Source organism: Aulonocara stuartgranti (genome assembly GCF_965226115.1).
Source record: "Aulonocara stuartgranti genome assembly, chromosome: 14".
NCBI lineage: Eukaryota > Metazoa > Chordata > Actinopteri > Cichliformes > Cichlidae > Aulonocara > Aulonocara stuartgranti.
In genome coordinates, this window is record NC_138950.1 from 17,915,770 (window position 1) to 18,027,840 (window position 112,071).

Here is a 112,071-nt window from a genome sequence, read left to right on the forward strand (position 1 = left end):
CCCAGACAATGAGTGTGTCTCTTATTACATCTTTGTGCACACCTAGCCAATGATTGGAAGTCAGGATACTAACATTTCATGGATGTTTTAAGCCTTTATTTTCATCTGAAAGTTGCTTTCTGACTCAACACTGTATTACTCACTTTCATTCTTAACTGCTGTCAACACATTTCCAAGAAAAACACACGGCCCGTTGCTTCACAGTCATTCACTCATCACTACAACTGGGTGAGAAACAGTTAGCAAAGAACATACTGCTCCTCAGTGGCCATTCTTTGCCATCCAGACACGCCAGATGTCAGATTAATGTTATTACTGCACTTGTCGTTCCACGTGCGTTACCCTTTCATGATCTAAGAGGTTTCTTCTTCGTTGATTTGTGACTTGGGGAGAAAGCAAATAAACCCGCAGAGGAGGGAGGGCACATCAAAGCCCCAGTGGCTTCCTCCACAGTTGTAGAGACGAACCCTGGTGGCTTCCTCCACAGCTGTAGAGACGAACCCTGGTGGCTTCCTCCACAGCTGTAGAGATGAACCCTGTACCTCTCCTCCGCTAATGTGCCCTAGTTCAACTGCTGTTCTAATGAAAAGAGGTAATCTGGGAAGGGATTAAAGCTGACAGATATTCCAGTGGATCTGCATCATTTTTAAATGTGCCACACCCTTATTTAAGAGCCCCAATACAAAGTAAATGTAAATAGTTGTATTCACTGAAAGTTGGAGACTTAAAACTGTATCGTCACACGTGGTTGCCAATTTCAGCCCTCAATGGAAGTGTTGTGATGTCACTGCATGATGCAATATATGTTGCTTGTTTCAATCTAGTGAACACCACACATCATAAAAGCATCTCATTATATAATATGAAAGTGCTGTTAATATCTACAGACTTTCTCTGTGCTGTAACTGATGTTAAATTAACCAACTTTCCCTTTTTTAAAAGGTAAAAGGTCTAAAACGTCTCCTTACAGAAACACTTGTTTTTTTCCCAATCATCCAGCCAGAGGCTCATTCATGAGGCCCTTACCATATTCTTTCTTTCTTTTATTAATGTCATGGAACATGTCCCTGTTAAAACATGCCAAAATCTACGTCAATATAAAAAAGCAAGAACATTTTCTTTGTTGATGTGTGACTTGATGAATGCAGTAGCAGGCTCCACACCCTGTACCTCTCGTCAACTCATGTGATCTAGTTGTTTAACTGATGAAAGGTAGTAATCTAGGAAGAGATTAGAGCTGGCAAATATTCCTGTAGCACTGCATCATTTTGAGTGTACCACACCTTTAATTAAGAAACCCATTATAAAGTTAATTTCGACCTTTTTTTATTTATTTGATAAAAGTTGGACACTTTTCAAAGACTTTTCAACGTCTTTTGCACGCGGTTGTAACTTTCAGTTCAGGTGGTTAGGGGAAATTTTTATGCTGTCTTGCTTTTAACAATGCGTGACGCAACGATCGCCTCTTGTTTCAGGGTAGTGAAGACATCAAGCATAAAAGGCGTTGCTGTTACATCAGCGACATTTTTTTTAATACGTTTCCGTCCAAAAACGCTGTTTTTTTTATAATGAATGTTGCAGCCTTGGTTAGACACGCCCAGATTACTAAGAGGTGGGCGTGGAATGCTTCCCGGTAGATAAGAACCCACGCGGTCCTCAAGCGACATTCACTAATCGCAGGAGGAAATTTGTATGCAGTTGCCTTAATTTTAGAAAGGTCTCCTGCCACGTTGCTGCTAGTTTTCAGACACGTTTTCCTTCGTTAAGTTTTAGGGGAAGTTTAAACGCGCGTCATGGCCTCGACGGTAGACATGATAGAGAGCAGCAAGGAATCCAACGGTGAGGCTCACCTCGACGAGCCCATGCCCAACGGGCTGGACAGCCCCAAGAAGAGCACCCCGGAGACGTTGTCTCAGCGCGTGCTGAGGATCGTCAAGGCCAACCTGCTGGTGATTCTCACCGTGGCCGGGGTTATCGTTGGTGTTTTTATTGGACTTGGTGTGCGTAATGTAACACTAACGAGAACCCAGGTGATTTACATCGGCTTCCCAGGTGAGATTCTCATCCGGTTGCTGAAGATGATCATCATTCCTCTGGTGGTCTGCAGCCTGGTGTCCGGAGCGGCCAGCATCGACCCCAAAGCCCTGGGCAAACTCGGCGGCTTGGCTATGCTCTTTTTCCTGATCACCACCTTGATTGCGTCCTCGATTGGGGTCGTGATGGCTTTCATCATATCGCCGGGGTCTGTGTCCGTCAACAAGCCGGCCTACTTGGAAGAAGACGTGCCTGCGCATAAAGAAATTATAGACTCCTTCTTAGATTTGATAAGGTAAGCGAAACCTTAACTCTTGCTCACACACAGTCGGTCTACATACTCTCAAAAAAGTCGTTAAACCTTCACATGTAATTAGGCCTGTATGTAATGACGCGTGTAGGACGCTCCAAAGATCTAATAATAGTAGCCAAGTTACACAGAGTAACCTGTTGTACGTGTAGCAGTACTTGTAAGAACCAGATCGGGCACATGTGTTCTTAGTTGTCCACTACAGCCGGACAATGCAGTGCTGTAATGCCAACAAACGGTTGCATCAGCTGTGTCCTCGCTGAGGGTTAACTCCCCGGCACAGTCCTGTTGTCCCTTCTCGGGCGCTTTATAAAAAAATGAAAAGATTTTATTTTGTGTTAGTGTTTTGTTTTTTTCCAGGACCACTAAACCCATACACTGACTTATTTGGTAATATTCCACGTCTTGTCCAGTGTGACGTTTACACGTGGAATCAGAAGACGTGCGTGAAACTTGTCCCTAATCGCAACTGTGGTTCAGACACTTTTCTGTTCGCAACTTTTGTCAAAGTTTACTTTGAAACACATAACACGGAACATGGCGCAATGCCGTTTAAACTTGTTGAACTTGTTAAGTAAAAATGACTTCCGTCTGTAGGTGCCCATGCGCCCCCACCCGCCCGATATTTTTATTTTTTAAATCAATGCGTCATGTTCACAGGGCATTCATGAAGCATGTGTCACCTCTATGGTGTGGGAGAGGGGACACCCGGAAGCATCTATGACCATTGTACACAAACAACTGCGTCAGAAGGAAATGTTCCACGTCATCTAAATAACTATTACATGTTCCTATTGATGTTGGTCCACTGTGCACGCTTCCCCTGTACCTGCTGTGTTTTGGTCTAACACTAATTGGGGGGTGAGGGCTTTTCTTACATGTCAACAGCAATTCAGTGAAGCTTAGTTTTTCTATTTTTTGGAATGTTTTTTTTTTATTCTAAAGACATAACTACACAGCATGATGCAACAGCATAGTCTGAAATAAAGTACAGTGTCAGTGTTTCCCACCACAGAGGTTAAAAACATGTTTAGAGTGTAAACAAGAAGACTTTGGGTTTACTGTTTGGATCTGTAATCTGAACCACGAATCACGTTAAGCTTATTTGGTTTGCCTCAAGTAGACGAGATGGAACACAGACAGTCTTAAAACACCTGTAAGAGTCTGTTTACATCCAGTCTTAATAATGCTTGCAACTATTGCATCATTATTCCTGGTTAGTTTGACTGGTCTGTTCATGGTTTGCTCAGTCTGGCGCTCGGTGAATCACGGACTTGTGCGCTATGAAAACCAGAATATTCCACTCGCCACCCACCCCTTGCATCGTGACTTACCCTTGGCAACACATCCATAAAACAGTCCTTGTGCCCTGATGGAGATTAACATTTTTACCTGACGTTAATTGGCACGTTACATAACGTGGGGTGGGAGGCAAAGACAAGAGATGATAAATATGAAACAAGGGTAATGTTTGTCTTGTATTGGACACATGCCACCGTTCCACATGCACGCACATTATCCCAATAGAAGACTCGTGCCTCTCATTAGCGTGAGCCTGGTCAGCCGGTGTCCTGGTTACCTTTGACAACAAAGGCAGCGTGGAACTTACTGGGTGGAACTGACTGAAGAGCTGTTCATTAAAGTGCAATAATGGCCTGGTCATTGTTTGCAGACGCACACTCATACGAAACAGAGCAGGGGAAAAAAAGACAACACACCACCCACACACACCACTCCTACACATCCTTGTTGACATATCTTATCAGTTGCATTTTTTTTTTTTCCCCTTTTGACCTACAAAACCTGTGGGTGATTCCGCGAAGCTAGAACATGTTTTTGTTTTTTCTTAGTAAACTTAGTTATATGAAGATCTTCTATCTTTGTCATCCTGTCCTTAGCTGTCAGGAGCTCAACAGGCCTTTGAGATGCTGGGATTCATTCCCATTCTTTAGAACCATAATCTATTTTTCAGCTTAAGTGTTTCATCCGTTTGTCCACCTTATTAAGTGCCCGAAGTTTCTGTTGTTGGGTTTGATACTAAACGTGTACCATTTTCCCAAAGCAGCTGAGGGATGGTGTAACAGGATGGTGTCAAGACGTCAGAAGATCTGAGCACAAACAATTGTCCGTTTGACGTAGGAGACCCACCCGCCTAATAGGCATGTGATGGCCCATTGTTTTCATACCAACATTCCAGTTAAACAATAAAATCAAGTTTATTTACATTCAAGTCGCAAGTTCACCTCAGAGTGAACAGTTTCGAAGGAGCATGGCATCCACATGTAGACTTGAGTAGGATAAGGCGGAAAAAACGAAACATTGTGTTCTTTTTGTTTTAAATTTAATTAGCGCTGCGGTTTGTACCTGTGCCAAGAATAAGTAAACACAGCGGAGAACAAGGAAGTGGAAGTGTACGAGTGAGCCACGCTTGTACTCGGGATTGCCATCTCTGTGCAAATGTAGTGTACGTGTACCTATAGTCAGGAGTCCTGCCTCCCATTAATACTATACAAGGATGTGATGGCATGTGAATTCTAACAATGCTTGAAGTCTGGATTCTCTTTAGATTCTACACACAGATTATTATGCTGATCACTTTTGTGCTGATGAAACATTAAATACTTAAGCCTCTTTCCTCTCGTCATCTTACTACACTCAGACTATGCCAATCCATTTGAATATCCAAATGGTGTGAAAGCTTAGCAGTCGTTTAGTCCCCTTTCACGGCTGTTTGTGACGCAGCCGGTTTTCTAGTTCTGCCACGTCATGCAGTCACATGATCCTTAAGCTTGAAGCACTGCAGCGCCAATGGAAGGGACTGAATGACCGGAAAGCGGTTGAGGAGTTAATGCCTTATTACTCTAGATCTGTTGCAGACAGCTGAGCACAGGGGTAACGGGTGCACTTTGGGTTTTTCGTGTGTTCTTGGGAAATTTAATACACAGCTGTACCTACTCTGTGGAAGCCAGTGTGTATGCATGCACTCGTTAGCAGGTGATGGATAAGGTCACAGCAACACGGGGGGGAAAAAACCGAGATTAACAGTTAAATTCTCTGAGCTGTTTTTTTACATGGCGAGCCTTGGACTCCTCTCTGTTTGAGCTGTCACTGATCATTTGAAGAGATAGCATTTGTGCTTTCAATGTCACAGGATCAGTAGCAGTATTGCTCTATAGTTAGCTGAAACTCAGTAATGAGTCAAAGCAGGTCAGCCTGTAGTTTTTAAATTAAATTTCCAAGCAGCACATGTGACATTACTCAGTGTTACTATTCTGTGCTTTTTTTTAAAAAATAAGTAAAATGTATTTTGAGAACAAACCCAAACAACCAAACCTGTTTTCTGCACTTTAGTTCCCAAACCTGTCATTTCTCTGCTCTCTATCACAGCTAGTAATCCACTTCACACTGAGCACAAGGATTTGAATGTGTTGTATTTTTTTATCCACAGAAACATCTTTCCCTCCAACCTTGTGTCTGCTGCTTTTCAGTCTGTAAGTATTGGATTTGAATTTTTTGGGTTGTTGTGGGTTTTTCTTTTTAACATAGTCATTCCACTGAATTGTGTAACAGAGCTATGACGATAAGCTGATTATGTGCTAATTAGTCTACTAAACTAGCAATTTCTTGCCTCCTGTACAGTATACGACCTCCTATAAGCTGATGAAAAAGAATGGCACAAACGGAATCGCCAATATCACGGTGGAGAATGTGAGCAGAGTGACTGGCTGGAAAATGAACTATAAATACACTCAAACTCCCTGACTGTATTCTTAAACTGAGGGCTGAATAAATGTGTTTTCTTACTCAGTGTTTTGTTTTTAACATGTGTGCTTTTCAGGTGCCTTTTGGAACAGACCAGGATGGCATGAATATTCTTGGTCTCGTAGTGTTTGCCATCGTGTTTGGGGTGGCTTTGCGGAAGCTGGGAGAGGAAGGAGAGATCCTGATCAAGTTCTTTAACGCCTTCAACGAGGCCACCATGGTGCTGGTGTCCTGGATCATGTGGTAAGGACACCTGGATGCTTTTTGGGTTGGGGAAGGAATAAAAGAACAGAAAATGTTCACGTGTGAAGAGCAAAATATTCAATTACAGCAAAGTGTTTTTTAAAGAGGACCACGCTGCTGTTTTAAACCTGCTATTTGAATGAATAGAAGCGTCTGCATCCTGCAACTACTGTGCATGTGCAGTTGCATAACATTATGGCTTTATTAAAGGCTTGATTCGCAGTGTCGACAAGATCCCAGTCTCTCCTAACATTAGAGCACTCAACAATATCTTTGCTAGTTATTTTTATGGATGCAGTACACCAAGACAAACTATTTAAAAAGTTTTGCTACATTTCTGGCTGGAGTTGTGTATTTAATGGACAGATACGCGAGGAATATTGTTGTTGTTTTTTTATCTTTAAGTGTGCTCTGTATCAGAAACTTAAACTACATCACTGTCTTGTCTCTTCCCTTGCAGGTATGCCCCAATCGGTATCATGTTCCTTGTAGCTGGGAAGATTGTGGAAATGGAAGATGTTGCAAGCCTGTTTGCCAGTTTGGGAAAATATATAGCCTGCTGCCTCATTGGACATGCTATCCATGGAGCACTTGTGTTGCCAGGCATCTACTTCATCATTACAAGGAAGAACCCTTACACCTTCCTCTGGGGGATATTCACGGCTCTAGCCACAGCCTTTGGAACAAGCTCCAGGTAATAAACGTGACTCTCAGGTTGTTAAATACTGAATGACTTAGATTTCTGTCTTCTAAAGCAACAGTGTATCTCTACATCCTTTCTGCACGCTCACGGCCATCGTTTCTTGCTTCTTAGCTCTGCCACGCTACCTCTCATGATGAAGTGCGTGGAGGAAAAGAACGGCGTATCCAAGCACATCAGCCGCTTCATCCTGCCCATTGGAGCGACGGTCAACATGGACGGTGCGGCTCTCTTTCAGTGCGTGGCCGCAGTTTTCATTGCACAGCTGAACCACGTTTCCCTTAACTTCATCCAAGTCATTACCATCCTGTAAGTCCCCAAAGCCACCAAAACACACCTTTAGTTAGACAGTGACATGTAATACTAAATCAATTGTACCACTGGCTTACTTATCAAACAGTTGCCTAATAATAGAGGTGATTTCAGTGGCTTTTATAATCATGACAATAGATTTGTGTCTAACTGCTACTGTCCATGCTTTTTGTACTTTAGTGTTACAGCTACAGCATCCAGCGTTGGAGCAGCGGGAATTCCTGCAGGCGGTGTTCTGACTTTAGCTATTATCCTGGAGGCAATAGGACTCCCCACCAGCGACATCTCTCTTATCCTGGCTGTTGACTGGCTTGTGTGAGTATACAAACTTTGGACGATGTTGACCGTGATGCCCTAGATTTACAATAATGTAGGGCACACAGCTGGCTGTAAATACCCTGACATTAAAATGGCGTGCCATCTGTTTTGTCTTCCTTCAGCGATCGTACCTGCACGGTGCTCAATGTGGAGGGTGACGCTTTCGGCGCGGGGATCTTGCAGTTCTTTGTGGACAGAGATGCCAAACGAAACGGAGCAGAGCTGAGCGAGGTCCGGCTGGAGGCCGCCCCCGAGAGCTCGCCGCTCATTAGTAAACGAAGCGATGCTCAGAAATCAGGGTCTGGTGAAAAAGAGTCAAGTATGTAATGTGACTGATGACATTTTCAAGGACTCCTGGCTCAGTTCTGATACTTGTTTGATATTGTGGGGGGAGAAAAAGAAAACTGAGCATCAAGCCCCTCATTTCCGTTGTCTGCTCTGAAGAAAAGAGTATAGAGAAAGACTAGACAATGTCTCTGACTTCAACACTTTTCTGGAGGGGTAGCTGAAAACACACATGGGGCGCATTTAGCGACCTTTTCAAGATTTTTTTTTTTAAATTTTTCATTGTGGGTGAGATTGTATTGTACACTAGACTGGCTGCTTTAACTCCAGTCTGATGTTGCACTCGATTGGTCGTGTGTGTGTGTGTGTGTGTGTGTGTGTGTGTGTGTGTGTGTGTGTGTGTGTGTGTGTGTTACTAGAGAGTAAAAAATCTGATTGGTGAGTAAGTTTGTCATGTGACCAGTGCATCCACCCACAAAAGCTGGACCAATGAACTTCAACACGTAATAGGCGGAGCTTAAGTTACATGAATGCACTGGTCTGTCACTAACGTTTTGCCCCATTTCATTTGTATTATTGAACCTGCGTCTTAGTAAATTACCGGCAAACACTCCACGGGACAACGGAGAAAGCCTCTGACTTTATAAGTAGAGGACCTCCATACTGTTCACTGCACCCACTGTGTAATTATTGGAAGTTGTCAACTTTAAACATGTTTTGGCTACTTTCATGCAGAATTCATCCAGTGATGTTTTAAACTGCAAGTACTTCGTATTTGAGTTTAAGTGCATTCTTTATACTCTGCATGGAAGTAGCAGGGTTTTTTTTTTTTTTTTTTTTTTCGTGTGTTTATTTTGTGTTTTTTTTTTTTTTTTTTTTTTTTTTTTAAATTTGTTTTGGTGGAAGCATCTGTTAGTCTTTTAGTGTGTTTACGGTTATTATGTGAAATGACCTTCTCACAGTGAGGGGATGAAAAGGCAATAAATCTGTCCTAGAGCCTCAGTTCGTCTTCTGAAACACACCAAATGAAAACACGTCCTCAGTAATCACCCAAAGTTGAATGAAGGCCTCTTTGCTCATGGACCTGCAATATGTAATAAAATGGGCGCATGTGGAGAAAAATGCTGCGATCACCAACACATCCTCAGGTTTTGACTTTGGCTACAAGACTTTCCTCTGCGTGCGCCTTAAAATACTCCAGGACCAAAAGTTAAATAGACTCTGCAACAGAATTCTAGTCACACTCTTTGGTCCGCTTTGCTCTTGTGCAGGTACAAGTGGTTTAACACACACTATGCAACAGTGACTGTTTGATGTTATATGTCATATATGAGCAACTAACTTCCTTACACTACAAGGATGTCTCTATTTTATGAGAATGAGAGGTGTACACACCTAAATAACTTTGGTAAAGGGAGAATCTCATAATCTGTCTTGGCTATCATGGGTGTAAATGTGGAGTAATAGCCGGGTGGCCTCCACCCAACCAAGAATTTCTGGTAGGCATTTGTAAATTTATTTCTTTAAGCTCCAAAGACATTTGTAGTATTTAATTTTGTAAATGCTAGTAATTCCAAACTTTATTTTTCCAGATTCAACTTTTGGCAAGTTGTTGGATTTGGATATTTTTATTTATCAGTCTCTTCTATTTGGTGTGAGCTACAGTTTTAAATATATTTTATGAGATGCTTCTTTAAAAAAAAAGTTTATATCAGTGGGGTAGACTTTAAGGCTCTGGAGAGAAGTTGTTAGATCATCGATACTGTCTGGGGTTGGGGTATGGTGATGTATCCAAGAGAGCAATGCAAGTCCGGCTGGCCGGGAACTGAACCTCTTCCCTAATAAACGCTTGGCTATTGAAGTACCTAGACACTTTTTAAATGGATGAAAGTAATATAGCACAATAGTATATCTTTTGCATCCATATCAATTGTTAATTAACATCTTATATAGACATGAGTTGGGCAAATACTGTTAAATCCAAAACCAGATATTTTTTAAGCCTGCTTTCTTAGCCTTCTTATTACATTAGCTTTACAGAATTTCACATGACAATCATTTAACTGCAACCTTGAGGTCTTAGCATTTCTTATGTCATAAGAAAATTCTTTATTTTTTTTTTTCTGTTCCTTTTGTGGTGCAAGATTACTTCCTGAACTCTTCCATTATGTGGCTTGATCATGGTTTTGTTTGTTTAAAGTGGACTATGGTTGTAAAATAACTTATTGTCTGAATGTACTGTCAGCAACCTTTCAGCAATAAATGGTTTTTTTTATACATATAAATAAGAGGATGTGGCTTTTTGTGGACAAACCCTGTTTTTAACTCTTACTGCAGAGACTAATCAGAAGCACACAGTAATACAAATCAGAAAAGACACAAAATACTTTGTCTTTATGTTTAGAGACTGTAAAGCAATGCAGCCTCCCACTGATACATAAGCCTGGGCACATTAACCAGGCCATATATGAATACTAGAAGCAAAAAAACAATATAAACACACCTCTAGGGACACAATATGTAGAGCAACAACATGGGAGAGGCTTGATTGTAATGCTAGTTTGCATGACACGTTGGGTTTGTGATGAACACGTGAGCCGTGTTCCTGTAGAGTTGTATTCCTGCCTACACTCCACCCCTTTGGTTGTCACAACAACAGCACTTGGCGTTAATTAGTTGCGTTGCGCCATCTAGTGGTAACAGCTATTTACAAAATACATGAAACTTATTCTTTTATTGTAGAAGTACATGAAATCATTTGACACCCTAGTACATTAGATACAGGAAAAACTACAGGAATCATGTGGCAACCAGGGGAACTGAGTAGAATACTGAATTTCCTTTTCATAATATTTATAAATATGTAATTATTTACTTGAATTCTAAGGCATGGTAGAGCAATCGTCCATAACAGCATGAATAACACAGGTGTGCTTCTCATTTCATTAGATGGAAGTCTGCTCAGCTGCAGTTACCAGCTGGCTCTACCACAAACTAACATTCACTCATAAACTGAGACGTGCAAAACAAGGCAACAGAGTTCAAAAATCATAAAATACCTGTTAGGCTAAAGCCACTTATTTAACACACATACGTCTGTATAATACCTTAAATCCTGCTTAAGATAAAATACATTTTAGTTTTTAAAAAATCGTTTTTTTTTTCAATTATCTACCTTTTTTTTTTAATTTTTTTTTTATTACAGCAGTAGTAGTTCAATGTTTCTGTACAACACATACACACCACAGCCTTATGTCAGTACACTAGTGTATGGATTTAAACTTTTCAAGTGTGCCTTTCAAACAAAACGCTACCGCTCAGGCAAATAAATAACGTGTGTTCAACATTAGACTTTACATCCGAACCACAGGAAGAACAATCTAAGCATGCAATACACAGTCTTCTGATACACATGTGGTGAAGGTAACAGTAAATGCAGTCGTTTTGGCACCATATTAAATCTTTTTTTCACACATGACCTCCAGAAAATGTTGAGATGATTAGATGTGGATGTCACACAGACAAGAGGTACTCGACCATTTACGGTCAGATAAGAATGTCGGACATTTGTGCTCTCACGTGAATCTCAGTTTGGTAATGTCTCAAAGCATTCAGGGCTGCAGTGCACGTGTGTAAAAGGCTTTACTTTCCATTATCTTTCACAGACAATTATTTGAGGCAAGATTTTCTTTGTATGTATGTAAACCTAAATGGGTCTGTAGCCCTCCGGTATGACTCATAATTTGCTTCTGTCCAGTCTCTTTTTTGCAGGGTTGGGATACTGGGGGTTCTCAATCGCCCCCTCTCCAAATTTAAGTTCCAAAAAGGCTCTGTGGTTGTTAGGGCCATAGGCAGTGATGCCAGCAAAAGGCATGGGTACCAGTGGCTGCAGGAAGTGTTCTGGGAACTCGACATCTTGTTTATGTTCAGTCCACGTATCTTTGGTCATGACGCCATTACGTGGATAGAACGGCCACAGGTCAACGTGCAGGTGGTTAGCCTCACTGTACTGGACCCTGTAAAAGTCTCCTTCCACCGCACGCTCCCACACATAGCCATTAGCATCCACCAGAGAGCCCGAGTCCAGGTTCTTTAAATGATCGCAGTTGGGTACATCCTCCAGATAGATACCAAGGTCTACATCATAGTCCCATGGGATGATATCTTGATGGCGTACGGCGCCCAACAGAGTACCTCCCTCTAGCCAGTAGCGCACACCTGAGCGCTCCAAGATATTGACGACATACTTGGTGGTTTCCCTGAGTGCTCGCAGACAGCAGGGAGGTGTCCAGCGGTCCAGATAAAGATAGTCTGGAGTGTCATCCTGCACAGTGCCAAAGCAGCGTGGTGTCTCTTTGCTGCAGCCGTACCACTGTTCCCTCCCATCAGGCAGCAGAAGACGCTTCAGACCGAAGCTCCTCATTAGCTTCCCCGTGGCCTCCTTTAGTCGAGTGTCAGCCTTCCACTGGTTGTGAGCAGAGCTGAAGAGAGGCCGATGGTTTGCAGAGAAACAGGGGCCTTCCAGGAGTTTGACCTTCCAGCCTCTCAAAGAAGTCTGGATGAAGAGTGAAGAGAAGAGAGGCCTTCCAAGAGGGACAGAGAGGTTAAAAAGATCCTCAGTCCGAATGAGTACGACTGCATCTCCCTGTAAAGCTGTACATACACTCCCACTGCTCCCTGATGCAGCTGTTGAATAGATAGCTGTCCACTCTCTGAGGTTCACCCGCAAGTGGAGACACTGCACAGCAGATCGAGCCAATACGGGTGCAGCTACTAACCTCACAGGCCCTCCACCCTCTCCTTCCAACTCTCTAATTAACCTCTCAATAGCCCTTGGTTGCTCCAGCTCCACTCCATCAGGCACTAGCAGCACAAACTCTGTTTGCACATGAAACTCAGGCCTGTGAGCTTGTGGTGGTTGGTCTGGGCTGGGGGAGAGGATAAGAAGCCGAGCACCCTCCGGAAGCACCAGTGGAGGGTACGGTGATGTGTCAGCTACAGCCAGGAATGGAAGCTCTGGCCTCTGGTGAAGGAAGGAATTAGCCACATCCCCAACATAGTTTTCAAAATGTTCAAATTCCCGAAGTAGAACAGTTACACGTGGGCCTCGACTGTGTCCCTCCACTCCAACCACTCCAGGCTCACCTCCAGCTCCTGCAAGTAACCCTCCGAGACCAGAGGCTGGTAGGGCAGCCCTTCTTGTGCCCCTGCCAAGTTCTTTCCTCTTCTCCATCATTTGCTGCTGGGCTCGGGACACATAATAGAGAATGAGGAGGTTGAGGATGATGGCAATAGTTAACAAGCCCTGACAGAAACTGATCCGCATGGCAACTAATATTTCCTTTGCAGTTTATTTCAGGAGAATAACTTAAGTTTGAATCAAGAAATCCAGTGGCTGGTCTCGGACCCCCATCAGTGTAACAGAGAGTCGCATACAACCTGTAAATGACAGAAAAATGTTGTGCTTTGGTTCCAATACCACAGGCTTACGTATAAGTATAATGTATTGATCTGCATATGAACATCACAATTTGCACACAGGATATTTAATTTAAACAAAGTAGTCAGTGAATGACCCAAGCCATAATCACATTCTTGTGGAACTAGGACATGATTGTTCCATGACAGGTTCTAGTTGCATTAGAAATTAATGAAAATAGGATAGTAGCAACTCACCTTCATCTGAATGTATCGGTTTTATTTCATATAAGACAATCGTTTGTAGGGCCATAATATCATTCAGAAGTTAAAAGAGGCTTTACCAACGTTAAGCCAATTATGCCCGTTATGCTCGCTATATGTGGATTTCATGATGATCTTTTTGAGCTGGTAGCGTAGTAGCTACCGAGGTTGAATCGGCAGCAGCAAACACAGATATTAACTTGAGTTTAGCTCATATTTGTACGGCTGTGGAAGAAATAGTCTCCAATATTTTTTGGAAGAAACTCACACCTAATGATCAAAAGAATATATCAAAAGCGCAAGGCTTAACACAATCCCAAACAAGAAACCCAGCTGCACGACTTTAGCATTAAGCTATCACATTGTTGCCCGCAGCAACAGGACAACTTCCGGTTGAAATCCTTCAGAATAAAGCTATTGTAGGGGGTGTCCAAATCTGGACCAATCTATGAATCTATTTAATGAAAGGCACATATTTTACGCAATAACCGCTTCAGAGTTATCCCAGTTACCTGGCGTCTATACCTAATCTCTTACGTTTTAAAAGAATAGAAAAGCATATTGCTATAATATAAAATATGAGATATAACTGCAAATGTTATTGCAGAGGTTATAAGGATATAAGCAATACAAAAAAATATAAATATAAATATAAAGATGATATGGGGAAAAACTATAATTCACGTTAACATGTTATATATTACAAATGTGTCCCAAAGGCTTTTGTATTGCTGTTCTTGGCTATGGCTGTCTTCGTTTCACAATTTATTTTCCAAAAATCAAAAATCAAAATCAAAGATAAAATCTCGACCGGAAATAGCATTGTTGATCACTGCAGCTAACTTTTTCGTTCCCGAAACCATTCCTGCTCACAAAATGGCAGGAAATTCATTCCCCTAGCGACATGTTTATTGTCTATTATAGAAAACATGGCCCTTTATTTGTCACCCGCACTGGGCATTTCACGAGGAGGAAACTGATCTGGGATCCGGGATATACAAAATAAGAGCAGCAAAAAAAAAAAAAGGTTAACGTTTATTTTCAGGTGCATTACATTTAATAAACGCTGCCTGGTGTTACTTTATTTTGATGTTAGTTTTAAGACTGCACGTAAGCCGTTTTGTGAAAAGGGATTTGTTACGAAATCAATGGGGCCACGATGTTACACTGCGGTTAGATTGTGTTTTGCGCTGAAGGCTTGGAAGCGGAAGTGTATTATTTTACCAACAGAATAGTAATTTTTCTCTGTGCGTGTGAGAAAGGAAGAAAGGAGGGTAGCTTATAGTGAAGTGGAGCTGGGTTTGGAAAAGGGCACGGGGTACTTTTTTTATATTTATATTCGTCCATTCTGCCCGTTCCCATCTCATTATCCTGGCGAAAGGTTGAACAGTTAAAATGGAGGCGGACAGAACCGGCGGAGGATCTAACCCGAACTCCGGAGGCGGCGACGGCAGCAGTGGAACGGGGCGCAACCCAAACGGGCCTAAAGCAGGACCGGGCCAGGCGACATCAGCTGGTGGGACCGGGGCAATGGCAGCGGCCGCAGCAGCAGCCGCCGGGGCCGTCCCCGGACCGTTGCAGCAGTCACGGGAGCCGCAGGACGGGGAGTCGGGGATGACGCTTCCTGGGATCCTGCACTTCATCCAGTACGAGTGGGGACGCTTCCAGGCCGAGAAATACCGCTGGGAGGCTGAGAGAGACGAACTCAGGGTAAACGTATTCATCACTAACCCCGCGTTTGTGTAGCTGTAACGCCAAGGAAAGGCCTGGAAGGATGTCACCGGAGCTCCTCCGGTGTTGCTTCGCGGATGTACACATGCCCTGCTATCGGTCAGTTAGAGGATGACAAAATGCTAATAGGGCTAGCATTACAGTTGACCAGGATGCGTTATTACTATACAGTAGATGACAATGTGGGAGCTGTTTGACCTCCAGTTGGAAGAAGAAACAGCCACCAGCACTCTTTTAAACATAAAATATTTTTAGTGTCAATAATAATAATAATAATAACAATAAAAAAAAAAAAAAAAAAAAAAAATATATATATATATATATATATATATATATATATATATATATATATATATATGCCTTAGAAGCCTTCTGGGCTTCTAAGTCGATACAGTCAATACAGATACACACCACAAGATTAGATAATAGACTTTTATGTCTGCCCGGAATAGCAAGCAGGCTGTGGTGCAAATAAAGAGGTAGGCAAACAGTTTAGGTGTGGCTACCTTGTCTTTCCATATTATTTCGTGCAGGTACACATGGAACTCACGCTTGGGTCACACGTTATTTTAAGATTTCTGGCATTTTACTAGGATGTGCAAATACACGTTAGTTTGTAAGGAGACACTTATCTGATTCTTTTGTACCCCACACAGACAACTCAAGTGATCTGTGAGTCTGTTGTTGTGGTTAAAAAATGATAACAGTGTTAACCAGCTTTGATTTCCCTTAGCAGTTGCTGCATTCAAAATAATAAATGTGTAAGGATTCCTAAACTGCCCTTACTTAAGACAAGTCTCCCTAAAAACAGTAATTTGATGGCTGTGATATGTATTTATAAAATAATTTGCACAATTGATCAGTTTGACCTTTGAACTTAGGCGCACAACACAGAGATGAAGTTCATGAAGGGATAATGCTTTGTGATCTGTAGTACCAATGCCTCCATACCCATGGCACACACACAAATCAGCATTTTGAGCTAGGACCAGTTACACACACACACACACACACACACACACACACACACACACACACACACACACACACACACACACACACACACACACACAGTCAGTCAGTCAGTCAGTTGTGTGGTGTATCTGTGTCTATGTATGGACTAAAGTTGTATTTTCATTAGCAATGATTAATACATGAGTATTGATGAATAACAAGTGTTAGGATGAAAATTTGTAGTAGTCTATCTGCAGCCAAACTTGTGCTTGTACTTGTGTTTGTATATATTATCTTTACTATGAATAGTGTGTGATTAGTGTAGATTGACCTTAAAAACAATGCATCTGCCTATAGGCTAGAGAAGTTGACTTTCATTCTTAAAGGTAAATGGTTTAAAGCTGTAAAATACCCGCCCTCCAAGAAAACGAATGTGAGCTTGTGACTCGGTGCCATAGGAAACCCCATGAGCAATACCTGTCACAGTTATTCAGATGCCAACAGCAAAAGACAGACGTTGTACTATTCACCTCAGCTGTATGCATAAAATTAAAAGGCAGAGAGCATTACTGGACAGATTTTTCCAGGATTAAGAAAGGTTAGGAAAACATACAAACATATTTTACCTCTGCATTTGGACAGTTCATCTTTTGTGGTTATCCCTCAAGTAACTACAGTTCTTTTTTGTAATAAGAATGAACTCTGGAGTTCATGAGTTCGACAAAACCACAGAACCCCCCCCCCCCCCCCCCCCCAAAAAAAAAAAAACAAACATATCATTTCCCACTCCTCTGTCACTGTGCTTCTCACATTGCCCCTAACTCAAACATACATAGTTATAAATAGTGGCTTGATAAAATATGAATGAACAATAACAAATGGGCAGTGCTTGCTGCTTTTATAAAAACGAGGGAAGAGCAGGGAATAGAAAGCAGAAACAGCCAATTGCTGTGTCCGACATGCCATTAAGTGCTTGTTATGGAACTTTGTATGTGCACATTGGCTGCACATGGTCTGGCTTCACGGGTACAATTAGCACCACGCTTGTGCTGAGAGAAAGAGAAGATAACTGGAGTGCCACGCTGAAAAACTGACCTAGCTTACAGTTTAACACCCACGGGCCAAAGGCCTCTGGCTTTTGTTGCCAACATGCTCTCCTCTCACTGAGCCAGTTAGTGTGCCCCCTGGTCATAACCTGCACAGTTAACATGCTGTAAATGTTTCCATAGTGTAGTTTGCTCACATGTTGTCTGCACATGGTATTTTCCACACTTTAATTTCAAAGGCTTTACTGAGTCACATGCAAAATTAACTCACAATCATTTGAGATCTGTGTGACTTTGTGTGCAACAGAGGAGATCTCTTCATGTGTGTCTTAGCATGTCTCTGCAAGATCACGACACGTGCGCCGCTAATGTGTTGGTGTGTAAAGCCACCTGTGGCGCTGTGTCTTCACTGACAGGTGGCTGTGGCTTTTGCCTGTCTATAATTCAATTACTTAAGAATCTGCTCTGTGAAAACACACACAGTAGCAGTCTTGTTTCTAACTAGGCATTGTTTTTGCATGAGAAGAATCCTAATTAAATCTACAGGGTATTCCTCAGATAGTCATTTATTCTACAGAGAAAAGGGATGACCTCAACCTGTTCCTCTTTAAAGTGTTCTCATTTTCAGCCATTTCATTTTATTAAGGATGTTAGTAGACATGTAGAATAGATTACTGGTGACCCAAATTACATCACGTCCTGTTTGGTGTGAGTCTTGCAGTCCCTGGGTACGTATCTCTAATTAATAGCTCTGTGTACTCAGCCGTGACACACATATGATGTCCATGTGTATTGTGTTGTTTCACAGCACTGCTCTTGCATTTGCAGTCTTCAACATGCAGCGTTCATCCTTTATTTTCCTTATTTAAAAATTTCCATTCCCTTTCTCTTAAAAAAAAAAAATTATATACTGTTTGTCAGTCAAGCATGTTGTAACCTTAGTCATAAAATCCCACTAACTGGGATGTCATTATCTATCTATCTAGCTACCACTCTTGGACTGCACACACAGTGTCACTAGCACACTCCAAGCACACTGTCACAGAAAAGTTTTTTTGCCCTACTTGTTTGCTCATGGATTCTCTCACGGGGTGCGAAGGGATAAAAAGATGGAGAATAGCCAGTGGAGGAGGAAAGCTGCCCTTGACCCTATTCTGCAGCTAGTAGAGAAGGACTGACAGAATAGGCTAAATGTGGATGCGCTCCATGCAACAGCAAACTGTGGAAAGGTCAGCGGCAGCGGGCCTCATGAAGGAAAACCCACCCACAGGAAGGCTAGATCAGATGGCGCGACAGGTTTGCTTGCCCCGTAGGCCCTTTGTACTTTAGCCTTTGTTAGTTTACCAACATATTATGAAGAAAGTAACCACAGTGTCATTGTTAGCTGGGCTATGATAAATGACACCCTAGTGGTTTTATTACTCTTTGACCTGTTTATCAGATGGAAGCAGATAGTTCTTTTGCTTTTGATATTAAAAGCAGTGATAGGTTTCTATCTGCTGCTCCACATCTGTTGTGATTGTCTCAACAGCTTCTGTTCTGACGTTAAGTGACAGTCTTGCAATAAGAGCACCTTGACTAGTGGATGAATGGACGGCCTTGTCTTAAAGCTCCTGGCCTGGATCCCTCACATGAGTGAAAACAAGAATTTGAAGCAGGCAAAGGGCAGAATGACAGAGACAAATGAAAGTGAAAAACAGTGCGGTTATTACATCCCCTTGTGTAATTACACAGTCTGCTGTAGCAGTCCCATGGTACAGCTTTTTTTTTCTTGTTCGTGTAGAAATTTTTAGTTTTAGGACCCTATTTTACTCACAAAGTCAGACATAGAAAGCAGCATTTGTTCTATTTTTAAAGTGAAACCGTAGAAAGGAAGAGCTGTTGGTAAGTCCTGCATAAACACTTCCATATAACAATAAACCCTTTGAACCTGTGTTTTGGTTACCTTTATGTATCAGAGAAAGGTTGCTCTTGCATTGTACTTGGGGTGTGTGTGCACAAATGCAGCCTTGTCTCCAACTTCGCCAACAAGACAGTGTCAAGGCTTTGAGGCATGAACCTGTCCTTCTAGGAGCACAGGGCGAGACTGGTACACAGGGGTGTGATGGTTATCCGTGTCCAAAGGCAAGCTGTAGCTTGTCTGTGTGTGAGTAAGAGTAGAAACGTGTGTCTTTGCCCCACGAGGGTGAAGTAAACACATTGATTTAATGCCTTATTCTTTTACACAACTGATCAAATTTACGCCATTAAAAGAGTTAAGTCATTATTCAAGAAGAGATTTACTGTTACTGTGTCTGTCTACAGGAGGCTGCTGCTGATTTAAGCACTTTTGTTCACTGAAGTACAAGTCTGGCTTATAATTAAGTTCACAAAAAGCACCTTTCTGCATCTGGTGTTATCTACATAACTTTTAGTCACAGTCTTTTAGTAAGCTTTTAAGCAGGACTTGTGTCAAGGCTGTCAGTACACTAAAAAATCTGTCTGAACAACTTGTTTACATACACAAAACCTCCCTGAAAATTCCTCAAATACTGACCTCTACTTAAATCATAGTACACAGAACTGCTGATGTAAAACAATTATAGCATTTAGATTTGAAGTAGGTTTTTTTCCAAGCTCGGACTGCATTCCATCTGTGCTCAGCCATTTATAGTACACAGTATACAGTGTACATGCTGTGCCCACACCATGACATCGCCCAGCTTTGCCTATGTGGTAGTTTAGTAAGTTTATGCACATTCACATCTGATTATGTCGCTCTAAAACAAGTGTTTTTGCTTGCATGTAATGTGCAAAATACATCTTCTGCATCGTCTATTACAGAACCCAACTGCACAATTACTGCATGCATGTGTGGGAATGCAAGCCACAGAAATAGAGCAAATGAGTGAGACTGTGTCTTATGGATGGCTAAGCTAAACTGGTTTTCATTTCATCTCAGTTAATGGCTTAGATGTTATTTCAGTTAATTCATTAGTTATTCTACTTGTGAAAAGACTTTAGATAATGTACATGTACTGACCTGCTCCTCTTAGTTTAGGCCAAGAATAACCCCACAAAATCTCTGTTTTTCATGCCCCTATTAGCCCATGTCTACAGTGTTAATGTACTAGCTTTGAGAGTTCTCTCCAAAACTCTCAGATAAGCATATAAATTCACGTTGCATTAATCAGGATTACTCAGCAGCAGTAGCAGCAGTAGGAAGGTTTGCTTGGCAGATTATCCTGTGTTCCACTAGCCCTCCTAGCTGGTTACATGACTGTGTGTGTATGTGTGTCTGTGTGTGTGTGTGTGTCTGGGTATATATGTGCGCTTTTTCTCAGAGATTGACTACCCTTCCGAGCAGACCAAGTGTCTGCCCCGTGAGACGGCGTTTTTAGATTGTTCTAGTTTTATAGAATTGCGTATGTGTGTGGGAGCAGACTCGTGGACACAGACAGGGGCATGCAGAGGAGAAATGGGCTGTAAAACAAGCTGTATTAATGCTTCAGCACCACTTGGCACAGAGAGAGAAAATGCCTGTTGTGCTTGCAGTCACCATCCTGGGAGTAGAGACAGGGTTAGGGCTTTTTAACCTACTTCTGACAGGGATCACTGTTTAGTTAGTTAGTTTGTTAGTTGTTTGTTTGTATTGTTTCTCCTCACTTGGGCATTTTTTTTCTCCTTCTAAAAGCAGGCAGGATATTTGTTGCCTGATGTTAAATGGGTTTTGCACAAAAGTTGCATACTGTGAGCAGGCACAGCCGGGTTGAAACCTGCATTAGCAATCTTTGTCATTAAGTCTGGCAAATATTTCACATTTTTGTCAATTCTTGCATTATGATGGCTTACTCAAGGGAAACCCTGTCTCGGTGTAGTGCTTGGAAGCCGTGTCATCACTCTGTAGTCTCTTATTACCTTTCTATCTCTCAGAACTCACTGGGGAAAAGTCAGAACAGGCAGAACATTTCTTTCCTCAAGGTAAGAATTTTATCAGCAGTGAGGAAGGAAATGGACAGGAAATGAGAGAGGAAACACAGCAAAGGATGGGTCTTGAAAGAGGGTGTTTGAATTTGGCTGCTCCATGTCTTGTTTTTCCTCCTTTGCAGATGCGCAGTGAGGCCTCGGTTAGGAAAGTTAAAATAAGAGCCCTATTCCACAACCCTCTACTTATTGCTCTTGGCTTTCAGAAGTCTTTTTTTCTTTTCTTTTTTTTGCACAGCTAGTCACATCAAACCTTTTTGTTCAGTCTCTCATTGCGATGTTTTGTTGATGTTGAATGATTTACTTTTCACCCCAAACCGAGACGGTGCATGCATTTTGTAACTAATTCTTTTCCAGGTCCCAATTTATCTTACTTTTGTTTATGCTTATATGGACAGATGTGGTGTGCGCGTTCCTCACCATGCTGTGTATATGTGTGTTTCAGGCTCAGGTTGCGTTTCTTCAGGGTGAGAGGAAAGGGCAGGAGAATATGAAACAGGACCTGGTGAGGCGAATCAAAATGCTGGAGTACGCCCTCAAACAAGAGAGGTAAAACGAATGCCTGGAAAGCCCCCCCTTTCTGTCCTAGTCTCCTTATGTCTGTTACTCTTTCAGTCTGTCCTGGGAGTTTGCATGCTCCAGGCATAATGATTCTTCTAGTGAAAGATGTATTTGTGGAAGCTCAAAACGTTGCCCTCAAGTGTTCCTTTGTTGCATTACAGGGCTAAGCACCAAAAGCTGAAGACAGGAAATGACCAGAGTCCTGGGGACAAGAAACCAGAGACAGAGGCAGATCAACGTATGTTTGACCAAGTCCTTATGTGCTCTGTAACTTGGACCCATTATGTTGTCTGCTTCTGTTACATTTAGATTCCTGTTTAGCGTTGAGCGCAGTTCGAAGTTTCTGCTTCTCTCTTTTTCTTCTTTTCTTCTCATGCCCTGCTGTTGCATCACTATTGAACAATCTATTTTCTGTAGTTCCCAATGGGCCGGCTGAGTCAGATTCAGAGCCAGCCAATCAGATGTCCTGGAAGGAGGGACGTCAGCTACTACGCAAGTAAGGCTTCATCATCATCCGTTCCTTTTTATCTCAGTGCCATATTAATGTGTTCCATCACAACTTCATCGTAGACATTACAATTCTGATCTAGGCTTAAATGATTCATTTATATGACCATGTGTGTATGTGGATGTAGATATCTCGAGGAAGTGGGTTATTCAGACACCATTCTGGACATGCGTTCTAAGCGCGTGCGCTCCCTTCTTGGGCGGAGCAGCCCTGAAGCTAACGGGCCCCCACCCAGTGAAAGCTGTCCTGAGCCTGAGCCACGAGCAGGTGGAGAGTCCTTGTTGGTCAGACAAATAGAGGAACAGATAAAAAGGTGAGACAGTGGAAACACACGCCCCTCTTTGATCTTACACCACAGAAGAGCTCCAATGTGAACATTGATGACAGAGTAAACATTTGTTTTTTGCAGCACAAAAGCCTTTTTCTTTTCTTCTTCTTCTTCTTCTCCTTTTTTTAAATAGATGTACTTGATGTAAAGCTACTCCTTAAAAACTGAACTTTTCACTGCTGCTTGTGAAAGGCTGCAACTTGTAAAAATTTGTCTTTCACAGAAAGCATTTACTTGCAGTCTCGTGCCAAACTTTACAGACAAGTGCGATTTTTACATCACTTCATAATCAAACTAGTTCACTAACATGGCAGACTTGCATATGAAGCCATCCCTTAACCTTCCGACAAACACTTCTTACATTAAGTGTATCTGCATTTGACCTCATATATCAGGATTTGACCTGTCTGACTATTTTCCAGTATGGTAGTAGTTCATGGTATCCTTTTATAAACAGTGGACAATATCCAAATTATAAATCCATTTGTGTCTTAAAAATTAATTAAGCGATGGGTTGTTGTATGAGATAACTGTCACTGTATCATGAGACTGCTTAGTGAACAAGATTCGTGTGGAATCTTTCTGCACAAGCAGAAATGTGAAGACGGTGAAACAAAAGCACAGTTTAAACTCCGAAACTGGCAAAATAACACATGACAGAAGAGGTCTAAAAGTGAGGGGATTCCTCATCATGCAAGTCAGGATTTTTAATGAGCACTGGAGGTAAAATTAAGATAGATGTCACTGAAGTGTGCAGAGAGGCTCAGAAGTAAATTTTATAGCTAAATGTGGCATGTTTCATTTTTAATTCATGATAAATAGGGAGTTAAAAGGTCTGGGGTTGATTCTAAGTATTAAATTTGCATTTGATAGCTATTCATGGGACTCTCAACCTTCACTTTGAGTTAAGGAGGCCACCATTCAGCTGAAAATAAACCATACCAAATAGCAGAGATTTTAGCACTAACCAAATTAACAAACTGGTACATTCTTAAGAAAGAATGCAGCATAAAATAGCCCACTGAAAACAACTAAAGTGGGTGATTGCAGAAATATTTCCAGCCAAGTCTGTGGAGAAGGTAGTTTTCAAATCTAGAAACACCACAAAAGGGTTTACCACAAGATGCAAAGCAGTGGGAACACACAAGCACAAAAGAGCAGGCTTTGAACAGAGAAAACCAACAGAAGGAAACAACAGATCAAACGGTCTTCCGTTGAAATACTCTGATGGTGTTGTCCAGAGGCTACTGTGCTACCCATAATTCACAGGTAGCTCACAGCTGTTACAACTATGGGTTTTGAAATAATTTAAAAACAGTAAAACAATGTAAACAATAAATATATAAATAAGCAGTCCTTCTGTTGATCTTTGAGTGAAACATGCAGTCAAGATACTCAGCTGTGCATCTCTTTGTAGGAATGCGGGCAAAGAAAGCTCTAAGGAACGTGTGGGGGGTTCAGTGCTGGATAAGATCCCCTTCCTTCATGGCTGTGAGGACGATGACGAAGACGACAGTGACGAGGAAGATGAATTCCAAGGCATGGCCACCGATTGCATCGATGGCCCGCGCAAGAACAAAAAGTCTCGCGTGAAGGTACGGCAGGCTAAATAAAGAATGACCAAGAAATGTTTTCACAAAAAAATGAATAAATAAACAACAACCTTGCTTTCTGCTGTGTTCTCAGATGGGTTCGGAACCTATGACCACAGATATGGACCCTGAAGACGAAGAGGACGAGGATGACTCGGAAGACGCCCTCAATGAGTTTGACTTCCTGGGCTCAGGGGAGGATGGGGAGGGGGCGGGAGAGGCCCGGATCTCAGGGGATGGACGGGAGTTAGGTACGCTGTTGCCTTAGCAACATCATGAGCACAAGCACTGCCAGGATCACTGCCATAAATGTATCTGTCTTTATTGCCCCTATCCTTGCTCACCTTTTTTTTCCTTTACTTCTCATTGTGTCTTGACATCTCTTCTTGTCAATAAAACCAACCTCTTTTCCCAACCACCTGTCTCTCTGTCCTGTTTCACAAGCTGTCGGTCTGTGACTCCTCAGAGCTGTGTAGCTGTCATCTTTGTCTCTAGATGTACTTTCTGTGGTCCAGGGCCATTTCAGAGGTTACCACGCATGCTGCCTTTTTTTTTTATGTGTTCACATTTCATATTTAGAATCATATTTGCACTGTAGATGTGCTTTTGTAAATAAAATTGTACAAGTTTATGTTGTCATTACACGTAAAGAATGAAGTTTGCCTTTTAGCTTCTTTCTGCCTTTGTCTCTTATCTGTCCAACTGCTGACCTCCCCGGCCTTCCTCGACCTCTCCGCATGACGGTATTGTGTCTCTCTCCTCTTGCTGGGTTCAGAAAACCGCAGGAACAAGTTACAAGGAATGATGTCAGATTTCCCCCCTAAACCTACCCCGCCCCCTTCTGTATCCGGACAGGCTCGCTCCGGGGAAGGTAAGACTTCCCTACAAAATATGCCAATAAAAACATCAATTATTCTCTGCCGAGCATTGCGTTTTTAGTCTTCCCCCGTGCAGTTGTAGCTTAGTTGCTGAATCTCAAATTTAGATGTTTGCGTAGGGGTATGCTTGCAAGGTTTCTCCTGCAACTATAAATATTTCCTGTGGTACACAGTGTGGGAGTAGGGAAGTGGAATAAATGACACTGTTCTACAACTATCTAGGACTTATCACGATATTTCAAAGTGATCTCACCATCCTTTTCTAGATCCCTGACATTTGTCAAGATGAAATCATATCTCTTGTGCTTTTCCATTTACAACCTCCAGGTGGTGCCCTGGGTTTCTCCTCTGATGTCTTCATCATGGATGCTGTTGGCGGAGGTGACATGAACCTGGGAGAGCTGGCTGATCTCACTGTTGCCAATGACAATGATCTTTCCATGGATGTAATTGCATATTTTGTTCTGATCAATACAAACTATGCAATACAAGCTACATACGTACAATGAAAACATTTGAATGTTCCCTCTTTTCAAACATGTGTCCCGTCAGTTGCAGGATAACAGAGAAGAGTTTAAAAAGACATGGAACCCCCGATTCACACTACGCAGCCACTTTGACGCCATCCGCGCTTTGACCTTTCACCCGAGCCAAGCAGTGCTGCTCACAGCCTCTGAGGATGGCACACTAAAACTCTGGAACCTCAACAAGGCAATGCACTCTAAAAAGTAAGAACCCTACTGGTGACGATGTTTTTAAATGAAGACGTGTTATTCTCTGCCACACAAATATAAACTCCAGATCTCATTTTAACGGTGTCTCTCCACAGGAATGCGGCTTTGGACGTTGAACCCATCTATACATTTAGAGCACACAGGTGAGTTCAGCCTGAGAACAATAAAAATGCTGCAATTTTTTTTCTAAAAATGAATGATTAATGCAATCATTTTCAAATTAAATGCTGTGAATACAAAAAAAAAAAGGGATGAACACGAGGTTTTTGTTTTTTGTTTTCTTGGGGGGAAAGGGTGATGTCATTTATACCTGCTTCTCTTTTGGTCTTGCTCTAGTGGAGCTGTTCTTTCACTGACGATGGGTGAAGATGGAGAGTCCTGCTACAGTGGAGGTCTAGATGGATCCATCAGGTGTTGGAAGATGCCGGACCTGAATGTAGATCCCTATGATAACTATGGTGAGTCATTCTTAACTGCTAATTATATAGCAGAATCACAAAGTTTAGTTTTTCTTTTTTTTAAATTATGTGATTCTTTATCCAGATCCTGGTATTGAAAGCAGTGTACTAGCAGGCCACGAGGACAGCGTGTGGGGTCTGACTTACTCTGCAGTTCACCATCGTCTTGCCTCATGTTCAGCAGATGGCACCATTCGTATCTGGGATCCTCAGAACTCATCCCCCTGCATGTCTGTCTTCAATAAGGAGAGAGGTAGACATTTGTCTTGACTTTGTGGGTTTGCTTTGGCGCTTTTTCTATTCAGATCCCACATCCTCATCACGTTCCATTGTTTGTTTGGTTTTTTGTGTGTGTGTGTATTTCATTTATTTATTTATTTATTTTTCCTAGAGCACGGAACACCCACCTCAGTGGCGTTTGTAGCCACTGATCCCAACCAGGTGGTGGTGTCATTTGATGGCGGTGAGACCCTCCTGTATGACCTCAACACAGAGCAGAGTGTCACTATGCTAGATACACAGACCAAAGATGGTATGTTCTGGACACAGTCTCCAACATAATGTGCAACACTTTTTTTTTTTTTTTTGTTGCCACAAATAATAATTTGGTGAAAAATCATTAAATTCTTCTATTAGACTGAATGTGATGTCTTCCTTTGCAGGCAGGGAACTGATCAACCGTGTCGTCAGTCACCCTTCTGAGCCCATCTCCATCACTGCACACGAGAACCGCACCATCCGCTTCCTAGACAACAAGACAGGTATGTGCAGGAGGTGTACTGATGATTACTGAAATGTGTTTTCTCACATGCATCTGAATAAAAAATTTTTGTGCAGGTAAAGTTGTCCACTCGATGGTTGCGCACTTGGATGCGGTCACCTGTCTTACTACAGACCCTAAAGGCACTTACCTCATCTCTGGCAGTGAGTACTCGGCTTTACTGTGTGCTTACTTAGCTAAGTATCCTAGGCTTAATTTTTAAAATGCTCCTCTGTACACCGAGAAACATCTGTTTAATATCACCTGCAATCTGTATACAAGTAGCTTTTTAAATCACAAATTAATTGATAGTAATAGCAAATTTTAAACAGGGAAATTAAATGAGTTTTTTGTTTAGTTCTTTTGAAGAAATAGGAGATTATTTATGGCTTATGAGCAAAAAGTACCTTAAGAAGTCCTGTAAAATCTGTAGTAACCGCAAAATATAACATATCACACTGTAGAAGAGGCGTGTGTTAAATCTAGGTTGTAAAAGGATTCCTTTACATTGTTCTCCGCAGTCATCCCTGCCCCTCGTAACACTGCTGTCTTTGCTTCCTCCCACTCCTCACCTCTTACAGGCCACGACTGCTCGGTGCGCTTATGGATGCTGGACAACAGGACGTGCGTGCAGGAGATCACTGCCCACAGGAAGAAGCATGATGAGGCCATTCATGACGTGGCCTTCCACTCTTCCCAGCCCTTCATTGCCAGCGCCGGCGCAGATGCACTTGCCAAAATCTTTGTCTGACATCACTGTCGTCGTTCTGGTGAGATGGAGGGTGCCAGGAAAGAAGCAGTATGGGGCGAACAGGGAGCGGGTTTTTTAGGAGTTTTTTTGTGAGGAGCCATAAATAGTGAAAAACAGATGGCAATGTCCTCTTGTTATTTACTAACAAGAAAACATCCCTTTATATATTGTTGGATTTTTAAAATCCCTTTAAATACCAAATTGTGCTTCTGTTGTCCCCTTTTTTTATTGGTGTTTCGAGTAGTTCTGAAAAGCTGCTTTCTTTCCCTCCCTTTCTACTTTTAGAGTCCTACATCAATAACTGGGCCAAAAAAGACTGAAGACTACAGTGGATACATTTCACCTGCTCATACATACACACACACAATTAGTCCTGCACCCCACTGGCTGGGTCATCGCCACAGGACGTCAACCATCAACTTCCTCCCCCTCCGCTCCGAAAACTCCTCACAGTTCTCTAATGCCTCAGTGACTTCTTGTAATACTAATCACATCTTGTAATGCTTTTTTATAACTTTCAAACTCTGGCTGCTCTGTTTTCAAGTAATCATATTTGGAGTAACACTTTTCTACACTACAATATTCTGTTCTTTTTTTCCTTTCCTTTTCACAAAGTACTATGTGTGTACGCTTGTGCGCTTCAAGTGCTTGCACAATGCTTGCATTTCACTGAGAGCCGAGGGGGAAACACTTGATTTTAAATTGTTTATTTTTTTTTTTAACAGTTGAAACATTGCTTGTGGCTAACACACATACGTAGGCTTGACTTAAAGGAATAACAGTTCTCGGCATTGACGGAAAACACCTGACCTAACCTCTGCATTGGGAATCAATGTGTTGCATTCCAAAGACTCAGTGAGGAGGATGTGTGTGTGGTGTTGGAGGATGTTTGAGTTAGTCGTGTGTGCTGTGAGGAGGCACTAGAAAGCTGAATAGTGTTGATTGAACAACCTAGTTTCATTGTATGTCTGATTGCTATAGCGTCCCCATGATTCTGCCTCTACGTATGTGTGTGTGTGTGCGTGAGATTAGATGTCACTTAGATAACTCTCACAAACTTATTTCTACAGATGTACAGTGCGTATAGAGTCTCTCACACCGCATGAACCAGCTTAGGATGGATATGACTGAGCATAGTTAAAGTCTGTAGACTAGAGAGGTGCGAGGCTGGTCTGGTGCTTTTTACTGTACAGAGGAGTGTATGTGAGTGTGTGTGTATGTTTGTATATGCACTAGTTCAACCACGGTGCTATGAAAGACTTCATCAGTCTTGAGTCAGAATCAGGGACATGTTTTGTGAGTGTTTCTCTCTCACTGGTCCACACGTGTACGTTCAGTAAAATCATCATTCGTGTGACATTTCGCTGTTGGATCATTTCATTAATTGTGGTCAAATTTCAGAATTGACAGTCCATCCTAGTTATGTTTTTCATTAGAGGGATGTGCATATGGTCGGCTTTGAGTGTCTCCGGCTCGAGCAGTGCATCGAGCTGGTAATTATTTTACAGTGGAGGAGCTCGGATGAGAGATTGTCTCTTTGAAGTCGGTGCCAGTTTTTTTTTGCAGGCTGCTCGCGTCTCGTGATTGTTTTTATTTATTCGGGCTTTCACAAAAGGCTGACATCACCTTTACTCGAGTGATGGGGTGAGGATTTCTTCTTCTTGAATGATGAACACAGGGAGCACATTAGCCGCAGAACTAATCTAGTGAAGCGTGTGTCCTCTTCCTGAAGAGGGATGCTGGACGGGTTTAAAAAAATAAACAAATACTCCATTTTAAATTCAGCCATACAAAAAAAGTGTTGATTTAAGACGTCTGACTCAGTTTAGGAGGTAAACTGTCAACTTTTGGCTCAGCTGGAAGCATCATTATTTTGAGACCCATGTTTGTTGATGTCCTGCATTTGTGCTGTTGACTACAGGACAGTTTGTTTGCTTTAAGTTGCCTCTTCACAGCTGACCTCGTCCCAGATTATTTTTTCATTACCTTTAGAAAACCTCTAAAATCTGCACTCGCTTAGGCGTCAGCTCTTCAAGATTACACACTGTGTGTCACACTGGTGGTCAGATGACAGCTTAACTCTTTACCCCTTGAAAGCCTACTAGAGGTAACCCTTGAAGCGCTTTCCTGACTGAGCGGCCTGCTTATAGAACAAAATGACTGAGTTTGCATCAGAAGTTTATGAGGGTGGTCTCTGCCTATTCAGCTACCCTTGGAAAAACCCAGAACTATTCTAAAGGTCATCAAACCACACCTGCATCCATATGTACTGAGGCGGCAAAGCTTCTTATTAAGAATACAGGGGAGGTCATCAGATGTTGTCTTTATGGGGGAAAGAGTTAAAGTTGGCTGGAGCTAAACACTTTTAATCACTGGTGACACTAGCATTCATAGTTCATTTATATATATATGTAGTGAGAGATTTTTTTTTCTCTCCAAACAGAGTGGAAGACTGTTGTGTGAAATTAGACAAGATGTCACACTGCTGTTCCTTTGACACAAGTCTGTCAAAGACAACAACACGGGGCAACTACATTATTATACTGCTGCTGGGCATGACGTCCTATTATCACGTATTAACTATTTGACCCCTTGTTGCACTATATCTAAAAGTGAATGCTTTACATTACAAGAGGATAGACAGGGTGCAGAAACGATGTATTCGATCTGAAGCGAATACTACAAACGTGGAACTGTTGCCGTTCACGGTTATATGACAGCGGGCGTTACTGACACTTTCTTCTCGCTCTGAGCTACTATGTCCCTTGTCTGAGAATGACGACAAATCAGTGTGACTCATCAATAAGAGGAAAACAAGAGGAACTCGAAGCAGAGGTTGTAAATGATGGTTAGAGTTGCCATTATGTGCTGTAAATGTCCATCATTTCTTTGTTTTCTTTCATTTTTTTCTCTCTCCTTTGGTTATGAATATGATTATTAAGATGTAAGAATACTGTAGTATCATAAGTGAATCATTCTTCCTTGCTAGGCATAGAACTTGCTTGTGATTGATAATGGCAATGTAAAACTTGTAAAAAAGCAAAACGATTAAAAAACACGAAAAACAGACGAAAAGAAGATTAAAAAAAAAACAAAATCTGTTACCAGTCGGAGGCCAAGGTAAAGAACTCTCATTTCTTTGTGTTTTTTATTTTTTTATTAGCAATTTATCACTGTGTGATATTTTGTACATCATATTAAGCTGTATTCAAACAATTTCCTCCAACTACAAGGGATAAGAGACCTGCTTTTTATTAATTTTGTTTTATTATCTATTTTTGAACTGCATTTTAGCTTGTATCAAATGACTTTTCTCTTTTTGTTTACGGGTCCCCTGTTGTATGTCATTAAGGAAGAAAAGACAAAAAAATGAAAATTTTGTACAGTGAATTGAGAGTTGAGTTTTTTCTTGTCTGTCTGTCTTTCTTTCTACTAAAGGATGCCGTACTTGGAAATACATGAAGATACATGAAGGTGTGATCACTTACACTGTAATCCTTACTTATGATGATCCGGTATAGAAGTAGGGTGATGAATTACTAGGAATTTATTTTCCAGCTTTCACACAGTAAAGTTAAAGATTGGTCTGAAGATTTACATCAGAGACTTTCCTGACTTTCAGGCCTTATGTATACAAACTCCACATGTCCTATAACATGGCTTGATGTCGTCTGTCATGGACTCTCTGTGTCTGGTAAATTTCATGACAGTCTTTTGATGTCAAACTCTGCATACATTGTTCATACAGTGTAACCTCATAATGACTTAACTATTCTTGAAACTAGTGTATAAAAGAAGTTAGGTTTTAGTCGTCAAATCTTGCAGTTACAAATGCACTAATTTTCACTGAGTGAGTGTGTTCATTATTACATGTTCAACTGCATAGTAACACAAATAGCTAAGCAGCCAATCACGTGGCAGCAATTTACAGCATTTAGGTATACAAACATGGTGAAGATGGCCTCGTGTCAGCAGAAGGGGGGAATAAAAGGGCTTTAAGTGACTTTGAACATTAAGTATTTCACAGATCACTGATCTGCTGGGACTTTCCAACATAACCACACAACAGGATATACACACTCACCACTTCATTAGATGCACCTCGCTAGCGCTGGGTTGGACCCCAGAACGACCTTAATTCATCATGACACAGATTCAACAAGGTGCTGGAAGTATTCCTCAGATATTTTGGTTCATATTGACATGATAGCAAAACACAGTTGCTGCACATCCATGATGTGGCTAGCAACAATACTCAGCTAGACTGTGGTGTTTAAAAGAATAATCATTTGATACTAAGGGGCCCAAGGTGTGCCAAGAAAATGTCCTCCACACAAGGCAGGATGGACCCAAGCTTTCATATTGTTCTCACTAAATCCTGACCCTACTATTTGAATGTTCTTTTGTCCAGTTTTAGTGAACCCCTGCACGTTGTAGGCTCAGTTGTCAGCTGACAGCAGCGATACCCAGTGTGCTGCTCTGCTGCTGTAGCCCATCTTCTTCAAGTTATGATCGCGTTTAGCATTCAGAGATGCTCTTCTGGTTGTTACAAGTGATTATTTGTGTCACTGCCTTCCTATCAGCTTGAAGCAGCCTGGCCATTGTCCTTTGACCTCTGGCAAAAGCTTTTTAACATAGGGAACTGCCACTCTCTGGATATTTTCTCTTTTTCTCTTTGGACCATTATCTGTAAACCATAGAGATGGTTGTGTGGAAAAATCCCAGCAATGATGCCACTTCAAAGTCACTTAAATCGCTTTTCTTCCCCAATCCGATGCTTAGATTGAACTTGTCTTGATGTTAACCATAACCCTAAGTGTACTGAGTTGTTGTCTTGTGATTTTGCTGGTTATTTGCTTAAAAGTATTTGAGCAGGTGTGTATGTATGTAATGAAGTGGATGGTGTGTATAAAATAAATAGTAAGTCTTTATTGTTTGGCTAACATGCAAACATGCAAACATGCACATATGTATTTAACGCATACTCATTGTGGGCTATAGCATGTTCTGGTACATGGTGGTTTAGTTTCATGCCTTCATTCAGTGGTTCTAAAACTTCTTCTCGCAGTTCACACTTCCTGTCCCATATGTTTAAAATAATCCTTTTAGAAAGTGAAAAAAAAGAGGATTTAAACAACATCACAGTTCCCCCTCATCAGAGAGGAGGTGGCAATTCACTGGGGAGCAATTGCCTTTTAAGGAACATCCTTTAACATCATCAAACACCTGATTATCAATTTCCCCCCATGTCCCCATGTCATTTATAACCTAAGATGTAACCTGCAGCTTAACTAATGCTTGGGAATCAAACATTTTATATCCAAATCACACAGGGTCTGTAAGATCCGATTTTATCCAACACTGCCCCCTTGTGGTGGCAAATCGAATCAATTCAAGCGTTTTGTTTTCTGTCTTGTTTCATTCAAGTCTAACTCGCCTTATTTAATTTGTATGAAATGAACATCGGGAGATGCCTTCACAGATATAAGCGCGACAGTGGCACTGAGATAAACTGCACACACTGTTTTTTTTGCTTAACCAATCAGAGCGGTTTATTAGAACTTCAACTAGGAAACCACAAATTTCACAAGCATTCTTACTGTGTTAAATGATTAGATTACCAGTGAGGAGTCACAGTCACGCTGATGACTTCATTAACCAAACGTTTTTTTTCCTTTTAATCTGCTGCATACAGTGTCATTGTCCAAACCCACCCAAGTCACCACTCTCAGTCCATGAAACTTCTCAATTTTCATGAAACCTGGAGCATGGAAAGAACCTTCCATAGGTGCGGTCCTTTTTCTGCAGTTTATGAGAGGCGTGTCTCCCCCCCAAAAACAAAATACAGAGGAAAAATAAGGCAATTTTAGGAAAGACAGAAGGTGGCTTGTGAACTTAAAGGAAGGACGAGGAAGCGGTGGGAGGGGTTTTATGCGTGAAGCAGCGCCCTGGGCCATGTATCTATGCTGTCTCCGGCTACAGGAGGGACCAAACAAGACAAATGTCCCTAAACTAAGGAAGGGAGCCAGAAGAGGAAAGGGAGGAGGGGGAGGTTTGGGAGTCAGGACTTTCTGAATGCCTATTGGCTTCAAGATGTGTCCGTCATTTCACTTCCTCCTTGTTTAGCGTAAGATGCGAAGGCAGGAGGGAGGGTAGAGGGAGGTACCCTCAGACAGCGCTTTTCGCTCTCTTCTTTTTCACAAAAAAGACCGAACAGGGGTTGAAACTGAAACAGGGCAAGGTCTCGTAAAAAGGAGTGCGGTCTCTAGCTCCCCTTCATTCTCACTGTTTCCTGTTTAAAGGAAGCCATTTTGTAAGTGAGCCTGGAGAAGAGCACAACAAAGTTTGGGCATTGTTGTTGTTTTCTTTCTCTCTCTCTGCCCGCGGCGGAGAGTTTCACAACCAAGTTTGGACTTTCTCCTCTGCAGAGCAGCGCCTTTTGGATGCGAGAAGTGAAGGAGGGGTGGAGGAGAGAAGGCTGGAGGTGTCGTGTTCTCAGACTCTTTACTTTGTGAGTGTTTCTCTCTCTCACACACACACAGGCACACACCGCTCACGCCTGCCATGCCTGAACAATAAGCGAAGCCTGGAGAAAAGAAGTGCTCCTTCCTGGATAAAGATTTTCTTCCTTGAGCTGCTGGAAGGAAGCGGGTTTGACGCGGGACTCGGAGGAAAGCGGAGCCGTCCACTCAGCGTGCGTGCGTGTGCGTGTGTGTGTGTATCCATGTTTCAGCGTGTGTAGCCCTCCGCTTGAATGAGTGTTGCTTTTCCGAAAACTTCAGACTGCACCTGCGTGTTTGTGAGAGCCAGCGGACTCTGAATGGCTAATGCTAGCCCTTGTATGCCCTCGGGGGCGGCGATGGCTCAGGTCTTCTTCCCCCCAGGTGGCACCTTACCATCAAGCTCAGCTTTGATCCAGCAGGGGACCCCCATCGCCATACACTCTTTGCCCACACCGGGTGGCTTTCCTGTGATGGAGCTGACTCCAGGGCATGGTGGTGGTGCTGGGGCTGTGATGCCCGTGATCCCCGTAATGCCCACGATGCCCCAAACTCCAGCAGGGGTGTCCTTCATCATCCAGATTGGTCTGACCAGAGAATCTGTCCTCATGCCCCAGGCTGCTGACCTGGCCTATGTGAAACAAATGGCCTGCTCCATTGTTGACACCAAGGTAAGAAGCGGGTGGGTGTTTGTGTTTTCTCCAGATGGAAACCGTTTTAGGTGCAAGCCCTTCGTGGCATGTGTAGTTTTCATACCTGTCAGGTGAACAGTTTTTGTTACACCTTTCACTTTCAGCCTGTGTGTGTGCTGATCTTGCAACAAACTCTTTGCGCGCACTCCATTGTTATCAAATTGTAATGAAAGTGGCAGAAGTTTCTAGAATAAACAGGTCCGAGGACAGCGATTAGCATTTTTCCCTGTTTCCCTTTCCCTGTTTTCCCTGTTTAGTCTTCCCTTATTCAGCGTGTATGCGAATACAAAGAGGTTGATATTTGTCACTTTTATCAATTAGTTTCTTTCCCATTGCGTAAAAAGGCTGATTTAGTGCAGGTTAGTGGCATCTACATTTATACATATATAATTAGACGAGCTTCGCCCATTTACTGTGACCTAGGGTTGTAATGGTCAACGTTGCTTTCACTTCTCCATGGCGCAGCATCGGAAGTTTTGCATGTCATGGCATACGAACACATTTGGCCAATTTTAGTTCTGTGCCGTACGCTTCAGTGATCTTTTTTATCTTCTGCTGTCAGTGATCATCAACACTTGTTTTTGTCTTACTTTGCACGCACTGTTTTCACCTTAATGTGTGTTTTTTTTAAAGCACATCTTTTAAAGGACTTGTAGCCTTCTCAGGTTTTACATGTTCAGTAGGAAAATTGTAGATTTCTTGCACAAAACCCCCAAAACACCCTTTTAACTGAAAGAGAAAACCTCAAAAAACACACGTGCAGAGAAATGACTTTTTTTGGGGGGGAGGGCAGTGACATCCTCTTTATAACAGGAAGCAACAAGTGTTATGGGAGATATTACATCTTTTTTAAAAATTTGAGAACTGTGCTGAATTGTGCTGATTTATTCAACCGTATAGTGTAGTTCCAGAGAACGGTTTTCATTTTAGTGTGTATCCACACGCATACAGGAAATAACATTTATCCATTCACTTAAGGTGGCAATTTGAGCAGTTTATGTGTTTTTTATTTGCCAGCTAGGCTGTTGGGTGATTAGCAGATTTCCACAGCCTGCTCAGAGCCGTTCTGTAAAACTCTCCATTACTGAAAATGTTCCAGGAAGCAGTGGTAACTCTCTCCAGCCAGTTTACCCTCTTTGCTAATCTGTTCCTGTGCACAACAGTCTTTGTTCTCCTTGGTCATATGAGTGGCTCACCGCCATGCTCTTGGTATAATTCGGAGACACAGATAATTCAGCAGTGCATCTGCATCTGATGCTTTATTTGTATCAGACACAGTGTTAGTCCAACTAAAGAGCCATTTGATGGCAAAAGATGTGTTGAGTAATGTAAAGAGAGGCTGTTTCCTTTACTCTGCTATTTGCTGTTTTCACACTCAGTGTAGCCCTCAGGTATTTCTTCTTCTTTGTCCTGCTTTTTCCAATTTCCAAACTGTTTCCAGGTTCCGTAATTTTAAAAACCCCCTGCAGCTGTTTCACGGTACATCTTTCCTTGGAGTCATTAACAGTTTTCTGTTGTTAAAACTGTTTAGTTGCTCCTCTAGCTAATTAGTCAGTTGCACAGATTATCTTGGTGTAGGACAGTTAAAATGAGTTCAGAACAGAATGCCAGTAAAAGAACGTACTGCAAGCAAACGATTATTTTGATAGTCGACTAGTCACCGATTATTTTTGCGATTAGTCGACTAATCAGATCATCATCCATTGGACGTACAGCTTACAGCTTATTGCACCAGCAGCATCTGGTCTTATATAACTATCATTAGCTTACAGCTTGAAGTGTTTGTGCTAACTAAAAATAAAGACAAGATGGTAGTTTATTAATTTTTAATGAAATTTGCAGATTGTTTCGGTGAAGTTTAATAAACTCCTTGCTTTCTAAAATATAACAGGACACCGGAGTATATTCTCCAGCGTCTCACACTTCTGATAATCAGCTGTCTGCTTGACAGTTTTAGCTGTGCAAAAACTATAACTTTAATCTCAGCCAAACCGATTTACTCAGGAACAAATAAAATACTAAAGAAAGCCAAACAATAACATTTTTAAGTTATCTAAGTGACTTATATATATGTTTAACCTGACTAGCGAAAGACGGCGGTGGGTTTGAAAACGATTTGCCGGGAGTCCGGTGTTCTCACGGCTCTAGTTAGCCTTGCCCCCGCCTAGCTATCGAGCTAGTGGGTAACAGACGTCTCCGAAAACGTCGGCGCGCTTTTGAAAATATGTGGTGTCTTGATAAACTGAGCAGATATTTGAGGTTTACACAGCTACATTCTCGCCTGAAAATATGTTAAACGTTTATTTTGTGACCCAGAAAGAATAATAAGAGTAAAGTTAAAACTAACTAGCTGCCGCCATTGTTGACAGCTGCGCTATGAATTCTGGGACACAGCTTCTTCTTCTTCGGGGTTTAACGGCAGCTGGCATCCTTGTACATGCAGTGCTGCCATCTTCTGTTTCAGTCCGTTATTACACTCTTAAATCCTACTACTCATTCCTGCGTCCTTTGTGATCTTACAAAGCTTCAAACGATGCGTCGACTATTAAATTAGTCGTCGACGATTTTAATAGTCGACATAATCGTGACTAGTCGACTAATCGTGGCAGCCCTACTGCAAGCTGAGAGTTTGTCATTTCAAGCGTGCTTGTAGCAAGGCTGAAACATCATTTATTTTTCTGTGTGAACTAGGTGGCACCTGTGTCCATTTCTATGGGATTCTTCATGCGTGTTTCCCCTTGCATGTACTTTTTCTCTAACTCCACAATGACAAGCTGGGGAAGCAGCCAGATGTGAGACAGGAAGTAGTGAGGTGGGAGTCACGAGCATAATTTGCTTATATGGTATATTTGGTTGATTAAGTTAATTGCCCTTAACTGAGCCTGGTTCTGCTGGAGGTTTCTTCCTGTTAAAAGGGAGCTTTTTCCATCCCACTGTCACCCAGTCCTCGTTCCAAGGGGGTTTGATTGTTGGGCTTTTCTCCGTATTATTGTAGGGCCTTGACCTTACAATATAAAGCGCTTTGAGGTGACTGCTGTTGTGATTTGGTGCTACATAAATAAAATTGAATTACTGAAGAGGCTAGCAAGGCAGAGGAGCTGCAAATGAGGTGTTCTGCAGGGCCTGTGTGAAATAAATAAATTATGAAAATAATTTATCAGAGCTACATTTCCAGAGAGCTTTTCTAATATGGCGACTGGCAACAAGGAATCGTGTCTGCTTTTTCTGACAGAGAGAGGAATGTTGTTTCCACAGCAGAATGATAAATACACATTTTGGGTACCACTTTGTGGTTCTTGCGCCACAGCATAAACTTTAGAAAAAAAAAAAGAAACAGCTTGGCTTTATTTTTTGCTTTGCTTCAGTCTTGTTGTTTTCAACATCTTTGGTCAGGCTGTCTTGGCTGAAAGATGCCAAATGTTGGGAAGATGCATAAGCTTCCAAGCATCCTCCAAATGATTTGGTAAAAAGGTGCAGCCCTAGAAGGTGTTATACTTTAAATATTTTCCCTGCTGTAAATGGGACATATAATTCTTTCAGCAGGGCATTGGTTGATTTCGAGCTTATTACCCAAGCTTGATAAGCATGGTTTGCTTTATTTACATATGGTAGTGATGTGTCATGTCAATTGTAATATAACTGCACCTCTGCTTAGTTTGTCCTGCGTGGGGCTTTCCTGCGTTTCGGCTGGATTGTCCATTTCTTCCTCAGTTTACTCCTTAAAAGATAAAAGGTAATGCATGAGGATGTTCCCGCCTTTCTTTTTGACCAAGGCTCCAACCTCAGCAAGCTGCTCCTTTCTTGTAAAAGTTGTAAAGATGTAGTAGTCGTGAAAGAAACTCTGCTGTTCAAATGTCAGCGTAAGGGACAGCGTGTTGTACAGTAACTGCTGGTGTTTCAGCCTCAAGTTTATATGAAAATCAACACAAATCTCTGATCGAGGGGGATTAGATGGTGTGTGCATTGTAATGTGTTATTTCTCATCTGTGCGTGATGTTTACTGTTTATTTTTATATAAAAGAGAGGGAAAAATGTGCAAATGTAACCGAAACAAAAGGGTCATGTAGCCTTGTCAGACCTTATTAGTTGAGTCTTTCTCTCTCTTACATGCACACGCACACGCACGCGCATGCGCACACGATTAGAAATCCCTGAAATCCCCTAAGCAAAAAAATTCCTGTCCCGTTTGGAGCTGCAGCTTTAGGTGGGAAAGTTGGACAATGGGTGGTTTGTCTTGGCTTGGCCAACACCACCAGTGCAAGACATGAGGTGGACTGCATGAATGCCTACAGTGGTGTGATTTGGGAGGTAGTGAAGGTAGTTTGGTATCCACACCGCCACCCCCACCTACGGTCATCTCTCCCATCCCAGAAAGGGTGAGTCATAGACTCTGTTTATTCACAGGATCCCTCCTTGTGTTCCATTGACACATTTTTCCATTCACTTCTGACTGGAGAAGCACGCTGCGCTTCCAACACAACACCCCATCTTAATTACAATTCTGTTGCTTTTTCGAGTCTCCAGATCGGAGCATTAACCTCAGCCAGCAACACAATGCTGCCTTTAGTCACAAGCACTATGTTGTTTCTAAACTTTTCCAAACAGTGCTATGAATCTAAGATCCTATGTAGTGCAACCCCTCTACTCCTGATGGAGGACGACCTGATAATGTGGCCTGGAAATCAGAAGTCTGTCTTCATTCAGCCATATGCTGTGGCGGCACTCATGCATTTGGTCTTGTTGGACAGGCCTCAACCACTTTCCTTTCTGATCTTTCATGATTTACTTTCCCTTTTCCGTGCAGGTTTCTGCCATCTTTTTAAAATTATAGACAGAACTCCTTTCCTTTTGTAACAACAGCTGTTTCTGCTAACTGTCTTCAGGGTACCAACCTCCTGGACTTCTTCCCTCTTTGCCTTTTGATCTTGTATTTCCTCTCTTATCCACTCATCTTCACTCCCTGCCTTATCTTCAGCCTCCTCCTTCCCACTGCATCCCATCCACCATTCATTCACTGTAATCTCTTTGGTTCTACCTTCTGCCACTACCTCTACCTGCAGGCTGATCTTTGTATCAGCGTTTTTGTTTTGTCATGTTTTTTTGTTTTGTTTTTATTTGTTTTCTCTGTTGCAGAAGAAACATTCTGCTTTGTCTGCAATAAGAGAATAGTGGTTTGAACATTAATACTTTCTAGGAAATAAGTCAAATGTCCTTGTTACCCCCCCCCCCATGGCGGCCTCATTCAGCTAGTTTGACAAAAGGCGTGCCGCAGTAGTTAAACGTGTCTTTTCTTCCAACGAAGACAATCTGTTGAATTTCGTCATTAAGTAGATGCAGTACAATCTGGCTTGACGTCACTGGGTGTGTAACAGTGTGTGAGAGTCAGCATGCGAACACAAGCGAGAACCTGTCGAGCCCCGTCAGCGTCAACTGTGTCACATTACCGGATTGTTAAACACGTCTGTGATCTAATCCGCGGTGACACACTTAACACGCACTGAACAATGTGGGATCCAGCAGTGTTTGCAAGGAGTCGCGCTGCTGTGAAATCTTTTAGATTTGTTGGAATTACTGTTAAAGTGCTATATATAAAAGCAGTGCATGAATGTGTTTGAGATTGGTTGAACAAACCTTGTAGTAGAAATGGCTTTGAGTGCTTAAACTGAGTAGAAAACTGCCATTGAAGTACCAGTCCATTCCTTAAAAACAGAAGTATATGGAGCCACACACATGCACGCTTTGTGTGTCACACACAAAAAAATATACACGCATACAGCTGCGACTGAGAGCCCCAGCCCTGGCCATTGTTTCCATCTCCGTTTTGGAAGGGGCTGCTGCTTTATCTCCCTCCCTGGAGAAGAAGTTTGGCCCTGGGAATGGGATCGTACACACCACCTCCTGTTTACCTCACTTACTTATACAAGTATAACACACAGAGACGCACACACCAGTGTAAAGTAACTCAACAGCTGGCCCTGATTTTCCAGATAAAGGCCCAGTGTGACAAACAAGGCCATAATACTCATATGAAATGGCACAGTTCCTTGTTGAGCGTTGTTGAAGGTGAAAGCAGTGGCCACCCTACAGTTACACTTTCATTCACTGTAGTGATCTAATGTTGTGTGGGTTTTAGCTTGCTGCTTAGATTATTAAAAAGCCTCCCGTATGTGTCTGAGCTCCTGGGCAAATACACTCTGCTTATCAGAACAAACCTTTGTTGGTCTGTGAATAAATGCCTGTCAATTAGCAAGACACTGGCAGGTGGACGTGCAGGTGAAAGAACAAACCCTGCCTTACGACATTTAATGATTGAGTGAAAATAATGCAGCAGCTCACCAGTTTAAGCAGCCTTAGCCAAATGCTCTGATCTCACTGTGACCAACGTCAGCTAAACCTTTATTACTATAAAGGAGCTAGTGTTTTCAAAGGGGTTTACTTGCACATACACATGTGTATGTGTGTGTATATGTGTATGTATGTGTATATATATTCACCTTACCTAAACCCATCGCTCTCACCCCCCTTGATTTGCGTAATAGCGGAACAGCTTTGCATGACTGACTGTGCCTGGTGTCTCCTAGCTGTTGCTGGTGTAGGGGAAGCTTAGCCTGCACAGGAGCATTTGATTATTCAAAGCACACGCTTCTGCCTGCAGTGCAGTGAGGAGGATAGTTATCAGAGAGAGAAGATGAGAGGTGGGATGAAAGAAGGAGATTTTTTTTTTTTTCTTTCGTGTGTTTGAAACCTGATTTGCTGTTGAGATTGTTCACATGAAAGAATAGATAATGGCCAAATCAAATCCCTTGAATCTCTTGGACGGGGGGGAGGGGAAACTATTTCAGATGTGTTGGTGTGATTGTGAGTGCAAATGGTTTTCTGTCTCTCTGATGTTAGCCCTCGGTCAGATTAGGGACCTGTCCAGGGTGATGGACACCAGCACCCCTACAACCCTCTTAAGAATAAGGGAAACAATTTTCTGATTATTAGGAATATAGTTTCTTTTTGTTCTCAGTAATGAGCCCTGTCTCTAAAAGTAAATAAAATGCATTTGTATAAAAATCACAAAGTGCTTCACAATAAAACATAAGACGATATATAAAAGGTTAACATATCATGTCATTGTAAAGCAATAAAACACAACAAAGTTCTACTGCCAGTGCTGTTTCAAAAGAGAACTTCCTGTCTACTGGAACATGAATTTGTGAAGTTTCACAAACACATGTTCTTCCTTTTCTGTTGTAATTCAATTTCAGGTAATAAATCATATATTAAATGGCCTTCTGGTAACCCTGAAAATGAAAGAGAAGCCTTTAACATGGTTTACTTTATGGAAGAGTCTAATTTAACCCAACCATGATGTTTGGGTTAAGTCCTGCCTCAGTAGGTAAACACATGACATCAGTACTGACGGGAATTTGGGGTTAGTGTCAGTGTAAGAAGCACACAGCTCTCAACATGAGATATATAGAGAATATATACACCAAATGCTTTATCTGTGCCTTGTATAATGATCACACCTCAATCATTAAATGGATATTTTACCGATCGTAGCAAACATTAACGATCAGTTACAGGCCTTTGTCCTTTTCATGCACACACGAGTACTATAGTGGTATAAGAACTGTTTGAAATAATAATAATCAGGATAATCATAGATTTATGAATTTGTGTATCATAGATGTCATTGCAGTCGTGTAGGATGCAGAATAGCTCACTGACCCATTGCACGTGTCATGTGACAAGAGTGTGCATACAGGCATGTGGGCAGAGCAAATAAGGTTTACCGTAGTATGTTTAAGCGGATTCTTGATTTGTTTTATTCATTTTCTATGAAAAACAGGCTTTGTAAGAGCAGAAGCAACACCAACTCATTTCTATAAATGTGTGGCCACACTTTTATCATATGACTGGAGTTCAGTGTTTAGCCTCTGGCTTTTTCTTTCTTCTGCTCTTTCACTTCAGTGCTAAAGCCAGGCAACACATGGGGAGAGGAAAATGGGGAAAAGAAGAGAGGAGAGGGGACAGACAAAAAAAGAGGAGGGGGATGACTCAGAGCGCAGTAATGTGGCCCATTGTGGCCCTCAGCATGCAGCTTTGTGTATTTGTGTCCCCATGGCACTCTTGGCACATGGGGAATGTACAAACAGTCCTCACACGGGCCATTGCATGTGTGCTTTTTCTCTGGAGAACTTCTTATGGTGTATTCAGAGCAAGTTGAGTAATGATGATTAGGGAAACTGATTGTAAAGAGGAAAGAAAAGGAGAATAGAGAATCGCTGGTGTATCAAGGACAGGCACAAGGTGGTGTTCTGCATCAGTTCTGTGGGTCTCATTCCCGACATAGGGATGGTTGTAAAGGACCCCTAGCATATAGGGTTAGTGATGCAAAGGGGCTGGTTAAACCCAAACCACAATCTTTTTCTTAACCTAACCAAGTAGTTTTTGGTGCTTAAACCTAACGAGAAATGAAAGTAAAAAGGGTGACAGAAAAAAAAACAAGTCGGTGAGTGTAAAATAAATTAAACACAGGTCCAAGCATTGGTTATGAAACTTATGACTTATTATACCGCTACGGCTCTAATCTCCAAATGCGGACTTTGACCCACATTAAATATGAACTGTTACGTCTCGCTGTCCAGCGCTGCTACAGCCATTGTGACAAAGCAAAAAGCAAAAGAAACCCAACCCACCTTGTGCGTGTCTCAGTGACGGTTCTGTTTGACACACTGGAGGGAGAATGCATCGTTTCTGTCAATTATGAGTCGCACGTTTGCTGTTGGTGTCATGTTAGAGTTGGATTTAAAGGAGTTATCTTTTCCAGAACTTTGGGGGATTGTAGCACGCAGCGAGATCCTGGAACGTCACACTGTAATTCAGAAGCAGTCATGCAGAGAAATTCCCAGCTTTCCTCCTATTCCGACATGATCATCACTGTGAATGAGTCATTTCTGTCAGTTATGTGGAGACAATATGTTACTAAGCTAGTTTTTCATGATGCAATCAGAAAGGAATCTTCAGCTCCGTCTACTTTCAGTCCAGTGATCTTCATCAGCATGTAGTTAAAATACAAACAAACATTTGTTTGTATTTTCATTTTTATTTATTTATCTATTTTGAAACATATTTTTTGGGGCTCTTCCTTAATGAGTTACAATTGGCTATTTGAGTCAGATGAAGCCCTGTTCCCCCCCCCCCCCCCGCCGGCTTCTTGTCATGAATCAGTAAGTTGCACGCAGAGTGGATTGGGTCCGGTGTTTCAGTCGGCTTACCTTCCCAGACCTGTGCCAAGGAAAGGGAGAGGAGGAGGAGAAGGGTGGTGGTTGATGCAGACAGGAGCTGCTACCAACAAAAGACTGGTTCAGAAAGAGTAGTGTGCGCCTCCTTTATCCCCAGACCCCTCTCTCATGCCTGGTTACGGCTCTCAAATTACCTCTCCATCCTCCGTGATGCTTGGAACAGAATGAGATGCTTTGTCCCTGCGCTCCTGTACACACACACAGACACACACATTACACATAACCTTTTACCATTTTCGTTTATTTTAGCTTGATCTATGTGCTGCATGCACTTTTAATATCATGCACAAGAGTGCCTAACAACAGTTTTTGTGCGTCATTAGCTTAATGATTTTTTTTGTGATGATCTTTATGATTAAGTGTTTTCCAACTTTATTGCGTGTATGTTATAATCTATGTGCTTGATGTGTGAATGTGATGATTCGCACTCCCTCCCCTTCCAGTTTCTCTGGTTTACACAGAAATCTGTGGTATTTAGAAACCAGCACGCCGGGAATGTAAACTTGATGGCTTTGCTTTCCAGGACTACATGGGTACACAAGAACACTTTACCAGAAAAGCATGAGTCAGGCAGTACCACCGAAGCTGTACTAATTCAGAGGCTTACATTAAGTTTTTGTTCAAAATCCATGCTGGGAATCAGCATCTAACCAATCACCAGTAATTTTACAATTAATCAGCAGTAAGTCATAGCTGACCAAAAAGACTGCGTGAAGACTACTACTGACTACTGTAGAAATCTCACAGATGACTTAGTTTTCTTAGTTTTTAAAAGTTAATCCAGTAAAAGTAAGAAAAGTATATGGGCATCTGTGCAGAGCATGTTACTTGGAAGAGATTTCCTCAATCATTTGTTTGGCAAATCTCGCCCTACTTGTTTAAGCAGCCACTCAGACTGGCACAGATTCACTGCATTTTGCTTGTCTTCAATGTTCAGGCTCATGCAATAAATAAAGCAACCTTTGTTTGCCAGTAGATGTTTATTCATATTAGGTTACTCGATGCTCAAAATGCTTTCCTAGTATCACGTTTCAAACAGGAAGCTCATCAAATCCAGGAAGAAAGAAGCTTTTGCATCTGACCTTCAGTGTGCCTTTTGCAGAGATCATGATAGTAAAACGATTTTCATTATTTCCACTGATAATCTTGATGCAAAATCTCTTGACTTGCTTTGAATCTTTTACGACATGTGTGTATGCAGTCACATTCACACTTTAACAGTTAAACAGATGAGACTTTCTAGAAGAAGCCGGAAATTTCAGACAATTCCCCACTGTTCACAAGTGATTTACTTGGACGTAATTCTAGTGACAGCATGAGGGCATAGTTTACTTTACTGCGTTATTTACATTTCATTTGTGCTTCTTTTACTCATCCTTGTTTTGCTTTCTTTCTTTATGTCTGCCAAGCCCAGCGGTTAGCTGACGTCATGGGTTTTGCTTAATTCCTTGTAGTCCTGGCACAGAGCTGTCAGTCACTCCTGCAATTTATTATGTGACATTTGTGTTTCAGAGACCACAGCTTTCTTTTCTTTAAATCCAGCATGGTGCACTGTAAAGAGCAGGGATGATTATCATATTTATTTATTTTTTTTGTGGACTCCATCTTTTCACCAGCATGTGACCTCACTGGGGTTAAAAATAGAACAACCAGCACAGTAACGCGTTTGTTCCATCACGAACGCTGTCAGCACAAAAGGAAAAATTCCTGCGCTACACCAACTTGTTGTTAGGATCTAATGAGGGCAGAAACGTTGACGTCTTTACGTGCCCGTTGCCATGGCAGCCCCTCATTAAACACCTCATCATTTTCAAAAAGATGGGGTCCTTACAGAGTCCCGTGCCTGACATGTTAACAAGGATGGTGGGATTTATGGTGCAGCCTCAGGGGTGTGTCTGACTGAGATAAAAAAGCAGAAAGTGAAGTACAGGTGTACCTCCACCCATTATCACCCTCATTCTCAAGAGTGTGGCGTCCGCGCACACGTGCACTTTTTGGGGGGAGGGTTACACAGCAAGATGTGGATGCTCAAACAATGTGTGTTGTTTGAAGGGATACAACATGTTTCCTGTCTGCTATAAAACGCCTGGATCGGGTTCCTGTTGTGATAGCCAGCTTCTGCTGCAGAAACACATCACTGTGGAGGACCATGTAAGGCTATGGAGGTCACACTGTTTACAGAGCATGCGGTGTACACAGCGACGCTGACGTCCAAGTTCTTGTCACTGGAGATTGGCCCAGCTGATTCTGAAGAGCTGCGGTGTTTTGGTTTTTTTTATGTTGTGTGTGTTGCTCTTAATGCTGTTTTGAAAATTATTCAGCCGTGTTGCCAAAAGGTCACAACTGGTGTTCTTTGCATACGCAGCTAGGGAAATTCAGTGGCTTTTGTCTAAACTTTTTTTTGTCTTTGACTTAACACTTTCATTTGTGTGTGTGTGCATGTGTCTGTGCTTGTGTATTCAGTGACAATTCTAAGTGCCTTATTTGAACATGTCTTACTCTCCTTCCTCAGGCCCATATTTTATGTTTATACATCCTTTACACCTTCAAAAAGCTATAAACCATATGCTCATGCCAAGTTTGCAATTTCCTGTTGTGGCGATAACAACAAATTGAAATAAAAGGATAATATTTCTCTTATTAGTCCTAAAACATGGCCGCCTCTAATTCATTTAATCCACCAAGTTAAGTTGAGTTAATAAAAATCTACAATAGTAATGTAAAATGATTGATGCAGAGCTTCCTGCCGTAAGGTAGTCAGAATAGTTTTTTTTTTTCTTTGTTTGTTTGTCTGAGGTTTTGCAGTTTCCCTGTATTGTCTGAAACAAAATTAACAATCATCATTTCTCGCCAAGCAGCTGACAGAGTACAAGTTACATCCGAAGCATCATGCACATTCAGTGAATTCACAACATCTAAGCTTTGTCAAATGCAGTAAAAGTGAGGAGGATAAAGATCGAAATTTGCTGTTTGTAAGCTGCATAGCTATGGCTAGCTGGCACCGAAGAAGCGGCTGCATTCATTGTGCATACCCGAGCATACATTCTTGCGTGGCTTGGTGGTCGATGATGGCTGGTGCAGAGCTTCAGGAGGGGAAGTGATGGGGAAGATGAAAAGCAGAAGCAACTAGCGAACTCAGCAGGACATAAAAGTCTCTGTTCTTCACACATGCAGTGCCTTTTATATAAAGAGGGTCTATATTTAGAAGCACTGTTCTGTAGCTGTTTGACATAACCTCAACTTTGAAATGGCGCTGACTGAACTGGACATCAGTGGTAATGCTTTACACGTATGCAGTAATGCTTTGGTTAGATTGTAATGACCTGTAGCCGATGTGCTTACTCAAATAAAACATGAAATAAAATCTACGTGCTGCTGCTCCTGCTGCTGTTTTAGTAGAATAAATTTTGGCTCGTCTTTCATTCATTCCTCAGAACAACTCATCATTAGAGGAGGCGAAAGTAGCCGATGTGTACAAGGGGTATTAAGTTAAGCAAAATAAAGTTTTTCGTCCCTTCTAGAGTTTGAAAAACTTGTAGAATATTTGAAAAAATGATCTAAACTGCCTGCACTTGTTTGATGTCAGATAAAAATCGCTCTCTTTACCACTGTGCATGTGACCTGCTTTATATGACCAAAACCTGAGGTGATTGACAAGGAAATAAAGTAAGAGAGGAAATGGCAAGCATTGATGTGACCTCAAGTGTGCATGTGTCTGGGTTTTGTTTTTGTTTGTTTCTTTTTTTTCTCTCCAAGCTAAAATTTCCCAAAAGCCAATACTTTGATGGTATCTGTGTGAGGGCACAAACTGAGATGCTTTGTGTATAAAGAGCACATCACTTATTATGTTTGAATCATTTTGTGTGTGAGTCTGTGTTCCTGTGTAATGTGGTTTAAAAATAAATAATATATATATATATATATATATATATATATATATATATATATATATATATATATATAGAGAGAGAGATATATATATATATATATATATATATATATATATATATATATATATATATATATATATATATATATATATATATATATATATAGAGAGAGAGAGATATATATATATATATATATATATATAGAGAGAGAGATATATATATATATATAGAGAGAGAGATATATATATATATATATATAGAGAGAGATATATATAGAGAGATATATATATATATATATATATATATATATATATATATATATATATATATATATATATATATATATATATATATATATATATATATATATATATATATATATATATATATATATATATATATATATATATATATATATATATATATATATATATAGAGAGAGAGATATATATATATATATATATAGAGAGAGAGAGATATATATATATATATATAGAGAGATATATATATATATATATATATAGAGAGAGATATATATATATATATATATATATATATATATATATATATATATATATATATATATATATATAGAGAGAGAGAGATATATATATATATATAGAGAGAGAGATATATATAGAGAGAGAGATATATATATATATAGAGAGAGAGAGATATATATATATATAGAGAGAGAGATATATATAGAGAGAGAGATATATATATATATAGAGAGAGAGATATATATATATATATATATATATAGAGAGAGATATATATATATATATATAGAGAGAGATATATATATATATAGATATAGATATATCTCTCTTGCTCTCATTAAAGTTGAAAGTTGCAACAGCACACAAAGGCCCACATCAACAAAAAAGTTGCTGTGGCATTGTTTAGGGTGACAATGGTCACCTTTGCTTGGGTTATGAATTTAGATACATGGCTGTTCACGATTGCCTTCTGAAACTACTTGAACAGCTTCCTGTCAACCACATCTGTTCATGTAATGCCACCGCTTACATGAGAGCAGCAATTGATCCGTGTGAGGCTGCTTGCTGTGAGTTAGTCTTTGATTGAAAAAATTAAAACAGTTTGTTTCTTAAGACACTATTTGTTATTACAGGTTGTTATAGCAATCTACAGATGTGTATCAGTAGCATGTTTTAGATGTTTTCAGTCAGTGACAGTGTTGGACTGCAAGGCAGCTTAGCACCAGACTTACCACGAAGCCATGTGTTTTTTTTTTTTTGTGTTTTTTTTTTTTTGTTTTTTTTTCCCAAACATGCAGAATATGATTTGGCATTGTCTTGCAGAAAGAAACCGCTGTCATGACACCGTTTAGTACTCAATAGTCCTTGTTGCTCATTATTAATGGTGCCTCCATAGGGTTGAGATATGATCTAATATGTGATTTTATTAAATTTTTTTTGTTGTTTATTTCAGGTTGTTTTTACTAACTTTTAAGACCTGTTAAGGTCCAGATTATTTTTTATTGTGTCCATAAAATCTTAGTATCGAAAATTTATTTATTTTTTTACCGTAACTGTGTGCTATCATATAGCCTGTTATTTAATAATGTCCCGATTAGATCACGAATCAAACCTTCTGAACAAAGTGTGTTAGTCAAGTCAGTGATGAAGTGAGAGATCTATCTTCCAACTTTACCGTGACATCACCTTGAGTGAGAGGGTGTGAACCACACTAAAGAAAATGTCGGCCTTTATTAGTTTACTTTATAAGGCAGTTGCTGTCCTGTTTCTCATCAGTGTGTAGACAGAAAAAAAGGAGGAAGGAAGACTAATCAATAAAAGAGGCCATTAAAGGACAGTTAGTATTGAAGAGGAAATTAAAGGTGACGGGAAAACAAAGGCAGGGGACATAAAGAAATCCTAGTTCATAATTCATTTCACTCATAATGGCTTCATTGACCTGAATAGTAGAGGGAACACTAGGCAACCTGATCCCTGGTACCTCAGAGAAAGCAGCTACAGATCCACTCCTTCTGCAGCCAAACCTCATCACACTATACTACATCTAACTATATACTACAATACCATCAGGTGTTTGTGCACACAAGGTACACAAACAGATATATTCAGACTCCACATCTTGTAAGAATATAGCTTTTAACCTCACAGCAAAATATACAGTGTATGATTATAAGGCAAATGTTTAAATTTCTCAGCATGCTGACATAGATGAAAATTATTTGTGGTACTTTATTCTTATTCCACCATTACAAAAAAAAGAAAATGAGTTTTTTTTCTTTTGAGGTAGCAGTGGTTTTACGGAGCTTGGATTTTGTGCTTTTCAGCCTATCTGTAAAGGCTTGTGGTGTGCAGAGACGTGGCAGCTGCAGTTATGATTATTGCATTGTGTATGTTTTGGACGGTACAATGTGCAGAATAATATGACTAGCTGCCTTGATTTGCCTGCTAAGAGGCGAGCTGTGACATCAACAGCGTGAGGTTAATCGCAGAGAGGCTGGCATCAAATAGCGTCACGGGGCTCATAGAAGACGGCTGTCTGTGGATTTGGAAAGAGCTTGGAGTCTCCTCTGATCTGGGCTCTGTGGGTGTTTTGTAATTACTAATGGCTGCAGTTGGTCTTAGTTGTGGCAATCCCTGGTACCGATGCATGTAGCTATTACATGATTCACTCCCATCAGACATCAATCTGTGTGTGATTGCGGGTTTTTAAGTCTGTACTTAGGGAAAGGTTGGAGCCTCTGCTCATTTGTATCTGCAACGTCGGCTTGACTCAAAGCCAAAAACTGCTGTGCCAGAGTGTTGGGAATAAAGGGTCATTTAAGTCAAATTAGAAAACTGAACAAACAAAAACCGAACCATAAAAACATTAAGAACATTAAGATGGTTTCAATTACAACAATTGCAATTGAATTGCAATTGTTGTAATTGAAACCGTCAAATTGCAACATTTCGTTTGTAATCTGCACGATTAGTAGAAGTGTTTTCACAGCAACTAATATTCAAGACTGCGTCTCCACTGTTTTTCTTTCTCATAGTAACTAAACAGACATGAGATGTAGTAGTGATAATGAGAATGCTATGCCTCACTCTTTTTACTGAACCTCACATAAAGCTATGCAGAAAGCTTCCTGCTTTCACCACTATTGTTGTTCAAATAGGGTCCCACCCTCACGCCAGCATCCACTTGGTTAGTTGACTAAAAAGAAGGACCTTTAATACGGTCCCTGGTAAAGCTACATTTGTGAGTGACGAAGCCGCTTCACTGCCTGTGAAACCCGTCTCCTGGGGTGGACATCTCTCAAAATTCTGGTGTAGGTATTTTATTTTTTTTTTTAATCCACCGTTTCAGTGTATACATCAACACTGAAACTTTAGAAAAGGATGCCCCATAAAAACCAAAACGACAGCCATGTGAATTTTTTATTTTATTTTTCTGCATCCACTCCATTGTTTCAAGCTTTATAATACTTTGGTATCAGAGAAGTTCACGGTCTGCAAGCTGTCCAGATCCTTTGGCTGCAAAACAAGCCAAAATCATCACTCTCCCACCTCCGTGCTCAACAGTTGTTTGTGCGGATATGCCGTGTTTGGTGGCACACGTGCATCACGGCAACACAGCTCCACTTTGGTCTCATCTATCCAGGGGACATTGCTCTGGAAGGTTCAGATGCACCTTTGCAAAGCTAAGCTGTGCTGCCTTGTTCTTAATAGAGAGAAGATGTTTTCTGATTGGTAACCCTTCAAAAAAAGCCATACTTGTTCAGTCTTGTTCTAACTGTACTATCTTGAACTTTATTCTGTATTTAAGGCTTGTGGCTTTTTTGTTTTAGTTCACTCTCACCACTCTTATCACAAACAAAATCTTAAAAGCTCCTTGCCCAACATAAAAAGCCAGACAGAATTACCAACTATGGTTTTTTTTGTTTTTAAATCAAGGGTGTGTGTTCATGTCTAATGTTCAAGCCCTTATACCTGTGACTTTTCTGGTTGCAGTGGATGCTGGAGACCTTTAAGTAAATGCCACTATATGTGCTTTTTGTGACTTTTTGTTGACTGTGTGGTCAGTAGCAGCAGGCCAATGTCGGGGCGTGGTGAACTCACTGTGTAGCTTGGCAGCAGTACAGGCCAGGCCTGGATTTCAGATGTGGTGATGTGGAGTGGCTGTTGGGGAAACAGAGGCAGACTGTCTATGTGCAGAGGAGGGGAAAAAAAGGGAAATGAGGGGGGAGAAGAGAGGGTGTGTCTGGTGGTGGTTGTGTGTGTGTGTCATTGTGTTGTTTCAAGTTGGAGACCTGGGTTCCCTTTTCTGTAAGCGATTAGAACTTAGCCAGAAGCGGCAAAGAGTGTGTCTGTGTGTTTATTTTTTATATATTTGTTTCTCTTCATCTTTCTGGTTTCATTTATGCTTACTTAAAAAAACAAATTATTATAAAAGCACACAAAGGTCCTGCTCCCTCTCTTTCTTTGGTGTCCTGTGTGGCGTGGCCACTGAAGTGAGCCAGACTGCATTAACTATTCAAGAGAGCAGGGTTTCCCTATGACAGTCTCTCTCGCTCTGCTGACTTCTGATTGACACGCTCATCCCTCATATCTCTGAAAGAACTTCATGGAAACACCTATGCGCGCTTGTGTGTGCCATTGTGCGACTGACAGGAAAAGGGGATAAAGTTTCATGCCTTCCATGTCGACCGACTTGCTTGATTTGTGGAAATCAGCTTGTGTTTCTTGTTTAACAGCGATAGCATCAGCATGTGTTTGCGTGTTGGCAGTTATATATCCCTGCAGCGTTACATAGCAGAGCATGCTAGAATTAGTTGGAGACATACAGTAGAAGTTATGCTTGAGAACATGCATAGACATGTTCACACTTTATAATAGCGGGAGAATCTTATAACAGATCTTGTTACTGTTAATGGCAAATGGAATGAGGTGACTTAAGTTGTAGCTTTAAGTGCATAATGGACTAAATTTGCATTGCTAGCAGAAACTCTAACAGCCAACCCTTAGATACTTTATTTAGTAGCATTAAAAATAGGCTGGTGTGTTGAGTGGTCTGTGTTGGCAACAATGAGGCCTTGCTTGAAATTCAGTCGTCTGTCTTTAAAGGGGATCAAAGTGGACACAATGTTCAAGATTTGTTTTCCTTGAAGGGTCATAAAAATGCTATCCTTGTATATTATATTTAAAATTAAAAAAACGGAATGACTAAATAAAGTTTGTCTTGTCCTACAGCAAATGTCCATTCACCATCTTTCTAGTTTCAGGAGCTGAGTCATTTATTTGTCATTCATTATTTTGAATGAAATATGACTTAATCAGGGTTCTGCCTTGGCTGCAGTTGATTCTCCTAACCTCTGTTTTTGTATTTTCTAGTTCCCAGAGTGCGGCTTTTATGGCATTTATGACAAGATATTGCTGTTCAAGCATGACACATCTACCAACAACATACTACAACTAGTTAAAGCTGCCAGCGACATCCAGGAGGGAGATCTGGTGGAGGTAGTGCTCTCTGGTAAGCTCTTCTCTTCTCTTCTCTTCTCTTCTCTTCTCTTCTCTTCTCTTCTCTTCTCTTCTCTTCTCTTCTCTTCTCTTCTCTTCTCTTCTCTTCTCTTCTCTTCTCTTCTCTTCTCCTCATTCCATAAGATAACCATATCAAAAACAAAATCATCTTTCCATTTGTCTTATCTATCTTTAATTACTTCATTGTTTTCATCCTTATCTGCTTATTTTACTACAGGTCCTACTTTACACTACCCTAATCTGTTCTTTCATTGTTTCAAGCTGTAATTTCCCTCGTGTCCACAGTCAGAAACTTGATCTATTTTTCCATCCCGCTTGTATCTCATTCATCTAATCGTTTTCCATTTTGCTCCCTTACAATACCGTGATTGTATCTTGTCCTAATGTGACGTGTTATCTATTTTAGCGGCAGCTACGTTTGAAGATTTCCAGATTCGGCCCCACGCGCTCAATGTGCACTCGTACCGGGCCCCGGCTTTCTGTGATCACTGTGGAGAAATGCTGTTTGGGCTGGTTAGACAAGGACTGAAATGTGATGGTGAGGGAAATAATGAGAAGAAGTGTGAATAGCACTAGACGCTCATATGGTGAAACAAATTTGAACACTCAGTAAATATGGTCCATCTCTTTGCTCCCCCCGTTCTTGGATGCATGCTGCCCCCTGCAGGTTGCGGGCTAAACTACCACAAACGCTGTGCATTCAGCATCCCGAACAACTGTAGTGGGGCTCGCAAACGGCGTCTGTCCACCACGTCGCTGAGCAGCAGCCAGTCCCTGCGCCTTTCGACCACTGAGTCGGTGTACAGCGTTGGGACAGCCTCCACCTGCGCAGAAGAAGCGAGTCTTATTCGCTCACACACTCAAATGGTACTGCCTCATTTATCCACATAATGCTGAAGTCACTTTTAGAATTCTTTCAAGTGCCACATTTTCTGAAACACTGAGTAGATTCCTCAGACATTCCTAATTCCCAAACACTTTTCATTAAACTTCATTAAGCAATATTTTTTTCCTTCTCTGTGTACGCTTTTGAGATATTCATCTGAAACTCTTCCTGTCTGACTGCATTCCGCTAAAGGGGCATTGCACTGCAATATCAGTGAACTTTAAGTAAATAGATTAGGTCCGTTGAGGCTATAATACTTACTGCTGCTGATTTCCTCTGTTCAGCAACTCTATTTGCAAAGAAGATGTAGAAAAACATTTAATTAGATGGGCAGTAACACTTATTACTGACTGATTTCCCCTGGTTATTGGCTCCCAATTTAAAAAGAAGTAGGAAAGGCGTCTAATTGGAGAGACCACACACGCACATGCTGGCACGGACACGCATATATATGATGTACCAGATAAAATCATAAACGTATGACGAGTTAATTATCACCCAAAACTGCAGCCTCCTGTGTTTTTTAAGCCATTTTCAGCTGGAAATTTAGTTACAATAGGAAGATGTTTTCAGAGAAGGAACTGAAGACAGTGTAAACACTCCGTCCAACAACAAAGAACAGACAGATACACAGCGACTCGAGGGTGAACAAAGTTTCGCATTCAACAGCTAAGGAGTCACATATTTCCCTTGGGTGTTGTTTGAAAACAAAAACAGAGCAAAAAGAAACTCATTATAAGGGACTTTTGTGAATAGGGAGATCTCAAAAAACATAACAGTGTGGCTCTGTAATTTCTAGATGTGAGTAGCTGGGTCATTCCATATACACCTGCAGCATCTGCTGATTTATTTTCTTTTTGGGGTTGTTTTTTTTTCTTTTTCATTAAATTAGTGATTACAGGTCCTCAAAGTAATTAGTGGTGGCCTGACATTTGGCACTTGTTAAGTTGCCTTCCCCCCCCCCCCCTAGCTATCTATATGAAATGACTGAAAGCTCATTGAGGACCTCTTAAAACTGCAAACAAATCCGTTTTACAGCACAGCTTCAAGTGTCCAAATCTAGTAACCCTAACACACATTTTACTTCATGGCCACTTTAATACTGCTTCTACTGTTTACATAAATAATGAGGGCTGTAGGAGGGTAGATGGGAAGCACTTGCTGATGTTCCATAGAGTCACTCAGCTGTTTGCTGACAAATTCACTGATCAAATCAACAGTTATTAAGGTTCGGAGGCTATAAGCAAAAGTGAAGTAATTAATTACTTTGGCTACAGGCTGAATAGCTTCCAAAGGTTTTGATTTAAGCACCTCAACAATTGTGACTGTCGCTAAAAATTTGTTTCCTATTTATTCTGCCAGCCACGGACAGCTAGCGACGCCCGGCGTTTTTACACGGGGCGACCAGTTCATCTCGACAAGATGCTGATGAGCAAGGTAAAGGTGCCCCACACGTTCGCTGTTCACTCATACACTCGACCGACGGTGTGCCAGTACTGCAAGAGGCTTCTTAGAGGACTTTTCCGACAAGGGCTACAGTGCAAAGGTGAGCGCAGCTGAACACAGTGTCTTCTTTGTATGACCTTCAGTGGGATGCAGAATGCTCACTGGTCTTTCTGGTTTACCTAAACTGTTTCTGCAATCTTCTCAGATTGTAAGTTCAACTGCCACAAACGATGTGCATACAAAGTTCCTAATGACTGCCTTGGCGAGACCATTGGAGGTGAGTAAAGATGAATGTATTAGCTTTTGTGGTGTGTGTGTGTGTGTGTGTATTACTCTGTTAACCCTGCATGGATTTGATAGCATGTGTTTCCATTGTCAGAATTAGATTACTTGAGAGTATAACACTTTATCTAACAGCTCTGAAACTCACTATACTAATCTTTTTATCTTCTCAGAAAACAGAAGTAACTCTGGTAAGTATTCTTGGTGTTGGTTTGCAACAAAGTGAACTAGCTTCTGTAGCATTTTAGAATTAGACGAATGGTAATAGCATTTGTTTCATAGTATATTTAAGGCTAAGCTGCACTTAAACCCTTCTCTTGTTTGTTTTTTGGCTCAGACATGTTGAGTCCCACTGCGGACCCCGAGGTTCCAATGGACTTTAGCAGCGAGTATGACGGCTCTGACAAGTCTTCAATAGATGACTCGGACGAGGCCTGCAGCATCCCTGGTTCCTTTTCACCTGACAACAATCAGGACGGAACTAATGGAGATCAAAGGTGTGAGATGTTTTGGATAAGAATATTATAGACAGACTGATAGAAATGTAATTAAACTCATATTTTACCTGCTGACTACCTTAATGCTGTCCTTTTCCTTCTAGTGTTTACATCCCTTTAATGAGGGTGGTACAGTCTGTGAGACAAACAACCCGTCGATCCAGCACAGCTATAAAGGAAGGGTGGATGGTTCACTACAGCAATAAAGACACACTGGTAAAAACACTACCCATGATTCCTGTACTGCCTTCTTTCTAAAAACTATACATGAACCACTCTGAAATTCTGCTAGTAGTGGAACACTTGGAGACTTAAATTAATTTATTGTAGATGCATGAACTCACTTTCTTCACTTTCTCTTCTATGATTTATGGCAGTAAATTCCTTCTAGACATCTATTTTTTCTGTCTAGCAGCTTGTTGTGCAGCCATTTCCACCTTGATGAGGTGCCTGCTTTCATGCACTTTATTGCTTTCTTTTCTGTAATATTTCTGTGTATGAGGCTGAAGCACTCAGCAGATATAATAATTTCAACCTAAAATCCATTTCCTGCCTTCTTTCTCTTAAGATCTAAAATCTATATTTGACTTTCTAGGGCAATTTATTTACCTTTTCATTACTTGTTTTGTTTTGTTTTTTCCTTGTTTTTTTTCCCCCTCACTGGCTGAACTAACACTCTTCGTTCACTTTTTCTTTCTCTCGATTCCCACCTGTTCATCTGGTAGCTTAAATTCCTTTTCATCCTTCTTCTCCTTTGGCATTTGGTGACATCCCCTTTCATTCCTGAAATTTACCCCCCCGCTCCATGCCCCATCCTTTATACTCTGTCCTCGCCACACCACACTCATTTTTGTTGTCCCATCCCAACATCTCACCCTACTCCAACCCCCAACAGAGAAAGAGGCACTACTGGCGTCTGGACTGTAAGTGCATCATCCTTTTCCAGAATAACACCTCCAACAAATACTACAAGGTAACGACAGCTTTTGTCTTAACAAGCTAAGATTCATTTAAAGTCTGCAGCCCTTTTCTTTTGCCAACCCGTTCATTCATCCACCTGCAGGAGATCCCTCTTTCTGAGATCCTGGAGTTGCGTCCTGCTTCTAACTTCAGTCTCGTCTCCCAAGGCACCAATCCCCACTGCTTTGAGCTTATCACAGCCACTATGTGCTACTTTGTAGGGGAGGATCCCAACACCCTCCCCTCTGTGACCCAAAGCCACCCCCAGACTGTCCCACAGACACCTCCCTCCCCAAGCCAGGTGGCGCCCAACAGTGGCATTGGACGTGAGGTGGCAAAAGCATGGGAGAGCGCCATTCGACAGGCCCTTATGCCAGTCATCTTTCAGGACGCACCGCCAGCTGCGGGGAACATGCCTCACAGTAAGTTGAGAAACAGGTTGATGAAATTGTTTTGTGGAAGATTGTATTGCCAAGATGAAAAGACATAATTTAGAACTATTACACTGCATAACCTATGCTTTGTTCCTATCACTGTTTTTCTTTTCCAGGACAAGCTTCTGTCAGCATATCTGTGTCCAACAGTCAAATCCAAGAGAATGTGGTATGACTTGTGGTCTAATTAAGTAACTTCTGTCAATATTGACATCAATTATACATTAAGCATTATGCATGAAATATTGCATCCCTACAGGATATTGGCACAGTGTACCAGATTTTTGCTGATGAAGTGCTTGGATCTGGGCAATTTGGAGTAGTGTATGGAGGTATGGAGACCTACATCCGACAATGGAATTGATCAGTCCATTGATTTGATGGTTAAAGTGCTTTGCTGAAAGCAGTGGTGTCTAAAGTTTGAAGCTAACAAGAAGCAAGATTGTATTTCACAACCTCTGTGTATCATGCACTGTGCTAAAATGTGTTTTTAGAGTTGACCTGATTTGACACATAATAGGCTGTTTACAGGTTTTAAGGAGTGTTTTAGTCAGTTTTCACAAGTGATGTTTCTCATGCCAGCATTAGTCCAGAGTAAGTGTTAGAAAATGGAATAAAAATCTGGGTGTGTAGAGATAGATGTATATGTATCACAAGTTAGCATTTTAATTGTTCATGTCAATATAGTTAGAAAAGACTGAACAAGTATGATGTGCTAGGAAGGGATGCCAGGGTAAAACTGTATAAAAAAAGAACAAAGCACCGCCGCTTAGGTTTGCAAAGTTGCATCTAAGCAAACCACAAGAAATCTGGAACAATGTCCATTAGACGGACAAAGCCAAAGAGAAGATGTTTGGCCATAATACTCAGCACCATGTTTGGCGATAACCAAACACGGCAACAAATTGCCACAATGATGTGCATGGAGTATATATGTATGTATATTCAGTTTACTGTCACAATGTTGTTACACCCCGGCCTAGGCAACCGGAGTGCAACACGAAAAAAAGTAAAAATAAAGAAAAAAAAAAAACACACAAAAAAACCCCACTAAAGCTCACCACCAAAATCCCAAAACGAAAGTATCGACAAATCTATTTACAGCTATTTACAACAAAACACCAAACTATTTACAACACGGGGGAGATCGCGACCATGACACACTGAAACACAGGGTTTAAATACATAGAGGGAGCAATCAGGAAAATGGACAACAGGAGGGAAACACAGCTGGGGCAAATTAGACCTGACGAGACAGGGAAACGTAAACTGAAAACACTAAGATAACACAGACTTTCAAAGTAAACAGGAAACACATAACAGTCACGCCAAAAAACAAAACACTGACACACCGAAACGTAACATTTCCCCCTACCCAAAAATCAAACATGTAACCCCAAGTGAAAAGTTTGATTCAGACAAACGAAGGCTGAAGACGAAGGCAGACGAAGCTGATGGAGGCTGGAGCGGTCCCACTGACCCTCCAGCAGACGACGAAGGCTGGAGCGGTCCCTCGGATCCTCCAGCGAAGGCGGATGAAGGCTGGAGCGGTCCCTCGGATCCTCCAGCGAAGACAGACGAGCAGCTCACCAGCTGCACACACGGACACGCAGCCCACCAGCTGCAGAAGGCTGGAGCGGTCCCTCGGATCCTCCAGCGAAGGCGGATGAAGGCTGGAGCGGTCCTCGGACCCTCCAGCGAAGACAGAAGGCCGAAGCTGTCCCTCCTTCGGACCCTCCAGCGATCCCGGACGAGCCCCCATATGTTACACCCCGGCCTAGGCAACCGGGGTGCAACGCAGGAAAATAAAAATAAGGCAAAAACACACGAGAAAAAACTAATACGGGTTTCCACAAAAATAATCCCAAAACGAGATTTAAAGCAAGATACCACATTTATTTACATCACCAAACACAAGACGTCAAACTACTTACAACGGGGGGAAGATCGCGACCATGACACACTGAAACACAGGGTTTAAATACATAGAGGGAGCAATCAGGAAATGGACCACAGGAGGGAAACACAGCTGGGGCAAATTAGAACTGACGAGACAGGGAAAATGTAAACTGAACACACTAAGATAACACAGACTTTCAAAGTAAAGCAGGAAATACATAAGTCATGCAAAAAACAAAACACTGACACACCGAAACGTAACAATGTAAACAATCTGTTACTTGCACAAACTCCCTTCAGGAAAGCACAGGAAGACGGGGAGAGACGTGGCCGTCAAAGTCATCGACAAGCTTCGTTTTCCAACCAAGCAAGAGAGCCAACTGAGGAATGAGGTGGCCATCCTCCAGGTAAACGCACGCATTTCACTGGACTTTCTCTCAGAAGAAATTATGTTAATGATTACGTCTAAAAGTGTCTGTGCAGGTTCTTAATCGTTCAGATCATGGTCGTCTAAGAAGCTTGAAAAGAAAGCGACTGCACTTCTCATCCAAGAAGCATTTTGTGCTAAAACCATTATTAATCATGTGAGTCATTAAATGAGCCAAGGTGTGGAAAAAAAGGCAGAGGTCATTGCTAGCAGAGGTTTCGGGTAAACCCACTGTGAGACCTTGCCAAGAGGTCATATGTCCTATTGAGGTCACAGTCAGCCACCTAAAATACAGTCTTGACATTCTTTCCCAAGCACCTCAGCCCGCACTCACAACCTGCGTTAGGTGATCTCAACAGGTCACGTGATACTGTGGTTTTACCTGAAACATCTGGTGGAAATGACCCATGCCTTTTTTACTTTATCTTTTTTTACACCTTGGCTAATGTGATGACTCACACGATTAAAAGTGGGTCAAAGACTCTTAAGAGACGACCCCCACTAGGGTTTAAATACCTGGGACTCTCCACCGTTTGGTTTTAGAACTAAAGAAGCATTTTGGATGAAATGTGACAAGTCTCCACAAAACTTAATCCAAATGCTTTCTTTCCAAGCTCATTATGCCTGAAAGAAAGTAAAAAACCATTTGTAATATTAAAAACTACCATTAAACACAGTGAGACAGTAATAATGTAATAGTAATCTGTGCTTTGTAGTATCACAATAACCAGATTTTAATCTACACTATTAAAAAAGCTCAGTTTTGCTTATTTAAATGATTAATTTCTAATTATTTTACCTCGCAGTCATTGACAGTATTTAAATAAGTAGTACTGTTTCTCCTTTCCTTATGTGATTGCAACTTCTGAAACGAGCAAAAATGAAAGTTTGCATATAGAATTCAACTAAATGACACGACTGTATAAAACCATTTAACATTTTCATTCATGCCAAATATGTGACAGGGAAAGACTTCACATTAACAACGTCTGTTTAAAATATATATTTTTGAAAAATAACAACGTATGTTTGATTTCACCTTCTTGGGCGGCAGACTTTTTTCCCCAGCAGATGGAGGTAGTGGTGCACTAGTCAGTCTGAACTTCCCCCTGCAGCTCGGCATTTTACACAAATGCAGTTATGCAGTCATTATTATTTATGGAACATATGTCATATGTGTGACTTCTGCGGAATACTTATATTGTTTGCCAAAACAGAGTTTATAAATTTTCTGTTCTCTGCTTCCTTCTCCTGTGGTTTACTGTCTGGTTGTCACGGTCTGGTCCTTTCTGTTTATCCCCTCCTGTGATGTTCTTCCTGTATTGCCCAATTTATATTTGCTTCTTAGATTCACACTCTATCACAGTTTATTTCTGGTATTTCATCTTTTTACACACAACATATTTTTTCTTATCGTCCGCCTTCTCCCCACACTCCCCTCACCCTTCTGTTGTTTCTCTCAGAGTTTACGTCATCTGGGCATTGTAAACCTGGAGTGTATGTTTGAAACCCCAGAGAAAGTGTTTGTGGTCATGGAGAAACTACACGGTGACATGCTGGAGATGATTCTCTCCAGCGAAAAAGGCAGATTGCCCGAGAGGCTCACAAAGTTCCTCATCACGCAGGTGTGTATGCATTTTCAAATAAGTCCCATAGCGGTAGAGAGTGGGTAGTAGAGACCCACAAGACTAAAATGGCATTCTGATGCTGCAGTGTTTCGCTGCATGCTTCCTCTGCTGTCATGATGAACATTTACTGAACCTTACATTTCTGCATATTCTAAAACGAAGCTTTGCTGTGTTTGATTTTGTTTCGGATCATCTTGCTCCCGTGGTTTTGGGTATGCACATGACGTCGGTGTGCATGCAGATTCTTGCAGCTCTGAGGCACCTGCACTTTAAGAACATTGTTCACTGTGACCTAAAACCTGAAAATGTGCTACTTGCCTCTGCCGATCCCTCCCCACAGGTAAAAACACACACACACACACACACACACACACACACACACACACACACACACACACAGATTTCCCAAATCTGAGCTGAGGAAAGTAACAGACACTTGCTAATGGCGTTTTGGTTACATGAGTCCTGTTTCTGTTTCTTTCTCTTAACATTCTTTCTCATAACCGTTCAGCTATCTTAGTGAGGACCTTCATTGACATAATGGTTTCCCTAGCCCCTTACCCTAACCCTAACCATTAAAAATGAATGCCTAACCCTTACCCTATACCTAACCATAACCTGATTGTAACCCTGACACTAAAACTACATTTTGAGCCTCAAAAAGGCTTCAAACTTGTGAGGACCGGTTTTTGTGTCCTCACAAATGACTTTTGGTTCTCACAGGTATAGTAGAATGCAGATTTTCTCACAAAGATAGCTAGACAGGAACACGCACACACGCACTTGCCCAACCAGCTCATTTGCAACACATGTGGTTTCTGCACTTGCTCATATACATTTCCTGCCATTTTGTTATTTTACCAGATGCCTCGCAGTCATGTGTCTCTGTTCTTGACTGTTTTCTTCTCTCAGGTGAAGTTGTGTGATTTTGGCTTTGCCCGTATCATTGGAGAGAAGTCATTCCGCCGTTCAGTGGTTGGCACACCTGCCTATCTGGCTCCAGAAGTTCTGTTAAACCAGGGCTATAACCGCTCACTAGACATGTGGTCAGTCGGCGTCATTATGTACGTCAGCCTCAGCGGGACATTCCCATTCAATGAAGATGAAGATATCAATGACCAGATCCACAACGCAGCCTTTATGTATCCTCCTAATCCCTGGAAGCAGATCTCCAGTGATGGTAATCTCAGAGAGGGAATCAGCTAGAGGAGATTTCTCCTGTTAAACACAACCGTGAGATGGACGTTGATGTACACTTACAATACCTGCAAAAGCTATTGGATTGGTTTTTGTAATCAATATATAAAATTGTTATTTAACATCACCTTTGCCTAGTAGTGGAGAAAAAAATAAAACGTATGAGTGCATATGAGAAAGGGCAGCAAAGAGTGACTAGTACTGAATGTTGTTTTCAGAATGCAACCAATCTGATCTGTGATAAGTTGTACTTCAGTTTTACCACAACTAAAGTCGGGTTTAGTGTCTAGACAAATAAGGTATGATAAAGAGATGACAACTCTGATGGTTTCTGTGTGCTTGCGTGTGTGTGAGTGAGAGGTGGTTTGATTTTTATTGAAAAACATGTGTTTGTGTTTCCAGCTATTGACCTGATCAACAACCTGCTGCAAGTTAAGATGAGGAAACGCTACAGTGTAGATAAAAGTCTCAGCCACGCATACTTACAGGTACTATATTAATGAACTGCTCACAGGCACACATTAGAATGAATGTTCCACTCTATCGTTCCTACAATTTTTTTTTTTTATCCGTTATTATTTGCTATTAAACATACAAGAAAAAGCCCCCTTTTCTGTGGTAAATGCTAGTAACTGTAGTTTCTGAGCAGCAATTTAAGTCCTTAAAATTGCTTCAATAAAATTTGTTGCTTTTAAAGAAAATTGCAACAATAAAGCCGAGGTCTATGCACACAAATCCGAGCGTTGAAATGTCAGCTCAAGGCCGGAGGTTTTTAACTTTATTGAAAACATAACAGAAAGGGGATTAGTTAAAGAAATTGTGTTTTCTTTGACTGCACAGCTCTTAAATGCCTGCTTCAAAACAAAATGTTTAGCGGTGGAAAAGCAGGCTGCTATTGCTGTTGTTTTTTTTGTTGCCAGAATGTCACCGGATTAATTAATATTCATTGTCACGGTAGCCACGAGTGGGTTGAAGCATAATTGATCATTTCAGTGTCATTCTAGTTCTTATGTACACACATGCACATGTGCCCCCGCAAACAAATGCATTGGCACATGTATCGATCAAATCTTTGCGATTCCCGACACTCAGATTTCATCACCGTGTTTATTCCTGTTTGTCATTTCCCAGGACTATCAGACGTGGCTCGACCTGCGGGAACTGGAGACTAAGCTTGGGGAACGTTACATTACCCACGAGAGCGATGACAGCCGCTGGCAAATGTATGCCCGTGAACACACTCTGCCATACCCTGCTCACTTTGTGCCGCCTCCTCTGGCGCAGGCTTCCGATGACGAGGACGGCGGGGAGGATGCAGATATGCAAGGTCTCACAGAGAGGGTCAGCATACTCTGACCACAGAGAGGTGGAGGACTCACGCTCATTTAGGAAGGATGAAAGAAGCGGGGAGAAGGAGAAGGGGATGGTGGCCTTGTACTCTAAAAAGACACACTTGCAAAGAATCATGTGGTTTTTATAAAATAAAGTGTCTGACTGATTAGAGCTGCGTGAGAGCACTCGGTTTTACAGCTATAAATCCAATTTCTCTCCTCCAGCCCGAAGAAAACCTTTAAAGCATTTACTCTGCTTGTCTTGGTCCTCTTTCATCTTTTGAATTGTTGAATTTCTTTTATGATAAAGACTGCTCAACTCTATTTCACATTCCCTGTTCATCTGTTCAGGGTGCCTTTACAGATAAAAGGTGCGGAGTGAACCGTAAATCCGAATTTGTCAGAGGAATGAAAAACAGCATGTTCTTTCCCCCTGTCAGTGTAGTGTGCATCAGAGCAAACAAGGAAATGGCATTTTACCACAGGTGCAGATAAGAATCAAAGAATCAAACATTTTGCTATACAAACAGTAGTAAAACCCAGCCGAAACGTTACGAAATTAAAAGCAACGCGATGCTTCTTTTTTTTCTTTAATATATTATTTTAATGGGACTGACTGGAATTACAGAAAATTCAGTTCAATCTCTTTTCAGTGATGGAGCTCTTTACAGCAACAAAAGACTTCCTCTGTGCTGGTAATTACTGAAGTGAGTCCACTGAGAGAAGCCATCTATATTCACAAATGCATTCCCATAAATTCGTGTTCTATAGTGAAAACCAAAGGTATCGATCTGGCGACAGCAAATCCTCCAGTAATTACTGCAGGTTTGTGGCCACAATGGCCTTTTAGAAAATTATATGTAATTAAAGATGCCATTATGAGTTTAAATGAACTAGCGTGCGGGCAGTGTAATACTTCCACTCACCGGACAATTTTCAGTCGTGAGATTTCGTATATCGGTGACAGCTCTCTGTAGCTGCTGCTGAAAATTGCTTTTTATTGTGTTATCATTCGTTGTGAGCCATCTGAGGTCAAGCAGGTCACTGAAATGATTTGTACCGTTAATAATGAGCAGATAAATGAACGCATCTTTCAGCAAAAGCAGACATTCCCCTGTGATGTAAGTGTATGGGTGGACAGTGTGGGTCACTAAACTAGTTTGGACAACTTATCTTGTACAAGTATTGACTACCTTTCATGTCGATGTGTTACATGTTTCTGTGAAGTAGCATTATCTAGATTCATCATTGAACATACTGTAGTTACTGTTTTATGAATGTATAACCTGAAGCTTATATAGCTGTCAAATATGTGTAGACTGTGTATAACTTGTTTGAAGGATGATCCTGGCTTTTAGATAATACAAACCTCCTACAGCATTGTATTTGTCTTGGAAGTTTTATTTAACGTGACGTCCGTGCATGCTTAACTGGAACCTGCTCATTTTCACCTGCTTCCTGAGAAATTGCACACAGGCCTGAGCAGATACGGATTTAGTCCTAAAATATTTGTCAGCCATATACAGATTATTTGCTTTTTCCCTATAAATATATTTATAAAACAAGGGCCATTACTGTGCCTTAGATTGTCTATGGAAAAAGACGTGCTTCATTTAAAGCATAACAAAAGAATAAGGATGACTTGTTCTGCACCACTAGTTTTCTACTCACAGGCTGACAGGCTGTTATTTCTTTTACTCTCAAAAGAAGAGGAGATTTTTTCCCCTCCAAATATGCTGCTGGGTACTTTGGTACAGACGTAGGCAACATGGACTAAAGAATTATGATGGAATTGGAACCAGAGACACACAAAAAAGTACTCCCAGCTCTCAAAGCACAGACAGTGGGTTTTTTTTTTTTGGTTTTTTTTTTGGTGTTTTTAAACACCCCACAGTCTGAGTGGCACTCAAGAGGACCCTGTGGCAATGGAGGCAAAGACGCTGAATTTTTTCCCATTGTGAAATGAGTACTCTTCACTCAGTTATACTGGTAGAAGTGCACCCTTGTTGCTCCTACCCTACACCCGTCGTCATTCTCAAACAATGCCAGATGATAGACTCTTCCTTTTTCCTCCCCTCCTTTTATTTCTTTCAAGTGTCAGTAACTTTCGTTCTATCTCATCAGCTTCAATCTTCCAGCCCATTGTTTTTGCACTGTCATGTAGAGCCCTCCACTTAGTAAGCAAAAGAGACAGGCCCAAACCTCCAGAGAGACGTACCTGGCACCAGAAATTACATTTCTATTGAGTTTTATCTGCGACAAGCAATATCAGTCTAGTTTGTTAGAGTAGGTGGAAGACAGCTTAAAAATATTTCTGTTTTCACTCAACGTTTCCACTGAAAGCAAAAAAGCAGTCGGGCATCCAGATTAATGACCTTGTGCTTCTTAAATGAAAGTGTTCTTTTCACCTGCAAGCACTAGGTTTAGCAGTCTACACACACACACACACACACACACACACACACACACACACACACACACACACACACACACACACAGAGGAATAATTGATTGGCTTATTATTTAACAGAGTTAATAATCAGATGGCAGCAATCCAGTGCATTTTGGCCCATAGGACAACCTGTCAAAAGGAACATAAAAATGGGAAAGAATGTGACATAGTTGCTGGTCTGAAAGCGAGAACATATTCAGTGAGTGTCAGTTCTCTGCGTGAAAATAGCTTGTTGACGTCACAGGAGCATTGTCAATACAGTAACTCATATGACTGCTCGTTGTAGAAAAGGTATGCCGAACAGAATCTGACATGCACCTTAAATGCACCTTATGAAACTTAAAACTTAAACAGAAGACCACACAGAGTACCACTCCTATTAGCTAAGAACAGTAAACTGATGCTACAATTCACACTTCTTACCAAAACTGAATAATATAAGATTGGAAAATGTGCCTGCTTATGAGACTTTCTGCAGCAACATTCAAATGGTAGGGTCAGAATTGGGTATAAATGGCATGAAAGCATGGATCCAGCCCTCCTTTTATAAATTGGTCAGATTGCTGGTGGTGGTGAGGATATTTTCTTTGCTCACTTTAGGTCCCTCAGTACCAAATTCACATTTTTTTTAAACTACCTGAGTGCTATTGTCCACCATGCTTATTCATATATGACCACAGTGTATCATTTAGGAATGTATATTTCCCACCAACTGATGGCTGCCTCCAGCAGGATAACATACTGTCATAAAACTCAAATAATCTCAAACTGGGTTCTCATGATGGGTTCTCTGTACTCAAATAGCCTCTACAATCACCAGATTTGCATCCAGCAGAGCATCTTTGGAATGCGGTGGAACAGGAGATTCACATCATTGTTTGATGCTATCATGTCTGTATGGCTCGGAATTTCGGAGGAAAAATTCTAGCACCGTGTTAAATCTTTTATGGGGGCTTTGAAGGCAAAAGGGAGGCCAGTGCAGTGCTAGAAAATGTACCTAATAAGCTCAATGAGGGTATGTGACTGTTGTAAACAGTACATTCAGGGTTTTTTTTTTCTGCTGTAGATTAATATAACACAAAATTGTCTGTCCATGTTTTGGTTGTGAATTAACGTGTAATCTTGTTCTCATTAGTGTGCTCTTTTGTCTTTACCACAGACAGTTTTCTTGAGAATTAGTTTGTGGTGCGATAGAGACGCGGAGGGTCCAGAGAGTGGCGTAATAAAGAAGCCATTTTAAATACACACTCATCACACCACAACTCTTCTCTACCCCTGCTTCCCCGTGTTTTTAAACACGGTGGGCGTGATTGCGGATGCCGTGCCGGTGCTTCCGCCTGGCACCGCCGACCACGCCTCACCACATAGTTCTTTTTGATTTTGTTTTTTTTAAACTAAGAAATATATTAACAATAATCGCAACTTGATACTTTATTAACGTACTCAGAAGTGTAATGTGATCTTTGAACTTGTATTATATTAGTGTCGCTTCCATACGGAAAGAGCTACTGATTACTTATTTCCATAGCACGTTTTGTCATCTAAACCTCTGAGACCTCCCAGTGCTCATTTCTTGTCAGCTTTAGTGGAGTCTGTTTTGTTCTGCAGCTCTGCTTGGGGTGCATGCACATGCATGCCAATTGATTTTAGCCAGTGGGTGCAATTCCATTTTCTCTCAGGCTTGTTCAGAAGTTATCTGTATTAATGAAGTCTGTGGGAGAAAGTGCTGTTTTTCCACAAGAGGCAATTGGCTGTGTGCTCAAAAGGTTACCAGGAGTGTTCATAACTCAGAGAGTGTCATCTTATTTGAACTGCAACTACTCCTAGAACAATTGCAATTTGCACTCTCAGTTTATAGCTGCACCTCATCTGGAAAACACATCAGCTTTTCATGAAATACAAAAGAAAGTAGTGCACGCATGCGGAATTTCGAGATAATGCTACCCAATCAAAATAAGAACTGAACTCCAGAGTTTTCAGTCATTTCCACTTTCTTGTTATTTCATGCTTCTCGAGATAACGATCTGTGTAAACACTGAACACAAAGCCCACAAACCATCATTAGCTCTGGAAATGTTTTGTTTGTGATTGTGTAACATGATCACAAATTCTGATTGCACTTTCCTCCACTTGGTATGACTGCACAACCGATGACCTCCAGCTTGGCCATCAAGTACATTAAACGGCTATACCAGCTGCTGAGTTTGCCCCTGCACTTAGGCGTAATGCATTTTGAAAGGCAATAGATCAACTGTGTAGAGCAATTTGCAAAATTACAGAAAATTGCAGCGCATTTCCGGTTGTCATGTAGATGCATGACCAAAAAGGTACTAAATCTCTTTCTATATCACACCACTGTGTGATGCAACAAAAGCTAAACCCTAAGCTTAAAAACCACTGGGAGGTGTGAAATACTTGCAATCCTACCATTATCATAAAATGTCAATATCTGTATTTATATTACATACAAGACTGTTTTTCTAAAATGACATTTCCATAAATAATCTTTTAAATAGTTTTTATGGAAAATTTATGATGGCAAAATTCACTGTATGCCTACTGCTCTGTCTCATTAGTGCCCTCTGACTCTGCTTCATGTGACCGCAAGTTGGATGCTTGTTACCAAAAAACAGGCAGGTAAACCAACAAAATGATTTATTTTAAGGTGATAGAGGTGAAGCACACTATCATGTGAGGAAACAGTTACAAGAAACTGAAATGCACCAAACATATGCCCACTGCCTTGTCTTGTTCTCTTTTGCCAAAATAGCAAAGAATTTTCCATATATCAGTGTCATACTAAGGAATGAAAAAGGGAAGTTGACAAATTTAATATCCACATGCACAACTTTTAAAAAATATTCTCAGCACTTAAACTTTTTGGCATCACATTATTGGCACCTTGAGGTAGTCGTTAAAAAAGTGTAAAAGCCACAGCAGAAGTGACAGATAAACTTGTTCTGTATTTGAGTTTAAGAAAAAATAGGTTAGTAGCATAGGTAGGTAAAATAATACATCACCAACATGGCCTTAAATAGTATTTAGACACAATTAATGTGGTTGCTAAGTGATGTAAGCTCTGTAAGACTACATTACAGACAAAAAGCTGGATCTGTTAGAAATGACAGACAATAAAAGCCTGAATTCAACAGGAAAATGTACACATTCATGTAATGTTATTTAATCATTTGTTTATTAGAGAAGAAAAAAATTAAAAGAAAGAATACCAATAAAAAGAAAATTACTCATTCTTACTCATATTCTGCTGAAATGCAGTGACAAAAAGCTGAACTTATTGAACATGTGTGTGACATCAAAGCATTACAAAGGAAAGAAGAAACAATGCTTCAGGTGGTGGAAAATCAGAGTATCTGGAAATTCCCCTTTTGAGTATTTTATTTCCATACATTTATCGTTTCCGTTTCAATAATCGTCTACTTTCCTTTCCTTTTTCTTAACGTCATGTAAGGAATGTGTTCTTGCCATCAACATTCACATCTGTACACTGATGGTCACTCAACGCATAACCAGAGCAACCTCAAGGTTTCGTCACAGACTCCATTTATAAACATGTGAATACCCAGTGTTCACATCATCTGAGACAGAGCAACGTTCTTTATCTTCTTCGTGTTTTACAGTGACGTGATTGACACATTTTGGTTTTCTCGTACTGAACCAGACTGAAAGTGATCAGCCAAACTGAAAAAGACATTTAGACCAAAAAAAGGAGTGAATGACCCACTCATTAAGAACTACAACTACAATGATGCTATTTAAACACTCACTGTGATGTAAAAGGGGAAGACAGGAGCTATGCAGCTCCCGACCCATAAGTTACAAATTTCCCTTAAATCGGAGAGGAGGAGGAGGGGACTTTTTTCTGGTCTCATAAGAGCATTAACGCATGATTCATATCTTTTCTATAACCGTTTAATTTTTGCCCAGCCCTGAACACTTCCTGCACGCACGTGTGCAGAAGCAAACCTCCCTCCTCCTACGTGTGTCTTCCCCTTTCTGTACTTCGCCCTTCCACACTTCTTACTGACATTTCAGTTGTGGCTGTCAACGGGAACTAGCAACGAGAGCAAACTACACAGTACAGAGAAAAACAACCTCTTGCATCTGTAGCTATTGAACTGGCTGTTAATGATCTGGTTCATTTGAGATTATGAGGAACTGCAGTGGCTTGGCTGCATGTCAGCAGCTCTGAAAAGTCTCTTCTGAAGCTTTTTTTCTGATCTTCCTGGACTGAACTCTGCTGAACCTGAAGCAGGTCTGGAATGCGTCTAACACTCTTCACCCACTGGACAGCTTTCTACAAGATACAACTTTCTATCAACAAACAACAGGTGAGGTCATTCATTACTGACTGGAGTTCTGGAAACCAGATGAGGGAATTTATGTAAAACTTTTTATAAACTGCCCTAGAAAAGGACAAGTTCAAAGGTAACTTTTATTATGTTTGCCAAGTTCTTAAATGTAGTAATTTATTTTGAAACCGCACTTCATATGCTGGGCTTCTTTTTGTACCCAGTGGACTGTTGTCAAGGGAAAGATGGAATGCTTGAGGTGATGTGAGTAACCACTGCAAAAATAATTAGGTTTGAAATGTTGATTCTCTGGAGGGTTGAATGTTTTCTGTGATTCTCCCAGCGGTGGTCACCACAGCACGCTGGAGAGGGCAACAGAAAACTGCTCTGGAAGAAGAAACTGTGGACTGCTTTACCTTTGAAACACCACTTTGGTATGAGGGAGGCAAGTTAAAACGCATATTTCTTCTTTTTGTTTTAAAAGGGGGGCATCTGGCAATCACCACATCCCCCCTCTTTAGAGATAAGGCTAAAATGCTGCTCTCTTAACAATTCATAATGACAACCAGATTTACTTCAGCACATAATGCTAACAAACACATAGTTGGCTCAGATGGAAAAAACGAGTGAATCAAGCCCTGGCCAGCTGTGCAAAGTAGTCGTTTGTTTGGATTTGAAATGTACTGATAGAGACAGCAAAAGAACAAAAAAGATGTATGCAAGAGGAAAAAAGAAAAAAAATATTGTTTTTAACCCTAGAACACTATCGCTGGGTGATTTACACCCGAGAAAATACATTTACATGATTTCTCCCTCCTGCAGCTGTTTGCGTGTCGAGGAGCCTGTGCCTTCACCAGGGAAGTCTCAAATGTCCCAGGAATGGGTGGACCAAAGACCAGCTTTCCAGAGTCATTATTTTGTTTTAGGAGTTCTATTTTTCATTTTGTTAGACATGGCACAGTTAAAAGTAAAAGAAGACCACTCTAATTTGTCATGTGTTGTCATATTTTGATATATTTGATTACTTTTCATTGGTTATATTATATCGGGTAAAAATCACCCGGCATTAGTGATCGTGTTACTATTTATAGCGATAGTGTTCTAGGGTTAAGAAGGACCTGAACAGGACAAATGAACCATTACAGGCATTAGAGGTAAACTCTATCTTTGTAATAGGGGAATACCTGTTTGTCATTAGTCATAGTATCCTAAGTGGTGACTAACAACTGAAATATTTTAGAAAAGTTTTGATTTATGAGGAAAACTTTCCTATAATGCAGTCATGATAAGTCTCCCATTTTTTTTTTTTTTAATTTTATGAATAATCCATTAAATCAAACCCATTTCAAACACACCTGCACACAGACACGTGCAGACACACATTATCGTTCTCTGAAGACGATCTGTCTCCAAATGGCTTCTCTATTATTGAGTTTTCTGGACGTTAATAGCATTAGATGCTTCCTGAGCCTATAAACACACCAGGGTCAAGCCTGGAAGAGAGAGAGGGAACAAAACAAAGAGAGGAAACAAATATCAGCAAAAGCCACAGAAATAACGAGCAAAGTTTGATCTCCTAATGCTTAAATTTTATACAGCAAATGGAAAGAATAAAATATCTGTACAAAAATATTTTAGTCTTGTGGTCTACATTAAGAAGAGTGTGTTAACCATTGGTTCCCATTACCTGGTAAAATAATTAATGTGGATTTTTTTTCCAGTGGAACACAAACTAAACATTAACCCCTTAATCGTCACAATGAATGGGTGTATAAGATTGTACTGATGGTGTAAATATGAATAAATACTTCGGTTATTAACTGAAACCAGAGGACATTTTCAAAAAATTCTGTTGTGATAAACTAAAATTTTAAAAAATGTTCAAGGCTGATGACACAGTTTCACAGACCAATAGAAAGCCTATAAACAGTCTGAAAGGAAAACCATAACACAACCAGTTGAACTTTGTAACAGTTCCTCTGAAACAACATTCCTAATTATGTAGTATTCATGTGTGAGTTCTTTTGTACAATCAGGTTCTGGCCTTAGTTAGCCTGTCATAGTTTCGTTGAATTATTTTTGAACCAAGCTGAACTCATGCTCGGTCTGCCCAGAAATATCCTTCTCAGTCAGCATCTTAACATGTCTGTTTAACCGCACTGTTAGCGTCTGTAGTCAAAACATGGCCATGCTGTAGGAAATCCAAATTTACCCCGAATAAACCACTAAACTGTTTTAACTGTGCAGCATCTTTTGTATTTTTAATGCATTAGTCGTCAATTATGACTATATATTCCAAACCATTTTTAGGTTTCATATTATTTATGAATGTGTCAGAATTTAAAACATTAACAAGAACGCGCGAATAGCCTCCTTCTGTAACAGTTAAGCATGTCACTCTTTAACTTTTACATTAAACAGAGTAGATTAAAACAGGGGGACAAAAAGCCTAAAGCTGTGCATTACTAGAAAACAATTAGGTCTGTTATGTTAAGAGATGGTCATGTCCCATATGAAATGTGTAGGATTTCATTGAAAACAACTGGACTTTAAAAAGTGAAAGTTTAGTGAACTCTATTTATTTGTACTTTGATGAGATGTATAATTGAGTAAAACATATAAAAATATTTATCATTTATACACATTAATGTGTTGCAAGCCCTATGATGTAAGTCATTTTCTGTTAAGCCTGCAACGTGCTGCACAAAATTCATGCGACACGCCTGTAATGTAACTGATCGTTATGCCTGCACGATAATATGTATGGGATATATAAACGTCATAAAGAATTAACTTTATTAAATGTTAATAATAATGTTTTGCTAAGTTATGCACTTTTATGGACACTACCTAATTTTTCAAACAAAGTTGACAACTTCATACATCACATATTGACATGAAGAAAGACAATTAGTGTCATGTGATCATCTACATGTGTGCTCCAAATAATTTTTTTTTTTTTAAATCTAGAAAATCTGTATTTCAAAAAAGTCCTCCTGCCGTTCAAAAGGCATTGTTTGCACCCCTTACTTGTCTTAGTCTGCAAAATAGGTATATTTTGTTATCTTTTCTGGACATAAAAAACTGAAAGAGCAGGAAATGCAAATGTGATCCATCATCATTTCAATTATATTTTCAGTCATAGAGCCTTTTATTTTTTTCCCCCAGGAGGTAGCTTACATGGCCTTCAGTAAGAACTGGAATCTGTTCATGGCCTTTGCATTGAATTATACTTCTTCTCTACCAAGCTAGTTAGTGAGCCAGCATTACCATTATAATAACAACAACAAAAACAACAACAACAATACATTTTATTTAGGAAAGTGCCTTTCAAAACACTCAAGGACACTGTACACAGCAGAATAGAGACAAGCAATAACAACAACAAACATAACAACTTACAAATTTATAAGGATAAAACATAAAGCAAATAAATAAAAGAGATTATGTGATAATGCATATTATGGGAAATAAAATGCAGCTCACATGTTACAAGTCACAGTAAGCTACAACAGATTGTTTGCAGTTATGCTAGCTTGGCCAAAAAACCTCACTCATCAGTGTATTACAAAGAATACCCAACAAAGAGCGCAGAGGTTCTCTCAGATGCCTTGCCCACTGACCTTGTCGTTATACCACAAATCTCTCACCTTTTAACCCTTGTGTGGTGTTCGTATTTTTGTTACTCAGCCAGTGTTCATGGGTCTGGTGGACCCGCTAGAGTTTTGGCTTTCCAAATTAACACTATCAAACAATTTTATGTTAAATTACTCAACAGATGTTTACTTCATCCCAATTACAAGACATATGAACAGCAAACATGGTTAATTTTTTCCCTTTACCTTTGTTAGATCACATTTATGAATTAATGTGCTTCTCGTTTTTCTTTTATATAAAATGTTATAAATAAATCAGTTATAATCAAGTGGAGTGAGTGGAAAGACACAACACATTTACACGTGAAAAAATAATTAATTGTTTAATTTTTCTTTTGAAAAAAACTGAACAATAGTTTCGTATCCTCTCTGAAACTGCACTGCTAGCTTTACTCTCATGGAAAAGAAGACTTCTTCAAAGAGGAAAGGTTCATGTCAAAATAACAAAATCAGTCTCACAGCAGATTATTTGACCTGCTCTTTGTCTTTTATCTTTTTGAAACAGAAAGTATTACTGGATTATTATTAAATTCATTTTGAAATTCTTGTCTCTGCTGGGTTACGCTAATCTTTAAGATGTATCTGGTGTGAATTACACTCAGAGCTCTGTGATGGACCAGGTGTGATGGTTCAAATCAGGGAGAGAATTAATTGATTCATTTATAGAGTGCATGAGTTTCACATTACTCATTCTTGAAGCTGCAGTAAACAACTACCTTCGTCACATCTGCATCTGTTTGTAACGTCACATTTTCCACGTGTGGGACTAATAAAGGTTATCTTATCTTATCTTTAAATTGGAAATAACTGGTCCAACTCACTATATGACTGCCAACTTTTTTGTCCCCCAGAATGCAATTCTGTGGGAGCCTGCAAGGCTCTTATTGTGCTGAGAAACAAAAAGTAACCTGTAATCTGTGATTACTGTAAAATGCAAATAATCAGTTTGCCTGTACATTCTGTGCGATCCTCGCCTGCAACTTAGACCACGCAGGAGAATAAATGCAGCAATTTATAGATAATTTAATAAAAAGTAGCATTAACAACAAGTAATGTTGATCGAGTGCTCAGGTGATCGAGTGCAGAAGGTTCTACATCAAGTTAATCTAAAAGGTATCAGTTCCTTAATGCTGTCTGTTTCCACAACAACGACAGCTTACCTTATGACATGTGTTCTCCATACAGTGCAGCTGAGGCAGGGACTTTTGGCAATTTCACTTTCTATTAAAACTGTGGGTGCAAACTGTTATCATCAAGCAGCATGACTAAACCCATACTAGGAAGCGGAGGACTCCCATCGACACTATGCCTGAACACCATATAGTGTGCAGAATCAAACTATCTCACATTGAGAAACATCAGGACAACCAAATTATTTTTTTTATCTCTTGAGCTCAGTCAACCATGAAATAGAATAGGGGATACAAAATATCTAAGCTATATTATATGTTTTTAAAGTATTACGGTGAAGTCGTGTTACCATACAAATTGTTACTGTATTTATTTTAATTTCATGGATTTAATGATGTATTTTTGTCTTGCAGGTGATTTTTTTAACCAGGGGAGTTACAGCTAACTAAAGGAACCATGAACTCCACTTTTAAACCAGAAACAGGCAACAACTCAACATGCGTTAACATTGGAGAGAGTGTTGTCAGTAACTTGCTGGTGTCTGTTTACATACTGGCCTTTGTTTTTGGTTTGATCTTCAATGTACTGACCCTGGGCCCCATCATTCAACAAGTGAGGCAAAAAAATGTCCTGGGAATCTTCCTGCTCAACCTGTCTATCTCTGACTTCCTTTTCATCATCACTATGCCCCTTTGGATAAATTATTACCGGTTTAACCACCGCTGGATGCTAGGTTCTGGGTCCTGCAGTGTAGCTGGCTTTGTCTACTACTCTAATATGTATATCAGCATCTACCTGCTTTGCTGTATCTCTGTAGACCGCTGTCTGGTGGTCAGCTACCCACTCCGCTTCAAGACACACCGAACTTCTTGCTACGCCTGGATGCAGTGTATCGTAGTTTATGTGGTAGTGGTGGTGATACACATCATAATGCTGGTCTATGATAATCTCACAGACGCCCATGATGAGAACAACAATAATGACCGTTGTTATGAGACCTACCCCATGGAGAAGCCTATTGCTCTATTCAACTTGCTCAGAGTAGGCTTGGGCTTCCTGCTACCCCTGCTAGTGCTGGCAGTGAGCTACTGGAGGGTGTTAGCCACTGTGGGCCGAAGTCCCGGCCTGAGCGCCCAGGTTAAGAGGAAGGTCCGTCTTCTCTCCTTTGGAGTCATTGGGATCTTCTCAGTTTGCTTTGCTCCATATCATATTCTTTTGCTCATACGCTCACTAGTATTTTATAATAACAATTTTGATAAGAGTCACAATGGGAGTTACTGCAAGTTTGAAGAACAAATGCACTTCTTCTTCTCCTGTACGCTTGCACTGTCCAGTTTGAATGCTGTGGTGGACCCAGTGCTGTATGTGTTGGTGAGTAATGGAGTCTGGGAGCAGATGAAACTAACCTGGAGATGCCGCAGACGGACTGAACAAGAAGACTGTGCACTAACTGCTTACAAAGGAGGAAAAGCTGCCACTACTGCCACTACTAATTTAATATGAATAATAAGCTATATGTGATAGACATGTGTACAATTGTATGTGTGTGAGTGTGTATTGAGATATTATAGGATTTTGCATGGCAGCTTTTTCAAGTAAAGTCTTCCTCTCATGAGTTAAGTAACGGGATTATTTCCATCCCACTTGTGTATGTTATTTTGTGTATGTATAAAAGGCAATCTTTGTTGTTACATTTGTATGTTATATCGAGCACAGTGTAAGGAGGAAGCTGAATAATGTATGCATCTGAGTCCTGGTTAATGTGATATTAGTCTCGGGTTCTGCTCTCCCACGAGTTCTTCAGTGTAAGCCACTTCTGGTTTTGTTGTTAGACACTGTTGCCGCAACTGAAGAGCCATTGTATTTTTTTTTGTCCAATCTATGCAATCATAGCGTGACTGAGCAACCCTGATATATTTAAATATGCATTACCTCCAATGCATGCCATACAAAGCCTTTGTTAGCATAACTTTGTGTGCCCAGTGTCTGACATATTTAACAAGAAATAAATCAGTATTATGTCCAGGTGCTCAGAGTTCTTTTTCACGCAGACAGTATGCAACAATTAACCCATACACCCAGTCTCTTAGTCTTCGCCATTAAACATATAGATAATTATAAATGCAACATAGCTGTGTGCTTCACAAGTGTCAAGTTGAAAAGGAAGGCAATAATGATGGATGTATATAAGTGTGTGTCAGGGGTGTGAGACAGAAATGGAGAAAAAGAATAATAAAGTGAAAGAAAGACAGCAAAAAGACTGAAAGAGGAAGCGTTTGAATCAACATTATGTCTGTTACTTGGTTCATAATTTATACAGCAGCTTCCTCATGCGTCAGCAGAGCTTTTTTTAGTAAACATCATTACAATCTAAGATGAACATTGACTGCATAGTATAAACCCTGAATAAAACCAGTTTTGTTTAATTAAAGGTCTATACTGCTGATTTCCTGAATTGTACAATCATGTATATCCTTCCATAAGAAGCAGTTTTGGAGGTTTGCTACTCTGGAGAATTCTGGTATCTGTTCATATGATGCCATGATCTTCCCATCAAATTCACCCTACCATGGAGCTATGCTCATAGAAACTACAAAAACCCCAAGAGCAACATTTCAGACAGGTCTCAGTTAACCTATGACAAATTGGCCAAAAAGGGGAAGGACACAAGTGTTACAATAGCCCAATGTCCAGACCTCAAGTCAACTGAAATGCTGCGACAGGAACACAAATAGCTGTGCATAAAAGAATGGCCGCAAACCTCAATCAACTTAGTCAATTTTATAGAGAAGAGTTCACCAAAATTCTTCCACAATAATGTCAGAGAATAATAAATGAATACAGAATGACTCCTTTAGATATCGCTGCTTTGGGTCTAGCAAAGTGTTTTGTTTTTTTTAAATAAAAGGATAAAGATAAAGCCAGGCTTTTTTCCTCTGAAGTACAGAAATGTTCTGGTTTCTAAACCTTACTTTATTTTTAAACCCTCAGATACATCATGTTTAGATGCTTGAAAAGCTCTGTTGGCAAAAAAAGAAAGCATGTATCTATTTTTGAATGGAAGTCACAACTGGTGATGCTGAAGCTGCCCCATTAACTTCTTTTCAGATGGAAAAGAAAGAAAAACCCATGTTATTTTCACCACAATTTTAAAGCTTGCAGCATTTTGAAGAAGCGTTAGTAAACGAATCAGGTTTAAAGAAATTAATGTTGCAGTCAATCATCTTGTGGCATTAGCTCCAACATCTTAAAGATCCATTTTCTCCAGACTCAGCTTTTAATGAGCTAACTCAGGTTGTAGCCAGACTCATAGGAAAATCAATGCGACTCCATTGATTAGCTGTTATGACTCATAGCATTGTAATGCAGGCTTGGTCTTAATGGACTATACCAACAAGCTATACTTAGATCTTATTTTAAGCATTTGGAGTCTTTGGACATATATAACGGAGCACTCAATAGAATGAAGTTTTTAATTTCCTTTTACCCTAATGAGCTGATTAATAATTAATATTTCTACTGAAACGCAGCAGACGTCCTGCTAATTATGTTTTGTATTTCATAAGAAAGAAGCTCTCATAATGAAACTCTTTTTTTTTTTTTTACAGTGTACTGTCTTTGTGTTTTTGTTTTATTTTTTAAAAACTATTTCTGCTTATTAAAGAGTGGACCTTAAAGAAAAAAGATAATTGAAATATTTTAGAAAAGGAAGACAGCAAAGTTATTAATTGTACAATAAAGAGTTTGCGATTTACTTGTGCTGCATCACATCCACTGAAGCATATTAAATTGAATGACACTTAGGAGGGTTTGTCTCATCAGAGACTTGTTCATGTATATTTGTGTGAAGCCATTGTCCATATCTTAACTGTAACAACAAGGGTCCGAAAAATTGAAGCACAGCCAGAGATCATACAGGAAATCAGATAAAAGCCAAGCATCCAAACTTTTACATGCAAGCAAAAACATCTTACATGAGTATTAGTCAGAGGAGCAATTTACACAAGAGAAGAGGCAAAAATGCCCACAAAGGCTAGTTATACATAACAGTGTACAACACCGGCATCATTTTATACACAAGGAACAAGGAAAAGTTTGGAGGTTGAGTGGAAGAATCTGAAAACACAGCCCTGCCAGAAGCTGTCTGGGCATACCACTGAAGATGATCTTTAAGGGCTCATTCGAAGAACTTTTTGGTCACACATTGTATACACAGCAGACTGACACTGGTTAATAAGACACAATTAACAGAACAAAAGCAGTTAAAAGATCCTACATACATATGTTCCCAGTCACACAGGCCTAGAAACGGTGTGTTACCACAGTTGCAATGGAAAAATGTGAATTTCCTGACCTGTTGGCAAATGGTTGCTAATGGTTGTCACTAGATAAAATTAATCGCAAAGAGGTACAGGATACTGCAACAAAAAAGTCCTTGAAATTGTTTGGTTTCTAGTGGGTTGCCATAAAATCCCTGTAATTGCATGGAAGATACGTCAACTTCTCACTGAGCAGTAGTGAAACAATAGCATTTTTCTTTTTTTAAATGTTGAGGCGAGCAACCTCGTTTTACAGTTTAAACCACACGTTTCAGTTTCACTAATGTTCAGAGAGAAGCTGGCAAGAGCTTGCAGATAAGTTGGCCTCTTCCATGCAAACTATGTGCTGCTAACAACAAAAGCAATCACAAGAAGGATTTACTGCACTTCCTTCTTGGCAACCAGTTTAACAAGGTGACCAGCTGGTTGGGGACTACACAGTTAGAATCAGAATTACCCTACAACTTCTCTTTACCCTGTGTGACTGCGGCCTACGGTAAATGATTTACAAAAACAAAACATAACAGATGACTACATAGATGAGGAAGATGAAAGTCGTGCTGCGAAAAGTGAGAGGTGGAAAGAATTCTTCTTTGACACCAGGAGGCAGTTGTAGGGTTAGTCACATGTGAGTGTGCACAAGAGAGTTTCTCTGGCTTAATACAGTCACATAAATAATGTCCACTTGGCTGCCTGGGAGCTGGGTCTCTTGACACAGTAGATATATTCCAGACTCCTCAGACCAAAAAAGGTTGCCTTGCACCCTCCAGTGCTTTCAATCTTCCAAAGCCAGCACGATAGCTAACAGCTTCCATTTCCTAAAGTCACAGTTACTCTCTGTGGGTGCCAGTTTTCTGCAAATAAAGGCTAACAGATTAATCTTGTTGTCAGCATTAAAACACTGGGGTAGCACTACCCCAACCCACACATTCAAGCATCGACCATGTTGCGTAATTGCTTAGGAAGATTTGAGGATGACAGAAGGGCAAAATCCATGTTTAATAATCTTAAACACATGCTCTGTGGCTTTTGTCCAGTCTAAACAGTACAGCAGAGCAACGCAACAGAGCAGCGGTGATGTATAAGTTAACTGTAGCTGTATACTTTAGCAAAGCCCAGTAACGGTTTTTAGTGCACTAACACTATGTGCACTATGTTGTAGCCAATTAGGATGTGCATTGAGCTTAGAATTACCTATGCCTCATGAAACAGAAAGACCGAAAAGAGGAACTGTGAATTATTTAACTACAATTTATCTGTTTGTCTAATCTACTGATTAACTAATGTGACACAGATGTTACGAGACAGTGATGAGAAAAATAGCCCAAATCAGCAAGTCAACAACTGTGGATACATGGCGTAAGAGATGTATAAGTAAAAGAGGAAACAACAGCAAAGTCTAAGTGGCAGTGCGGTAATGGAGAAACATTAGAACTCAGTGAAAGTCTCAAATGTCCAATTGTCATTCTGAAGGAAAAGGGACTTTCTCTAAATCACATCATGGCTAGACTGAAAGTTTCCCAAGTGTCACTACACGGCATGCTAAAATGTTTTGCAGAAACTGGATTAATTATGTCCAACCACAGTGACGCACAACAAAAATGACCATACCAACCGAAGATCAATACACAAAGCTTTGTTCACTGAGACACAGAAAAACAACTTGGTCACATACAGAGAACTTACGAAAGAAAACAATACGTGATGTCAATTAGCAAAAGTATTCACAAAAGAACACTCTATTAGCAGTGTCAGTGGATGAAAAGACAAAAAGTAGAAATTTGTGTAAAGGTAGAGTACATGGCAGAGGTCTAGGACTGGTGCCCATGAGCTTGTTGTATGTGTACCTAAGAAAACATCAAGCATGTACGATCATGTGAAAAAGGGACAGGAAAAAGCACATGCAAATTTAAGAAATTTATGAAACTTCACTTCAAGTTGCTGCAAATGAGGTTCTGCAAGATATTGAATCATGGGATATACTTAGTTTTTCACAGGAGTCTTTTGCAGTAAGTATAAAAATAGTCATACAAAAAATGCACATTTTTTAATGACTAACTATACTTACTAAAAAATACACACTTTTACCATATTTTCCGCACTGTAAGGCGCTCTTAAAATCCTTTAATTTTCTCAAAAATTGATACTGTGTCTTATAAACTGGAACACCTTATGTATGAATTCTGGTTGTGCTTATTGACCTCGAACCAATTTTATGTGGTACACGGGCTCAAAAATCTGTCAAAAAATGTTTTAGTACAACTTTGGTAAGCTATGAAGCCGCACCGCTTAATGGATTCTTGGAGCATTACGGCAGCAGTAGTCAGGAGCCTCGCGGAGTAATCTGGGTCCAAAACTCCGTCCTTTTCAGGTCCCAAAGTCAAACGAACAGTGCGGCATCACTGAGAGTTACAAACTGTCTAAATTCTTTCATCTTTAATAAAATGATTAGTGTAGCTGCTTTACCAGGTGTAACAATTACGTTTAACATCCAGGCCTTCATGAAAACAGATTTTTTTAAATTTAACGGAGTTAGAAGTTAGCAGGAAGTTAGCTCGCTAGTTTCCACCTAAACATGATATGCCTTGTTCTGACTGAGAGATTTCTGAAAAAATTAAAACGTACAGCTCTACTATCACTTCCAACATAAATGAACACAGAAAACTAAACAGCAGTGACTTTTTTAGGGTTACTGAAGTTGGGTTAACTGGTACATAATGATGTGCTACGTGATCAATAGCGACACAGCTATGTTAGCATAACATAAACAGTGAAACTGGAAGATGAACGCTAACTTTTTTCCACTCGATAAAAGTTAACGTGAGGGTTCCCGATGGTTATGGAAAAATGCAATCTCATGGGAGGATGCTGTAATCGGACCAAATTTCAGTCAGGAGAACAACTGAGATAATCCATCCACAATACGAGGTTAGTCATTAATATACTGCAACAACATAGGAATAGAGCAGCTGCGAGAGAATTCAAGATTAATGAATTAATGGTACGGAAGTGGAGGAAACAAGAAGAATAAGTTGAGTAAAGTTTGACTTATCTGACTGTTTTGTTTCGCTTAATGCGCCTTATAACTCGGTGCGCCTTAGGGTCTGAAAACTATGGTCAAATGTGTGTGTGTGTGTGTGTGTGTGTCTTCTTAAACACAAATTAATATTACTGTCAGTTCTAATGTATTGATTCTATGAACAAACAAACATCATCCAATGAGTCTTACCATAGTTCACTTCACCGCATTTCAGGCTGTTATTTTATAATGTACAACATGTTGAAGTACATAGTTGTGAGAAATGGCACAGAAATTGTCATTTTTTAAAAATTCAACAATAGCAAAACACAACAACCAAAACATGGAATTTTTGAAATTGGCTTAAATACATAAGACCTGGTTTTCCACCCATTACTCTGCTTGCACATGCATGGTTGTTCAGTAAATGAAATGAACATATAAAGCCACAGTTCAGTGTCTTTTTTTCTTCATTGACTTAGTCACAGATAAATAAAGTGGAAATGTTAGCAGCTTTTGCACACTCATAGCTTACCAGCATAATTTACAGTTTACAAGAGAATACTTGAAATGACTCATACTATTCACACTTTCACACTGGTACGTCATGAAGGTATCTTTATGGTTGGCAAGGGTATATTTTTTAATATTCTTTTGTTGTGGAACACTCATTAAAATAATAGATTTTTAGTGGGGAAACCCATGTCCACATCTGATGAAGTACTGTCTTATCATCTATATAACCAAAGTTTACATTGACAATGACATAAATACATTCAGGTAAGGAACATTGCTGCCATCAACACACAGAGTGGGGGTGGGATCTGCAAGTGTCTATTATGTGTAGCAATAGGGCATTTGGCGGAAAGAGATGAAATTCAGTTAAAAAAATACAAACAAGCAAACAAACAAACAAAATCACTTTTAACAACAATAACTATTTTAAACCCTTTCAGAAAAAAGCATCAGGACAAAAATCCAATTGAGTAGGGGTGAATGCAGTCTCAAGGTTTACTTAGAGAGAAAAGCCAACCAAGCTGCCAAGCAACAGACAGCAAAGTAATTTGATTGTTAAAAGGTGACAGTTGGCATCAGCGAGCATTAGCTGGGGAGCGGTGGCTCATTAGTTTGCACTAAAGGTTCACTGGATATGTTTGAGCAAATGGTGTTTGCTATTTTTGAATGGGCTGATTAGATTTGTTGATGGACATTTTACCCTGCATTATTGCATTTGATGCACTCTATCTATCTATCTATCTATCTATCTATCTATCTATCTATCTATCTATCTATCTATCTATCTATCTATCTATCTATCTATCTATCTATCTATCTATCTATCTATCTATCTATCTATCTATCTATCTATCTATCTATCTATCCATTCATTTATCTGTCCAAATAGAGAGCTCTAGACAGATCTACATAGACAGAAATTAGCATCAATGAAAATTTTAGCTTTAGCTTTAACCGAATGAAAAAAATTAATTCTGCTTGCTTGCAATTTAGAGCACATTAGCATGTCCTCTGGTGAGTCTTCATACCCAGCCTATGAAAGCATTAATCATACTTGATGGCAAGTCAATGAGAACGGCATCAGCAGAGTAATGCTTTACAGTTATTGTTTTTGTCTGTGCTTTAATTATCTAATAATTAATTATTGTGCCAGTCTCTTTTGTCAGGTAGAGCCAGAGCGCTTAACATTTAACTATGAGCTCTCACTCAAGTAAATCCTTTATTAATTTGGTATTGATAAGATGTAATTGAAGACAATTTCCAATACTGCTGCAAGGTGTCATATACAGTAAGATGCATTTTTATCATTATTGCATATACTGTGGTTTTGACCTGCAGAAAATGAAGAGACTGCATACAGCATGTATGCAAAAACACAAATATATATTTATTTACACATACAACACACTTAGACTGTACCACCTAATTACGTTTAATAAACCTAAAAATAGCCAGCAATTTGTTATCCAATAATATATGTAAATAATTGAATGACATTCAGTTCTGTGGACAACATAAAACCATCATTAGTATTTTCCTGATCCACGTCTGGTTTGAGGAGTTCACTGTACGGTCAGCTCCCTGAAGTCAAGTGTTTAATGTTTAAGCAAACCGGTCCATGTAACCAGAGTTAACACCCATGATCTCAAGCTCAAGCATAAGTCTGCTACAGCTGAATACTGTTTATACCCCCGCTGGCCTTTTCAAAGCTGCAGCGTCTGCGTAGCCTCTGCAGCACTGCCATCTAAGCACAACACAGGGATCCCAGTGGACTCTTCACTGGTCTTCTTTTTCTTTACCATCATTGGATTTCTTTGTAAGCAGTGTTTTTTTTAGTTGTTTTTTTTTTAGCTACTACCTTTGGAGATGCTACAAGAAAGGACTAAATGCCATGACGTCACAACATGCTGGTAAAGCATGAAGAAAATGGTTTAAATAAATTTTGAACAGCCTCATTGTATTCTCCTGGATGTCTCAGACATTAACGCTCATGCTGGGGTGCAGGTGCTAGCTTGCGGATAAGAATGGGCTCTGCATATCAAGAGCTGCTACAGTCGCATTGTGGGTTCAACTGGATCTCTCCACCATCCTTCTCTGGTGGTTATGGCAAGGACAGAGATAACCTTTGAGGTGCATTCGCACCTTGCTGTGCAGTGAGGCATAAATGAAAGGGTTGTAACATGCAGAACTCATAGCCACTAAGTGGCAACATACTTGTAAGACATTTATGTAGCGCTTGCCCATAATATGGAAGTCCGGGTCCAAGTCCAGCAACAGGTTCAGCACCTACAAAACACAATGGAAAAAGTTGTTATTGCATCGAATCAGCACTGACTTCTTAAACTATTAGGAACATTTTTGAAAAAGTCTGACCAAGCTGCTCCTCTCTTTCTGCCTAGAAAATCACAAATTAGAAGGCAGCTTGAACTGTGGTAATGGATTTCAGAAATGTGAAATTTGCCAGCATAATTAGATTTGGTTGAACGCTAATACTAAATCATTCCACGTCACAAGTTAAGTTTCGGTGTTTAGCAGCAGGATTTGCAACATGCCAACTGCAATTTATAAAACCAGATCATTTCACTTTTGACTCATTTGGACACGTTTCACTAGCCATGACAAATACCCTTCTCCTAAGTCATGAAGGAGCCTTGCAGAAGCCACGAATTTATCAATTTGCATGCAACATTGACTTTAGAAATGCGACTCTACCAACACTTACGATCTGCATTTAAGCAGTGCACGCAAAGTGCTTTTAGTGAAACAAGGCTCTGAGTGTTTGCAGCCATATTGCAGTGTCAACTTTTCCTTCCAGTTCAATAATGTGACAATGAAATCCTAATGTGTTAGCCTTTTACATGGCTCATTGTGGACATAATATTGGCTTTGTGGACACAAATATCTGATGTTGGGTTTCCATAGTTAATGATGCATAAAACTGAATCATCCTAATAGTAGTTAAACCTGCAGTTTTGCATCATTTTGCTGCTATTGAGGTTATGAGTTTCGAACAGATACATATAGAAAAATGTTACTTTCTTTGTCTAATGCCTATAGATAAGGATTAATGGAGTAATGGTTAGAATTCATCAATGTCTTGAATCACCTGGAGAGGCAGCCAACACAGGGCAAAGGCCAGCACTGAGGCCACCAGCAGAGAGAACGTCTTCTTCCTCCTTTGGCTCCAGCGCTGCTGACTGTTTGATGGCTCCCCAGGCACTGAATAGCGCTTCAAACTGATAGTAATGGCACAGTAGGATACGCTAACTGACAGCAGTGGGATCATATACGAGGTTATTAAAATGAAGCAAGAGTAGAGAAGCCGCAGATTGCCACTATTTGGCCAGAATTCTTCACACACTACCAGGTCAATGCCCGTGGGCCGCAGGTCCAGGTAGTCTGTGTAGTACGATGGAGGTGCGGCCAGGGCCAAAGATAAAAGCCAGACACCCAAAGTCACTGCACCGCAACCCCACACAGAAATCCTCCTCCGTACCGGATGAGCTGAGACAAGGAAAAAATACAGATATAGTATATATTAGGTAAAAACAATAAGGATGTTATTTCATACCGAAATTAAAGTGGCCATGTATAGAAGTGTGTAAAAATTAGAGAAGTCTCTAATTATTTTAGCTTGGTCATCTCAGTATCAGGAGACTAAATCTGTGTGTGGTCAATTTGCATTTCGCATTACAGAAAACACATTTTGGAATATAGTAAGGTTAACTTTTGAACGTACAGTAAATTACTGCTAATCAGTAATGGTAATGTCAAGTCCCTTACCTACAACAATATAGCGGTCCACAGCAATAGCAGTAAGTGAAAGCACTGATGCAAAGACTGTGGCACACTGCAGCAAGGGAACCAAATGGCAGAAAGGTCTTCCAAAAGCCCAGCCATGGCTGTCGAAGGCGTAAGACACTGTCAGCGGAACACAAGTCAAACACATCAACAGGTCACCTGCTGCTAAGTTACCGATGAAAAAGTTGGTGGCATTGTGGAGTTTCTTGTCAGCCAGGATGCAAGCCAAAAGGAAGGAGTTTCCAACAACAGCTACTACCACTACAAGGCAGTACAGAGGCAGGAAGAGAGGCTTGTATCGCTGAAGGAGCTCTATGCCTATGAACATGTCCAAGGGGTCGCTGTGGTTGAGTCCTTGGTCTTTGTTTCCTTCTATTCTTGCTCGTGATGTTTCATGACTTGTGTTGCCAGTCATACTGAAATCCTTGTCCATGAAGACATCCATGTCTCTGCACGCCAGCCTTAAAAAAGACACCATCAACAGTTATCCAATAAATACTGCATGGAAAATCAGCCATTGATTTTTGTAGTCTTCAGGGATCCAGTAGACTGACAACATAATAACGCTGAAGTGACAGAATTCAATTATAGTGGGTAAAAATTCATTAACCTAAATAACTTTATGTTTGCAGCAAATTTATAGGAACAATTTCTCCAGTGGTGAAGTATGTGTAATATAAATAGTGTTCATAGAGAGTTTTTTCAATGCAGGTTTTCAAGGTTGCTAGCTGCATATGTAAAATGCAACTTCCCATTCTGATAATGGCACATTAACTCAATTATGTTTGGAAAGTTGACTAAAACCATAACAAACGTTGGTTCCTTTATAACTTTACAGTACAACCACAGCTCTGTTGTATCACTCTCTTCCTTGAAAGTATATTGAGGCTGAAAAAAGGCACCAGGACTCCTTTACATTTGTGAAGATGTTTCACTTCTCATCCAAGAGGTTTGTTCAGTTCTAAAAACAAATCGTGGAGAATCCCACGTAACCCTGAACACAGAATGTAGATATCTGTACTCTGCATGTTAGTAAGCTAGATGACCTTGTTGCATACTGAGTCTTTAATGTGAATGAGCTATGTCTTGTGGCTTTTCAGCTTCTCATTTCACCACATTGACTAATATGTTGTTTTGATCCAAAAGTCACCTGTTAGTGATGGATCTTGATCTAATGTGTACTCCTGTATATTATCTCTTAGTTCTAAGTGCCACGAAGGTGCTTATCTGTGACAGCAGTTAAAAATGGTGGATCTGATTCACCTTAGCAAATATGTCATCAGACTCATAGTTCATGATCTTCATGCCAGTGCAGAGGTTTGATTTATTTTGTGCATGAATCAGGATACTAAAAACTCACCTGCATAATTCTTCTCAAACTGTTATAGGAAGAAATGAATAATGTCTAAGTTACTTTCTTGTGTATGAGGTTTGAGAATAAATGGCTTCTTTTGAGAAATGATTTAAAAGATTTACTGAGTTATCCAGTGATCCACTTTTTTTTCCATCACCTTGGATTTTTTTTCAATGTAATGTATCATGCACTAGAATATTATACGCCTTCCTTTCCCTTAGAATAACTGACAACTCCCAGTTCTAGGCACCGCTAGCCCAAATGCAGTCATTAGAAGCGGATTATCCACAGACCAAAAAGATCATAAAGAAGAAATGACTATGTACACCTCTAAAACTTTATTTTGCATGAATTTTATGTCTTAGATAAATCATTAATCTGTGATTGTTATGGATAGATGAGTGGTAATATGAGGGTGTTTTTAATCTAATAACAATTTACTACACAACAGGGTGCACGGACATGCCCAGACATCTCGGGACTGGTTTCAGGAATATGTCACTCAAGGTATGATCATCATTCAGGGTAATAATAACATATATAATACTGGGTATTACAACTGTGCTTAACGGTCTTTTCACCTTGGGATTCTGTGTATGTGTGTATGCATTCATGACAAATCTTAACATCCTAGGACCAGGCGTCCACATATGTGGACATCACATTTTGGGATGTCTAGACCAAAATAATAAATTCTGCTCTACAAGGGAGGGATATCCACTTACAAGGACATCATGCTGCCACCGTTCTATCGAAATTTTAAACATATGTCCTCATATGTGGATCAAATTTTTCTCAGAAACAAAAAACAGGTAAAAAAAACCAAATCTGGAAATTTTTTGTTTTTACATTCATCAGGTCCCAACATGCCCAAATATCAAGGAGAAATTAAAAATGCATGCCATGGAAGAGTTCGGGTCTTAGGAGGTTAATCGTGGAGATAATTACTGGAGTGAATGCTAGCAAGTGGTTTTTTTTTTTTTTTTTTTTCTGAAGGTCTTTCAGCAATTTGTTTTTTTCTGTTTTTGTTTTTTTTTGTTTTTACATTGGCTATTTTTTTCTCAGTCCAGTTCTTATACCTGTTCATTTATAGAGGAATGTTTTTTTGTGTGTGTTAAGCCACTTAACACTGATCTTTGAATGATTCAAACATTACATAAAAAAGGCCTAACCAAACAAGGGAACTAGTGTTGTCTCTACACATAATGAAAACTTATCAATCAATCAATCAATCAATCAATCAATCAATCAATCAATCAATCAATCAATCAATCAATCAGTCTTTATTTATAAAGCACTTTTCATACAAAAAAATGTAGCACAAAGTGCTTTACATAGTTAAAAGCAGCCAACCCCACCCTCCAACTCACTCCCCACACTCTCATTAACATAAATGATGTGAATACACACATATATCCCCCCCCCCCACACACACACACACACACGCGCACACTTAAAGAGTAAAAATTGGGCTGGGTTCGCATGAGCCAATTTTTAATTATATCTTTACGCCCTTTGTTACTGCTAAAACACAGTTTGTTTCAGTTTCTTTTTGTTTCTTTGATTTTATAAATAAAAACACAGTTTGACATGTGTAAAAGAATATTATTGCACAAACAAGGAGACTGCCAAAGAGCAAATGAACAGTAAATTAAATTTATTTCATGAAGAAACTGGAAAAATCCATCAAAGAATCTAACACAGGACTTGAGACATGCATCTAGCCTTTTAATTGAGCCATCTACTGTTCACCAAAGCCTCATCAGAAATGGTCTCAGAGCACCTGTGGCTTTTAAGAAGCCATTCTTGAAGAAGGGAAACAGGGAGAAAAGGCTGAAGTATACGAAATTTAAAAAGAATTAGAGTGAAAGTCAGTGGTAACAGGTCTTATAGGTTGAATACAAATTTAAAATTATTGGTTCAGATTGTTTTTGGTATGCAGGAAGGAGGTCAGGGGAGGTCAACAGTGAGTGTCTACAGCCATCTGTAAAGCATGATACCCGATCAGAGGCCTCCTCCTTTATAATAATAGCTCTTTCTTTGTACAGCGAGGAAGAGAGCAAATATTGCCAGAGACCTACAAAATGACCTCCAGTAGGCTGCTCTTGTGGATGCTTCTTACCAAAATTAGACTCCGTTAGGGTGGCATGAAGGCCCATCATCCTTTAGTGTGATAGTCCAGCACCATACAGTCTGAATGGCAGAGCCATTTGCCAGAGAACACCAGAACTGGCACCTCTGATGCCCCACAGATGGGAGCAGGTCCACACTGAACACAGCTATAAAAGAATCTGGAGACACCGTGGTAAACCTTACACCACATGTGTGGCAACTGTAAAGTGTGTTTTCTTTTACGCCCAAATATCTGCCAATGTACTTTTTCGTATAAAGCTTTATTTGTTTATTTATTATTCTGTTTACACATTATTTTAGTTGCCGTGAGGGGCCAAAATAAGCTGTCAACGACACATTACTGCCAATTCTGCAGAAGAAGCGAGTGAAGTAGACAGAGCAAGGTGTGGGAGTTAAAGAGAGTCTGTGCAGCTTTACCGACAGCGCAGATGGCAACAACTGACTAATGTGTGCATGGACCAAGTAAGTAGTGTAACGACTTAGTTCAAAGCCAGGACCTCCACTCCATCACGGCAAGCTTGTCAAATGATGATGTCAGGGCTGAGATGAGGGTGGAGCTGCAGAATGAGAGCAGTAGTGCTGGATTACTGTTGCTTTGTACAATGAAAGTGAGAGGGCTCTAAAGATTAAAGCCACATACAAAGAACTACGTACAGAGCAAGTTTGAAAATATGGCACAGAGTAAAAAGAAAATAATTTTCTAATGAAACCTGTTTAGATAACTAACTAAATAAAACTGGGTATTTACAAAAAAGAGGAAGGTAATATTGCAGTCAGGGAGTTTACAGATCACTGTTGCAAATATCCAGTGTGAGAGAAAATCCAAAGAAAACTAAGGTGCCTTTAAGGAGGTCTGTCAGCAGGAACAAATTGATCATATTTGGTGGTGATGTACACTAGGTAAAAAGGTGCAGAGAAGGATACAGAACCTGCCGGGTAGCTGAAAGACTTTATGAATAAGGGACATGTCATGACCTCAAAAAAAAAAGCAAAAAAGTCCCAAAATGACCCAAAACCAAAGCTTAGCTCCCCCAGCACTCATGTAAGTCCCCACAAAGTGAGAGAAGGAGTATTAAAAAATCCCCAGTCACAAAACAAAGGGAACGACTGTCTAAATCATACAAGCCTTACACGAAACACAAATGGTACAGCTGAAAATGCCTTGTTTGTAAAGAAGAGTTGCTGGATATGAAAGCTGCCAGTGGGTGAGAAATCCCCTTATCAGTGTGTATCAAGACTAACCTTAAACTTTATGATCCAAAGGCTAAAATAATAGGGCTGATGAGATTCCAGTTCCAGTAATAGTGAGTATGTACATAGTACAAAGACCACTATTAGTGTCTATGAGGAGATATTGAATGAAACAGAAAAATGACTCGTGATTTTGAAGGCTTAGCCAAAGAACTAGTGGACAGTGCTACGGCTAATTCTCCCATTTGTAACATTGAATGACCAAAATTTACAAAATCAATTATATTTTTATTCAGTGTGAAAAGAAAAACAGACTAAGACTATGAATTTGGCGGCAGCGCAATTACAGAGGTCAAGAAAGGAGGCTATTTTCCCTTGAACTTGTATAGGACCAGCAGCCTTTTTTCCATTACAGCTATTGCCATCTGGTATTTCTAGCACTCACATGGGCCGTTACAGACAGTTTAGAGGCAGTGATAATAACTCTGTCACTTATGTGTTGAGCACAGCTAAACTGAAGTCACAGGGCATCACTGGTTGACCGAGCTGTGTGATTTTAACAGAACTCTGACATTCTGTACAGATGCAGACTTCCTGTCCTGTAAATCTGTGAGTATGGGCTGTCCATGTAAAGAACAGTGCTCCCCTGAAGTATTAGGTTCCATACTTAGTGCAGTTTAGACTCAAAAGCACTTGGACTTGATCTCAGCTATTACAGCTATTAGCCTACACATTCAAGAGATAACTGCACAAAGCGAGCCAGATATAAAAATAACACAGACTGAGTTCTTGCAAGTGCAGTTTCAGGACCCTGCCATATCCCATGTCCCCCACCTGAAGATGTCTGGGTGGAAACCATACAAGGATTTATAATTGATATGTTCTCCCTTTTTTCTTTATCCTTTGGCTTTCCTGCTAAAAAAAAGACTAGATGGTGAAGAATTTGAGAACCAGCTATTCGGGCAGGTGCAGAAAGATTAAAGCATTGCAAATTAACAAACAACTTCTTTTCACTCAGAGTGGAACGCAACAGAAAGATTTAATTGGATCTTGCTATCAATGCCCTGGACGAAGGAGATTGTTGTGGACTTCAGGAGAATGCACACCCAACATGCTCCTCTGACCATTGACGGAGCGTCTGTGGAGAGAGTGAGCAGCACCAAGTTCTTGGGTGTGCACATCACAGAGGATCTCTCCTGGACGTACAACACCACAGCACTGGCCAAGAAATCACAGCAGCGTCTCTTCTTTCTCCGCAAACTAAGAAGAGCAGGAGCTCCAGCCCCCATCATGTACACTTTCTACAGAGGCACCATCGAGAGCATCCTGTCGAGCTGCATCACTGTGTGGTTTGGAGCCTGCAATGCGTCCTGCCATAGAACCCTCCAACGCATAGTGAGAGCTGCAGAGAGGATCATTGGTGTCTCTCTCCCCTCCCTCCAGGACATTTACAGCACCCGTCTCACTAAAAAAGCCCTTTGCATAGCGGCTGATCCCACGCACCCAATGCAAAGCTTCTTCAAGCTGCTGCCGTCAGGGAGGAGACTGCGGAGTCTCCAGGCCAGGACCAGCAGACTGAAGGACAGCTTCATCCATCAGGCTGTCAGGAAGCTAAACTCCCTCCCGATTCTGCCCCCCTCTCCCCTCTTCTCCACCACGGTCTCACTGAACTCTGTCACACACACACACACACTCACTCTCTGACGCACTCACTGGCCTGCTCCAGTCACTTTGTGGAGCATTGGACTGCTTAAGCATTGGACCTCATAAGACTTTGTTGTTACACTATCTCTTACCGTACACTACTAAATCTCCATTTGCACTATTTGCCTATTTTGCACCACTATGCCTTCTTACTTGAATATTGTATATTGTATATTGCATAGCTTTTTTTTTTTGTTATACGTAAAATTGTATTGTATTTATTTAAATTTTTACTTTTTAATTATTTTATTTGCATTTTTCTAATCACTAGGGTTTGAGAGTAACGCAATTTCTATTCTGTGTATGTCCTGCACATGTGGCAGAATTGACAAATAAAGTTGACTTGACTTGACTTGACTTGACTTTATAAGGAAAAAAGGGAAATTGCAGTGGCTATGTAAACAAAGTCGTACACACCCATAACTGCACAACCAGTGAAGCGCCTGAGTACTCTCCCTTTTATTTGCTTTATGATACAAATCACCATCTGCCAGTTGATCTTATTTTTTGCGATTAATGATGCGGAAGAGTGTAACTCTCAACTGCAATATCCTCTAAAGTGGCAACAACAAATGAAAGCTTATGACATTGCATCCAAAAATATCCAAAGGTCTACAGCAAGAGTAAAACTTACATACTGTGATCAAAGGAGCTAGAGTACAGTTCTTTCACCTTTTGACATAGTCCTCATGTCAGAGCATTGTGGGTTTGGCAAAAGGCACTTGTACTGGGGAGATCTAATGCATATTGTGATCTTGCGAATGGGAGAAAATGTGCAGTAAAGGCTTAACATAGCAGAGAGAGAATCTGAGGCCTCCATTGCAACATGAGCTTTTGAGGAACAATTACAGAGTACTATGTACTATGTTGATCAAAAGAAAGCACATTATGCCAAATTAAATTAAATACCAGAGGACCCAGCGAGCTCAGATGAAACGAAACATTACTAAGCAGAGGATCAGAGGTTTGGTGTTAGCTTTTTTGGGCTGATTTTGAATCTTGCTCTTAAAAGGTTGATGATTTTGTATTTCCAGTGACATCTTATTGCTCTCAATAAATTACATTGTCTTTTATCAGTAAAGATTTTCAACTTGACTATTTCTTTCTTTAAAATGTGACATATGAGTCAATTGTTCCCTTAAGTTTTTTTTTAAGCAGATCATGACTTGTAATAGACTGGTCTTCATCTACTAACAAAAACAACATGCCCAGTTCCAACTTAATTGTTTGCTGTGGATACTGAGTGCAAAGTGTTCCAGGAGACAATGCACACCAGTCAGGACAGAGCTTTCACAGAGGAACAAAAACAAAGCATCAGCCTCCTTCTGTGTACAGGGAAACACATTACCATTCAGAACACTAACCCAAATATTTATGTGTCATACATTTTATTTGTTTTCCAGGAAGGTGCCTGGATAAACTTAAGGTTTTCCCTGAACAAGACGGAAGTTTAAACATCTGGTAGCTGAATTCTACTCAGTAATCTATGAATAATGCATTTTTCAGTTTTTTATTCTTACTGTAGTCTGCAGCAACTGCATTTAAACAGTATATATGGGGGTAAAACATTTAGCATTTAGCATACTTTTATCTATTGCTCCTTTCCTAACTCTGTGTTCACACATAACGTAATGCAAATTTGTGAGGCATGTTATGGACTTGCACTTAAAGAACACTTAAGACTTGCTGACCACTCACAGCGAGATGAGTGAGTGAGAAAGTGAATGGAGCAATGCAATCAGGAGCAACTTAAAAATAGAATTCACTTCATCCACCGAAAGACATTCATCTCAAGTTCAGTGGCAGCCCATCCAATAGTTTTGGAGAGACTTCCTAAACATGATGGTGACACAAAAGGAAAATTTAAAATTGGAGTACAAAATTCATGGCAATCCAGACTAGTAGCACTGACATCCCCAGAAGCAAACATATCAAATGCTAGTTTTTGCAGTGCAGTTTGTGCAGCTGAATGGGTTGATGCTTTCCAGTCAGTAGGTGTCAGACCAATTCAATATGAGCAGAAGATTATAGGCTGACATGTGTGACCTTTCCAGAGCATGTATTACTTGTACCAGCTTTAAAAAATTTTGCAAAAATTCTTATTTCTGCAGTGCACACACATCAATAAGTAAAAGATTCACCATCACAGCCAAAAGAAATCACAATTTATGAGTCACTTTTAGCCACTGATATTAAATCCTGTCTGACAATTTTTCAAAGGGTCATGATCCCAGTCAGGCTGAAATTAAGCCCATGGCGAAGCTGCTGTAGAATGCTAAGATCCTCAAGATGGAATCTGCCTCTCAGGCTTTTGTATAAAGAATAAAGAACACAATAAAATATCAGTATTTTAATTAAGGCCGAGCTCTGAAAGGTGGGAGCACATCTGAGCTATCTGTCCCTTCGCACAGAGAACAAATGTTTCAGACTGTTGATACAATTGTTAGTAGAAAGATCCACTCTAGTGAATCAGTCAGCTCACTCAGCATGTTTGACAATTTTCCATGTTAAATTCAGAACCTGTTAGTACCATCACTTGCTTAGCAGCATTCGCCACTTTGGAGCTTGCTAGACTCGCTGGCAGACCGCTCTGTGTTACATTTACAAATTTGTTCTGCACGTGCCAATAATCAAGAGCAGGAATATGTTTTCTCATCCCATCTGGCCTCACTCTATCTACCTTATCTGACAGCTTGAAAGAAATCTACCCTTGCCTAGTAACACTGTTGCCATGGCCTTTGTGGAAGCCATCCAGACCCTGCAGCTAATTTGTGAAGCGTGATGGGAATTGAGAACCCTCAAAATGCAAAACAGGAAGAGCAACTCCTTTAGACTCTCTCGCACCCCAGTTTGTCTGCTGTCTTGTCCTTATTTTTCTTTACGTTGACCTTTTTGTGGCCTCTCTGACTCTACTGACATTTCCTAACCCAAAACTGATAAAACTCTTGTATTTCTGTCATTCTGAGGCTGCTGAGGCATCCTGAGAGAAAAAGAGGCAGAGGTTGGACAAATATGAGACACAAATGAGGTCAAGGTTCAGTCTATGAAATTCTGATGAGGTAGCTTAATGGTGTCCCTCATTATTTGAATTAAGAATGTAGGCTTGCTCCTGGACGACATTATTGCCTGTTGATGATTCCAGTGCAGACCCCTCAGCGACTGCTGGCCTAACAAACCTTGGATGGCATATTTTTGTCTCTACACACAAGACGCTCTGTGTGAACTGGTGCTGTTGCGAAAGTCTAAGCTAGATCCTATCTTAAAACATCCTCAAGACAGTAACAGTGGAATTATAAACAGCAGCATTACTGTCTTTCTTAGTCTGCAGGGCTAATGATTGACTCCTAAATGTTTATGACCTTCTGACCCTTTAATTAAGAGAGGTCAGAGCCTGCCTAATAGTATTGGCTCTGTCTAGGAACAACTTAAGACTTGTCCAGACACACACATATAAACATTCAGTGATTGCAAGGGGCAGAAAAATTTACACTTACCTATGGGTATGATGAATTAAAACTAAAAGACGTAACCATTTCTTTCCAGTTAAGAAGATCTTTTTAGAAGAAAGCATTTAGAGCATGTTATAGCCAACAAAACAGATTCTCCCTATCTGGCTATTCTATTGCCACATCCATGCAAGGACTTTCAGCAGTTTAATTTCCCAATTTTGTGGTCTTGTTTGCGATCACGTAGTAGTGTTCAACTCAGCATTTTTTATTTTTCCAAAATCCACACATTGTGAAATTCTTTATCCAGGCTCATATTGGCTGTTTCCACATTCACGCAAGAAGAATTTTAGTTCCTGATTTTGTGGTCTTGTTTGCGATCGTGTGTGTGCGCACATGCGTGTGTTTTAACCTAAAAATCTAATACTGTTCAGTATTTGGCTAGGTAATTGTGGCAGTGTGCACCAACCACTCTGCATCTCTATTCAATTAGACATGCACAGAGATGCAAAGTGCTGCAGATGCCATGGAGTACCAGATTTTTTTCCCCACAGATTGTGAATTTATGTGCCTACGCTCATGTTTAGAGAACGCCAGTGCTGATGATGTTTTTTTTTTCATCTAATTTTTTATTATTTCATTCGTTTTTTTGTTGCAAAAAATTAATTCCTCTGTTTTGCTCTGGATACATACGAGCATTATGCAAACTTGAATGAATACAAATTCAGTAGTGTGAGCTGGATTCCCAAAACAAGCAACACAAAAATGAAGTCACATCACTGAAAAATTCAGTACAGTACATTTTTTACCTCTTCACCCACGACGATGACACTTGCTGCACAGCAATCAGCATGTATTGGAAGATGTCGATGTTTGGTAAGTGGGTGCATCTCTAATTTAATACCTTCAGTTTTTTACTTTGATTGACCATAAATGACATATCTTGTATTCTATTGTTAAAGATATACACATACCTATTTTTTGTGTGTTTTATCCAGAAAGTTTGTAATTGTATTTCTGCAAGTTATCATCATCGTAAATTTGTCATGCCCAAGAGAAATGAGTTTGATTCCGTAGCAGTTCAAAATTATAGTTGGCTCTAAATCTTTATTGGTGTTTTGCACGAGTACATTCAATATGAGACCCTGGACTGTGTGTTTTTGTGTTATGTGGATAATTTCTATCTTTGTTTTGTAAAAATCCCTTGATGTAAAATCAATAAGTAATAATAACGTCATAAGTAAATTCATAGAAATGTCATCAAAACTCCTGTATTTTATAAAATGGAAACATTTCTAGTTTGCACCTGAACACCCTTAAATGATTACTAAATAGAGCACAGACACGTTGTTCTAACATGTGTATGCAGTCAGAAGTATGAAATACACCAAGTACCCCACAGCCTGCAGAAATAGTGCGCGTGATGAAAAATATACCAGATTATACAATAATGATTCAGATTTGATGGCTGGCTTTCAGGACTAATAAGCACTGATGCGCCTTGTCACAGATGCCTTCCCTCTATGCTTTTTAATTTGCCTCATTCTCCCCTATAAACACTGTTTGCCAGACTTCGTTCAAACCTGACCAATGGTCTTAATTGCCGATCATCCTAAAGGAACCCACTTTAATGACAGCGTTATTAAGTGACTACGTTAGTACAGCATTTGAGCCCCTTTTCACAGAGAGTTCCTATGACTTTGTCCAGTATGTTCCCTCTGTGATGACTGCTTCATGAAGATATTTATAAAATATATATGCTAATAAAATCTAAAAAAAAATTAAATGACAGCAAACAACTATTAGAATTAGAAGTTCTGATTTTTAGCAAATAAGACTAAGACACATTATATTTATACGCACTCCTTAATTAAAAACAATCAAAAATAAATATAATAAAAAATAAACATTTCTATAAACATTAGTAAAAAAAAAAAACACTATATGTTTTTGTCCGTTTCTTTACTTGTGTGAATCTGTATTTGTAAATGTCAGTGCATGCAACAAGAGAGAGGATAGAGATAAAACATCTTACCTGTGCAAATTGGAGGCACTTAGAAAATCCCTGTGTGGTATCTCTTCACTTGAGCAAATTAGGTTATTTTCTAGCTATCACCGTTACCCTTTTTCCCCCCTGCTTCACGCCTTTTCTTTCTTGCCACAGCTCTTAAATCTCTTGTAACAAATGTCGTATTGCAACCTACACAGAAGCCCACACTGGTATGAAGAGTCAGGCAGAGAGATGGTGTTTCTCACTCAGTCTGAGTGAGAGTGACAGAAAGAGGGAGAGAGTAAAAGGGACCTACATAACCTATCTCCCTCAAATCCTTAGAAAAAGAAGTGCCCCCTCCCATGTATTTTCCTTTATTGTGTCTGGCTCCACACTCACTTCGCATGTGCACACTTTGCACGCACAAATGTATCCCTTGCAACATGCTGTGAAGACGTGTGTAGCAAGTTTTTATTTAGCCTCAGGGGTGAGGACAGCCTATTCTTTCTGCTTTATGTGCTCTATAAAAGCCTTGATTGCTGACAGAAACTCCGACACCTAAAAGGGAACAAGAAAGAAAATTAGCACCAGTGTAAAAAAAAAAAAAAAAGGGGGGGGGGGGGGGGGGGGCGCGATATTTACTGTTTGGTCTTCAGGGAAATGAAGAAGACTCGGTGTCCAGCTGCAATTCTATATATTCAGTATAACCAGATAAGCAACTGAGTTTGATGTAAGCTCACATATACTTGCTGCTTCTGCACAGTTTGCCAAACAATCATAAATTCATCCGTCTATTGTTATTTATGCCAAATTGACCCTAAACAAAATTAAAAGATTAAAAGTATTAATACTTCTAAAGTCATGTGCTGTCACTCAATTACCAATTCATCTTGCTTTTGCCTTTTGTGATGCAATGTCACCTCAGAGAACTACCTGCTGACACATCAACATAAAAAACATCAAGTAATCATTTGCTGCCTTTTCTCTTCCTTCATTTCCTGCTCTCTCTCACTCTTAAACACGCTCACTCTATATTTCTCTTTTAAAAGCAGCTCTTTATCGCTATTGTTGGGTGTGTGATGAGTATCTAACACTTGAGTACTGACCATTTCTCACTACATCAATTGAGGGCATCAATTCAATACCAGATGGGGCACTCAGTAGAACAAACTATTCTGACAAACCTATTGAGAGGTCTCACTATAAAAGATAAAAAAAAATAGCAGAGTAAAAGGAGACATATAAGGGAAAGCCGTAGATATGGATTGCTATATTTCAGAGGGACTTTATGCAACAGGTCTTTTTGAAGGTGTTGGTAAGAAACAATCCCTGCTTGTTTGGTCTGAGCCACAGCTCTGAAAGCTTGCAAAGAAACAGAAAGGGGGAAAAATAAACATAGAGCATCACAAAAAGATAAATGCAAGTTTGGCTGATAAAATGCCAAACATTTAGTTCTTAAAAAGTTTGACAGTTTTGGTTTGCCAGCTCCTAAACGTAACATCTTTCATATGTGGTCATGCATGGCTTTATAATATACTGCTCTGGTTCCTTAGACTAAGTAATTATAGATGCTTCTGTTCTCCACTGATATATGAATAAGCTTTCAGCATTCAGGCTCTGAGGACATAAGCACACATTTATTTAACCTTGTTATCGGTGTGTCCCAGCCGTCTGTGTAATTGAAAGATTGCCTGTGTGTGAAATTACTTTGTTGTAGAGCCATATTGATGTGTCAAGGATTGTATACACATGTAAAATTCATTGTGTGTATACAGTAAACTTTGCTAGCCTATATAACAAGTTTAGCTTTAGGACATGTGGATTTGTCTAATTATAATAATGTTTTCTGCTTCTCAGCTCTGTGAAAAAAGATAGACAATGTTGTTAATTTTAAATGTTGTTAATTGATTTGTTCAAAGTAATTCAGTCACTTTGCCATAAATGAAGTAGATGGAGATGGTTGAGCACGTGATCCATTGATGACCTGCCTATGGTGTAACCTGCCTATAGTGCAATGTCAGGTGGCTTATGTGCCAGTCTAGTCCAACCTTGTATTGGCTGAGAGGTTAAGAAAATGAATAGATGAATAATATTAATACAACAATTCACGCATCGGTAAAATAAGTGTCATGTATTTGCTCAAGTATGTCCACTGTCTTTATTCCTTTAGCAGAGATTTATTCATTTATTCATCGAGGTTTATTCTCGATGAAGTTGTCCTTGCACTTCCCTACAAAAAGGTCAAGTATGTGACATTGGCGGGCTGATGAATGCATTGACTCAGCATGCTTGCGCAGTGGTCAGGAAGAAAGAAAATGGGAGTGCAATTACAGTAGGAAAGCAATAATCATTATTTTTCTTTTATGGCTCAAAATGGTTTTATTTTGGAAGTTAACTACACAGAAATGGCAAAAGAAAATACTTAAATTACTATCCCAATATGAATGTAGTTGAAGTATCAGTATACTGAACACCAGTTAAGATATTGCTGAATCAATCATATATTAACAAGATTTAACCTTGCAATAGTAAGTAGGGGAAAGTACTCAGATTGCACTGTATAGCCTAGAAAAGTGTAAGTGAGAAAATGTACATCTAAACTTTCTTAAATACAAGCTGTAATATAATCCCGGGATTTGCAATTTGTATAAAATTGAAATGTAGTTATTGCCCTGAACAGTATACTCTTAATATGAATGCATCTGTTAATGTTACATCTGTAGTGACACTGGAACAGATTTGAACTTCTCAAAGTAAAGTCTTCTTTTCAGTAGGAACTGTGGAGGAACTCTGACATTATTTAGGAGAAAGAAAGCACAGAAAACACGACAACAAAACAAAATAGCATTACTTCAGGTAACCTAATGGATAAAAAAAAATACAAAAGTGAAAGCACAACAAGGGCGAAGGGAAAAAAAGACTTAAATGCACTCAAATATAAAACTGAACATTTTTCCTAACATGACGCTGCGCTTTGCAGAAATAAAGAGGACATATTCCTGTGATTGGACGGGCTGATGTCACTTCCCGTTGTTTTCATTTGTGTATCATATAAGCTAATTATGAGAGGATGAAAGAAAAGAATGTGCTAACCATTCTGCCCTATTTTCAACGTAAGACACTAAAAAACTTTCCTTTAGTTTAAGAGGAAGTCAGCCGAGTACTGTGCATATGCGACTGTGGGATTGTGTCATGAGACAGGAAGTGGTCATTCACCACTGAGAACTTTCCAAAAGTTGTTTTTTTTTGTTGTTATGTTTTGTGTTCTTGTGGTATAACAATTTTTTTTTTTTTTTGGGGGGGGGGGGGGGTATGTTTCTTTGAATTGCTGCTGTGTTTTGTTAAGTACTGTGGTGGTTTTCTTGTAGTTGTTTTGTCTGATGGGTTTATGTTTAGCACTTTGTACTCCCTGTACTTTACTCATGACAAAGTGTGCTACAGGGAGACACTAAATTGACACCAAATTGTCCCCACCAGGAAGTGTGTGTGCCTCGCATGACAACTTGGTTGATAATGGTGTCTGTGTGAAATGTGTGTGTGCTGAAAGAGAAAGACATTGTGAAGCTCTTTGTGGAAGTTTAAAAAGTGCTGTTGAACTGCAGTGTGTTAGACTGGGCTTCACGCAATTATTTAAATAAAGCCACTTGGGAAGATTGATGGTGAAATCACTTTTCAATTAAACTTCCTTCTCAAACATTTGAAATGTGACAGTGGTCCCCGAGTATAAAAGCTGACCATGGTTGAGAATCTCTTTTAATGTGTTGTTTTACATAATTTGTAGGTGTATTTTTAAACTAAATATCATGATTTTGGAAAATTTGTTGAAACGTGGGAAACACATAGGTAAAGCAGCATTTCATAGAAAAATGAGATCCCTGCTCAAGAGATAAATGCTGATTTTCACATTTACAGCTACCTTGCCGCTGAAGTACGATGTTTCGAGGGTGTAGCAGTGAAGCATGTCTGCCTTGCTAAATGTCACGGACAGTTTCGATTCAGTTCCCCTTGAGGACACGTTTTGTAACAAACAGTCATGGCAGATAAAATTGTCTTTCATGACCTGTCTCGGTTCTGAACTCTGTATGTCTGTATTCACACTCCACTGAAGAAGCACTACAGATATGCATCAGGGAAAGAGATTTTAACACATAACTCTTGTGGTTTGTTAGACTGCACCAAATAGGACTGTTTGCCCATCATTATTATTACTGATAGCCTACTGCCTATAAATTAATGTTGCCTCCTGCTGATTTTGTCTTAAAACAAGTCAATGCTGGAGGCTTGGGGACAGAATGAGCAGTGACCTGCAAGGACAAATGAGAATATCATAGTTGGATTGTGTTTGAGAACTGTTGCTTTTGTTAGCTCAGGCACTATTTGCTGCTGTTTACTCTTATCTGGGATGGCAGTAGCTGGATGGGAGCTCTCATTTACAAGGACACAAAGCTAATGCCTTATCACACTGGCCATTTTTGACTGACGCTGGAACTGCCTTGTAGTGCCTTATTGCTTTGTAAGTGCAACAAGCTGGCCATCATTATTGCATTTAAAATAATGTGAGACTGCAGATATTTTAATTGTGCTTTGACCTTCGTTTGACCTTTAGAACATGCACAAATTTTGGATGCTTTGGAGTATTCAGAGTGTTTGTGTTTTGCTGTCATTTTATATTATTATGGTTTATGTTTTAGTTTCATTAGCAGTCTTTAGGTTAGTCTGTCTTGAGTTTCTCTGTGTGTTCTTGTGTCTTGTTTCCCTTTTCTGTTCCCATGTTCCCTTCCTTGTACCATGTTTATTGTTAAAGACTAGTAGTTAAACATATGCCATTTTATGACCAGTAGTCAATGTAGTAAATTAGCTTAACAGCTGCAGGCCATATATTATCCTTTAGTTCTAATGGTGTGCTATGTATGTAGTTTAGTCTCTATTATACTCTTGAATAAAAGAAACATAATCATTTGTAGTTCATTAGACAAAATGTGCATTACTCTGTATCCTTGATCAGCTGTGAATGTCTGACACTGTTTTCTTGAGAATGTTTTATTGCTGAATCATGTGAAGAAGGCCATAAGAGGGAGACTAGGTGTCTGGGCAGAAGAGATAAAACCACATTCTTTACCCCCCTTCCAATTTCACACAGAAAGACAGGGAGGCAAGGTCAGGAGCCAGGCTCACTAAGAATTAGAAAAACATGTGAAGATGCAGCTTTTATGACAAAGAGGGGGGCTGGGATTAGCTATAAAAGTCTGTGAAAGTTGCCACCATTTTGAGACATGCTGTCGAACCTCTGCAGGCATCTCTCCCGTCCGGACGTTGTAATGCTCTTATTGTGAATTGTACCGAAATAAATGATTGTTGATTGAGCATATATACACCGAGTATTGTCCTTCCTTCAGCCCAAAGATTCAAAGAACTGCGTGTTTTCAACATTATCCATGTTTCCCCAGCCCATCATGTCTGTCATGTGCTCCCTCTCTTGTCTGCCTTTCTTCCACTCCTGTGTCAAGTGCATGTATCAGCTTTGTGTTCCATATTTTTCCTGTTTTATTGTGAAAGTCTTATGTTCCATGTTCAGTGTGTTTAGTTCTACTTCCCCTGTCAAGTCTGTCTAATTTGTCTCAGCTGTGTTGCCTGTGTACTTCCTGTTCCCTCATCATTCCTTGGCTGTATCCCAATTCAGGGTCTGCAGCCTTAAAGTACGCAGCCTCAACGGTCCTCAAGGGCCGCATACTCAAAGACCGCTAAGGCCGGAAGTGTGAGGCTTGTGAAATGGGACGGTCTAGCCTCCGTTGCACTGCCCAGGTTGCCTAGCAACCATGATAGCTGGAAACGTGTGGTTGACAGAAATGAAGGAGAACATGTTTTGTTCATTTGTTTGTTTGTTTCTACACGAGCTTTGTGTGATTTAATAAGTATCTGAGGCTGTGACCACAGGACTGTAAAACATGATTGTTGGGCTTCATATCTGTACTGAACAGTCATTTAAGATTAGCTAGTAAAAAACAAATAGTTAATGTTGTTCATGAGACTAAAGTCAGTGTAAATATGAGATGGCCAATATTATAGTTATTATATTAATCATTATTAGTTATTACCAGAGATGGGCAGTAACGCGTTACTTGTAACGTTCATACTTTTATTCCACAATCAGAGAGAAAGAAACAGAGAGAGAGTGCAGGACAGACAGACAGACAGGTGACAGTCTCAGGTGTATACACTGCTACAAAACAGGAGGATTTAGTGTTTGTGTTATTACGAGTGCTAAACAAGAAGAGTTCCCAGATGGTGCAGTGGACACATGCGTGACTCCTGCGATTAAAGCATCTTTCTTTCAGCTTAACGAGTGAACCATCAGCTCGTTCAAACGCACGTTAAAGTCCGTTTGGCTCGACACCACCGGACAGAGGCAGCAATATAACATAGCACAAGCAGTGAATCCTGCTTGTGCCGTGATATTCAGGACTACAAACCGAGCAGCATCACTGACTTTCAGCTTGTTGTGTTTGTGGATATATGACTGACTTTAATTATCCACAAAATCATCACATTCTCTGTAAGATTAAGGTCGACTATTGTATTATTATATTTTAAAGGCTTTGAAAGCAAGTAAAAGCTGAACGTACAAACATCGCTAATAGCAAATAAGTTTGCCGACATGTGGCCAACAGTAATGTTTTAATGTTCCTCATTATTAAACATTTGCACATAAATAAGTGACATAATATTTAGTACTTACTTTTCACAGTTTACTCTTCGGCCGCTCCGCTTCTGCCGTCTGCGGCAAAATTATCCACACCGACTGCCGCGCTATGAATTGTGGGATATGTTGGGCCACGAAGTCTACACTGCCACAGCCTTAAAATTCAGGGAAATGAAGGACGCATTTGAGGGCCACATTTCGAGCAGCCTTTGAATTGGGACAGCCTTCGGCGTGCCACTGTGACGTAATCGGCCTTAAAATGCGGCCTTTAAGGCTGTAGACCCTGAATTGGGATACAGCCCTTGTGTATTCAAGGCCTCTGTTTCCCTTTGTCCAGTGTTGTGATCTCCCTCATGGCTGTGTGTTTAGTTTCCTGTAAGTTCCAGTTTAGCTTGTAATTTCTCTGTTCCATCACTAAGGCTGAGTTTGAATTTATTTTTACCAGTGAAACCCTGTTTAGGTCCTATCCTGCTTGCTTTACATGGCTATCCATGACAGAAATACACAGATTCGGCATACTGCTACAATGCTTTGTGTAATGGCGGTGACAATTTTTCAGGCCACATTTGTTTTCATTTATTTTCAGTTTAGTGTAAAAAATCAGCTGGCTGCTACTTTTGTCATTGCTATTCTCAGGTTGGTAGACACTGTTCTGTCATCAGTTAGTCTGTTCACTGTTGACTAAAAAGGTTAAAACCTGTGTGTCACAGGCAGTTTGCAGTCACAGTTGTCAGACAGCTATTTGCAACAAAGTCAAGGGTGAAAATCTGTCAGCCCCATCAACACCATGAGAGGCCTCATATCGATGTCACTTCTTAACCTATTTGAGGTGTCAGTGTGGCAATTGAGATAACTCTAAGTTCCACATCAAAGCTTTTGCAAGTGTTAACAAGAACAACAGTATTGTTAATAAGCCCTAGATTATGCACCTTGCTACTAGCCATTATACTTTAAAAGCATATAACACAAATGACTTAACAGGTAGTTTGTAAGAATTAAGTGAAACAGCATTACACAACCTTATTCCTTTAACACAAATAAATTGCAGATTGGAAAATAAGATGGGTTGCTTTGTAGTCCTTAGTGTATGCTCAGTTTTCACTCCATCATCTCTGGATGTTTGTGTGTACCTCCCTTTTCCTGTTTATGTGTGTATGTGCAAACAGGGATTTAAAATGGCTAAAGCAAGCTTCCACTAAGAATTTTCAGCACTGTTTGGATGATGTAAGATATAAATCTGTAAGCCACAGTGAGGTCTGCTTTCTCTCTCTCTCTTCAAACTCGCCCTCGCTGCAGATCTGTATTGCTGAAATATATATGGAGAAAAAAAAGCTTCACACACAACTCCACCCCCCCACCAAATTATTTGCAATTCCCTCGGGCTTGTTACCATTTACTATATGTGCCTAATTATTTATGTGTCTGATTTGGATTCTCCTTTATTACCTTTTCTATTATCTCAGCCTCCTCAGATGTTGTCCCTTTATCCATTTGGATCATGCTAGATAAGGCACATCTAGGGGAAATTTTAAATCCTGGTTTTGTTTAGTTCCTTCTGGGTTTGACAAGACACCAAACAGAAGGCTTAATCGATCTGGCTGGTAGAACAGAAAAAAAAAAGTTCTCCTGCTGGTCTACAAATGTGCTGCGTTTGGCATGCAGCTGAGTGTAAAGCTTTGTTTTCTCCATCTGGCTGCAAGGCAGATCAGACCATACTGTGATTATTCATCAAACAGGCACAGCTGGAGGAGGTCATTCACTGGCAAAAATAAACCATGATGGCAGTTGGATGTTTATATGTCTGCTGTAAATAATTTGCATGAAAAGAGAGTTTAGATTATGGTCCCTTGCTAGTTATCTGTGTGTATTATAAATCCACACAGAGTTGGCTTTTTATGAAAATCCATTAATTGATGCCATAACTGAGAATATTGTTCATGCTGTTGCATGTGGGTGTTTGTCATGGTCCTGCGACCATGACTCAGTGACTTTATGTTTATGTACTTATTGTTATTACTTTCATTATTATTCATGGCTGTTTTGGGATGGTTTGTGTTTGGGATTTTAGACACTGGGTTCTGGGTTTGTGCTCCCTCTGTTGGTCCCTGGTGTTAGTGTTCCCCTGTCTCGTCAGGTTAATCAGGTCCAGCTGTTTCCCCCATCTGTGTGTGATTTCCCAGTGTCTCTTTGTGTATTTATAGCGTGTGATTTCCTCTGCTCCTCGTCGCGTCGTCTGTGTTCCTACCTGTGTTCATCCTCTGTGTTACCCTGCGTACTCTGCATCTACCCTGTGAAATCCTCTGCGTGCTCTCCCTGCTGTTCTCCCTTCGTGTTCAGGTTTGCCACTCCTTTGTGTAGTTTCACCCAGTTTAGTTCATCCGTAGTTCTGTTTTGCCATCTCCTCTTTATGTTTGTTATTATCAATAAATCACCCTCGCACCTGAATGAGTGCTGCGCTTTGAGTCCTCCTTCCACTCTCCACACGGCCGCTGCCCCGGACCGTGACAGTACGACACGACCACAACATGGACCCAGCAGCGCTTAATCCATCCAGGGAACTACGGGAAAATCTCATCGATGCCACACAGGAGCTGATCGACCTGTGGCTGGAAAGCCCGGGTGGCACGTCCCAGCGCGCTGTAGAGAGGCGGCTACAGCGTCTGGTGACCGGTCTCCCATGGCTTCTGGGCTCGCTTTGTTCGTGGGAGCGGGAGTTCCTCCTTCTGGACCTCGGTCTTCACCCCCCGTCTGCTTTTACTTCCGAGCAGTCCGAGGCGGTGAGCGAGCGACATGTTCTGGCTTCCCCAGATTCCGAGACTCTGTTTTCTGGGGCTATCCAGAGCGGGATGGGAGACTGTTCGGATCGCTTACCCACCTTCGTGGTAACGGACCCTTCGCAAGTGGGCGTGTACAGACCCTCTGTGAAACCGAGAGACTGTTTCTCTGCCGCTCCTTCTGAGCCAGGACTCTATCACCATTCTCCGGCTCAGTTCTGTGTCCAGCCACAAGCTTCCCAGTCTGTAGCTCAACCATTAGCCTCCCTTAAGCCACAATTTTCACACTGTTTTTCCACCGCCGTTTCTGAGCAGGGAGACAAACTGTTACATTACGGACCTGTTCCTCAACAGCTGGCAACATTAGTGACTGTTACTCACTCCGGGGCTTCCCCAGAGGCGGGGTTGCTGCCCTCAGCTTACTCTGGACCCCTGGTGGCCAAGATGCCAGCTGTGAACTGCACCGGGCTGTCACTGCCTGAGCAGGGTCAGTGCTCTGCGCAGCTGCAGCCCTCCGTATGTGTGCCAGAGGCCCACGTGCCTACTGGTTTTGTTTCACATGTGCCAGAGGCCCACGTGCCTACTGGTTTTGTTTCACATGTGCCAGAGGCCCACGTGCCTGCTGGTTTTGTTTCATGTGTGCCAGAGGCCCACGTGCCTACTGGCTTTGTTTCATGTGTGCCGGGGGCCCCGGTGCCCACTGGTTCTGCGGCTGTTTTCGCTGGGGGGCCCGAGGAGCCCGTCCAGTCTCCCGCTTCGCCTGCTGGGGGGCCCGAGGAGCCCGTCCAGCCTCCTGTTTCGCCTGCTGGGGGGCCCGAGGAGCCCGTCCAGCCTCCTGCTTCGCCTGCTGGGGGGCCCGAGGATCCCGTCCAGCCACCTGTGGCTGCTTCTCCACCTGTGGCTGCTTCTCCACCTGTGGCTGCAGCGCCGCCTCCTGCAGTATCATCACCTGCAGCGCTACCACCTGCTACTGCCACACCTCAGCCTGAAGCTTCAGCCTCGCCTGGTTCTGGTCCAGCTTCATCCTCACCTGGCCCAGCTTCAGCTTCAGCGTCTGCTTCGCCTAGCCCAGCTTCAGCTACAGCTTCATCCACGCCTGGCCCGGTTTCATCTTCGCCTGGCCCGGTTTCATCTTCGCCTGGCCCGGTTTCATCTTCGCCTGGCCCGGTTTCATCTTCATCTTCGTCTGGTCCGGCTTCATCTTCATCTTCGTCTGGTCCGACTTCATCTTCGTCTGGTCCAGCTTCAGCATCATCAGCATCGTCTGGTCCATCATCAGCATCATCAGCATCGTCTGGTCCATCATCAGCATCATTAGCATCGTCTGGTCCAGCCTCCGTGTCTGCATCGCCTGGTCCAGCCTCTGTGTCTGCACCCTTGCCTGGTCCAGCCTTCGTGTCTGCACCCTCGCCTGGTCCAGCCTCCGTGTCTGCACCCTCGCCTGGTCCAGCCTTCGTGTCTGCACCCTCGCCTGGTCCAGCCTTCGTGTCTGCATCCTCGTCTGGTCCAGCCTTTGTGTCTGCATCATCATCTCCGCCTGCTGCGGTCCCGTCTTCCGTGCCCTCAGCCTCGCCTGGCCCAGCCTCGTTTGGGTCTGGAGCTAAACGGCCGTTTTCTGGACCGCTGGCTAGGCTACTGGCCGAGCGCCGTCGCCTGACTGGCCGCCGCTGCCTTCCGCACGGCCGGCCCCCGGACCGCCATCGCCTGTGTGGCCGCCGCTGCCTTCCGCACGGCCGGCCTCCTGAACTCTTTACGCGCCGCCGCTGCCTTCCGCACGGCCGGCCTCCTGAACTCTTTACGCGCCGCCGTTGCCTTCCGCACGGCCGGCCTCCTGAACTCTTTACGCGCCGCCGCTGCCTTCTTCGTGGACGGCCTCCTGAACTGTGCTTTGGACTCTGCTCCCCTGTGGGTTTTGTGTTCATCTTTGTTTTGGGACTCTGGGGCCTCCGTCCGTGGTCGTGGTCCGGTCCCTCCGTCCTGGGCCCCCTGCCGCCCGCCCGGATCTGGTGGTGTGTTTCTGTGGCTGTCGGGGGCCAGCCCTTGAGGGGGGGGGGTACTGTCATGGTCCTGCGACCATGACTCAGTGACTTTATGTTTATGTACTTATTGTTATTACTTTCATTATTATTCATGGCTGTTTTGGGATGGTTTGTGTTTGGGATTTTAGACACTGGGTTCTGGGTTTGTGCTCCCTCTGTTGGTCCCTGGTGTTAGTGTTCCCCTGTCTCGTCAGGTTAATCAGGTCCAGCTGTTTCCCCCATCTGTGTGTGATTTCCCAGTGTCTCTTTGTGTATTTATAGCGTGTGATTTCCTCTGCTCCTCGTCGCGTCGTCTGTGTTCCTACCTGTGTTCATCCTCTGTGTTACCCTGCGTACTCTGCATCTACCCTGTGAAATCCTCTGCGTGCTCTCCCTGCTGTTCTCCCTTCGTGTTCAGGTTTGCCACTCCTTTGTGTAGTTTCACCCAGTTTAGTTCATCCGTAGTTCTGTTTTGCCATCTCCTCTTTATGTTTGTTATTATCAATAAATCACCCTCGCACCTGAATGAGTGCTGCGCTTTGAGTCCTCCTTCCACTCTCCACACGGCCGCTGCCCCGGACCGTGACAGTGTTATGATATTTGTATATGCTAAGTGTGAGTGAAAAAAATCAGCTGTGTTTTTATTCAAGGATGAAACAATTTTGACATTTAAAGAAGTTGGGGAATAATTAGTGAAATGTGAAAATTACTTCATCTGTGCTACACCTAAATGTATACAGATGTACAGCATATGAAAAAG

At 40.7% G+C, this 112,071-nt stretch overlaps 6 protein-coding genes across 11 annotated transcripts; 4 read left to right on the top strand and 2 right to left on the bottom strand.

Annotated features, from left to right (window-relative positions):
- The first annotated feature begins 1,621 nt into the window (after positions 1-1,621).
- Positions 1,622-8,333, top strand: slc1a5 (solute carrier family 1 member 5). Its single transcript, XM_082503021.1, has 8 exons — positions 1,622-2,329; positions 5,793-5,835; positions 5,984-6,052; positions 6,183-6,349; positions 6,810-7,043; positions 7,164-7,358; positions 7,542-7,676; positions 7,802-8,333. Exons 1-8 carry the CDS (start codon positions 1,794-1,796, stop codon positions 8,004-8,006), a joined length of 1,584 nt encoding a protein of 527 aa, XP_082359147.1. The 5' UTR covers positions 1,622-1,793; the 3' UTR covers positions 8,007-8,333.
- Positions 8,334-10,679: 2,346 nt separating this feature from the next.
- fkrp (fukutin related protein) lies at positions 10,680-14,204 on the bottom strand. Its single transcript, XM_082504039.1, has 2 exons — positions 13,641-14,204; positions 10,680-13,403 (listed from the first exon to the last, which is right to left on the bottom strand). Exon 2 carries the CDS (start codon positions 13,288-13,290, stop codon positions 11,701-11,703), a length of 1,590 nt encoding a protein of 529 aa, XP_082360165.1. The 5' UTR covers positions 13,291-13,403; positions 13,641-14,204; the 3' UTR covers positions 10,680-11,700.
- A 531-nt stretch (positions 14,205-14,735) lies between these two features.
- strn4 (striatin, calmodulin binding protein 4) lies at positions 14,736-31,300 on the top strand. Its single transcript, XM_082504038.1, has 18 exons — positions 14,736-15,356; positions 21,786-21,889; positions 22,063-22,139; positions 22,319-22,397; positions 22,537-22,722; positions 24,155-24,332; positions 24,424-24,580; positions 25,105-25,200; positions 25,535-25,653; positions 25,760-25,935; positions 26,037-26,084; positions 26,278-26,399; positions 26,485-26,652; positions 26,791-26,931; positions 27,062-27,160; positions 27,237-27,323; positions 27,741-27,929; positions 28,196-31,300. The coding sequence occupies exons 1-17, from the start codon at positions 15,042-15,044 to the stop codon at positions 27,908-27,910; spliced, it is 2,322 nt and encodes a 773-aa protein (XP_082360164.1). The 5' UTR covers positions 14,736-15,041; the 3' UTR covers positions 27,911-27,929; positions 28,196-31,300.
- Positions 31,301-33,877: 2,577 nt separating this feature from the next.
- Positions 33,878-66,177, top strand: prkd2 (protein kinase D2). 3 transcript variants are annotated; one of them, XM_082502574.1, is made up of 20 exons: positions 33,879-34,223; positions 34,339-35,081; positions 53,664-53,802; positions 54,217-54,348; positions 54,478-54,677; positions 56,059-56,242; positions 56,348-56,419; positions 56,598-56,615; positions 56,762-56,921; positions 57,026-57,137; positions 57,817-57,894; positions 57,985-58,303; positions 58,432-58,484; positions 58,575-58,647; positions 60,515-60,621; positions 62,105-62,266; positions 62,511-62,609; positions 63,182-63,449; positions 63,869-63,954; positions 64,598-66,177. In XM_082502574.1, the coding sequence occupies exons 2-20, from the start codon at positions 34,731-34,733 to the stop codon at positions 64,820-64,822; spliced, it is 2,838 nt and encodes a 945-aa protein (XP_082358700.1). In that variant the 5' UTR covers positions 33,879-34,223; positions 34,339-34,730; the 3' UTR covers positions 64,823-66,177. The 3 variants fall into 3 exon arrangements, with proteins under 3 accessions (XP_082358701.1, XP_082358700.1, XP_082358699.1); XM_082502573.1 differs by having other exon boundaries at positions 33,879-35,081; XM_082502575.1 differs by lacking the exon at positions 56,598-56,615 and having other exon boundaries at positions 33,878-35,081.
- A 5,027-nt stretch (positions 66,178-71,204) lies between these two features.
- On the top strand, positions 71,205-78,371 carry gpr184 (G protein-coupled receptor 184). Of its 4 annotated transcripts, none has more exons than XM_082503023.1 (4): positions 71,205-71,598; positions 71,784-71,823; positions 71,903-72,004; positions 76,760-78,371. In XM_082503023.1, the coding sequence occupies exon 4, from the start codon at positions 76,803-76,805 to the stop codon at positions 77,847-77,849; it is 1,047 nt and encodes a 348-aa protein (XP_082359149.1). In that variant the 5' UTR covers positions 71,205-71,598; positions 71,784-71,823; positions 71,903-72,004; positions 76,760-76,802; the 3' UTR covers positions 77,850-78,371. The 4 variants fall into 4 exon arrangements, with proteins under 4 accessions (XP_082359149.1, XP_082359148.1, XP_082359150.1 ...); XM_082503025.1 differs by lacking the exon at positions 71,205-71,598 and adding an exon at positions 71,620-71,695; XM_082503024.1 differs by lacking the exon at positions 71,205-71,598 and adding an exon at positions 71,616-71,695 and having other exon boundaries at positions 71,784-72,004.
- A 7,679-nt stretch (positions 78,372-86,050) lies between these two features.
- LOC309688060 (prolactin-releasing peptide receptor) lies at positions 86,051-97,967 on the bottom strand. The gene is made up of 4 exons (XM_082503492.1): positions 97,878-97,967; positions 87,984-88,462; positions 87,307-87,704; positions 86,051-86,486 (listed from the first exon to the last, which is right to left on the bottom strand). Exons 1-4 carry the CDS (start codon positions 97,952-97,954, stop codon positions 86,268-86,270), a joined length of 1,173 nt encoding a protein of 390 aa, XP_082359618.1. The 5' UTR covers positions 97,955-97,967; the 3' UTR covers positions 86,051-86,267.
- Between the last annotated feature and the right edge of the window lie 14,104 nt (positions 97,968-112,071).

Excerpts from the sequence above, each read along its gene's own strand:
- gpr184 (XM_082503023.1), top strand. The coding sequence starts at position 76,803 with ATGAACTCCACTTTTAAACCAGAAACAGGCAACAACTCAACATGCGTT.
- LOC309688060 (XM_082503492.1), bottom strand. The coding sequence starts at position 97,954 with ATGCTTTCTTCTAAAAAGATCTTCTTAACTGGAAAGAAATGGTTACGT. Across the intron at positions 87,705-87,983 it reads GGACCGCTATATTGTTGTAG|CTCATCCGGTACGGAGGAGG; the intron begins GTAAGGGACTTG and ends TCCTTGTCTCAG. Across the intron at positions 86,487-87,306 it reads TGTGTTGGCTGCCTCTCCAG|GTGCTGAACCTGTTGCTGGA; the intron begins GTGATTCAAGAC and ends TGTGTTTTGTAG.
- prkd2 (XM_082502573.1), top strand. The coding sequence starts at position 34,731 with ATGGCTAATGCTAGCCCTTGTATGCCCTCGGGGGCGGCGATGGCTCAG. Across the intron at positions 58,648-60,514 it reads ATTTGGAGTAGTGTATGGAG|GAAAGCACAGGAAGACGGGG; the intron begins GTATGGAGACCT and ends AACTCCCTTCAG. Across the intron at positions 62,267-62,510 it reads CAAAGTTCCTCATCACGCAG|ATTCTTGCAGCTCTGAGGCA; the intron begins GTGTGTATGCAT and ends GTGTGCATGCAG.
- fkrp (XM_082504039.1), bottom strand. The coding sequence starts at position 13,290 with ATGCGGATCAGTTTCTGTCAGGGCTTGTTAACTATTGCCATCATCCTC.
- slc1a5 (XM_082503021.1), top strand. The coding sequence starts at position 1,794 with ATGGCCTCGACGGTAGACATGATAGAGAGCAGCAAGGAATCCAACGGT. Across the intron at positions 6,053-6,182 it reads CCAATATCACGGTGGAGAAT|GTGCCTTTTGGAACAGACCA; the intron begins GTGAGCAGAGTG and ends TGTGCTTTTCAG. Across the intron at positions 7,044-7,163 it reads GCCTTTGGAACAAGCTCCAG|CTCTGCCACGCTACCTCTCA; the intron begins GTAATAAACGTG and ends CTTGCTTCTTAG.
- strn4 (XM_082504038.1), top strand. The coding sequence starts at position 15,042 with ATGGAGGCGGACAGAACCGGCGGAGGATCTAACCCGAACTCCGGAGGC. Across the intron at positions 22,723-24,154 it reads ATAGAGGAACAGATAAAAAG|GAATGCGGGCAAAGAAAGCT; the intron begins GTGAGACAGTGG and ends ATCTCTTTGTAG. Across the intron at positions 25,201-25,534 it reads ACAGGCTCGCTCCGGGGAAG|GTGGTGCCCTGGGTTTCTCC; the intron begins GTAAGACTTCCC and ends TACAACCTCCAG.